General features: G+C 35.9%; 10 protein-coding genes across 10 annotated transcripts; 6 read left to right on the top strand and 4 right to left on the bottom strand.

Moving 5' to 3' along the window:
- Positions 1 to 84,637: 84,637 nt before the first annotated feature.
- On the bottom strand, positions 84,638 to 86,732 carry LOC120413853 (achaete-scute homolog 2-like). Its single transcript, XM_039574809.1, has 2 exons — positions 86,717 to 86,732; positions 84,638 to 84,945 (listed from the first exon to the last, which is right to left on the bottom strand). The coding sequence occupies exons 1-2, from the start codon at positions 86,730 to 86,732 to the stop codon at positions 84,638 to 84,640; spliced, it is 324 nt and encodes a 107-aa protein (XP_039430743.1).
- Positions 86,733 to 86,839: 107 nt separating this feature from the next.
- Positions 86,840 to 88,642, top strand: LOC120413833 (zinc finger protein OZF-like). Its single transcript, XM_039574788.2, has 4 exons — positions 86,840 to 87,047; positions 87,117 to 88,104; positions 88,161 to 88,445; positions 88,501 to 88,642. The coding sequence occupies exons 1-4, from the start codon at positions 86,922 to 86,924 to the stop codon at positions 88,611 to 88,613; spliced, it is 1,512 nt and encodes a 503-aa protein (XP_039430722.1). The 5' UTR covers positions 86,840 to 86,921; the 3' UTR covers positions 88,614 to 88,642.
- An 8-nt stretch (positions 88,643 to 88,650) lies between these two features.
- On the bottom strand, positions 88,651 to 95,183 carry LOC128092727 (zinc finger protein 250-like). The gene is made up of 3 exons (XM_052707164.1): positions 94,962 to 95,183; positions 93,442 to 94,895; positions 88,651 to 88,895 (listed from the first exon to the last, which is right to left on the bottom strand). Exons 1-3 carry the CDS (start codon positions 95,091 to 95,093, stop codon positions 88,799 to 88,801), a joined length of 1,683 nt encoding a protein of 560 aa, XP_052563124.1. The 5' UTR covers positions 95,094 to 95,183; the 3' UTR covers positions 88,651 to 88,798.
- A 632-nt stretch (positions 95,184 to 95,815) lies between these two features.
- On the top strand, positions 95,816 to 100,719 carry LOC120413824 (zinc finger protein ZFP2-like). The gene is made up of 4 exons (XM_039574779.2): positions 95,816 to 96,090; positions 98,908 to 100,259; positions 100,320 to 100,465; positions 100,528 to 100,719. Exons 1-4 carry the CDS (start codon positions 95,950 to 95,952, stop codon positions 100,656 to 100,658), a joined length of 1,770 nt encoding a protein of 589 aa, XP_039430713.1. The 5' UTR covers positions 95,816 to 95,949; the 3' UTR covers positions 100,659 to 100,719.
- A 3,018-nt stretch (positions 100,720 to 103,737) lies between these two features.
- On the bottom strand, positions 103,738 to 140,937 carry LOC120413854 (uncharacterized). The gene is made up of 11 exons (XM_039574810.2): positions 140,413 to 140,937; positions 134,724 to 134,818; positions 134,514 to 134,667; positions 134,147 to 134,451; positions 133,937 to 134,087; positions 127,846 to 128,040; positions 121,118 to 121,212; positions 120,901 to 121,054; positions 104,209 to 104,513; positions 103,996 to 104,146; positions 103,738 to 103,934 (listed from the first exon to the last, which is right to left on the bottom strand). The coding sequence occupies exons 1-11, from the start codon at positions 140,594 to 140,596 to the stop codon at positions 103,894 to 103,896; spliced, it is 1,830 nt and encodes a 609-aa protein (XP_039430744.2). The 5' UTR covers positions 140,597 to 140,937; the 3' UTR covers positions 103,738 to 103,893.
- LOC120413826 (probable cytochrome P450 9f2) lies at positions 108,604 to 110,475 on the bottom strand. Its single transcript, XM_039574780.2, has 2 exons — positions 109,791 to 110,475; positions 108,604 to 109,733 (listed from the first exon to the last, which is right to left on the bottom strand). Exons 1-2 carry the CDS (start codon positions 110,336 to 110,338, stop codon positions 108,668 to 108,670), a joined length of 1,614 nt encoding a protein of 537 aa, XP_039430714.1. The 5' UTR covers positions 110,339 to 110,475; the 3' UTR covers positions 108,604 to 108,667.
- On the top strand, positions 113,084 to 113,805 carry LOC120413832 (cytochrome P450 9b2-like). Its single transcript, XM_039574787.2, has one exon. The coding sequence runs from the start codon at positions 113,319 to 113,321 to the stop codon at positions 113,556 to 113,558; it is 240 nt and encodes a 79-aa protein (XP_039430721.1). The 5' UTR covers positions 113,084 to 113,318; the 3' UTR covers positions 113,559 to 113,805.
- LOC120413829 (cytochrome P450 9e2-like) lies at positions 113,979 to 115,663 on the top strand. The gene is made up of 2 exons (XM_039574784.2): positions 113,979 to 114,529; positions 114,583 to 115,663. The coding sequence occupies exons 1-2, from the start codon at positions 113,994 to 113,996 to the stop codon at positions 115,634 to 115,636; spliced, it is 1,590 nt and encodes a 529-aa protein (XP_039430718.1). The 5' UTR covers positions 113,979 to 113,993; the 3' UTR covers positions 115,637 to 115,663.
- LOC120413828 (probable cytochrome P450 9f2) lies at positions 116,121 to 117,933 on the top strand. The gene is made up of 2 exons (XM_039574782.2): positions 116,121 to 116,742; positions 116,801 to 117,933. The coding sequence occupies exons 1-2, from the start codon at positions 116,204 to 116,206 to the stop codon at positions 117,852 to 117,854; spliced, it is 1,593 nt and encodes a 530-aa protein (XP_039430716.1). The 5' UTR covers positions 116,121 to 116,203; the 3' UTR covers positions 117,855 to 117,933.
- On the top strand, positions 118,071 to 119,837 carry LOC120413827 (cytochrome P450 9e2-like). Its single transcript, XM_039574781.2, has 2 exons — positions 118,071 to 118,635; positions 118,693 to 119,837. Exons 1-2 carry the CDS (start codon positions 118,100 to 118,102, stop codon positions 119,750 to 119,752), a joined length of 1,596 nt encoding a protein of 531 aa, XP_039430715.1. The 5' UTR covers positions 118,071 to 118,099; the 3' UTR covers positions 119,753 to 119,837.
- Positions 140,938 to 144,179: the final 3,242 nt, after the last annotated feature.

The following is a 144,179-nucleotide window of genomic DNA, read 5'->3' as shown; positions in this document are numbered from 1 at the left end:
CAACGTTAGATAAATTGCCCTGGATGGATCGTCATCAGCTGGAAATGTGCAATTTATGATTATCAGTGCACCTTTGAGGAAAAGAAGCTTGGGATTTCTGAAATTTGGTACCTTTCTCAGTAGTATTCTTAAAATTAACTGTCATTTGTACCCTAGAGGATTACTTCATTCCATTAAGTAGCAAGTGAACAACCTCTTTCTATACCTAAGATTGATTCCTTTTCGAGATTCGAACTGACGACCTTCAAATTAAGAGTCCAACCGCCAACTAATGACTCCGGCGAAGTCGGTTTGGTCAGGTACTTTTTTGTCTGTACCAACTCCAGCGATGACCTCTTGAGTTTTGAATAACCTAATGACCTAACATAAACATAGGCTGTTATCGATTGAGAATGAACAAAGACTTATTTTTGTAACAATTGCTTATCAATTCTAGTTTTTAGTAGTGCAAAATTTCAAGAATTGTGTCAAAGAACACAATTAAAAAGAGCATCAAAATGTTTTAGCAAGATCCCTAATCAAGCAATTTGCTAGCCCATTAGTCAGAAAATGACTCAACGTCCAAATCGCCGCTGTGGGGCCCTTCTTTCAAAAGAACTCTCAAATTTATAGTGTTTATACATTTCGCTGACGTTTTGTTGTGAGGAAATAAAACAACTTCTAAATCACACTATAAAGTCGAACAAAACGCCGAGCTTTCTTTCCCTGCGTAGTCCATCGTTTACCTCAAGACGCGCCTTCCAGGGAAGATTAATGGCGTCTGATTTGTTATAACTTTATAGATTCCCGGCGCGGCCAAAGTGGCGGCGGCGGCGGTGGTCGGTGGCCACTTCGCCTAGAACCGTTTCTTCTTGCTCTTCTTTCATCTCATCAACTCGTCATGTGTGTGTGTGCACTTCATCAAAGATTTCATTTTTATTTAGCTGAAAATCACCACCATCATTGGCGTCGTCGCCCCGATTTTGGACCGCGTTGATGAGGCCCTCCAATTACGTAACGCATACGACGGAGCAGGTTCCCGTGGGGGAAGTGGCGGGTCAAATGTAAGGGATACCGGGGTAACAATTGTCAAAATTGTCAAAATTGTCAAAATTGTCAAAATTGTCAAACTTGTCAAAATTGTCAAAATTGTCAAAATTGTCAAAATTGTCAAAATTGTCAAAATTGTCAAAATTGTCAAAATTGTCAAAATTGTCAAAATTGTCAAAATTGTCAAAATTGTCAAAATTGTCAAAATTGTCAAAATTGTCAAAATTGTCAAATTTGTGAATAATTAAGAGAGATTGACAAAAATGACAAAAATGACAAAAATGACAAAAATGACAAAAATGACAAAAATGACAAAAATGACAAAAATGACAAAAATGACAAAAATGACAAAAATGACAAAAATGACAAAAATGACAAAAATGACAAAAATGACAAAAATGACAAAAATGACAAAAATGACAAAAATGACAAAAATGACAAAAATGACAAAAATGACAAAAATGACAAAAATGACAAAAATGACAAAAATGACAAAAATGACAAAAAATGACAAAAATGACAAAAATGACAAAAATGACAAAAATGACAAAAATGACAAAAATGACAAAAATGACAAAAATGACAAAAATGACAAAAATGACTGTTAACGCACACTCTAACGTCTGTGGTTCATCGAAAACCGTAATCCGAACTGTAAGTCTTTTCTGCTAATAAGTGAACAACTAATCTCGCGGTCAAACACAGAAAACAGTTTATTGCACAAATTACACAGATTCTTAAGTTTAGCAGTACGGAAAATGTATTTTGAAACAACTACTTAACTTAATCTTCTGGTTTATTCGTCAGTCTGTACAGAACCCGCCCGTAGCTGGTCTGCACAGATGCTGTAGAAGCACTTTCGTCTTGCTGTGCGGTCAGAAATGGAATAGAATTGATCTCGGTTTGCATTCCTAGAAGAAACTGTACAGTCAGATCAAGTTCACTGACCTTTTCTGCTCAGATTGTGTTCTGTAGATTACAAATACTAGTGTGATTACATTCTGCGTAGACGTGAACACTTGACCAACATGAACTGCGGTAAAAGCTACAAGAAAACAGTACAGTACAGAAGTTTCTGATCAGAATCCTATCCTGTGCATTAACAATGACAAAAATGACAAAAATGACAAAAATGACAAAAATGACAAAAATGACAAAAATGACAAAAATGACAAAAATGACAAAAATGACAAAAATGACAAAAATGACAAAAATGACAAAAATGACAAAAATGACAAAAATGACAAAAATGACAAAAATGACAAAAATGACAAAAATGACAAAAATGACAAAAATGACAAAAATGACAAAAATGACAAAAATGACAAAAATGACAAAAATGACAAAAATGACAAAAATGACAAAAATGACAAAAATGACAAAAATGACAAAAATGACAAAAATGACAAAAATGACAAAAATGACAAAAATGACAAAAATGACAAAAATGACAAAAATGACAAAAATGACAAAAATGACAAAAATGACAAAAATGACAAAAATGACAAAAATGACAAAAATGACAAAAATGACAAAAATGACAAAAATGACAAAAATGACAAAAATGACAAAAATGACAAAAATGACAAAAATGACAAAAATGACAAAAATGACAAAAATGACAAAAATGACAAAAATGACAAAAATGACAAAAATGACAAAAATTACAAAAATTACAAAAATTACAAAAATGACAAAAATGACAAAAATGACAAAAATGACAAAAATGACAAAAATGACAAAAATGACAAAAATGACAAAAATGACAAAAATGACAAAAATGACAAAAATGACAAAAATGACAAAAATGACAAAAATGACAAAAATGACAAAAATGACAAAAATGACAAAAATGACAAAAATGACAAAAATGACAAAAATGACAAAAATGACAAAAATGACAAAAATGACAAAAATGACAAAAATGACAAAAATGACAAAAATGACAAAAATGACAAAAATGACAAAAATGACAAAAATGACAAAAATGACAAAAATGACAAAAATGACAAAAATGACAAAAATGACAAAAATGACAAAAATGACAAAAATGACAAAAATGACAAAAATGACAAAAATGACAAAAATGACAAAATGACAAAATGACAAAAATGACAAAAATGACAAAAATGACAAAAATGACAAAAATGACAAAAATGACAAAAATGACAAAAATGACAAAAATGACAAAAATGACAAAAATGACAAAAATGACAAAAATGACAAAAATGACAAAAATGACAAAAATGACAAAAATGACAAAAATGACAAAAATGACAAAAATGACAAAAATGACAAAAATGACAAAAATGACAAAATGACAAAAATGACAAAAATGACAAAAATGACAAAAATGACAAAAATGACAAAAATGACAAAAATGACAAAAATGACAAAAATGACAAAAATGACAAAAATGACAAAAATGACAAAAATGACAAAATTGACAAAAATGACAAAAATGACAAAAATGACAAAAATGACAAAAATGACAAAAATGACAAAAATGACAAAAATGACAAAAATGACAAAAATGACAAAAATGACAAAAATGACAAAAATGACAAAAAGACAAAAATGACAAAAATGACAAAAATGACAAAAATGACAAAAATGACAAAAATGTCAAAATTGTCAAAATTGTCAAAATTGTCAAAATTGTCAAAATTGTCAAAATTGTCAAAATTGTCAAAATTGTCAAAATTGTTAAAATTGTCAAAATTGTCAATTCTCAAGAGAGATGAGTATGACAAAAACGACAAAAATGACAAAAATGACAAAAATGACAAAAATGACAAAAATGACAAAAATGACAAAAATGACAAAAATGACAAAAATGACAAAAATGACAAAAATGACAAAAATGACAAAAATGACAAAAATGACAAAAATGACAAAAATGACAAAAGTGACAAAAATGACAAAAATGACAAAAATGACAAAAATGACAAAAATGACAAAAATGACAAAAATGACAAAAATGACAAAAATGACAAAAATGACAAAAATGACAAAAATGACAAAAATGACAAAAATGACAAAAATGACAAAAATGACAAAAATGACAAAAATGACAAAAATGACAAAAATGACAAAAATGACAAAAATGACAAAAATGACAAAAATGACAAAAATGACAAAAATGACAAAAATGACAAAAATGACAAAAATGACAAAAATGACAAAAATGACAAAAATGACAAAAATGACAAAAATGACAAAAATGACAAAAATGACAAAAATGACAAAAATGACAAAAATGACAAAAATGACAAAAATGACAAAAATGACAAAAATGACAAAAATGACAAAAATGACAAAAATGACAAAAATGACAAAAATGACAAAAATGACAAAAATGACAAAAATGACAAAAATGACAAAAATGACAAAAATGACAAAAATGACAAAAATGACAAAAACGACAAAAACGAAAAAAAAGAATGATGACTGAGATTGAGATTGATTTCGAGACTTATTTTGGTGTTGATTCCAATCTCCCCTACCTAGAATCCGGAACACTCACGAAAGGAAAGCACACATCTCTCTGACACACACTCACATGACTTGATTTCCATCGACCGACCTAACACATGCTGGATGTGAGTTCTGATATATTTTGGAGCTCGCGCGTTCGTCTTCGCACTCTCGGCCCATGGTGAATTAAGAGTCGTTAACTTAATGAGCTTGTTTTTTTTCACAGAATTTTATTCTGAATTTTGAGGACGGGGAGAGTAGAAAAAGGGGAGCTTGGCAATCAGCTGCGGTCACTTTTTTTCCTAGCGTCTTGCGGTTGAAGAAATTTTCGGTGCGCTTTTCCAAACATAATTTGTCTCAATTATTCAAAAATGTACGTCGGTAATTTATTTTTTAACTATTTGAAGTCTCAAGCATATGCGTGTGCGTTGCTCTCAACACTTCTCAAGAACTGTTAGTACTCACCATGTGATATCATCATTATCAGCGTCCAATTATTTACGACACTCTTGGGCCCGCTTGATTTCTGAAAGCCTAGTAGGCCAGAAGAAGCAGGTCTGAGTCAGAATGTGTCGTCGTTGTCGTCAGAAGGCACGGTACCACAACAGTAGTAGGCGATGACGCTACTGATAACAGAGCGTCAGCGCCAACTCAGCTGTTAATTAAAATTTATGGAAAGAAGAATGTTTTTTTATTGCCAAAGGTCGCCAAAGGTTTCGAGCCGCCTTCTCGGAGCTTCCTGATGATGATCGTCCAGAGTGGAACCTTTCACACACGGAGAACGGCCCGGGAATGCGGAATTGGGAAAGGACAGCTCATCTGAGAGTTGAGATGGCTATCATAACGAGCCCCGTTCGTTGGAAGTGGAACTCTTCAGTCAAGTCTGCGGATGCTTCAGAACGTAGAAGACGAGTTGACGTCGTCTAGAGGGTGCTGGGACAAGTCGGTGTTATCTAAAGTACCCGTCGGCACGGGATCGACGTCTCGACGATGACGAGGGAAAGTAATAAAGCAATTAGAATTAGAAGATAAAATTGTTTACAGTAATTGGAGTTGTGGTTCGGAGGAGTTGTGGGGTTTATATGCAAAAAATGATTGTGGGAATTTTCTTAGCAACATGGAAGACCTGGTAAGAAAAGATGACTATTTTGAGATCTAATGCTAAATTTTATTGTAGAATGATGAGGTGACGGTCATTGATTGTTTGGAATTCTTAAACGAGCCGTTGTCGAGTCAGAGTAATGTTGTTAAATTGTTGTAATGCTTCAAAATTTATATATCTAACAAAGGGAATCAACCAAGGAATCAACAAAATGCCTAAAACAAATTTTGATAAACTCGGCCTCTGAATCCGATTTAACGACCCCATTAAACTATCTTCGCAGCACAAATCGATCCTTTCTTTCGAGCCTAAACTCTTCAACTCACACGTACTCCAATGGAGGCCAATCCCGGTTCCAAACCGTTCACCGTGGACAGGAAATGACTTAATTTCTACACGCTATTTTCCACCACAATTTTATGTCGACGAATGCCATTCTCAGTGCTGCCAGAAGGTCATTATTTCGCGTGCATCCAAGTAGGCAAATATAATAAACGCTCCTCGTGGTTCGGCCCCAAATCTCGCGCGGCCTGCTGGGGTGTTGATTAGGCACTCTTAGCACACACCCTGTGCCTCTTCTTCCCACCAGGCTCTTGGCACACCTGGAGTACGAAGGGAAACGGTCGTGTGGGAATTTCCGAGGTGATGCTCGCACGGGAGCTGGAACTCGAGACCATGCGAAGGTGCACAAATAGCGGGCAATTAACTTTTATCACGTCTTTTATCGGAAAGGAAGCAGCTAATGAAAGCAGCAGTGGCAGCGGAATTTGGAGAGGAGAGAAGGCTAATGAAGGGTTCACAGGACGTGGGACCAATCGGGCCTGAATTATGGCAGATTTGGTTTTGAAAAATGTCAATTTTGCTCGCTGTGATGAGTCGTAAAAATGTTTTGTAAAGATCAAAGCACCGACCAATGTTTATTTTTTGTGATTTATAAAACCAGTAGCAGTTCAAAAATCTTGCACAAGATTTTCCCTAAAATGCACTTGCTAGCATCACGGCACACTGCGTCGAGGTTCATTTGAGCAAGGACACTCGAGACCGTTTTGCATCACTGCAAACTGCAACCAGTCAGCCCTACTGTTTTCTAAGGCCTCCTTTGACTTCCTCGTTTGGCGGCAAAGCCATTATTGTGTCGGTGACCACACCGAATTTAATATGACCGGGCCACATTTCACTTAGTCGGGCTGGGACCACTTTCCAAACGACGGTCAAATGCATCCTCCTGCTGCAACTCTGCTGCAAACGCCCACCCAAAATGTTGTTTTAATTCATTTCCTCCCTGGCTCTAAAACGGCAGAACGTCAACCAATTGGTTCTCTACGTCCGGGCTAGAACGCAACGCAACGGTCCCCACCAAAACATAAATCCCAACATCTACATCCTTCCGTTTTGCTGTGGTGAAAAACGGGCTCACAAAACATATATTATGTCACACATGCAGGGATTATTAATGGATTCCCAGTGTATAACAATTATACCGATTTGCGCTTTATGTCACTGTCACCCCCGTCGTAGTGCAAAAATGTGTATAATTGCACCAAAAACGCACCCTGCACCTATTCGCTAAGCTCGTCATCATCGCAGGACCTTCCCTTGCTCTGTGGAACTCGCTGCAGGATTCTACCGGATGGTCAAAATTAGTTGCCCTCCCTCCCCCACAACCGCACGCATCAAATGGCCCTTGCAGGATGGATTTTTCCACGAATTTTAGACCGTTTCACTTGATTGCACGCCCATATTCCTACACGCTAAATTTATTTAGTAGACATAAAACTTGTTACTCTTCTTTCCTCAAGAATACAATTTCATAAGTTTAAAAAAAATGCATTTAAAGTAACATTTTCACAAGTCCAGTTTAGAGTGCACCGTCACAAATATGACAGAATCCGTGAACGCAAAATTGAGTTAGAACCCAGAGATTTGGGAATAAATTTGTCAATTTCCATGACGAAACACTTACATTGTATACACGTAAAGTTGAGCAGTGCAACAGTACGAAGACCTATCAGGCCAACTCCGACGTTTGTTTTGGTGTTTCTCGTTTGCAAATAAAGTCAACGACCATCCCACGGAGCAATCGTCAGGAGCGTGATTAGCGATGCGAAGTGTTTCCGAGGCTTTCTATGTATTGTTGGTTTCTGTAAAGAACCAAACTATGTTTAAATATAATCTTGGTAAGCAATAGAGATTATTGTTTTGAAAATCTCCAGATCAATATTTAAACAATCATTAGGAAGTAGCTTTTTAAAATAGGGGAATAGAATGTAATTTTATCGTGCACCTAATTTTTGCATATCAGCACTTCGACTTTCAATTACAGCTCCTAAAAGGAGTTTTCAAGTGAAATTGAGTAAAAAAGAAAACAAGTTTCTATGTATACACGGAAAAAAATCAATTCTCGAAATCGTGAATTGTGTTCATGAATTTGAGAACCACGAAGGAATATATTCACGTTTATAGTGCAAATGCACCATACTCATGAAAAAATTCCTTCGTGGTTCTCAAACTTATGAACACAATTCACGATTGCGGGAATTGATGTTTTTCTGTGAAGTTTTGCAAAATAAGTTGTTTTATTACTGAAAACCATCCAACTGGATGGAATTAGGACCGAATTCATAAATATAAGAACTTTTCCTACTTTGGTTTTGATGATTTACTTATTTCATGACATCTCACAGTTTATATTGTGCGGTTTGTTCCCTTGTATAAAACAACAGTGTTTCTTATGTAAAAAAATCCGAGGAATGGATTATTGATGAATGAATCCGCCGCACGAAACGGCAAAGGGTCCATTTTGCCTCAATTCCTAATTGTTCAATTTTTTTTTCTATCTGAATTTAGAAAGAAGGCCCATTAAACCCCAATTACGCTATGGAAGCATTATTGGACGTTTTCAAGTGTTAATTCAGTTTATAAAAATCTGAAAATAATTGTATCAGAAAGATTAGACAATTTTACATTAGAATGACTGTTTGTACAAATTGTTTGATCTTTCCGAGATTTTTTCAGATTAAAAAAAAAACAGCCCTGGTATTTGAAATCGTCCTAAAATGCTTTTACAGCGTAATTGGGGTTAAATGGGCCATAGATGATTTTTGCGGTACAATTGGTTATTTTTCGTCTGCCTGTGTTGATCAATCGGACCGCGCACTGGACTTACAATCCAGAGGTCGCCGGTTCGAATCCCAAGGAAGACGCAAAAATTCTAATTGTAAATATAGGTATTCGGTGCCCTCTCCCCGTGCCATACCTTCACACTTAGGAGACCCGGGAGGCGGAGTCTTGTCGCAAAAAGAACGATACACGCCTGTGGAACCGTTGACGAAACCGCAAGGTTTAAGAGGTTGGTTGGTTGGTTATTTTTAACTAGATTCCTGTGATATTTTTACATACGTTTAATCACTGTTTTTCATACAAGGGAACCAGCCGCGTTTGAATAAATACGGTTTTTTGTCGTTTTTGCCCACGATCAGGGTGTTAAAACTTTTCTGAAATATTTTTTGATCATAAGTTTTTGCCATTTTATGGTATTTGAGATGCAATATTTAAACATAAATATCTCGAAAAAAAGCAGGATAAATTTAAAGCGATTAATTTGAAAATGTCTAATTGTCAAGGAAAAATTGTATGGGACCTAAATTTGAATATTGTCCCACCATATTTTCTCCATGTTTTTTTTCTGCTGAATCTGCATCTGCCAAAAATGAACCAAAGTGTAAAAATATCGATTTTTATACATACTTCGGATTTGTAAAATTAACATACAAACTCATAAAAGTAAATCTTTCCCAGTTCCTGAGAGGAACACCCTTGAAGAGTATCGGGGCCGGCATTTACAAAGCGGATTCAGTGGCAATTTCATTCTCAACTTAATGTTAACATGTTAAAGTTTACGTTAACATTCCATAGGTCGCCTTCCTAAGGTGTCGTGATAAGGTCCAGTTTGTGACGATACACTACCTTCCCTTTACTAAGCAATCGAATCCAGAAGAGAAAAGATCACCAGTTGTGTTGGTCCGAGCCGGGATTTGAGCCCCGATCTACCGCTTACTAGGCGGAAGTGTTACCACTAGGCTACGTGGCTCGGTCAAACTCATAGAAAAACCAAAATATGATCAAAAATAGAAACTTTTTGATACCTTTTCTGTGTGAGACACTAATCTTGACGTCACGTTTCACTGATACAAAAAAAAAACAATTCAAAGAGTGTTTCCTGGAATATCAAAAATACTTTTTGCGAAACTTGAGTAACCTGATAAAATATCACATGAGTTTTGAGGGGGTTAGTAGACGAGTATGCGGTCAGGATTCACGAGTAACAGTGATGTTACCATACTCAATTTGTTTATCAATTGAATATTTGAAATCTTAGGCAGCTGGCTGCGAAGAGATAAATATTTACAGATTTTAATTGTATTATTAATTCGACCGCGATTCTCCAAAAGTTCCTTCCGATAAAAGGTGATGAAGAAAGGGCTTCATCCTTTCAAACGATTGGATATCATAAGCACTAAAACATATTCGTCGGCGTGCCTTCCGATCATCAATGATATAGAAAGGACCTAATCAAGCAATACGACTTGCTTGTCTCAACAAATTTTGGACCGTTTCTTTTGAAAACTATATAAAGAGAACAAAAACATGAAAAAACTCATCAGTCAACGAACGTGCAAATAAAGAACAATGAAGAAAAAAAGAAAACAAAACTTTTCACCGCACACATTGCACTACTTCTTTTAATTATTATCACTCACCCCATACACACGAATAGCGACACAAAAGGCATCAAAATTAACACGGAAAAACAGGACTGCGCGTCCCCACAGGCATCGCACTTTTTTCAAAACCTCAATGGAAAGACAAGTGCACAAACTCGATTATAAGCAGTTTAATTATGTTTGAAATCGTTCAAAACACTTTTAATAAAATTTAAATTTCGATGCACAATACCGAAAAAGTTTTTCTCCCGAAATAATTATTTCCGTCTTATTTTTTTAAACTGATGATTGCAAAACATTGCTATTTTTGTGCATAATGCAATTTTACAACCCATTTAAATTGAAAAGTGGAAAACATGGCTTGTTATGTAATTCAGTTTTAATGAATCCTTCACAGTCGAGAGAAATAAAATTTTAAAAATATTTGCATGGATAATTTCCCAATTCTTTTAAAACAATATGATTGCACCAAATTGAAGAAATATACAATATCACCTTTTATATCATTGTTATTCATACCGCCAAGTAGGACATCAATCCAAATATCCATTTCATTTTTTTAAACTTGGCAGTAGAGAAAATATTTACTTTGTATAATTATCCATATGTAAACACTAGGGATTCTTTCCGACTTAATTTTGATGAAAATTATAGTTTACTTAAAAGCATTTGAAATCTTTTCTTTAATATTTTTTTTTTAATTAGACATGCTGTGTAGACTTTGCCAAAGTTTAGAAATAACATTTTTAACGGGTCAACTTTGGGCTTGGTTTAAAATCAATATCACATCACGGCTTTTGAAAAGTGTCCTTCGGGGTCTAATTTTTAAACCATAACTTTAAGCTATCTAAAATCAATTTTTCGTCGAGTTTAACTTTTCGGATGCAAATGATAGGAAAGGAGAATGTGACATAAGAAGATTTTTACGTTATACAATCCAATTGATCAAATCACAAAGTCGGGTTTTCAAAAAATCGGCTTTAAATATTTTATTGAACTGAAGAATTTTATATTTTTAAGAAGCGCTCTGTTTTGCATTTGTCGTGAATTTGATGTTAAACTAAAATGGCCTGGTAAAAAGTTTCATGTTTGAGCTGGGTTTAAGTCACTTTTTGATCTGAATTAGTTTCAACTCATTTAAAATTATTAAAAAATGAGAAAAATCAATTCGAAAAAATCGAAACTATCAATTAAATTGGTTTGAATTAATCTAGCACCCCTGCCTTGCTCGCTCCAATCAAATCCACACGTGAGCTGTTCCGGTCGGAAAATCCCATCCTGCCTTGGATGGGTGGACTCACCAAACAGCACCCATCCCAGAAAACCTACCCCACGTCATTCCATCACCGAAACCATGGATGGGTCCTCCGCCCCGAAACGCTTCTCCGGGAAAAGTGGCTGCTACACGCCATAACAATTCAAATAAATATGTCACGCCATCGTCGTCATCACCATCGCCGTCGTTGGAATGCAACCTGCAAGCGCACACTATAGAATTGCAACATTTTGGACCAGCGCCCGGAACACATGACGGATTTCGGTGACCATCCGGACCATCGCGTCCAACGTAACATACCGCCCCGCGCGGACCAGAAAATAATAGCTTTTAGTTGAATTGCATTTTAATCGATGCAGTTTTTTATTGCATGAGCCGTGCTTGCTTTCTTTTTCCACTCTGTGTTGCCGGTTTCTGGTTGTTGTTCGGTCATCTTGGTTTTATTTTTTTTTTGGGCTTCGTTGTCCTAAAACCCCCGGTCTTAGTGTTTTGATGTGATGTCAAGTGATGGTTCAGTTAACCTGTGTATACTTTATTTTTATGGTTATATTTTTGTTTCGTGTTGTGTGTATCGAGAGTGTCTTTTGTAGCGCACTGTATCATAAAAATATTTACGCGGGAAAAAACGACAAAAACTGAAAGGATGTGCCATCAGTCACTCTATTGAAACAAAGAACCCATAGTAGCAAACGGTTTGCAATTTAGGAAGTCGATATGGTTCAATCGGTCGCAGGTCATTGCGCCGGATGGTAATGTCGGTAGAAATACATTGCATGGCTGAACGACACTGCTAAGTTGTGGGAAATAAACGCAGTGCAAACACCTTCCTCAAGGATTCGTCTTTAATAAGTTGACAAGGTTTGTTTCAAAAGTAAGACAATTGCATTCTATTTAACAAAATTGGTATTTTTTTTTTTTTGGTTTTGACTGGAAGCATAAAGTTCATAATATATTTTTAATAAGTTTGTAATAAGTGCACATAAATTGCATCATATAACACAATAAAACAATTATTCCTAATCAAGATTTTGATTTGTAACCTAAAATTAATTTGGGAAATGTCAAACGGTTTAGTGGATCGAAGAAATATCTTTTATGCCACTTCGGGTTAAACAAATATCAATCCTAAGTTACTTAATATTTATTTTGTTTAATTGCACAGTATTGCAGTAAAAGGCATTTATGGTCGAAATTTTCAGATCATTAATCATATTTGGCAATTTAAAACATTTGATGAATGTTTTTGAAAAGCTTAAAAAAATATCATTTTTTTCTTTTTAGTTTTTGTGTAGTAGGTTTCTGAAATAAAAAATTTAGCATTATGATAAATGATTTTTAATATTTTTTTCAAATGACGAAATCTCATAAACTTTTGAACTCAGCCAGTCCGATGAAAACATGCTGGTTGCTGGTCTTTTGATTAGGTTACGCCAAAAGCACTTTTCTTGTCAATATTAGTAATTGCAGTACATCCGAGAACACCCAAAAATGTATTGCAAAAATTAATGCGGCCAGCCCTACTGCGTTGTGTTTACCACAGAGAGGATTCTGAGAACGGATCACATTTCACAGAATCTACAGGGGAGGAAGGATGCGTGGGCATACCGTAACCAAGCGCTGCAGTTTGTAGTTTTGTAATATTTTGTAAACTTTTGAACCGATTTTCAATGTTAAAATTAAACATTAGTGATTTTTTTTATACAAATATCATTTTCATAAAAATAAATTAAAAATTTAAAAATTGAGCACTTATTTCGAGTATTTTAAAAGGAATGAAATTGACCAACATAATGTTTAAGCTCTTTTAAAATGCCCAGCTTGATTTTAAATTATAAACTGAAAATACTTTTTTTGAGCTCTGTATAAAATTTTACAAATGTATCTTTTTTGGGAATTTGAGAAACCACCTATTTAGAAATTAAAAAATAAGTTTATTGGGAATTCAAATTTCAATGATAAAAAGTTGAAAATTGTATAAAGTCGAGTTTTTTTCCGTGTACTTATTTTCATCAGCAAAGTCCTTATTATAACATACAACTTTGTCAAAGACACGAAATCAAGCAGAAAAGCCTTGTTCAATGTACAGTTTTTCGCATGTTCACATACCCAATTTGTATGACCAGGCTGCAAAATTGAATGGAGGCATGATTGGAAAAGCTTTTAAATGCAAGAAAGGGCATTTTTGATAAAGTTTCATTCTAATCAAGCAATACCAAATAAAAAAAATCGATAAGAATTGCGAAATTCTAGAGAATTAATAATAATTTGTTGAGTTTTGAAAGAAAGTGGCAAAAATTAAAAAAATGTAAATTATTGTAGGGGAATGTGGGGCAAGTGTAACAAGCTAAGGAAATGCTCGTTAAAACCCATTCAAAACGTAAAAAAATCTGTCGGATTTTTTAGAACCATCTTATTCCAGGTCTTGACTCAGACTTTGATAGAACAAGTTTAAAAAAAAATCTATTTTTCAATGTAAAAAATTGATTTTAAAATTTTTGATCTTTTATGCGTTCCACTCAACTAGTGGGGCAAGACGAACAACCCGTTGGGGCAAGAGGAACAATGCATGAAAAAACATGCTAATTTACTAACAATCGAACTGTTATCACTTAGATACATCAGATTTGGATGCATTTGAAAAGTTTCTTTCATTTTTAGATTTAAAAAAATATTTTACTAAGAATTTGACCGTTTTTACGAAAAAAAAATTACTTAGATGATAAATAGTAAATTTTCATGATATTATTATATCGTGCATGGACAATTTTTTTAACAACTGTTTATCAGTTTTTAAGAACTTTTATGTATTTTTTTCACAATAAAATATGTTGCTGCAGCAATTCGTATTTTTTTCCATACTAAAAATCCATTTGGTACACAAGATTTTTTAAAAGCTCTCAACAAAAATAACCAATAGATAAATCATACTTTATAATAGGTGCAAGTCATTGGTAGGGACATTATTGATCTAGGAAAAATAGCATTTTGATAAAATGAGCCTTAAAACGAACCCTAAGCCTTATTTTGTACTTTCCAAATATTATAAGGAAACAAAGGTTTTGAAAAAAACTTCATTCAATCTTATGCCCCGTGGCGTTTATGTCGTTTTGGCGGTTATGTGGTAGTAGAAACAGCTAATTGCATTGCTAGCAACAATTCCTCATACTGGAAATTATGAAAATTGTAAAAATTACGGCCTTACGAGCGATTGTTCCTCTTGCCCCATATGGTCGTCTTGCCCCACCTTCCCCTAAATCGGTTGTATTTTGGCAAATGCTTTTTCACAAATCACTGAAAACATATATTTGCAAGAAAAAAAATGCTACTACAATCGATTGTAAACTATTAAGAATTTAATTTCTCACTTCAAGGCTTTTTACAAATTTTGATTATGAAATTTTGATAGATTATTCTTTGGAAAAAATGTTTTCATAATTTTTGTTTTAATTTGTAAACACAATTGCAAATTGTTAGGTCGGAGGTGTGATGAAAAAGTCATTTTATTTTACTTTAGATCTATGGTACAGGTTGCAGGAATAAAATCTAGAATATTTATTAAAGCAGAACTTTACAGTATAACTAATCCTGTAAGAGCCTTTGATATTTACAAAACGTTTCCTGCACAACAACTATTTCTTCCAGCAAAGGAAAGTCACCGCTCATTTATTTCTGAGTACCTTCTCTAAACTAACTGGAAACGGCTAGCCTAAGTTGAGCAGCACACATGTACACATGCAAAAAAATAAACTACCGGCCGGTCACCGCTGCTAACTAACAAGCAAAACTAAGCTTAGCACCCAACCACCACTTAGAATGCGGAAGTGGTGTCACTTTTCAAAACCAGTTTGACTACTGCCGGCGTCGTCGTCATCATCGTGAAGCTGTTTGTCGACCAAACACCGCCGCCACTCCACACACACAAACTGGGGGAACACAGGAGATTAATTTCTGCACCTTCGTCCTTCTCCTTCTCCTGAACTCTAGAACCTGGCCGCTGGTCTCTCCCGATGGACATTCGATTGCGTGCCGACCCAAGCCAGTTTGGCAGGAAGTCCTCGGAACGGCGGAGCTGCAGCCAAGACAAGCCAAGAGACATGAGACAAGATAATTATTTCAACGAGCGACAAACGAGAAACCCCCAAGATTTGGCCGAGATATGAGGCAGGACCCGGAGAACAACGTGGCCGGGTCTGGTCGATGATCAGCTTGTAACCCATTTTACACTGCCGAAGCCGACGACGACATTGGCGTCGATGTCGGAAACGGGAACTGATTCTGGTGTGTCGACTTATCTGATGAAAAATACGGAGGAGAGAAGTAGAATGAAGGAGGTTTAAGGTAACAGACGAAAGGGAACGGATGCATGTGGGATTGGTACTCGACCTATCTGGAGCCTCGGTATCTTTATGTCAAGCTTCTTAAAACGGATTAGTTGTTCGATGTTTTCCTTTTTATTCTACCTTTTGATAGTTTTTTTTCCTAAACGGATTGATGCTTTCACTGCATTGTAGCCTTTTTCTATGACTTTGTTCACGATTGGTCCTCTTATCATTTTAGGGTTCAGAAGATTGGAATCATTCACTTATTTTTATTTTTGCTGAGCATGTGAGTTTTTTCAACTTTATTTTTTTCAATGCTTTAATCTATCTATATATATAAAAAATTTCGACGGTTTTGTTCGAACGCGAATCAGTTCAATACGGAGCGTCGGATCGAGGTGCTCTTTGTTGCGTTGGGTTCGTATAAGCCCAAGGAAGGTTCTTACGCCAAAAAGTGGCAACTTTGGTCACTCTGGAACCGATTCCGGAAAATCTGCAGATTGTATGGAAAAAGTTGCGTAAAGTCAAATTTTGATTATAGGAGGCTGAACAAGGAAAAAGCTAAAAACGTCAACAAACGAAAAAAGGAAAAGACGAAGTTTTTCGGGTAAGGCTTGTGCATTGATAAAAAAAAACTATCTGAAAAAAATAATGATTTTAAATTATTATTGCTTATTTTTTTACGCAAAAGTGTCTTTGACAGTATGGGAAGTTGTGACCAGGGATTATATTGTCCACTCTAAAAAAACAATCCGATTAATTATTTTATTTATTATTATAAAAAGTTAAATTACCAAAATACGCATTTTTTCTTATCAATCGCATTTATTTTGATATCAAGCAAATTTATAAAAAAATAAGAATTTATATATTTATTAAGCGTTTGTAGGCTTGATAAAAAAACTAAAAAAATAACAGAGACTTTCACAATAGTTTTATTTTATTACCATTAAAATCAAATAAAAAAATTAAGTAATATCGTTAGGGGAGAATAAGGGCTAATCAGGGGAAATATACCATTTAACAGCCTATTTCTATAATCGGCCTATCAGCACTTTGATCATGAATTACAGCTTTTATAAAGTGTTTTTGGCTGTTCCAAAGTAACAAATACCTCAAATAAAAATGATGTCTGCCTTTGTGGATCAATCGGACCGCGCACTGGACTCACAATCCAGAGGTCGTCGGTTCGAATCCCGAGGCGGACGCAAAACATTCTAAGTGTAAAATATAGGTATTCGGTGCCCTCTCCCCGTGCCCATACCTTCACACTTAGGAGACCCGGGAGGCGGAGTCTTGTCGCAAAAAGAACGATACATGCCTGTGGATCCGTTGACGAAACCGCAAGGTTTAAGAGGGCCACATTATAAGGTGTTACGTCGATTCCGTTTTTATTTCAAAAATAAAATAAAATGAGCAAGCAACTCTCCAATAATGTTGATTTAGTAGCGGTAAACTGCAAAATTGATTAGCATTGGTCGAACAGCTTAGAGTGATTAAAATGGGTATATTTATCGTAGGCAACATTAATTAAACTATTTCTTCACTAATATTCGGCACAGCATCCAGCAGTCCGTTTAACTTAGTCTTAAAATAAGAATTATGTTAACTTTCTTATAAATTATTCTAAACTGCAAAAAACTGATTTTTGATGTAAATTTTAATTTATATTTTTATCTAAAATAATAGTTACTGTAAAAACCTTCAAATCATATTTTTTCAGCACGAGTCGAATAGTTGTAACGAGGTTAATCGAGTGCTGAAAAAAAATCAATTTTGCAATGAGTTGCATACATTTTAGTTTTTGCAATTCTGTCGTGAAAAAACACAAGCGCTGCTGGTGGTGTTGGTGGCCACCCTTTGTTCTTTATTTGCCTTCGCTTCTCGCTCGGTTTTCTTCAGCTTTCGATTGGAATGGAATGTTCAAAAGAACATGTTGCCGGAAGTTGGAAGCAATTTTATATCTTAAGCGCTTTGAAATCGTTAGCGCAAGTGAAAATACATTGATGGCGACTTTCGTTAAGCAGTTAACCTCTGATCTTGCGTGTGGATGTGTGTGTCACCAAAATGATGAGAAATGGTCTCGCAAAATAGAAATTATGATCAAAAGTGCAATAAATTTGATCTTTTTGGCCAGTAAATGGCATACATTTGCGTGCTTACTCGAGGCGGTGCTGTTGCTGGTAAGTTTATAGCCTTAATAGTATTTTTGGAGCTTTAATCGAGCATCAAACTCTCCATATGACGAAGATAGGTGTTTGATTAAAAGGGTATATTTCCCCTAGATGTTTGGATAAATGTACGATTCGCTCTGAAAAAATCATCTGTTTGCAACTTTTGCAATTCCGGAAATCATCCTTTGAATGGAATTTTAGGTCAAATGTCCATGTTTAAAAGTTCGTATATTGAAACAAGTATTGAAAAATTCAAATTTTCAGCACTCATTTCACTCCAAAAAAGTACAACTTTTCAGCCCGTGTATCGAACAGTATTATCTTTCGTCTCTCTTAATTTTGGGAAAGAAAAGTAGGCGGTTTCATCGATCGAGAATGACAGCAAAAGTATGTTGTATCATGACAGAATTTCAAGTAGTACTTTTTGCAATTCCGCTGTGAAACTGTCAACTTTTCCTGTCATTCTAGAGAAGCGAAACGGCCTATTCTACCAAAAATAACAGAATGGAAAATCAATACCTTTCAATACCAGAGCTGAAAATGGGTGCTGAAAAGTTGAACTTATCAACACTTGTACCGGAAATTTACATTTTTCAATATTTTTTTGTTTTGAGCGGTGAATTTACTAAACACATGGATGTTTGACATGAAATTTCATTCAAGAAGCATTTTTCGGATTTCAAAAAATGTTGTAAACCACTCGTTGCAAAACTTGATTTTTTCAGCACTCGTCGTATTTAACTTGGTAAACCTCGTTGGATAAATGTACACCTCGTGCTGAAAAAATCTTCTTTTTGCAACTTTTTGCATAAACTACTATTAAGTACACTATTTTTTGAGATGTAAACCGGGCTGTTTCGTTATTCGAGAAAGACAGGAAAGAAAAAAAAAATGAATTTAAACAAAATGAGTGACAGCATGTTGATATTGTCCAAAAATCTTTTTTTTTTAATTTATATCTCCGGTACCAGTTTCTGGCACAAAAGATTACTTTGCTTGAATCCTAGAAGAACTTAATTAATTTTTGAAAATAAAAAGCTCTAGAAAAGTTACATTAAAACTTGGATTTTGTGGGACATGTCATTTTATAGGAAATTTAATGTACATTTCGAATCTGAAATAACCCAGAAGGGTAAAATTTTTCATTTAGAACACAAATTTTCAGTTTAAAATTACGTGTTTTTTGTGACTATAATAAAATAATCCTGCAATATTTTTAGAGTGTAACGATGATCTACAAAAATGTATAGCAGGCAAAAATTTTGATATATAAGGGGTTTGTATGTGTCTTGCGAGTTTTCAGAATTTTACAAAAAAACAAATGATTTTGACCAGTTAAATACTAGTTCAGTTGTTTTGCAATCATCAGTTTTCTAAAAAATTTAGATATGACGAAATCAAAAATGTTAAAAAAAAAACTTTGTACGTCGGAAATGTTCAAAGAATCAAAACCGAAACATGTTAAAAATGGTTCTAAATGCTGGGGAATTTATTTTCAATTGATTTCAGCTGATTGCACTTGAACTTTAAGTTTTGCTTAAGAAAAAAAGAAATTGAATTGTGAATAATTCTTAGTTTTCAAAAGTCTATCAGCTAAACGTGCCAATAAAACCAACCCAAAGAAGAGATAGTTAATTCCCAAAACAGATCAGTTAAATCACACACACGCACCAGATGTACCATGAAATTATAAGCGTCCAGCAGTGCGGCTACCGACCGTCGGCTAAGCAGTGAGATTTGGGAAGATGGCCAAAACACTGCAAGCCGCCTGGACCGACGTCCATCCGCCGTCCACAGAAGCCGTTAGTCCGTTCTAATCGTCAGCTTTTGATCTGGTCCCAACAAGCCGACCAACGAACCATCCCGGGTAGTCTCAGACTCAGATTTCCGTTTGATGTGATGAGATTGAGCTGCTTTGAGTCGGCCTCGTGTGTTTTGTGTCGCTGCTCATTACGGTCGTCGTCTTCTGGTCTTTTTGGTAGAAATGAGTTTTTTTTTTATGTTGGCCGAGTTGAGCCGAAAAAGGAAGCTGCTTAGAAGCGATCTTCTTAACTTATGGTTTATTTAGAGGTGCAATGTTGCAACACGCCACAGCTTGAAGCGGCTTCACTAGCTTTGATTTGCGCTTGTTTATTGTTTCAATCATAATTTTCCCGCCCAAACATGCAGGAACGATGGTGCTTCTCAAGCAGCATAATGTTTCTTGTCATCTCAGTAGAAGAAGAGGAAAAAACTTGGATGCTGCGATTATGCGTTGCATTTAAACAAACAATGCTGATGGTGATGAGACTTGGATTGGGGCCTTTACTCTCTCCGAGTTGACGAACGATGGAAGACATTATGACCTGTGAATTCTCGGCAGACACCTGCCCCTAAGGCGATACTTGCCTTGATGTGAACTAAAGGGTGAGCTGTATCAATGGGAGCGGGGATTTCTCGCACCGCCATAATCGGATGAGACTCTGTTTGTGCTAAGAAATGGTGGCCATAATGGGTGTACTACGTACAGGAAAATTATCTAAACTACGTGATGACATCACTGGGACTGATGAGTGGGAAAAATTGACAAGGATTGTGAATTTTCGAAGGCTTTTTCGATTTATAGTTTCTGGAGCAAGCATGAAAAATTAGCTACATTGTAATAAAAATATTAACTGAGCTGTCTTTTTTTCTTATTTCCATTTCAGCTTGAAATTATTGAAATTGTTCCCCCATACAAGCTTCAAGACATTTCTGAAAAGCATAGAAAATATCATTTTGCTAAAAAAATCACTTTTTACCAGCAATAATTTTTTCCTCTAAACAAAAAAGGATTTTATTTTTGGTTTTTGCAATTTTTTTTTGGAAAAATTTGTTTTTCTCAGCCCTCGTTTTTCAACTGATGATTAACTAATGTTTGGATTTTCAATGTTAAGAAAATAAATTATACCGTAAACTGGGGCGACTTTGATAGATTTTCCGCAAAATGAAGAGTTCAAATTAAGTACTTACGGAATGACATGGAATCATACTGACCGTTGTAACATTAGAGGCTATATCTCCCGAGCTGGGGTTAATAACAAGAGAAATGCGTAATAAAACCTTATTCTGGTGTCAATACTGAATTATGGTATTCCTGAACCATTTAAAATTTATTTTACGGATTATGCAAGAGCAGAATTTGAATTCATACACAGCAAAAATTTGTGTAAAATTGGAAGGTGTAATTTTGGAAGGTTGAATATTACCTCTTTTATGATGTAATTTTACCTCATTTAAAACTGAAAAAGTGACATTACACCAGAAAAGTGTTAAAATTACACATTTTAAGAGGTAAAATTACACATTTTTTCTGATATAAAAGATGTACCCCATCCCAGATGTAATATTACCATGATTTTTTTTTCTGTGTAGTATTTTATCAAATTTCTCTGAAACTGTAGGAAAGCTTTGCGAAATTTGTTACAGTGATTTATCAATTTTTTCTGAAACCATTGGAAAATAATGACGAATTTTAACAAGGTCATTAATTTTGCGATAAAGAGATGTCTCAAAGCGAATGCTTTCATTGGAAACCGAAAATTTCAATGTTGTTTTTGTAATTATTGATATACTCCCTAAGGAGACTTGAATGGTTTAAAAAAATCTATTACTGCGTCTTATTAAATCCTTCTGAAACTATAGGAAATGTTTTTACCAATTTTGACAAGGCCTTTAAATTTGCGCAAAAATTGTAAACCAAGAGTTTGATTTTTTTTTAGTTATTGATATATCCACTAGGGAAAATAGTAGGGTAGAGTAGTCATCAATGAGACACGGGGAACAATGATAAAATGGCTCTCACAAGTCGTAGTTTCAATCAATCAGGCTCATATTTGGGGGAAAGGTGTGTCTACTAGTTACACATCTGCCATAATAGTGGCTTTGATTATGGACGCTCCCTTGAAAAGTTATTCGTAAATGTTTGATTCTGGGGTGTAAAAGTAAATTAAGGACAAAAAATACTTTTTCGCTCGTAGCCTGCCATTTACACCAAAACTAATATTTTTTCAAATTTCTTTCGTCGTTCCATAGGGATTGAGTTGGGCTACAATGTCCTTTCATTAGGTTTGGCAAAAATTAAAAATATACCCAGAATCCCAGGTAACTATGAGACACTTCGATTTTTCTTCATTAAACTTTTCGAAATCTGTGGCAATCTTTCAAAACATTAATTGAAAGTGATTTTTGGCATATTTATAGTGTTTTAACCTCACTTAACCAAAAATACAAAGTTATTTGGTATAAATATATGGATTTATCAAAATTTATATACTTTTTAGTATAACTTTTGTTAATTAAACTTTCATGTTGGCAAAATTGCTCTAAAATGTTCAAGGCAAGTCACCTGCTATGGAATAATACAAAAACATGATGTTTTACCAGAAAAGTATTGATTTTCATAGAGTGTCTCATTGTTCCTGCCAAATGCGTCTACAATGAGACAGTTGAATAACTCTGGCTGTAGACGTCAGATCGATCTCATATTTTGGGCAATGTTAGAACACATTAAAAGAAAGAAAATGCATCAAAAAGCTCATTAAAACATGCTGATGATAAAAATACAAAAATCGTTGAAAGTTAAAAACCAAAAGTGTCTCATTGATGACTACTCTACCCTAAAATCGCTGTCGGGATACAAAAATTCATTATCCAACATGATTTAGATTGAATAAGTTATTTAGAAATAAATTTATTTTCTTTATTTATTGATTTTAAATATGTAACTGGCAATGCTAAAAAAATAATTTGGATAATGGTTAAAAATAACATACAAGAAAAACGAAAAAAAGAACATAACTACCAGTAAATGTTAAATTTACCTTTTTTGGTAAAAAAAGTTTTCAAGTATTTTTTTAACTCAATTAAGATGGCTACGACTACGTGAGTAAATCAGGATTATAGTCTGGATAAGAACAGAAGATTTAATTTTGTTGTTCATTTACTGTTGTATTCGAAATCAATAAAAATATCCATACATTTTGCATAAAAATGTGGCTATAACAGCTGCTCTTAGAAAAAATGCTGACCTAAGAAAATATAAACATTTGTTTCGAATAAAAAATCAAATGGGCAAAAAAATGCTATCATCAGTCTTCAAAAAATTCAAGATTCTGATAAAAAAAAAACATCGAGAAAACAACTTTTTGTGGTACCATGTATCGAAAATTACTAAATTCAAATGTTTTTTTTTTAATTAATGCCGAACTTACTTTAAATGATTTTGAACTTAGAGGAATGCATTTTAAATTGATTTCAACTAATTGCACTTTAATTATTCATAATTACTTACTTCTTTCAACCTGTCGTAACAATTTGAAAACAAAGGATTTGTTTTCGACTTCATTCTTGTTACATTTAATCAATAATTTTATCATGGTTGAAAAGTTTTCATATTTTGTTTTCTTGAGCGTATCTAGAAAAAAAATCAAAATTTTGTTTTTAAAGGATTGTTTTTACCTGATTTTTTTAAATTTTCATTTGTGGATTTAAGTATTGATTGAGTTAAGGGTGCACAGCAATCAAGGAAGTTGTTGTCTTATTATTCGAAATTTGTCAAATTTACGAACCCAATTCTGCAATAATTTAATTGTTAAAAATAGTTAAACTTTGTTGTAAATAATTCTATAAACAGTACTTTAGGCGATGAATCCAAAATTATATCGATAATTCCCGTAGTTTCCAAAATACTAAAATGTTTGTAACAGAAATCTCAGTACTGAATGCTAATAAAGAAGAGATACAATCACCAGTTGTTTTGCCCAAAGTCGAGGGTTGTACTCCCGATCTACCTGTTGCAAGACAAGACGTTAGTACTAAGCTCAAAGGGCTCGGAACTGAATCAAAAATTTAAGGAGGGCCAATGAATTTTGTTGAAAAATAAATTAATGGAATTTGAATTGGACGTGATTTAAGAAACCTTTCTATGAATTAAAATTTTTCCTAAAAATGTTGGTTGTAATTATTTATATGCATGTAATCTTATTTTTTTTTATTCAATTGTACAATCCCAGTTCGAAACGCAGCTCTCCGCCTAAGCTCTTTGCCATCAATCACACGCGCCATAATCCCTACCCCGTCACCTGCCTGGTCTGCGCGCCTTAAAGCTATGCACCCCGCAGCACGTCGATTCATTATCAACACACAATGCGCCTTCGAAGACCCAAATGAATTAAATAACACGATTTCATCACGAAACGAGAAAAAGAAATTCGTCCTTTTTCCTCGCCAGCTCATAAATTGCATCAAGAGGATATGAGGAGGCAGCCAAAAATCATTAGAAGATCCTAGAGGAGTTCAAAAAAAGTACGAAGAAGGAAAAGGGCATAACGAAAGGAAGAAAATTAGACATCAGTTGAAAAGTGTGCAGAGAAAAAAAATGGGAATTGTAACGTAAAATCTTAAGGGTTCCGTTCCCACGCTCTCGAAAAGTTTCTGGAAGTAGCAGCAGCAGCAGCAAGGAAGGAAAAAAACATTGGTTGTGTGTTACAAAATCTTCTAACCACTTGTCCTGGTTCAGCGCTCCAGAAAACGTTCAATTTTTTATTGATAAAAACGCAGGATAATAACCAGAAACGCAACGGGCCCGCAGGCAACACGATCACCATCCTATCCTGGCTTGAGTCTTGAACTCGTCAAGGATTGTGTCAGCTATGGCTTGGCAGGGCACGCGGGGCTCACCCAGGACTGGAGGCGCAAAGGGACTGGAAAAGAGGAAAATTGTTTCTTCCTTTCTTTTTTTGGGTGATTTTGGAATGGAATGTCTGGCTTTTTTGCACTCTAATCCTGTGACATGCCAGCAGAGAGCTTGGAGGAAGGATCATTTTTCAGGATATTCGGGATGGAAAAGGGAACGTTACTGGTTACTTTGGAGGTCCTGTGGGAACTGTTTCCTTGATGGGTTGATTGATGTCAATTGAATCTTTTGGTTAAGGTTTAAAAGTAAAATCACGCAACTACACCCAAAGCAGACTTCATCGCCGTTTAGTGATGCCCAAGCTAATGGCATCCGTTGTTATTTTTACTGCAAACCAATGATGAAGTTCGCTCACTTGTTAGTTGCACTGCGTCACAACAAGAGAGAAACAGAAAGAAAGTGCGAAAATAGTATGGTTGCGTTACATCTCATTCGTAGCTCAGTGGTAAAGAGTTAGTCTCTCAACAATTGCGCTTCGGTTCGAATCTCTAGAAAATATTTTTTTGTTCTCGCAGTCAGCATGGTAAGACTATTCGGAGCAGGAAACCGCATTCGTGAGGACATCAGATCAATTAAACCAAGTGAAAGGAGTGTTCTCAAGAATGTCTGTACCGCCTGGAGCGACAACAGACCGTATCGTCGAAAGCTCGTTGGAAGGACTTATCCCGAGGAATTATGAAACAATTGAAAGCCCTGCCATTTAATTACCAACAACGCTGAGGACGTGAGAAAATTACTCCCAGCACCAGTCGACCTGTTGTTCATCGCGCGGTTCCAAACAAAAGAGAGGAAACTTGGACCGCGCGAGGAGGTCTCGGAAGGGAAACAACGGCTGGAGGTGCATTTAAATATGTAAACATTCTTCATAGAATATCTGTGTGCACGTATTCCTTTCACAATAATTTACGACTAGAAGAGACAAGCACACACAGACGGTTTTGTTTTGTTAAAGTCCAAGTCGGCGTTGAGAGCGCCCCATTAACTATACACGCCGCTCAATCCAAGCAGGCCGATCCCTGGTAGGCTGTGTAGATTCTACAAGAGTCCGGCGATGTCGTACAGCTGCTGGTGCTGGGGGAGCGGACGCAGGTCGTGGGGTAAAATTATCGTAAAATTAATTTAATTATATTTTTTATTGTTCCGCATACTTACTGTTGGAGCTGCTGTTGGTAGGCTTGTCGAACGGTTCTCCCGGCACCTTCCTGCCAGTTGGAGTGGCAAAGTGGCAGGAAAGAAAGGCCCCCGGACGGCACATTAGAATGTGGTGTAGCCGATTAGTGGTAATTTGAATTTTAAATTGTGTACAATCATGTTTAGAACATTTCCGATCGAACACGTGTTTTTTTTTTTGCTTCATTCGTAGCGACCTGCGCGAGCTGTTGCAGGTTGCTTGGATGGTTCAGAAGTCTTGACGCGCAGCAGGAGCGAGTGATAAGTCATTTTTATGGCAAGCAGGCCATGATGAGTCCGTGCCATCTGGCGGAGTTCGGTAGCCAAGATTTAGCCCATCAACTAATGAGATAAGCGAGACCAAGGGGGTTCAACGGAAATCGGCTGATGGATCTCGGCCAACTTCTTGAAGGTGATGATGAAGAAGCTGGAAAGTTAGAGAGTGGCTACCGGGATTGAATTCGCCAGAAGCGAGTCCGTCCCGCGATCGTGATCGCGTTGAGCACTTTTTCACCACCTTTCAAATGGCAGCCAGTAAAGATCGAATAAATTAACTCGCCATTACGGCGAATTGCCAGTGATCGCGGTTTGTTGTTTTATGCAAATACTTCCGCCTAAGCCGAGAACTCTCGCCGTAACGCAACCCACTGACTCGGATCAGACGACGAAGCGTTACTTACTTGCTACTTGCTGACCTTCGACATTCAGCTCGAGGATCCAGAGAGTGAGAGGCAAGAAGCGACAGGAAAGTTGATCTCGCTGGCGAGAAACCGTTGCGGCGGATTCCTTTCCCTTTTTTCCAGTTAACCGGCGAAACAGCTGAACCGAACAGGAAAACCGGGTTGGTTCGACAAGTTCAAATTAAAGCGTGCTAAACTGTCACTTCTACGACGTTTGACAGTATTTGGAGAGTTCAGAACAAAGTGACAGTTCGTCAAACAGTCGAACCACCGCGACTCCACTGTAATCTCTTTCCCAAGGGGGGTGATCAATTGACATCGATTTGCCGCGAACGAAAACGAAACGAAAACCAGGAAGCCGAACGAGCAGTCCCCAGCGTTTCGAGCTGACGGAAGCTGGACTCGACAGTGCTTGTGCAGCGGGAAATGGAAAACAGTATTGTGCAACCAAAGTCGGTAGCAGAACGCGGCGATCGGTGTAGGAGAACGATTATGTCTCACTAAAGTACGGGCTGCCTGATTTGACTTGCGCGCCGCAGCAATTACCTGGAAAATAATCGTAGAAGGCGGCGAACACGTTGGTCTCGTTGGCGGTAGCTGCGCAGGATAATTTCCTCTCCGTGTGATGTCAGCTTGGATTACTTGGATACTTGCTACCGTGGATAAAAGGGAATAAATTTGAAGTTAACCATAACCTATTCAACCATTCGGAAACCAACATCAACAATAAAGCTTCTCCGAACCAACTTGTTTCCTAACACGCTCACCGGACTGGAGTTAGGAGATCACCGTTGACCTACATCTCCGGTTGCATAATCTCCGCGCACTCTCCCCCCACAGCCAACCTGTAATGAGTACCCTATTACACACTCACCCGGCTCCACAAGACCTGCACAAAATCACCCATCAATCTTCATCTTCATCCACCCGTGAATCCACCTTCTGCGCAGAGCCTACTGCCACCGTCCAAAAATTTGGCGCTTGAGCACCCCCCGTCAAAAACATCATCTCGTCACAAGGGGTAAGACAATTGTTCCAAATAGATGCCACCAAAGCTGCCGGTGTGTTGAAGCAGTTCATCATCATCATCTTCTTCTTCTTCTCAAAGGCCGCGGCAACATCATCGATTACGTCACAATAAATATTCATTTCTTTTTCCAACACTTCCCCACCAGGCCAGGCGAAAAGCAAGCACAAAACAAACGCCAAAAGTGGGACTCACCCCTACCCATTGAGCAACCCCCCGAACTGTCAGCCGTTAGAGGAAGGGGTGGTGGTCGGAATGGGTTATGAAATCTGACAGCGGTGGAAGCGGAGTTGATTTTTTTTACGATTATTGTTACCTCTCGAGCTGGCCAGACGGCTGGTCAGACGGACACTTTACCTAGTTTTTTTGTTGTTGTTTTCCATCTATTTTTACATGCACTCATTCATTTGAGACGATTAGGAGGTTTTTTTTCCTTGATGCGCTGTTGATGCACCCCTCGGAGGTGTTGTAAAAAATGAATTGCATATTAAATTGCCAAATGCATTTTTCAATATTTCATCACCGCCATTTTGGATTTAAAAATTCTAAATCTCATTGGAGTAGTTCAGTGATCATTCTTAAGCTTGAAATTTTGTTTCGTGTTTCAATAATCCGAAGTGAAATTATCTTAAGGCCTTCGGATATCCGAATCTGGATTGTTGTATGATCTGATTTATTGAAAATATATTTCTCCTTTTTTTCCTCTTTTTTCTATTAAAGTCAACTTTTGTCAGAACATACAATACGTCCGTACTCATCAAATTTCACTTCAGATCATCAAATCACAACATCACAGCATAAAAGCATAAAACCATCCCCAAATAGGGCAGCGAATGACCAAGACGGTTAAAGTTGCCGGAAATAAATGAGTTAACAACAACACCAATCCTCTTATATTTTCCAAAAAATGTAGAATTCTTTTTGCATATACTTTTTGAATATTCAACATTCGAAGATAAATGGATTTTTGGATTATTTTCAGATCGAGAGGAAGAGTCAAATTATAATAATTTAAGATTTTCTGAAAAAAAATTTCATTTAAGTAAATACAAGATCAATTTGAAAATAATTTCATTCTCATAAAGTTGAGTTTATTTGCTCCATACTGCAAAAAATTATTGCATTTGTTAAACGTCCCAAAAAAGAAAAACAATGAGGTTTTGGTTAAATATTTAAGGAAAATGAATCATTATCGGTTAATTTATTGTAATCATTTCATCAACGTTTTAAAGAATGTTTATTTGTTTATGGTTATAAGTAATAAATTTCAAAGTATCTGTTTTAGATTTTGGTAGCTAAATAGAGAATTTTAACATGATTTACATAAGCAAAGAATGAGTAAATGTGTTTCCATGTCATAGAAAAATTTGAAAATATACAATGGAAAGATTTACAGCAGAGTTAAAAATAGAAAATTAATTAAAAAAAACCATGACAAAATTGAAAAAAAAAAAAACATTACTTCCTTCTAAAACAAAGAGAAACTACATTAAACCCATCACATAACACCCTTGAGACCCTTTAAACTACCCTCGAGGGCACTCGTGACACTGTCATCCCGTCATAATGGGTACCAAAAAGCATAGAAATTGAAAACCACAAAAACACGCATCCACATTCCCGTCGTCATCATCATCATCACCATCAGAAATAACTCCTTAAAGGTGAGAGTTCCTTCGCACGTCCCCTTAACTGAGGTCTCCCATTCGTAGGTTTAGTTCGAAAGATCTTCCCTGGTGCAAAAAAAAACCTTAAACCATCACCTTCTAAAATTATTACCTCACACATTCCACGAGAGATGATGGCCGATTACCCGCGGCACCCCCATGGATTAAAGTTTGCGGTGAGGCTCTAGAAGGAACCTTAAAAAATCTTCGCCCAAGGTTTATCAATGAAATTATATGAAAACGTGCCAGAAATAGGTGCAGTTACCCTCCCTAAGCCAGAAAGGGAAAAAGCTTCACAGACCAGCACACCACACTCGCGCCTAACCTTATAATTACTGAAACCGCGCACCCCGATAGGATGAAAAGTAAAATCTGTGTCAAGAAACGTCCACATAAAAACCATAAGGAAATCACTATCTCTTTCGCCTTAATAGTTTTATAATAGTCCGGTACGCCCACCCTCACCTTAGCTGTTAGTCGCAGTCATCGTCAAAGTAGGCTTAGCAACAGCCACTAGGCAAGAGAGCAAAAAAAAAAAACAAGGAATAGGATAGGCGACTTGATGGCTTGCTTGGACCTCAACGCAAGTGACAGCACGAGCTCTCGGCGAGAGCTTTTCGAGAAAAAAAAGATAGATTGAGCCCGAAAGCTCACGCGTCACACTTTCCGCTTAAAGTTGGCCCTCTGAAATTACACCTAGCACCACCACCACCACCACCGACTTTGGTTATGTAATTCTAGTTTAAGGGGAAAGACATTTGTCATGGTGGTGGCGCAGTGTAGTTTGGGCCGTATTAAATTCCTCAACATTGACGGTGAATGCATCGAGCTTAAGTGATAATGTTTTGGCATGACCAATTTGTGTTTCAAACTAATGCAGTGAATTAGTGGGGTTGTAAGCTTGCGATGACGGGCTTTATCACAGTGTGAGCAAGGTGCGAGATAACGTGTTGAATTAGTTACACGAACCACTTATTTAATGTTTTTAAATGAATTCTCGATTAAATTTTCAAAATGCCCTATCTGCATAGGAAACCCATGAGGGATAGGTTGTTTTGAAAATTTAATCTAGAATTGATAAATGCGACAAGTTATGACATTATGAATGTATTTATTCCACAAGTCCTAAGAAAAAAACTTTCAACATTAATTTTATTTTAATTTTTCTAACAGAAAATGCTTTAAGCATAACAACAGTTGTTAAATAGTAGTTTATGCAACAAGTTGCAAAACGAGGATTTTTTCAGCACGAGTCGTACATTTATCCAACGAGGTTCACCGAGTTGGATAAATACGGAGAGTGCTGAAAAAATCAAGTTTTGCAACAAGTTCCATACAACATTTTTTGCAATTCCGAAAAACACCCATTGAGTGAAATTTTAAGTCAAATTTTCATGTATTTTGTCAATAAATCGTTTAAATAAAAAAAATGTTGAAAAGTGTTACTTTTCGAAACAAGTGCTGAAAAGTTCAACTTTTCAGCACCCATTTCAGTGCTGAAAAGTAGAACTTTTCAGCATTTATTTTGAAAAGTGTTGTTATTCGATTCTGTTATTTTTGGTACAGAAAAGTAGGCTATTTCGTCGTTCAAGAATGATAGCCCGGAAAACCAGGGGGTATTTTTTTATTTTAACTTAAAAATTGATAATCATATTTAGAATGTTTGGGCTAGCTTGAAATATTTTTTTTTGTGAAATTCCGATACTTTTTTATTTTTATGAATATTAAGGGTTTGTTCAAAGATTACGTCCAGAGATTTCCGGGATTTCAGACCCCTCCCCCCTCCCCCTGTCACACATTTCCTATACCTTTAACATGGGCTGTCACTAGAGCGTCCAATTTCCCGGGGTTACAAATTTCAGCCAATTTCCCGGGAAATCCCGGGAATTCCCGGGAAATTTTAAATTTATTGAAAATTGTTATGATCTTGGTTTTAATTAATATTATGCAACGAAATTGTATAGGACATCAACATTATTGTTTTAAATAAGTGTGAAGATCAATCAACAGCTTGACTGCATGTAAAAAATCATGCTACTACAAGAAAAATTTTGTTGGTATTTTTTGATGAGAAATTTTAAACTTGAAACTTGTTTTCAAATATATGAAGCAAGCTTTGAATATATTTTTTGCATTTTTTGAGAACACACAATAGAAACTAATTTGTCAATGATTTTTTTTTGTGTTATTATTCAACATGATTTAAATTACACGATAAATTAACATCAGTCCACAAAAAGTCTTCTATTTTTTCACATTTAACCCTCTAACACCTGTAGTTGCACCAGTGCTCCATAATTCTTTTACTTCAAATTCTAATTTCTGTAGTACTATGTGTTCAACCAATTGAATTAGTTCTTTTTGCACAAATTCGATTTCCATCTCATTTGATCATGGTAAACAAAAACGTAAAAAAATCTCAATTTTAATTTGGAGGTAAGGAGTTAATATTGTTTTGATGTAATCATCAATCTGTAAAAAGCTTACCTAATTATAATAATTTAATACTCATTAAGCAAGATCTATTCCCAGTTGCTTCAAAAAAATTCTGGTATCATAATTTCTGATAGTCTGATTAATTATATATAAACCAAACAATACACTTAATTGAACAAAATCATGTTGAGTTTGTTCATTTATTATTTTTTCCGAGCATTTTCAAAAAATAGTTTCAAAAATTTAAGAAAATGTATACTTCCGCTTGAATTTCGGGAATTCCAGGAAAATTGACAAATTTCCCGGGAAACGGGAAATATTTTTTTTCGGGAAATCCCGTGAATTCCCGGGAATTTTTTTTCCCGGGACGGGAAATTGGGCGCTCTTGCTGTCACAAACCCCAGACACCCCTTCCTCCCCCTAATCATGGACGTAATTCTTGAACGAATCCTAAAAGTGTTGCATAAAATCGATAAAATTGATATTTTTGTTCAAAATATTCAAAAAATAAAATAAAATAAGAGAATATATCACACTTCCGTAACATGATTCCAAGTTTAAAAAATAATTGTGAATATTACAGTATTGATCATTGAAGAACAATGAAAACATGGATGCATTAGTATCAACGATCATTTTCTCACTCTTACTGGTTGCAATGAGAAGATGGTTTGTCACCAGCATCTTAGTCGGCCGGTCGGTGAGTCGATTACGTATTTCATCTCGATCACCTCTGCATATGTTTTTGCTTCTCACTTGCGACCTCTCTTGACACACTCTCAACACTCTCATCTGCGCTGTAGAGCTTTGGACTCGTTTTGGCCACCTTGGTTCCACATAGATTTACTACTCCAAAATGCATTTATGTGCAAACCTTAAATCAAAAACATCATTTGTGATAAATTCATAGTTATTAAATAAATAATACAAAAAAAATCAAATATTTCAAAAGCAAATATAAATGAAGGGTTAAAGGAAAGGAGGAAAACCTCAACAAATCCAGCCAGCATGACAATAGTAGGAGAGCCAAACAGCTCAAAGGCTGAGAGTGAGTGAGGAAAGGTAGAAAGAGGGCGGTGGATGTTGTTTGGGGAGTTATGATGTAATATCTGGTGGCGGTGATCGCGGTCGCTGCCTTTTTTTTTTGGCGGTTTGGTTTTGCCTCGGAACTTGCCGGAAAGCGGGACAAGATCAAGTTGCCGCGATAAGAAAAGGCGAACGGAGCGCACCAAAGGAAGAGAGTGAAAGAGAGAGAGGGTGAGATTGTTACAATAAAAAAATCCATGTCTGGTGATTATGAAAACTGGAAACTAGGTTACCGGCCATTGTGAATGGGGACTGTTCGATCAGGAAAAGATTTGAGGAAAAAAAAAACGCTTTATGAGGTAACAAATTTGAGCAAATTGGGCATGGGAATAGTGAAGAGGTGTTGCGTCCTCTTGAAAACCAAAACTAAGAAATCTTAGTTATTGATTTTTTTTAGATCATATTGGAGCATATTGTCAATAAAATAAGTAAAGTAATATGGTATTCTTGAAATTGGCTTATTCAAAATTTAAATAAAATTGATGTATTTCAAACAAATTTTATGAAAATACAATAGTGTCAAAAGTGGTCAGTTTGAAAACAATAATTTTCTTATAATATAAGCCAGTTAAAAGCTTAAAAATTATAACAAAAATTGAAAATGTTTTCAATTTAAGATCATTATTTAATGCCAAAACCAACGGTTAATGAAATTGGTTAATATTGCAGCAACGCCACACATATTTTTCAAGTTTATTGTTCTTTTTTTTAATCGCTAAGTATTTTTACGAAATTTTGACTTTTTGGGTTTACAATGATTTTTTTTCGGCGAGAAATAAACTGCCCATGTTTGCATAAATGTTCCTTATGCAAAAACAGCTTGCTGAGAAAAACGCATTTGAAGTTTGTCCCATACATAAGGCTACGTGTTATGTTTTCGCGAAAAAACTGGATTTCCTCCTGATTTCTAGAACAAAGTACTGGATGTCATAGGCTTTTCTGAAAGGGCACACGATTTTGAACCAAACTGCATCAATAACTCAAAAGTGATGAAAATGCATATGGGACATTTATGCGATCAGGGGAACTAAAACACTATTTAAATGTTTTTTTTTATAGTTATAGCCATTTTAGGGTTAGGGTGGTTTGCCCATTTCTTAATTTTTTAAATAGCTGAAATATTCTTATTAGTTGCTGGTATAAAGATATCTTGAAATTATAGTGAAGTTATTGCAAAATAAGATAAAGGGGAAATGGATCGAAAAAGGTTGAAAACCACTGATTTAAAAAGTGCAAATCTAAAAAGATTTGGGAACAGAAACCTGAGAAAAAATATTGTAAAAGTGTTTTCCAAATTGCCTTCATTTTTCAATTGACTTACTCGGCTACTTTTGGTCTGATTTTCAATATTGAACCTCAATGAAATCTAGAAATGTTTCAAACAAAAATATTCACAAAATTTAAAATTCAGGCATACCTTTTTTTAAAATAAACACATATCACTTGATTTTGAAGTTTTGACAATATTTTCATTCGAACGATTGAAAAAAATCATGACGGTTAAAGTTTTCACTAAACAATTCATTATTTTTTTTTAATATTATTTATTTCAAATTCATAAATAGCTATTATTTGTCCGATTTTTACAATCGAAAAATTAAAATTGTAGATAATGTTCTAATCTTTCAGTTTAATAAACAGATTTCAGAAATTAACATTAATTAAAGCAACCCTCAAATGGATATAACTTGAAAACGGTACTTTTTGTTAATAAAAAATGTTGAGTTTATATTTTACTTGTATTTTATATATACATGTGTTACTTAACATTTTTGAATAATTTTCAATATTATTTAAAAACCATGATTTTTCAAAAAATCTCAAGGATGTTTGTACATACATGCTTCTAAATAAGATATGTTTTGATTGAGAATTGAATTTTTCGAGAGTAAAGTTAATAATATCATGAGTATTTTTTTCATTTGTAAAGTTATTTTCATTTTTCTCATTGTCACAAAAGATTGTTGAATATTTTAAAACTATTTTTGTATGGAAGCATTTTCTTTTTATTACGAATAAACATTTGGGTTGTCCATGAAAGTTATTTTGCTTCTACGATTTGTTCGTGCATATTCTGTGAAGCATTTTCATTTTGCATTAAACGTTGTGTGTTTTTTGTAAAAACTGCAATTTTCGGTAATACTGTGAGAATTTACACATTCTAAAATGTCTGAAAAATACTATATTTAAAATAAAAACAGAAATAATTATAAGTAACAAATTTGATTTTTTATAAATGGTTCAATGTACATTTCCAGAGTTTTTTTTTGAAAAGGTTCAATAAACTTTTGTCTTTCATATGTTGATAGGACCTATTAAAAAAAACTCTAGATTTCTTTTATTAAAAACAAAAAAAAATTGAAAATTAGGTTTATTGGACCTTTTCAAAGTATACTTCAGATGTGTTACAACAAAACATCAACTCATTTGACCCAGTAGGCTACGTAACACCCCCAACTCCCGCCGGGTTTCCACGTGGAAGTGTTTTGGCAGGTGATCACGCCGCTGGTCACTTGGACCCAACGAAGCAAATCACGGCCTGCTATAGCGCAAAACAGGGCCGAAACTCACCCCCCAAAAACCACAATCGTGAACGAAAGTGAGAGGATGCTGGCTGCACCTCACGACTTGCTCCACGACGGCCCAGACACTTGGGGTCTCAACAGAAGAGAGCTTCCCACCAGAAGAGACTTGAAGAGTTTCCTTTCGACCGCGCAGTGCGTATTGCGTAATGCGTTTTCATACGCAACTTTTTAACCCGCGCGTACACGCCAATCGAGATACCCTCCCCCCGTCCTCCTTCAAAATTAGGAAGAAAGACGGCGGGCCCCAAATTTTTGTCGGTCATCCGTGGTGGAGGAAACGTGGCTACGCCACGTGAATCCGACCAAGACGTCGTTGCGTGACGCATCGTGGCTCTTGTGCCAAATTTGGGCAGTGTTAGACGGTTGTCGAGACAGCGCATCGAGACGATTTTTTTCTGCTTCGGTATTTACGTTCGTTTCGGATCGCCGTCGGATTGGTGTTATTTTATTTGAGCGCGAGAGAGGCTTGGAATGTGAATTGTTAAGTGAAGGGCTGACTGTGGGCTTCGTTATTGGGTTATTGCGTGAATGGGCCGGAAATTTGGTGATTGAATGGAGGAATTTGGATAAGGTAATTACATCATTGACGAGATTTAAACTTTAATGTTAGGAAGTATTTAGTTATTTGTCTAAATATATTAAAATAAGGAAAATAGTATATTAATATGAATGATTTTCAATTCATAAATTTTGTTATAAATAAGCATGTGTTAATCAATTATAAATAACCTATATTTTGTTTCTCTTGTTCATGCCACTATTTAAAATATTTAGGAATTGTTTTATCTTAAAATTGGTGTACTTACTTTTAATTTCATGAAATTATGTCTGATTGCAAATTCAACTCAATTTTTTTTGAATAATATTCTAGATTCTATCTGGGCAATATTTTGCTGTATTTCATGATAAATTGTAGAAACAAAAGACTTTTATTCGGTCGTATTGGTTCTTTCAGCATTGATTTTGGGGTAACTTCAAAGAAAGCTAGAAACTGGAGGTAAATATTTGCAAATTTATAATTTAGAGTCTCTCAAGGCAAATTCAAAAGAAATGAGATAGATATATGCATGAATGCATCGATTTTTAGCAACATTTCGTAATAAATATCCCGTAAAATGTCGAAAAATAGCAATTTTTTCACGGTGCTTAGTATCAGACTTGACGATTTTTTTACCTAATGTTTGTTCTACCAAACACACCGTGAGACATTATGGAATTTAACTCAAGTTGGACTAAACCATAATAATTTTAAGATTTTTCAAATAAGCTTATTGGTAAATAATCAGGAAAATTCAGATAGAACAACAATTCCAGCAAAACAATGTAAATGGGTCAATTTCGAAATGTAAACAATAAGTCCATTCTGTTTTGATGATGTTTATATTAGGGAGGAGCAGGACAGACTCTTTTTTACATAGTTTCGCTATAATTTTCTAAGGGTCCATCCATACATCACGTGGACACTTTTTAAAATCTCAGACCCCCTCCCCCTTTGTAGACAATTTATGAAGAGTGGACAATCGCTGACCTCCCCCCTTAAGGCGTTCACGTGGTTTATGGATGGTCCCTTTCTAAAAAACCATTTTTTTAAATATATTCATTGCAATAATTCTAGCATCAATTTTATTAAAAAAATCTTCATATTTTTTTCGATTTTGAAGTCAAATTAAATCAGACTAGTTCAAATTCAAAAATCGTGTGAGCTATTAAACTATTTATGAATAGTATTCATAAATAATTTGTATTCATTTAATCCACATAAATTAACTAAATAACAATTTCAAATGAAATTCAAACTAAACATTATGTACAGTAATTAAAAAAAATTATTGATCGTAGTTATTTTTAAAATCGTAAGAGATACCCCCTGGCTCGATTCTTTAGGTAAAGATAAGAAACTGTGACAATATTGAGCCAAATCGGTTAAGGGTCGCTTTTTATCGTTTAAGTTTGTATGGGATAATTCGAAAAATTGTATGGGGAAAAGCAAAAATTTCAAAATTCAGGCGTTAAATGTGTTGGATATTGTCAACTGTGAGATTCTTATGTAAAATTTTATGACAAACTTTGTCAAAGACCGCAAAACGATAGAGTTGACCCTAACGAGTTATTAGCGATTTAAAGACGCGTTTTTGTATGAAAAGATTTTTTTTCACCACCTTCAACGATAAAAAGCGACCCTTAATCCTTAACCGATTTCGTTCAAAATGTTCACAGTTACTTATTTTTGCCTAAGGAATCAAATCAGGGGGTATCCCTGATGTAATTTTTTTTGTCACCCTACTGTATATTCAACAAAATGGTTCCATGTCAGCACAGACAGTTATGTCAGTTAGTTAGTTAGATCTTTTTAAAATTCGGCCATTTGTTGTCGACCTAACGATGACTCTTCAAAATCGTATGATTTTCGTGTAAAATTGTATGGGAATTTGTAAACTTAATGTAAACTATTTGTATCTTTTAAATCTGGTGTTCCCATCCATTCTGGATCAATTTTCACATTTCTGATCGTCAAAATAACAATTGTTCATTTTTAATAATTTCGTTAATAAAATCGATTTAAGATAACCAGTTAACAAACTTTGATAATAGTTTGGACAATTTTTTTTAAAGACGTTGTTATTTACATTATACGAACCAGTTTTTTACTTAAAGCTTCAATAAAAATGACATGCAAAAATAGACCTCTTTTAAAGTTATATTCACTGGTCATCTGAAAAACGATTCCAAAAAATGGGCAATCGTTATTTTGACGATATTAAATGTATTAAATCATCAAATATTTCATAAAATGCTTAAAAAAATAATATTTTTAAATATCTGGCTTTGAAATTAGTACTTTTTAGTTTAAATATAATTAAGCATTCTAATTACTGCTCTGTCGATTATCTTGTTGGCCACTGGTTTCTGATGTTTTTTTTTTGCAGGACAGTAACCTGCTACCTCGTTATGACTTCCAAGAATTCTGTTCTAGCATTCGCTTCCCTTGTTTGAAACCAGACCTGATACTTTTTTAATGTTATGCTAAACTGGCCACAATCATGGGGGTCCTTTTCGAAAAGGGGGGCGCAAAATAAGCGTGAGAAAATTTCCCCAACCCGGTCGGTGTACTGATATCGCCTCAAAAATGCCTCAATTTTCGTTTATATCACTATGGAGGAAATTTGAAAACAAGCAGCAAATGGCAAGCAAAAAAAACCTTCGGTCGGTTTATTTACGAGGTAATCCGATACGCCGCCTCCCCACTCCAAGAACTGCAACATGTTTTCACTATCATTCCTGGCCTGGTTCAGTGTTTAGGACCCTATCATTCCGGGCCAGCCACCACATGTGTGCGTTTTGCGCGGCGAGCGGTGTGATTGAGTGAAAAGTGACACTCGACAAGGAGTCAAGAAGAGAGGGAAGAGGTCAACCACACAAAAAAAAAACGAGAGAAACAACAACAGAAAATTCTAAAGAAAAAAAACCAACACATGACATCAAATTTCATAAGTTTTGCGCCAAACTGCAGCCATTAGTCACACAGCGCAAGTCAAGTCAAGTGTAAGTCATCGCCATCGCGTCATCGGACCAATATGATGACACTTGATAAGCTGACACCCCGTACAAGTTGCCGTTGCCGCTGCGCCGATGATGATGGGGCTAGTGAACCGCAAAAATTATGCCATACCAGACCAGAAAACATTTGGCGATTGCGAAAATGGAGTTTGATCACTTTTAGGGACTCGCCGCGCTGTGATGAGCCTGGTTGGATGGGGTTTGAGAAGCGTGGGAATGGATTTTTAGAGTTATCAATTTGATTTAAGCTAGATCATCTGTTGTTTTGTAGTAATTAATATTCATCTAGAATCAGAACTTTCAGATCGATTTGGTGGCTTGGGTACAGTTGGACATTAAAAACAAACTGTAACATGGACAAACTATTTTTTCATTTGTCCTTTTGTCACTTAAAGTTGACTTTCCAAAACATTTTTTTCTTAAATATGCATATTTTGCGCTAGAATTTTAGATAGTGCAAAATCTTGTACAGTATACATGATTAATTTAAGTTTTACAAAATCCAAAATATTGTCATACAAAACTTCAAAAATAGTTTATTTATGGAAAATGTCTTTATTTTTTGTTTTTAACATTTTTTTACCCTTACAGTTAGAATTTTGAGAAAAATTAGTTTTTCTTTCTGTATGTTATCAGTGATTAGCCTTCATTTTTGAACTCGTGATATTTTGGAAAATATTGGGTCGATTTTATATGTTAAAAATGAAGTTTACGAATTCTCTGTATCATGAAAATAACATTTCGCAATTGAGCGTTACTATATACTAACAAAAGTTGTATTTTTTAACCAGGGCTGCGGAGTCGGGTTATACTTCGAGCGACTCCGACTCCGACTCCGACTCCGGCTTTCTGAGTTTAGCCGACTCCGACTCCAACTCCGGCCTACCAATTTTAGCCGACTCCGACTCCGACTCCGACTCCAGCTTTCAACAAATTGTTAGCTCCGACTCCGACTCCGACTCCACATATTTTTTTTTTCAAAAATTAGTAAACTATTATTAAAAAAACGATAAATTGGATTATTTAATTACTCTCTAAGTGTCAAGTTTTCCTCAAGGAAAATAAGTTCGAATCACAAAACTGAAAAAAAGTTTCTAGGTTACCAGTTTTATACGTTATTAAAACAGAAATAAAAAAAATCCAGTTTTGAAAGCATTTTTAGAAGAACAATTTTGTAGGTAAATAAGGATTTATTTACATAACGTCAAATTTACATTTAATTTATTAGAAACTAATAAATTTAAATATTCAATTGGTATTTTTTTTTATTATTCATTAAAAGAAACCTAGCCTTAATGATCGATTAACATATAAATTCAATATGCTCACTTTCAGGCTAACATTTATAAGAAGCACAGTGACTCTCAAAGTCACTTTGAATTTCAAAGAGGGCGCGAGATAGTTCTTGAAACTTCACCAAAAACGAAGCTTCATGAATGATCGTGCGCCTCCGGTAAATATTTTCTAGGTCACAGATATTTCAAAAGGCCCCTTAAGCTAACTTTCAAGAAGATTTTTTTAGGTACATTGATTCGCAATGATACCTTCCGTCATATTTGCGCGGGACATATACATTATGAAAAAAATCTTACCTGTTGAATAATATTTGGAAAATAAATTAAAATCCTATCATTTTATTAAACATTTTTTTTATTATGTCTTTTGGAACTGAAATCTTGAGATTCGTTCAACGATAATTTGCAATTCAGTAGAGAAATAGCACGGACGAAGAAATAGTAAACATTAAAAAAATCGATATATTTAACATATTCAATGATTATTCCAAAATTAGTTGCAACTTTTTTTTGATACTTTTTGTCAGTTTCAAATATTTTAAACGTGATACTTTGATTTTTTTTTGCACTTAGGCCGTTGAAAATATTTTTCAAAGTTTATGTCGCCCCCCCCCCCCGCCTCCTTCAAAATCGGTCCGAAAAATCAGGGGCCAAAAAGAATATTTTTTCAAAAAACTTCTAAATTTCAAAGGAAATAGAAGTCTAACCAACTGAAAACAATTAGAAATGCATTTTCCTGCATTCAAAATCATATTTAACATGTCTGGGATCGATCAAAATATTTTCAATTTTTGTGAAAATCCAATGTACAGCACCGCAAAAAGTTTTTTTTCGGCGAAAAAAAAACTCTTCAATACTTGCATATTTTTAACACTTATGATTGCAAAACAACTGGGCAGGTGTAAAATACATTTTAAAACACTTTTTCATTCAAATGTTGAGACCATGGCTTGTAATTTAAATTTTTATATGTTTTTTTTTTCCCCCCCTCGACCCCGACCAGAGTCGAGGGACATAAACTTAAAAAATATTTGCAACGGCCTTATTTATAAACAAAATGCGCATGTTGAGTTCCAAGTAGTAGATTGTTATAATCGTTGATTTTTTAATGGAAGAGTTTTACTCTCAGTGATTTTTTTTTTCAGATTTCCAAAAACATTGATTATTATTTTTAATCTTTTTATGTACCTCGTAAATTATTTTCCTCAAAAATGATTTACTTAAAACCTCCAAGACATTCGCTTTCGGGGTAAAGTACTTTTTTCAGAATGAACTGGATTAAATTTGTTCAAATTTGAATTGAAAAGGTACATAAAAATAGGCAAAAGAATGCAGTCAAGAATCAATTGAATATTTCTGAATACAAAATCAATATTGTCTATTATTTTTTAAAGTATGATACTACATACTTGAGTTAGAGAGGATTAAATGGTTATCATTTAGTGATCATAGTGAAATAAAACAATTAAAGCATTCCAATCACAATAAAAATGGTTCAAAAACATAATGGCATCTGATAAATCTCTTTTAAAAAAAATTAAAAAAGTGGCAACGCAGTGCGTGCGACAGTTAAATATATAAGAAGTTTTGTGAATTAACCTGCATTATAACAAATTATGAACAATAATAAAAATAATATTTTTTGTTGAATTTTAGATAACTCCGACTCCGACGCCGACTCCGGGTTATCTAAAATTGCCGGCTCCGACTCCGACTCCGACTCCAGCTCATAAAATTTAGCCGACTCCGACTCCGACTCCGACTCCAGCTGTTCGAGCTTTGACGACTCCGACTCCGACTCCGGGTCCCCAAAAAGACCCGACTCCACCGACTCCGGCTCCGACTCCGACTCCGACTCCACAGCCCTGGTTTTAACACTGGAAATAGATCCAACAGTTTTCCGTAATATAGCGATTTGAAAAATAGGAGTTCTTTCGGAAGCTCACTAAATGGGAAATTCTTTTTTCCGTGCATCTATTTATTTTAAAGTCCTTAGCCAATGCAAATATTTTTCAAAGTTTTTGTCCTTCGGCTCTGGCCGGGTTTAAAGGGGAGGCAAAAAAATAAAATAAAAAATATATAAAAATTTAAATAAACATTTGAATGCATTTTTTAAAAATGCATTTTTCACTAGTTAAGTTGTTTTGCAATCATTATTAGTCTTCAAAAAATGTAAGATTTGACGAAAACAAAAATTTCAACGAAAAAAATCGAAATTTTTCATGAATTCAAAAGATTTTTAAATCAACCCAAAGATGTTAAAAATGATTCTGAACGCAAGGGAATGCATTTTAAATTAATTTCAGCTGATTGCACTTAAATTTCCTTTGAAATTCTGAAGTTTAAAAAAAAAATTTTTTTTGAAAACTTCGCTTTTTTTTCCGGCTAATTTTGAAGGGGGGCTTTTGCAATTTTCCCCTTTTTTGTATCTGTCAAAATTATGTTTAAGCACAATAGCTCATAACTATTGATAGCGTTGTCAGATCTTCAATATTATCGCGGGCTTCAATAATTAGAGTTCACGCGCGGTGATACGACCGCAAGATAATGATCGCATGACAACCGCAGAACAAATTGTTGGCTGTTGTCAAAGGTTGCCTTGAGTTTTCAGCTGACTTTTTGGAAAATATTCAAAACAAATCAAGTTGACAGCCAAATCAACGTAGAATTTCAGTTCAATTTGCTGATTTTTACACTGCGGAAGTAAGGCGGCTATAATCTCCAATCAGTCACAGCGAAGGAGAAACGTGATTTTATCTCGCAATAAGCAATATTTTAGACGCGTTGGAAAGGTCTTCCAAATACCTTTCTAAAAATGTATAACATGACGGGTTTCCTCAAAATCGTTTATTTAGCATAACTTTTGAAGTACTTAACTAAACATCATTATTTGTGGATAGTTACTTAGGGGACCCCACTACAGACCAAATGAGACCAAAACGGTCGAAATCGGTCCAGCCAGTGCAGAGATAATCAAGTGCAATTATTTTGATCAACATCCAACCACCCGCACAAACATTTGCTCAGAATTTGATTCTGAGTCGATATGTATACATGAAGGTGGGTCTAGGAGGTAAAATTACGAAGTTCATTGTCTGAGTTATTTTATAGCCTTTCCTCATTGAGGTGAGGAAGGCAAAAAAGGTTATTTAGGATTTATGTCGAAGATTGTTGTCAAAACTCAGCTAGGTGCAAGTACGGATACGTCACGACTGTCATCCACATACAAAGCGAGTGAAGTCAAAATCGAACCAAGATCGAACCAAGTTTTTGCAGCGAGGTTTTTGAAAATTTTGTATTCACATGAATTGCAAAAATAAAAACTTTTGTTTTAATCACCAAGTTTTTTTTTTCAAGCGATTTACATTTAATTTCAGATTTCCAGATTTTTTTTGGAAAGGACCAATAAACTATTGTCTTTCATATGATTATAGGACCTAATCAAAAAAAACTCTAGATTTGAACTTTAATTAATATTCAAATAACTTGTAGCTAACTGGTAAAATTGGAATTCAAAATTTTAGTAGGAAAAAATGTTAAATTCAATGTTCCAAAATATTATCAGCGTTTGTTAAATTCGATTCTAACCAAAATTTTAAATGAAACAACCTGGTTTGAAGGTCTAGCAAATCACATTTTAGAAAAGGATGCAATGAATAATCATCGAAATATGTTGATCAAACTCGTGGTTGAATTATGTTTAAATGTTAAATTAACTGAGTATTCTAAAAATGTAATTGCATTTAAACCATCAGTCAGGAAGAATCTTACCAAGCTAATTTTGTTTCAAGGAACTGAATATATTTAATTTTTAGTTCAATGTTACGTGTTGTTCTAGTACAACTTTGTTTATCGGTCTTATAAATAATAAATGAGGAAATCTGTACGTAATACTTGTCATTTACTTAAATATATAAGCAAAAGATGATGAAAACTAAAAAAATATTAATTTTAAGATAAAAATTTATTAATTTGTTTCATACAACTTTTTCAAAAACCCCACGTAAACAACATTGACGGCGCCTCTGGCGGTGACTTCGGGAAAGTGCATGCCTGTCAGATCGCTGGGTGCAAGGCCCTAATCATTGCACTGCCCATGTTCGCATAAATGTCCCATATGCAAAAACAGCAAGCTGAGAAAAACGCAAGGCAAAATTGTCCCACACGTAAGGCTGCGTGTGAAGTTTTCATAAAAATACTGGATTTTCTCCTGATTTCTAGAACAAAGTACTGGATGTTATTGGCTTTTCTGAAAGATCGCACGATTTTGAACAAAACTGCATCAATAACTCAAAAACGATGAAAATGCATATGGGACATTTATACGATCAGGGGCAGTGCATCTATTTTAAAATAAAAGCAATCTAAAGTTATTGGGCAATTATGGAACCGTATTGATTTTAATAAAAAAGCAAACCTTTGCGAAATATTTATGTAGCCCCCCTTTTTAACTTGTTGTTATAGAAATAAACGTGTAATGCTGCTCATTTTAGGTATGATTCTCTTTGAGGGAAATTTATGAAAAAGTTTTATTTTCTTTTTAGAAAAATATTTAATGAATTTGTTTTTTTCACAGCAAAGTTTTTTGGCATATTCCATCGAAGTCTTTTAAGTTTGACGTGATTTCTTTATGTTTTTTTTTATTAAATCAACTTCCATACATCTCGCCCCGCCTAAGCCACTTATCAAAAGTGCCGCCACACTTATCCCGAACAAGCAAAACCTCGGGGGAGAAATCCTATCCCATTCCAAGAAATGCTCTCCATTCATTGACTTTTTCCCTTCTCTCTGTTCTGATGTTGGCAGGCTTTTCCAATGTAACGCACTTCACTCATTCTCTATCCTGTCGCTCACAATGGAAATGATTGATTTCCCGAGAAATCCACAAAGAGAAAAAAAATGAACAAAAATGCACTTTTATGGACTTCCTCTTCATTGTCACCTTTGCTCGGGTCCTATAGGTCGGACCATTTGACTCCTTTTTCTGTTACCTTTTATTGCTGAATAACACTCCAGGTCAAATCTGCCCTTCCCGGTTTTGTCAGACTCTCAGCGAGCGGTCATTATTCACCCCCGAAGGTCCTTTCGGAGTTTTGTTGTTGTGTTCAAAAGTTGAACACTTTTGAAATTTGACTTCCTTCGAATGTCCAGCCGAACCATTTTCCGCAGCCTCATCATTTATTATCACCGATCGGCCGATCAATGGGCAGGATGTTGCTTTTTTATCATTTTATTGTTCGTTGGAAGGGACTTCCAGAAATCATAGCAGGCCATTTCAGATTCAGATTCTTAACTATCAGTCATGGCTTGCTCCGATGTCCAGAACATTTCATGAAACTCGTCTGTAATTCGACGCGAGCAAACCAAAAGGATTGCCTAGCCTACTTCAATCTTCACCCTAATAACCATATCTAACTCAAAGCCGGAAAAAGCTGGATTTCCAATTCTAACTGGAACGCCACCACCATCATCCAGTAACTGTTTTGAATGCATTAACCGACCCAGCAGCAGCAGCAGTAGCCTCCGGTCGCCCGAAGTAGTTTGTTTTAAAAACTAATTTGTTCTTAATTTGGACTAATTTGATGCGCTTTTGTTCGTTCCCTTTTGTCGTTTAGGTTTCTCTTGAAGGCCCTCTTCTACACTGTTAATATGCAGACGGTCGAACTCTTTTCCATTATTAATTCAAATTTATCGTTTGTTTACGGTTTTATTTTAGGCGCTAGGAGAGAGGCGACGACCCCGGGAGCGATCGTAAATATCCAATTATTTGGATTTAAATAAATTTTGAACTGCCTTGCCCTGCACCGGCTGTATCAGTGTTCGAGAAATAACAGGAAGTTTGGCGGTTGTTGAGGTCACTGAAGTGTTTGGGGTAGAAAAGATTTGGCAATTATCTAGACATAGTTAATTTCATACATTTTAAAATTAATTAACTACCTGACCATAATCCAGAAATTGCAACTTAAAAAATAGTTGCAAAATCTGTAATTGATTAGAAGAAATCGTTGAACGGATGGATTTGGATCATCTGATCGAATTTACTTAATTTAGGGTAGCTGTACTTGAACTTGACTTCAAAAATAAGAAAGTTTGAAATAGGAGGTCTTCCACGATTCAATTAACTGAAATTATTTGAAGAAGTACGAATCGAGTACGGGGGAAGAAGTGTATAAATTTTGCCGTAACTTTTCGTGAAATTTTGAATTTTAGAGTGAATTTTATTGCATTGTTGTACTGGAAAGGAAATTTTTACAATTTCAAATTGGTTGTCTTCTTTTTTCCGAACACAAACAATAAATTTGATTTTTTTTCGTGACTTCAACATTCGCTACAAATAAACTTCCAAACTACTCATTTTTCTAAATTGACCATAATTCAGAAACATCAACAACGGGTCATCACACTCCCCGTGTGTGTATGTGTGTGCCATCAGCTGTTATTGCCACTCCGTGTGCATCATCCGTGCTGGACCAAATGGATGCTGACACACAGACACAGTCACACACTCAGCATCAGCAGCGCCATCATCACCACTTAGTCCTCTCTCGGCTCCCAAGTGAGTGCGAGTGAGCGACGAGAGGGGGGAAGAAAAATGGGGAAGAAATGAATCGTGACCCACATTTTGCCAATAGACCTTTCGTTCCGACGATGGCCGCGGGTGGCGCAATGAGAGGGGAGGAGACTGGAGGGAGACGGTACTTGTTGCATTGCTCTTACGTGCACGGAGAGTGAGAGTGAGTGTTGCATTTGCTTACTCCCTAGAAGAAGTAGTGAAGTAGGGGGGAAATGAGATGGTTTGGCGAAGTGAGGAGAGGAAAATCAAAAGTCAATATAAATAAATTGGTGATTCTGTTTCCTGCTTGTTGAAATGGCTGAGCAGGGCTTGCCCGCCGTTTGGTACTTTTTAGTTGAGAGTGCACAGTAAAAAATAATCTACTGATTATATTTAATTCTGAACTTTTTAATAGCTCAGAGAAAAAACTTTAAACGTAAAATTCTGATCATTTTCTGCCAAAAGTAATACAAAGTGGTATAATCGACACACCAATAAATGTTCAACATTCACTCACTGTAAACGATCTTCAAATAAATTAAAGATCCTAAAATTACTCACCGTGCACCGTGAGTGCAAATGTTAAGTGTTGGGCAACCACATGACGAAGCGTGGTGAATTAATCGCACAGATGCAACCCGAACTGCACGGAAAAACGAACTTTTCTGCAGATTGCATAACAAATCGAATAAACATCGGCGAGGATGACGCTAGAAGTCTGGAGTAAAAAAAAAACTATTTAGGACATCATCACAGCAGGCCACCAGAAGCCTTTTACGGCAGGCTAGGACCACTTCAGAGAAGGGAAATTCGGCATGCGGTTAGAGGTTAAGTTCCACAACATTTTGGCCAATGTGTCGTGACGGAGCTTGAGAGGATCTGCCTGCAACGAAGTCATCGAAGTTGGCAGGAAATGGGTTTCACTCGAGGCGGCGGCCTGATCCAAGCATGCTCAAGATTGAATCTCTGCCGGCCGACAACGTTGACGGTCGTCGAGAGTGTGTAAGGAGTCAAATTACTTCAAAAAGGTTCGCTTTTAAGGATCTTTGGACGAGAAGAAAGGTATTGAATTTAGTTTAAAATTGTCAAAATTGTCAAAATTGTCTAAATTGTCAAAATTGTCAAAATTGTCAAAATTGTCAAAATTGTCAAAATTGTCAAAATTGTCAAAATTGTCAAAATTGTCAAAATTGTCAAAATTGTCAAAATTGTCAAAATTGTCAAAATTGTCAAAATTGTCAAAATTGTCAAAATTGTCAAAATTGTCAAAATTGTCAAAATTGTCAAAATTGTCAAAATTGTCAAAATTGTCAAAATTGTCAAAATTGTCAAAATTGTCAAAATTGTCAAAATTGTCAAAATTGTCAAAATTGACAAAATTGTCAAAATTGTCAAAATTGTCAAAATTGTCAAAATTGTCAAAATTGTCAAAATTGTCAAAATTGTCAAAATTGTCAAAATTGTCAAAATTGTCAAAATTGTCAAAATTGTCAAAATTGTCAAAATTGTCAAAACTGTCAAAATTGTCAAAATTATCAAAATTGTCAAAATTGTCAAAATTGTCAAAATTATCAAAATTGTCAAAATTGTCAAAATTGTCAAAATTGTCAAAATTGTCAAAATTGTCAAAATTGTCAAAATTGTCAAAATTGTCAAAATTGTCAAAATTGTCAAAATTGTCAAAATTGTCAAAATTGTCAAAATTGTCAAAATTGTCAAAATTGTCAAAATTGTCAAAATTGTCAAAATTGTCAAAATTGTCAAAATTGTCAAAATTGTCAAAATTGTCAAAATTGTCAAAATTGTCAAAATTGTCAAAATTGTCAAAATTGTCAAAATTGTCAAAATTGTCAAAATTGTCAAAATTGTCAAAATTGTCAAAATTGTCAAAATTGTCAAAATTGTCAAAATTGTCAAAATTGTCAAAATTGTCAAAATTGTCAAAATTGTCAAAATTGTCAAAATTGTCAAAATTGTCAAAATTGTCAAAATTGTCAAAATTGTCAAAATTGTCAAAATTGTCAAAATTGTCAAAATTGTCAAAATTGTCAAAATTGTCAAAATTGTCAAAATTGTCAAAATTGTCAAAATTGTCAAAATTGTCAAAATTGTCAAAATTGTCAAAATTGTCAAAATTGTCAAAATTGTCAAAATTGTCAAAATTGTCAAAATTGTCAAAATTGTCAAAATTGTCAAAATTGTCAAAATTGTCAAAATTGTCAAAATTGTCAAAATTGTCAAAATTGTCAAAATTGTCAAAATTGTCAAAATTGTCAAAATTTACAAAATTTACAAAATTTACCAAATTTTTAATACTCAAGAGAAATAAGAATCACAAAAATGACAAAAATGACAAAAATGACAAAAATGACAAAAATGACAAAAATGACAAAAATGACAAAAATGACAAAAATGACAAAAATGACAAAAATGACAAAAATGACAAAAATGACAAAAATGACAAAAATGACAAAAATGACAAAAATGACAAAAATGACAAAAATGACAAAAATGACAAAAATGACAAAAATGACAAAAATGACAAAAATGACAAAAATGACAAAAATGACAAAAATGACAAAAATGACAAAAATGACAAAAATGACAAAAATGACAAAAATGACAAAAATGACAAAAATGACAAAAATGACAAAAATGACAAAAATGACAAAAATGACAAAAATGACAAAAATGACAAAAATGACAAAAATGACAAAAATGACAAAAATGACAAAAATGACAAAAATGACAAAAATGACAAAAATGACAAAAATGACAAAAATGACAAAAATGACAAAAATGACAAAAATGACAAAAATGACAAAAATGACAAAAATGACAAAAATGACAAAAATGACAAAAATGACAAAAATGACAAAAATGACAAAAATGACAAAAATGACAAAAATGACAAAAATGACAAAAATGACAAAAATGACAAAAATGACAAAAATGACAAAAATGACAAAAATGACAAAAATGACAAAAATGACAAAAATGACAAAAATGACAAAAATGACAAAAATGACAAAAATGACAAAAATGACAAAAATGACAAAAATGACAAAAATGACAAAAATGACAAAAATGACAAAAATGACAAAAATGACAAAAATGACAAAAATGACAAAAATGACAAAAATGACAAAAATGACAAAAATGACAAAAATGACAAAAATGACAAAAATGACAGAAATGACAAAAATGACAAAAATGACAAAAATGACAAAAATGACAAAAATGACAAAAATGACAAAAATGACAAAAATGACAAAAATGACAAAAATGACAAAAATGACAAAAATGACAAAAATGACAAAAATGACAAAAATGACAAAAATGACAAAAATGACAAAATTGACAAAAATGACAAAAATGACAAAAATGACAAAAATGACAAAAATGACAAAAATGACAAAAATGACAAAAATGACAAAAATGACAAAAATGACAAAAATGACAAAAATGACAAAAATGACAAAAATGACAAAAATGACAAAAATTACAAAAATTACAAAAATGACAAAAATGACAAAAATGACAAAAATTACAAAAATGACAAAAATGACAAAAATGACAAAAATGACAAAAATGACAAAAATGACAAAAATGACAAAAATGACAAAAATGACAAAAATGACAAAAATGACAAAAATGACAAAAATGACAAAAATGACAAAAATGACAAAAATGACAAAAATGACAAAAATGACAAAAATGACAAAAATGACAAAAATGACAAAAATGACAAAAATGACAAATATGACAAAAATGACAAAAATGACAAAAAATGACAAAAATGACAAAAATTACAAAAATTACAAAAATTACAAAAATTACAAAAATTACAAAAATTACAAAAATGGCAAAAATGACAAAAATGACAAAAATTACAAAAATTACAAAAATTACAAAAATTACAAAAATTACAAAAATTACAAAAATTACAAAAATTACAAAAATTACAAAAATTACAAAAATTACAAAAATTACAAAAATTACAAAAATTACAAAAATTACAAAAATTACAAAAATTACAAAAATTACAAAAATTACAAAAATTACAAAAATGACAAAAATGACAAAAATGACAAAAATGACAAAAATGACAAAAATGACAAAAATGACAAAAATGACAAAAATGACAAAAATGACAAAAATGACAAAAATGACAAAAATGACAAAATGACAAAAATGACAAAAATGACAAAAATGACAAAAATGACAAAAATGACAAAAATGACAAAAATGACAAAAATGACAAAAATGACAAAAATGACAAAAATGACAAAAATGACAAAAATGACAAAAATGACAAAAATGACAAAAATGACAAAAATGACAAAAATGACAAAAATTACAAAAATTACAAAAATTACAAAAATTACAAAAATTACAAAAATTACAAAAATTACAAAAATTACAAAAATTACAAAAATTACAAAAATTACAAAAATTACAAAAATTACAAAAATTACAAAAATTACAAAAATTACAAAAATTACAAAAATTACAAAAATTACAAAAATTACAAAAATTACAAAAATTACAAAAATGACAAAAATGACAAAAATGACAAAAATGACAAAAATGACAAAAATTACAAAAATGACAAAAATGACAAAAATGACAAAAATGACAAAAATGACAAAAATGACAAAAATGACAAAAATGACAAAAATGACAAAAATGACAAAAATGACAAAAATGACAAAAATGACAAAAATGACAAAAATGACAAAAATGACAAAAATGACAAAAATGACAAAAATGACAAAAATGACAAAAATGACAAAAATGACAAAAATGACAAAAATGACAAAAATGACAAAAATGACAAAAATGACAAAAATGACAAAAATGACAAAAATGACAAAAATGACAAAAATGACAAAAATGACAAAAATGACAAAAATGACAAAAATGACAAAAATGACAAAAATGACAAAAATGACAAAAATGACAAAAATGACAAAAATGACAAAAATGACAAAAATGACAAAAATGACAAAAATGACAAAAATGACAAAAATGACAAAAATGACAAAAATGACAAAAATGACATTGGGATTGAGATTGAGATTGAGATTGAGATTGAGATTGAGATTGAGATTGATATTGAGATTGAGATTGAGATTGAGATTGAGATTGAGATTGAGATTGAGATTGATATTGAGATTGAGATTGAGATTGAGATTGAGATTGAGATTGAGATTGAGATTGAGATTGAGATTGAGATTGAGATTGAGATTGAGATTGAGATTGAGATTGAGATTGAGATTGAGATTGAGATTGAGATTGAGATTGAGATTGAGATTGAGATTGAGATTGAGATTGAGATTGAGATTGAGATTGAGATTGAGATTGAGATTGAGATTGAGATTGAGATTGAGATTGAGATTGAGATTGAGAATGAGATTGAGATTGAGATTTCCTTAGGTGAATTATTCTTTCTGGCCTAATGTTGACACATAAATTTCCCGTTTTTTTAAAGAGAAACTCCCGAAAAAAACTGATCACAGGAAGACAAATCTGGTTCTGGAAGAGTTGTGTGGAATATGTAAATCAGCCCCCTGGACTGAAACATAGTCAAGTGGCCCCTCCTCTCGAGGTCTCTCTCTAATGATCACTAGCTAGTTCAACAAATGGGCTGAGTGGAAAATTTGTTGCCACTAGAACGAAACGGAACGACATTTGAGCATTTCTGGCAGAGTGTGAGGGAGTTTCTGACTAGAAAATTATCACAATAATCAGGCAACTAATAAGCATGTGCAGCGCATGGAGGTTTCGTCTTGGGAAACCCAAGTCAAGTGGTAAAGAATGATAAATGATTCATAATCACTGAGGAGAAATAGTACCACAAGAGCGAGAGAGATTGTCTGGTCGAAGTTGTTGTTCGTGGAGAAATGTCCAAAAGTGGAAAGTAATACCCAATTTCCGCTTGCATCAGTCTGCTGGAGAAGCTCAACGATTTTGGTGTAATCATCCGCGAGCGCCCAGGAATGCTGAGCTGCTTGTTACAAATTCCAGGGAATTCGAAGACAGTTTCAAGTGGCTGATTTGGTGGGAACTTTTCGAACCTCGCTCTACTCTGGAACAGATGGTTAAAAGTTATCAGCTTGATTAAAGAAGCAACTTTGATAACCTCTGTCGCAAAGAAGCCAGTCAATTTTTCACAACTGATTAAATCTCGTAACTCGACCCCCATTTTTTTCAGAAACCATACTTTTTCTGCAGTGACCTCAAAAAATGAGACCGGATAAGATCAGTCTGGGGACGCCGGTCGATCGGCGATGATATCAATAGGGCATCCTTTTGGCAAGCAGAATTCCATCAAAGGGTCACACGCGGGGAGAAAGGAACCTCAACCTCCAAAGAAGCGATATTGGATTACAGCCCTTCTGTTTCGTCCCCTCTTTCCAGCACAGCTTACCGGATTTATGGGTTTTCAAATTCTGAAATTGAGACCCCAACAAAATCGATCACACTGGTGGGACTTCACGAAAGAATGCTGCACTTGAGGATATTCAAATGAGGGCGGTTGGTCGGGGATCAACGTGCAGATGATATCATTTTTTTAGTTACTCCGGTAAGTAAAGTTGAAAATTGGGTTTTTAATTTTTTTTAAGTTTCTAATAAATTAAAATAAATAGTGCAAATTTGTCAAGCAAAAACTACTAAAAAAATAGAAAGAGCAAAAAATTCAAAATGATGTCCAGTTGGAACCACTTTGTAATATTGTCGGTAACAAGTACCAGAATGAAAAAGAGACAGTATCATCACGTGTTATGTTTCAGGAACATATTGGAGGAAACCGGTTGAACCATGGTTGAAGTCAACTGCTCAAAATCGATCCATTGACCTCTTATTACCAAAAAAAATGTTCAAAAATTCATCCCTGTCGCACCAAGAACGGGACGCGGGACGTCCTCATTAAAACGTTCAGCTAAATTAACATGTAACATGAGCTGTTCAACGCATCACTGCATGATGGAAATGTGAATATTAAGTAAATATTATGCTGCGAGTCCCGTCTTGCTTCTCCGCCAGTCGTCGCCGTCGTCCGGGTTCCAGTGACTTGTGAAGGAACGCGCGAAGAATAACAAAATGAAAATCATTTTTCACACTTTTTCATCCTCGCGGAGCAATCTTCCGGCGAATTTTTGGAACTTTGGTGCCGTCGCCACTGGCGAGTAATCTGTCATTCGACAAATTGTTTTTGAGTTCTGCCATACGAGATGTTGTGCGGGTTTTTTGAAGTTTTGAATTCAAAAGATCAAGACGTCCAATAAAGTTAACTTTTCTTCAAACTCGTCCCGTTTCGCAATCCAAGTTGGCCGTCCCGGGCGTCTTGCTCGTGTCGGACGTCTCGTCTAATTTAAATGTCAACGTAAACATTACGCGAGTCAAAAGTCAGGATCGAAGCAGGCCCCCACATCAGGGGAAGTCGCGATGTCACGCTGATTATGAAGCACCCCCGCTGGCGCTGACTGGTTTCTTGGATGGAAGTTGGATGTGGGGGACAGTTGGGACTCAGAGTCAGAGAGTCGTTAAAATCAACGCCATATTGGATCATCAGTCATCGATTGCTTTTGGAGGGATATTTTATGGGTGTTTTGGCTAGGTCAAATTTCCGGAAAGTGACTCATTTGTTGGGTAGTTTCGGTTTGAAAAGATTCCAGCATTAAATGTTTGTTAAATTGTAATGCTTTAAAATTGTTATCATTTTTTTTGTACAATGATAATTATAAAATGAACTACAAGTTAATGCGTAACCTGATTAAGCCTCTAACCCTCATGGTAGTACCTTGGTTTCAATCAATTTCACAACTCGACATTGTTGTAGGTAGTTGATGTTAGTAAACGCTTCAGTTTCTTAAAGATATGATAGATCGTTAGCTCAGTCCAGGTGTAGGAGTCGTCTCCCTCGGTGGAGTCGCTGGTAGGCAGTTGGACTAACAATCCAAAGGTCATCAGTTCGAAGCCCGGGGTGGATGGAAGCTAAGGTGTAAAAAGAGGTTTGCAATTGCCTCAACAATCAAGCCTTCGAACACCTAGTTTCGAGTAGGAATCTCGCAATCGAGAACGCCAAGGCAATGCTGTAGAGCGAATAATTTGATTTGATTTGATTTTTTGAGTTTCCTGCGAAAAGATAAAGCTGTAAATTTCGGGTATAAAAACTATGCAATCATTGTAAGAAACCAAGCTCCTCCATTGAATTTATCTTTCCCAGAATGATACCATGGAGACGCCAAACAGTGGGATAAGCGTTGTGGAGCCATCCGTGGATGGGGCGTCCTAAAATGCTAATGCTAATGCTAGTGATACCATGGAGACGCCTGGCTTCTTAACACGCAATCATATCATTTGTACTCGAAATTTACAATTTTATTCTTTCGCCAAAAATTCACTAAAATTCAATTCTGTCGATTGAAGCGAGCTCAAGGAGCCCACATCTATCATACCTTGATGAAGCTGAAGTTTTCACTGACATCAACTTCAAAAATGTCGAGCTGTTTTTTTTATCAAATTAAGGTGAAGTTGTCCATAATTTTCGATCACCATTCCAAAAATCGATCATCACTCTTAAATGTTATGTATTTAATTGAATTTACTGAATTTCTGCACCAATATGAATCAACATGTGCCATTTAGTTCCTACAAGATGATAATAAATATATAAATCTAAAGAACATAGTCGGTTTCAGCGTGTCTAATCATGAATAAAAAAATCACCCAAGATTTAAATACGTAACGCACATGTGCTCAAGTCCTGGAACACTTGGTACTTCCTCTAGTTTCGTGGGAATCGTGGGAAAATCCTGCCCGTCCTGACGGAAAGGATCTCCGTTGCGATATGTAAACAAATAGTAGCATCAGGAACGCCGCAGCATAAAAAAAAAATACCCTTGAAGGAACCAGAAGGAAAACATTAGACTCTGGTCGGCACCACATGTTTCAACAATCAAAGTAGGCCTGATGGTTTATGTTGGTTCGTCCTTTCCTTAATTTCCATGTTGTGCGGCGCGCCATAGAAAAAGGATCCTTTTTCACCCATCCCATCGCTAGTAGTAGGCCGAACGAAAGTGTCACTGGCTCATTTTTGGGTACGTTCCATGGAAATTGACGAAAATGTGGTTGAAAAATCCTAGTTTTCGAAATTGATCAATTTGCGTGATTCCACGTGGATCTCAAGCATTTTAAGTGCCATAAATACCATGAAAGGGGGCACATGTTTTTGGCTGCCGCAACGACCCGTAAAAAGGGAAAGGATATAATTACACAAGAGAGTACTATGCCTACACCTACCTACACACTGGTGCACAGATATCCAGATGCGGGTGCAACACGTGCAAAGTTCCGCAGTTCCAACAAGGTGGGTGTGGATGGGAAAGTTTTATTTCGTCAAACCCAACGACAACGACGACGACGAGGAGGAGGAACTGATCTCGGCTAATCGGTGATCGTCACGAAACGTGGTCCAGGGGATGCTGAGTAGTGCGAGTAGGGGGACGTAGGACCAACAACAAAACATAACAATCGTGATGAGACGTAATCGGTTAAATTAGTGCCCCTCAGTTTTATGTATCCAAGTAGTCGCACCCCGTGCTGGAGAAACAGTAGTCGTTGCCTCTGTCGTCATGGTTGCAAATATGTGGCCGCTGGACAGTATGCAACTGAAAAATGGAGAAGGAGGAAGAGCAAGAAGATGAAGAAGCAAGTGGAATGATGATCAAGGGAAGAAGTGGCACACTAAGCGACATTTTCAGTTTGATTGGCTCAATTGGAGTTGCTTGAACTGTGAACTGTGCGGTATCGTGAGGGGGGTTGCCTTGTTGAAGTATGGAGAGCATTTGAAGTAAAAAGTTCAGTAGTATTTATTTACTTAAAATTATTGAAAAAATTACTTCAAATGACTTAAAAAAGAATTCGTTAAAACATACTAATTTAGTATTGAATATATTTTTGATTTAACAGAAAATTTGTGGCGCCAAATTAAAAAAAAATCTTTAAAAAATAAAAAGAAAACATAGTTTATAAAATAAACCAAAATCGATTAAAACTTGCAATTTCACTGCATTTCGTACTCTCAAAATGTTTTCTACTCCTTCTTCCGTCGAAATTTTTCATGATATAAGGTGGGCAGGGGGGAGATTTGAAATTCCCGGGCAAAACTTGAAACGTAATAGATACACAGAAAAAAATGGGTAAATTTGAAGGTGTAATTTTGGAAGGCTGAATATTACATCTTAAGTGAAATTGCACCAGAAATGTGGTAAAATTACACATTTTCAGAGGTAAAATTACACACTTTTCCTGACATAAAAAAAGATGGACCGTAAACTGGGGTGACATTGATAGGACTTCAATTTATTTTTTGGATATTTTCCAACTGTTAAGGGTTTCTTCAAGTTTATTGTTTTTAAAACATGTACTGAGGTCGTTTTTTCAATGGAGTTTACAAAAATAGTTGCGATGAAAATTTGATTTTGAACTCTATTTTGATACCGGGGTGACTTTGATAGTCATAGATTTTCTTGTCAAAATCAGATTTGGTTCAAAGGTTTTAATTTTATTTTAAAGTTTGAACTAAGTTTGCTGATATTGTTTTTAAGAAAAAAAATAATTGTTTATATTCAGTTAACTAAGTTTATAAACTATTTAACCAAATACATATAAATTTTAGGTAAAATTGTTAAAAACTCACAATTTTGCCTTGAATTCCTTAAAACTAGTTTTGTTTATAAATTATCGATTCATATTGTATTTCAGAAGTTTTCACATTTTATATGAAATTTGTTCTACTGAAAATGCCTATAAGTTTTTTTGAAATTATATTTAAAAAACACATAATATTTCTTAATTGCAAACAGTGCAAACCTAGTGGCAAATTGTCCAAAGAATTCGAAAATGCATTCCGTTGTCTGATTCGAAATAATATTCATTGAAAAAATCATAACACTTTGAGGGTTTCATAATAATGCTATTCATCAACTTTTTTTTTATTTATAGTTAACTAACTTTTTAAACTTTTCAAACTTTTATGACATCTTTTTATAAAAGTGCTCCATACCATTCCATTCGTATTTAAATTTGTACTCTTCATTTTGTGGAAAAATCTCAAACCAATCAAAGTCACCCCGTTTTACGGTACCCCTTCCCAGATGTAATATTATTATTATTTTTTACTGTCTTGGTGTGTATGTAGTACTCTAGATTTTATGATAAGAGAACTTTCTGAATTTAAAGGAGATTACAATTTTGATAGTTTTGATCAAAAGTTCTATTTTTTGAAAACAATAATCACAGAACTGTTTTTCGGTATTTCCTTCACATTAAATTTTTGTGATTATAAGCAAAATATCATATTTTTTTGTATTTTTACTTAGTGCTGTGCAGACTGTCAAACTTGCAGAGAGTTTTGACGTTGAATAACGTCTTATTTAACAGGTAAGATTTCAAAAGTTTATATCTTCCTTCAGACATATGAAAATGCCAAAAAAATTTATCTTTCCATCGAAATTGATTCATTTTCTATTAAACATTCAACTTTATTTTTTCTTTCCTTTCTTTTCAATGTTTAAAATGTTTCCAAAGTACAGAAAATATGCTAGCAAAATTAGAGTTTTCCTAACACAGATGGGAACTTCAAGCACGTAGAATGCATAAAATTTCGAAGGAAATCTTTCGCTTACCAAATCCATCATTGAATTTCTGGTATATCTTGATGAACTACTAAATCGGAATTTGTTATTCAACGTCTTTTCATTTATGTCACGCTTTAACTAATTGAATTTTATAAAATAGAGGAATAACAGGATTGATAACCCGTTCTCTTGATATCTCGGGATTGGATGGAACATACATACCATACCATACATACCATTTGATTTTACTGTAAAAAATTATGGAGTTCAAAAAATTGTTTATTTTTATCACTTTACGCCTAATTTTGGGGCCTAGTTTACATATTTTTGAGTTTAATGTTACATGAAATTTCATAAAACAATGCAATATTTAATTTACAAGCAAACATTATAAATTATACATTTAATGAAAACATTTCTAGTGTTTTATTCAAAGGATCTATTAGCTATTGTCTTTCAAATGTTTATAGGACCTTATCAATAAAAACTCTGGATTTTCAAATTCCTGAAGTTTCCATTGTTCTTACTGCAAAAGAAAAAAAAATATGGCAAATCTTTTTCCCCTTTTTAACCACCTACTTCCCCGACTTCTTCCCATGATCCGATGTGGTTCCTCTTCGCACCAAAGCCAATAGGGAACGCTGCGAGCGCCTCTTTAAAACAGAGAACCCAAATTGGCCGGATTCCAGTACGGGTGCTCGGAGCAGTAGATCCGCAACGCCGCCGTGGTCCGAGAATAAAATTTATTTGAATTTATTATTGTTATTACTATTCAGATCGTTGTCTTATTTAGAACCGCGTTTTCTCGCTCCTCTTCTCTTCTCGACACCAGTTGATGTCAAGAGATGTATTTATTTAGTTGCGGTTGCAGCACAGTTTTGGAGAGCAAGAGGATTGGGGACATCTGAACATTTCGGAAGCAGAATATCTACACTTGAGACACGAGTTCGTTAATTGACTCAGGAATGTTGAGCTCTGATAAACTGTTGATCGAGTAGCAGCTAGAAAATCTGTATTGTCATCTTATTTAGAATATTAAAAAAAGATGATCGTCGATTATCTCAAAAAAGCATTTTTCACTAGCGAACTTTTCTAGCTAAAGAAAGTGAGATGATTTGAATCATGATGGAGAAAATCTTTTTCGAACTCTCAGTAGCATCAGTGTGCTGCTTATAGTGTGCTAATAATATTGATAAAGTCTCTTCAATCGCTCATGTTCCCTGGCTTCACCTTAAACGAAACTAAATCCTGAAAAATTCTGCATTTTGGGGCTTCTCATTTCCCTTCGCATGATGCAACATTGCAAAATCTCTGCGTTTTTCAACGTTACAGTTTGAGAGATAAAGAAACCCCCAAAATTGACAGTCTCCCCCCTGTGAACCCTTCCCTTTGGTGCTCTCAAACGGCCTCATCACTCGATGGCGCAGAGGATGTGGTCCTCGCCGGACGTCGAAAATTCCTTTCCATCAAACGGAGGATCACCGCACCGCAACCTGCAGTCTGGGGGTAGAGATGTAATTTGAGAAAACTAACGAGGTGAAAAGAAATTCTAGAGCATCGCAGGAGGCGGCGACGACGGCAAGCGGTGGGTCCCGGGTTCGATTCTCGCTTCAATCGAGAGGGCGCAAAACAATGTAATTAAGGATGTGCCGCAGACAGATTTTTTTTTGTTGGAAGGATGGGGTGATGAAGTGGAACGGAAAATACTGTTGGCTTGGCTAGTGAAAGCAGAATCGATTATCACGTGTTGGAAGGGATTTGGCAGGGTGGTATACAGTGGTGGTGGTTTCAGTTTTCAGTTTCGGTTCAGTTTCAGTTCAGTTTCAGTTCAGTTTCAGTTCAGTTTCAGTTCAGTTTCAGTTCGGTTTCAGTTCAGTTTCAGTTCAGTTTCAGTTCATTTTCAGTTCAGTTTCAGTTCAGTTTCAGTTCAGTTTCAGTTCAGTTTCAGTTCAGTTTCAGTTCAGTTTCAGTTCAGTTTCAGTTCAGTTTCAGTTCAGTTTCAGTTCAGTTTCAGTTCAGTTTCAGTTCAGTTTCAGTTCATTTTCAGTTCAGTTTCAGTTCAGTTTCAGTTCAGTTTCAGTTCAGTTTCAGTTCAATTTCAGTTCAGTTTCAGTTCAGTTTCAGTTCAGTTTCAGTTCAGTTTCAGTTCAGTTTCAGTTCAGTTTCAGTTCAGTTTCAGTTCAGTTTCAGTTCAGTTTCATTTCAGTTTCAGTTCAGTTTCAGTTCAGTTTCAGTTCAGTTTCAGTTCAGTTTCAGTTCAGTTTCAGTTCAGTTTCAGTTCAGTTTCAGTTCAGTTTCAGTTCAGTTTCAGTTCAGTTTCAGTTCAGTTTCAGTTCAGTTTCAGTTCAGTTTCAGTTCAGTTTCAGTTCAGTTTCAGTTCAGTTTCAGTTCAGTTTCAGTTCAGTTTCAGTTCAGTTTCAGTTCAGTTTCAGTTCAGTTTCAGTTCAGTTTCAGTTCAGTTTCAGTTCAGTTTCAGTTCAGTTTCAGTTCAGTTTCATTTCAGTTTCAGTTCAGTTTTAGTTCAGTTTCAGTTCAGTTTCAGTTCAGTTTCAGTTCAGTTTCAGTTCAGTTTCAGTTCAGTTTCAGTTCAGTTTCAGTTCAGTTTCAGTTCAGTTTCAGTTCAGTTTCAGTTCAGTTTCAGTTCAGTTTCAGTTCAGTTTCAGTTCAGTTTCAGTTCAGTTTCAGTTCAGTTTCAGTTCAGTTTCAGTTCAGTTTCAGTTCAGTTTCAGTTCAGTTTCAGTTCAGTTTCAGTTCAGTTTCAGTTCAGTTTCAGTTCAGTTTCAGTTCAGTTTCAGTTCAGTTTCAGTTCAGTTTCAGTTCAGTTTCAGTGAGTTTAAGTTTCAGTTCCACACATTGTTCCATCCTATTTGTTTTGGGGAATGTTGCAAGCTGAATACCAACCCTCTTCAAGGGTTAAATTACTTACCCAAAAAAACTAAATTCTTACAAAAAACGAACACATTCCAAGGCGTCGCCGTCTTCCAAGCCTCTTAATTGATGCGTGTGTTGTTTTTCCCCACCAATTTTGTACCTTTTTCCCTTCGGCCTGCTGTGGTTGATGATGTCGAGACCGAAACCATACAATTATATCGCCCTTCAATCTGACCCGATCGTCGAGGGAGACCCAGAATCAATTTATGATCTTTCTCCAATGTTCCTCTGGCCACGCAGTTCACGCGACCTCCGGGGTCACGGGAGATAAATTCTCGTTGCTTCTTCAGGTGGTTGATCGAGCGATGACCTTCCTCCCCGACAACCTCCGGCCGGCGGCGAGCGTTGCGTTGAGTCATTGCCTGAAGGATGCGATGTTTTCTTTCAGATTGGAAGAAATTAAAGAAATCGAAAGAAGGAAAAATAAACCTGACATCGATTCGGGTGAAATAATTTCCATAAAGAGCGGCACATTTCGAGGAATTGTGCCTGGAAGAGTCGTAAAACGGTGGGTAAGCCTGGTGCTGGGATTCCACCGCGGAATACATAACCTTATCCGGAGTTTGATGTGCGGTACGTGCGTAGTAGGCGTAGCGCTTGACAGGTGGCGGCGGTGACGCGACACGTTGCGCGCGAGAAATTCTTTTCCCACCGAAATAAGCGAGCGGAAGTCGCGCTTGTACGTACAGTACATTACTTACAATTCTGGGTAGTCGGACCAGCGCGCTGGTGACGGACCTCGCGGTGTGTCTATTTGGGTATTCTGGTCTATGGGCGCTTATTCCCGGCACGTTTGCAAAGGCCGTAAATATCAGTTTTAAACTATCTAATTAACTGCGAATAAAACAGTAGGCTTGGAGGTGCCCACTGCTTGCCGTGTGGCAGAACTATCGAGGAACCTGAAGAAGTGGTGTTTACTGGGAAGTAATTTCAATCGTAGTAGGTGGAATCGTTTCTTCTTGGGTCTGGAATTTTAGGAGAAAATATTAAATATGTATAGTTTGGATACTGAATGCCCATTAAGGTGACAAGAAAAAAATGAAAATTACCCCCTGCCTCGATTCTTTAGGTAAAAATAAGATACTGTGCCATTATTTCGCCAAATCAGTTAAGGTTGAAGGGTCGCTATTGGTTGTTGAAGTTTGTATGAGAAAAATGGAAAAAAATGTATGAGGAAAATCAAATTTTCAAAATTCCTTCAAAATGTGGCGTTAAATGTATCGGATCAATGTTAAGTGTGAAATTCTTATTTCAAATTTTATGACAAACAACTTTGTCAAAGGCCGCAAAACGATCTGAGTTATTAACGATTTAAAGAAGACGTTTTTGTAGGAAAAGATTTTTTAAACCAACTTTAACGATCAATAGCAACCTTAAACTTTTACCGATTTCGCTCAAAATTTTCACAGTTAATTATATATTTTATCTTCCTCGATGAGGAAAGGTTATTAAGGTCTCGAAAAATGAACTTAAAAGTAACACCATGCTTCAAATTTCTGGACGCTTCGAAGTCCGGACACCTAAGTTGTATTGTTAAACATATAATTATGGTAGATTTTCTGGAAACATTTCATCACACAAATTAAATGGAACATTTCAGGCTGAAGTTTGGCGAAAAAGTGTCAATCTCCGTCAAACTTGTCACCGACAAGACGTAAGAAAACTTATCAATGAAACATTTCCGAACAATCCACCAAAATTGTAAGTTTAACAATACAACTCTAATCTGGTTTCATCAGTTATTTAGACATTATCTCACATAAAAATGATCAAAACTGTTTTATTTGATGAATTTCTACATTGACCCTCTACTACCGAAATATTATTTTCGATTTTTTTATTATTCTTGTGTTTAAGAGGTCATTTTGAACTTGTTTTATGTGTTTCTTGTTTTATTTCTAGTATGTTAATTTGCATTTATCTTGTTAAGTTTTTGTTTTTTTTTTGATAGTTTTTGTCCTATCCTACCACTTCCTATCATTACATTCTGCTTATCTTATTTTTTCACATTTTCTGCTATAGAATGGCACCATTATCATTTAAATTGTTAAAAAAATGCGTTGAAGCATAGTCTGGAACACTACCTAAATGACTGCATACTTCTTTTTACTTAAGACGCAGTATTTGTAAATATTGCTCGGTTTGTTCTAGAGGTCGTATCGAGGTGCTCCGATTTGGATGAAACTTTCAGCGTTTGTTTGTCTATACATGAGATGAACTCATGCCAAATATGAGCCCTCTACGACAAAAAGAAGTGGGGTAAAACGGGCTCTTAGATGCATTCGAAAGGTCTTTTGAAGCACTTTAAAATATGCCATAGACATCCAGGATTGGTTTGATTTTTTCTCATAGCTTTTGCAAATTACTGTTAAAAATGGATTTTTTAAAAACCTTAATATCTTTTTGCAACAGCCTCCAACACCCATACTCCCATAGGTTAAAAGATAGGTAATTACATGGACTACAAGCCTACGGTATTACCTTTTTGGCCAATCGCAGTTTTTCTCATAGTTTTTCGATTTTTCTATAACAAACATTTTACAACGTTAGTTTTTGCCCTGTAGGCCGCCATAGCGGCACTTTTTGGTCTCAATTTTGTCATATTCGGAATCCTCGGACAATTTCACGTAAGTTAGAAGTATTGGAGTTGTAAATTTGATTTATTAAATAATTAAATAAAACATTTTTGAAAAAAGAAAAAGATCTTATTTACCCTGTGATCAATACGTCAAATGCTGTATCAAGTAGGCGAATATCTGTTTTACCCCTAATCCGACAAAATGTAAAAAAATATTTCAATTCATTTTAAATGGCATTTTTTGCAATCAAATTTACAATTCCAATACTTCTAATTTACGTGAAATTGTCCGAGGATTCCGAATATGACAAAATTGGGACCAAAAAGTGCCGCTATGGCGGCCTACAGGGCAAAAACTAACGTTGTAAAATGTTTGTCATAGAAAAATCGAAAAACTATGAGAAAAACTGCGATTGGCCAAAAAGTTATTTCCGTAGGTTTATAGCCTATGAAATTAGGGACCATCCACAAACCACGTGGACACTTTTTTGGAATTTTAAACCCCCCCCCCCCCTCTTGTGGACAATTGTTCATACAAAAAAAAACTTTTTTGTATGGAGCGTGGACAACCGCTTACCCCCCCCCCCCCCCAAAGTGTCCACGTGGTTTATGGATGATCCCTTACCTATCTTTTGACCCATGGGAGTATGGGTGTTGGAGGCTGTAGCAAAAAGTTATTAAGGTTTAAAAAAAATCAATTTTTAACAGTAATTTGCAAAAGCTATGAGAAAAAATTTAACCAATTCTGGATGTCTATGGCACATTTTGAAGTGCTTCAAAAGTCCTTTCGAATGCATCTAAGAGAGTTAGAATTGATAAAGTTTTACGGAATTGCGAGCAATTTTAAGATTTTTTATGTTTTTTCGACCTCAAACTTCAAAGCCCGTTTTACCCCACTTCTTTTTGTCGTAGAGGGCTCATATTTGGCATGAGTTCATCTCATGTATAGACAAACAAACGCTGAAAGTTTCATCCAAATCGGAGCACCTCGAAACGACCTGTTACACATTGGTGAAAAACTCGCTCTTAATATATAGGAAATGTTAGTAAAAAACACAGCCAAAGTTGACCCCTAAAAAAATGACAATGACAAAGTTACATGAAACTTCCAACCCCTAAGATTTTCTAAAATTTTAAGAGTTCTTCTTTCCAATGCTTTTTTTAAATCAAAAATTGGATGAAAATTTAATTTTTGGAGATTTTTTAGATCGAAGTCCGTCTAGACGCGGGTTAAGGTTGTAGAGGGGTTAACTTTCATTTCTAATTTATTTGGAGGCTTTAGTTGATGCAAAAAAAAAACAAATAAAGAATAAAATAAAAAGAGTGTGCTTAAAATGTGAAACATTCCACTGAAACTTTTCAATGTTGGTAGGTTGTTTTTTTTACATTTGGTAAGTTCTCTCATCTAAAGTTGATTACAAATTTGACGGGGATTGACAGATCTTCACCAAGTGTCAGTGTTGACATGTGTCATTAAATTTGTGCAATTAATTGTTTCCAAACAACCCCTCTCCCCTCTAAAATGCCACGTGGTTTATGCACGAGCCCTTAAGGAAGAAATAGACACGTAAACAAAATTTAGTCATATTTTTCATTTAAATGTTAACCTGCAGTTCATTATACTTACCAAAAAAAAAAAAAACAGGTAGCTATGTTACACATTACCAATGTGACAGAGAACTTTGCAAAAAGCTCTGAAAATATCAAAAAAGTTAAAAAAGATCTTCAAATTTTCGGAAATATCTTAAAAGGTCCAGTATTCAGTAACTCGTATTACTAAAGAAGCTTCCATCAAACACAAGAAGACAAAAAAAAACGCGGTGATCAACCAGGAAAGTAATAGAATTTTAATGGCACGTGATTACCATAAAATATGCGTGTGAGGAGGATCCTCCTTTCACCCGTTTCCACCTGGCCCGGCCCAATCAACGGGGTTGCTCAATCTCGATCAGCCGCAAACAAAAATCCATAAAATGAACCTTCTGCCCATCGACACAAACGCGGCGTTTAGTATCGAGGTACAGGTATTGTGGCCAATTCCCGTCGATAATGCGTGGGATTGTCCGTTTAACAACTCACTTAGGCAGGCAGCACGCGTAAACTTTCAAGAATAATATTTTTTAATGACAGTATTTTTATTGGCTCTTCTAGCCGGGCCCGCGTGGTTCTTTCTAAACCGGATAAAACAGATGTCGGAGGGGCTTGTTTGACAGCGAGTTAAGACGAGTTAATAAATTTGTCAACGCGCCCCTTTGAGTACAAACAGAATAATTTGCTTATGACTACGTGATTATTGGCTGCGGTGACCTCACTTTGATTTTGCTACGGTTTCTGTGTAGCCCCAGCTGTTGCTTTTAGTACCTCAGGAAGCCATGAAAATCAGTGCCGACTTAGGTGCAGCCTACTCATCAACTCGATTAAAAGCCTCAAACCTGACCTCTTCCCGGAACCCATCAAAGTGTCTCCTGTCCACACAGCCTACTCCGCAGCGTTGTTTCCAAAACAAGACTCCCAAGTTTGTCACAAGATTATCATCACATAACCTCAATCTGACGGTGGGTGATGGCGGGTGTTCAGGGAGTAACGACCTTCTCCGCGTGGCGTCTCACCCATCAGGAAAAAGTATCAAATTTTAACGTGAAAAAAAGCCCCGAAAAGCAGTAGGAAAATACCTACATAATAAATCAATAAAAGAGCCAACCTTCTTCCCTGTTAAATCCATCTGTCCTCAAGCTTTGGAAGGAGTGTCCACCAGAAGTTCTGGCCGGGCTTCGATTTACCGATATTTATTCAACCAAGCTGACGAGAATTAATAACCATGCGATGACTTCAGGGGGAAATGTGACAACAGGCTGCTTGTTTTTTTTTGTTTCTTCAATAGAAAGAAAGCCGGTCAGCGGGGGGGTTCTAGCTACTTGAAGACGAAAGGTGGAAACTACCTTGGGAGGACACGAACCCAACCTGGTGGCTGCCAGAGCGGGATGGATCATAAAATTCTCACGAATTAAACGCGCTTTTAATATTCTGGAAGGGAGGAGGAAGAAATACCTGCCAGCTGCCTGGCTTGGGTTGAAAGAGTGAAGGAAATCGGGGAAAGAATATTAGCATGTTTGATGAAGATTTGATGGAGAAGTGGTTAATTTATTTTTGTGTCAAAATATCATAACAATGCATGTTGAAATGGGTTGCAAAATTTGATTTTTTCAGAACTCTCTCTCCAACTCTGTAAGCCTAGTTGGAATGTACGTCTCTGATACTGAAATCTTAATTTCAACTCATTGCATAAGCTTCTGATAATGAGAAGGATACTTGTATATGTATGACGTTCAGGGAATTATTCTCTCGAGAATAACTTTATTCTCTCAGTAAACACTGAGATTTTTCTACTCTTGGCTGTGAGTGTGTAACAATCTCTCAGCTCAGTTCATCAATTTCAGCTCTCACAAAGTATAAGTGCAGGCGACAAGACAGAGAGCAAGAGAGCAACTCTCTTTCATCCAGGTAACTTAAAAATCAACTGGTTTTACCGGTTTTAACTTTCTCATTAAATAGAAAAAATAGTTTTTTTTTTTATTTCAGGATAAAGGTTGTAAAAATGTAGTGTAGTGAGAACTTTCAAATCCATGCTTCAAAAAAGATTCTCAATTTTGCCTTCAGTGTACCGCAAATTGAAACGCACAAACATGTCAATCGTCGAAACGATGATTGAATAATTTATTGCCTCATTTGTTCTCCAACTCTGAGCCTCGTTACCCCTCGTCCCACTGAAGTAATAATCCCCGAGGGTAATGGTAATTTCTTCGCAGTTTCAAACCCAGAGCTGGAGGTCCGGCAGCAGGTAGTACCCCGGCCACTTCCCAATCCTGAAATCTCAATCAGCAGAACCACCAGCCACAACCGTTGAGCGCAAATCGTTTAGAGTGCAATTAACGGACCCCGTTAGCCCGATTTTCGGGGTCCATAGTGAGTGAGTGAATAATTCCCTCTCAAATTTTTCGGTTCGGAATGCCACACACGGTGCTGGCCACCAGGCTGGAGGAATCCCAATCAACCGTAAATAAGCTTTAATTTCAAAACAATCACCTCTTCTTCCCAAATCCGTCCTGCAGGTTAGAGTTTCCGAACGAGAAAACGTAAATTTTCAATGAATGTCAGGACGGGAGAAAGGAACCACACTTTCGGGGCCGGGACCGGTAATTCATTATTGCCTACTTATGAACGGAGCGCGAAGTTTTACTTTTCTTCTCCGTTTCTGAGGACGAGAGAGATCTTTTCCTGGAGATAATATGTGGTAAAGCTGGGAAGGAATTTCTTTTCGAAAAAGGCTCCTATTTTATGCTTTGGAATGAAGGAAAGGATCTTTTCTTTCTCTTCGTTTTTTGTTTGGAGTGGCATTGCACTCCGAAGGGATGGAATATATTTAATTTCCTGTTTGAGAGTAGTGAAAGCGTCTATTGCTACTAAACGGTTTAAATTGAAGGGACCACCCAGCAGGTCAAGGGATAATTGGTGGTTTGGGAAGAGGACTTTTGATTTCTAGATAACTAATTGTTAAAGATTTAATGAGAAGTTTCATGGAAAAAAGATGCGATCTGTAATGGCCTATCATTTTATGAGCGGTTTTCCTTAAAAAATTGTAAGTCATATTTTTTTCAAATTGGAATCGTAATTTACTTTTGAGGAGAATTGCAAAGATTGCAAAAATTTAGAGGTTTAAGCTTACCAAAAGAAATGTCGAGAGTTTGTGCTTTTAACTTAATCTGTAATCTATGCTAATTCCATTTAGAAAATACCGAAGAAGAAGAACAGAATGGTTTCATCTTGAATTTTTGTATTTTTGATTCGTTAAAAATATGTTTTCATGCTTGTGTTTTCTCAAAATCAATTTCAATCAATTTTGAACATGAACGCAAAAAAATCCAATATTTATCAAAAACATGTAATAAAGGCTGCTATACTATTTTGCGAAGCATGGTTACAACAGGAAAATCCAGAGAAATTGAAAAAAAAATCAAATTTCCACTACAACTTTTTAATTTGACAATGAAACTTGATTCTATTTTATCTTGGTTTTAAGCTGCCAATTTTTATAAACACATGTCTTAGAAGGGGTCGTACCCCCAATCCAACACGGGATATAGGTTTTAATCGTTTATCTGGAGTTTGATAGAAAATTTAACTTCTGAAAATTGAATCTTCGGATAATCGAAATTTTAAATAAAGTTGTTCTATCTCTTTTTTTATTTGTTTTATTTAGTTTTTTGTCGACTACTCGAATGTTCTAACTTGCGGTCGCTGAACTCAAATTTGACTAATTTGGGGTCGCTGTACTATTTGGCCTTAAAAATGTTAAAACAAAAATGGCAAAAAACATCACGTCATTCGATTTTGGAAGGTTTGTATAGCAACACTCTGAAAAAATAGCGAAAAAACAAACTTTTTACAAAGATTTAAATTTCACAGAAAATCAATATTTTTCACTGGTGTAGTCGATGCACAAAAAAAAAATTAAATTATTGCCAGATAATTGCACGTATTTTTCCATTGAGTTTTAAAGTACAGTTCAGACTCGATTATCCGAAGGCCTTGGTAAAATTTCACTTCGGATAATCAAAACTTCGGATAATCGAATCACGAAAAACAATTTGTATTTCGTTGTCTTATTTTTGATTGCTGAGCTTTAGTATGACCCTTAAACTACTTTAGAGCACTTTAGAGGGATTTAGAATTTTAAAGCTAAGATTGCGGCCAAGATGGCGATGATGAAATATTTAAAAGATGCATCTTTATCTTTAAATTGTACAAGCAATTAACCATTCCAATTTGACTAACATGGGGTCGTAGATCTAGAATTTGATGTTTAAAGTAAGAAAATAAAAAAATGGATTTTTTTGTTCGTGATTAGATTATCTGAAGTTCCATACAGACCTTCGGATAATCGAACTTCGGATAATCAAAAATTTGGATACTCAAGTCTGGACTGTATTTGAAAAAATGTTTGCCTTCTGATTTTGTTTTCTTAAATTTTTATTATTTTTTTTATACATTCCGTACTCCATTTTCCGGAGTCCTTGGAAAAAATATCAATCCGGATAATCGAATTGCTTAACGTATATTTTTTTCACTGTCTAATTTTTTAGATTGAGAATTTTGAAATCCAAGATGGCGGTGAAGAAAATTAAAAATTACATTTTGTAATTTAATAGGCACTAGAATTTGACTAAAATAAAGTCGCCGAACTCAATTTTGATGTAAAAAGAAAATAAAAAATATATTTTTTTTATGATTTGATTATCCGGATAATCGAAACTTCGGATGATAGTGGTTTCGGATAATCGATTCTGGACTGTTATTCTTTTATTTTATAATTCAAAATTAGAATATATCCAGAGTTTTTTTTGAAAAGGACCAATAAACTATTGTCTTTCATATGTTTATAGGACCTAATCAAAAAAAAACTCTAGATATCTTCTATCTATATATATAAAAAATTTCGACGGTTTTGTTCGAACGCGAATCAGTTCAATACGGAGCGTCGGATCGAGTTGCTTTTTGTTGCGTTGGGTTCGTATAAGCCCAAGGAAGGTTCTTACGCTAACTGATTGACACTTTGGCCACTCTGGAATCGATTCCGGAGCATCGGCAAATTGTATGGGGAAAGTTACGTAAAATCATATTTTGATCACAGGAGGCTGAATAAGCAAAAAATCAAAAACGTCAACAAACGAAAAAAAGGCAGAACGAAGTTTGTCGGGTAAGGCTTGCTATTAATAAGTATTTTGCAAACTTAAAAACTAATGTGAATGCAGTCAGACCCGATTATCCGAAGGTTTATGTGGGACGTCGGATAATCGAATAATAAAAAATGGAATTATTTTAAAATTACATTTTTGAGCAAAAAACACGCATTAGACCAGTTTTTAGGACGCTGTATCTGTTTTTAGGGGCAATTTAGCACCATACTCTCTTCGAGAGAGTTGTAAAGCACCTTTCTGAGGAACCGAATATGAGTCCGATTTTGATACCACGTAAAACGTGGATTTCATAAATATCAAAATCTAAGATAAATGTTTTTTTTTCTATACAAATTCCTATAAAAAATTGAATCGCTTTGCGCTAAGTGGAAACAACCATTTGATTCAAAACTTTAAGAAGTTTATTGGGGTTCTTAAAAGGAACTGAAAAATTGCTGTGCTGGAAAAACTATTTTGTTATTTTAAAATTGACAATCAAAAATAAGACAGCGAAAAATAAAATGTTCTTGATGATTCGATTTTCCGAAGTTTAATTTTTCCTAGGCCTTCAGATTATCAAGACTGTATATTTATAAAACATTTTTTTAAGGAAATTTATTATTAGTGAGCTCACCGCCAATATTTAGTCTCTGACCCATGGGCTTTGTAAATGAAATTTTAGTTAAATATGCAAATCTAGAGTATTTTTTATTAGGTCCTATAAACATATGAAAGACAATAGTTTATTGGTCCTTTTCAAAAAAAACTCTGGAAATGTTGTTGATAAATGGAAGTTTATTCAGAAATCATAAATCGTACATTTAATTTAAGGCTCTCAAAAAACAGAAAACAATTCAAAAACAAAGCCCAATTCCTTCCAGCATTAAAACGGTGCCCGATGCAGTCTCACTTGACACGGAAAAAGCTCAAATTTATGAGCCCACGCGACGCTTTGCTCCACAGACACAGTAACACAAAACTTTTGCATCCTCCTCTCCCTTCCTCCCTCTTCCCCCCAGTAAAATGCAGTGCCAGCCTCACCATCGTTGGAGTCTCGATTCTCTCCACTTGGCCATGCTGCGACGGCGGAGGGGGGAAAGGGAACCTTATGTCAGCTCTATGAGGTAATATGCTACACACCGCCACCACCACAACAGTAAAAGTCTTCGGCTTCGATCGGAGGCTGCTGCGATGATCGTCGTCGTCGTCGTTAGGTTAGGAGGTGCAATTGGCACGGCATGCTGCTGCTGCATGCAGACCTCTCTCTCGCGAGAGCGACGATCACTTTCACCTTTGCAGCAGTTTGGGGGCGTTCACGTAACTGACTTGGTGTGGAGGGCGAAGGTGGATAAACGGGAATTTTACGGTTTGTTCTGGTCGGGAATGAATGAACACGCGGAATGACATTTTCTTGTGCGGTGCTGATTTCTGGTTTAGCCTTTTGCCGATGTAATGAGCAGGAAATGATTGGTTCGTTATGTAAAAGACCAATACAGATATTGAGGGAAAAGTTAGCATTCTCTAGGTGGAGTAAAAATTTAACATGTCGTCGCTTGTTTTACCATATTACGTTAAGCGTTTTTACATCTTCAGTGAAATTAAAACCTTCAAAAATATCATTTAAAAAATGGTATTCTTAAAAATTAAAAATAAGTCTCCCAACAGATGAATTTCGGAGACAAGCTGGCCAACAGTTACATATATTTATGATAATACATTAGATCATTTAAAATATTTCTATAAGTTTATGACTGCACTAGATGATTTCGACCATTTATCCGAAATATGACATTTCCCTAGAAATCTCGAGCAGTTAGATTTTTCTCCAAATAAATGGATGATTGTGTTTTTTGAAAGATATTTTTCATGTATTCTTAAATACTTTCTGAGGTTTCCTAATTTTTTAGTAAATTTTGGTTTTACTTTCGATTATTTGTAAAAAAACAAAAAAATGGCTAGAATTATTGAATTAAACAAAAAAAACTATTTGTGATACAGTACAGACTTGATAATCCGAAAGCCATATTAGCCATGTTGCCATATCAGCACTTTGACATTCAATTACAGCTCATTAAAAGCGTTTTCAACTGAAATCGAATGATAAATAGCTCAATAAATAGTGAGCAACCAAGTTTCTTTCAAAAGTTTTTAACTTTTGACCTACCAAACATACAAGAATTTCCTCTACTACCCCTACTCTACAGTGATTTAGAATTTTTGAATAAAAAAACGAAAAAAAAAGAATGTGTCCTGATTTGATTATACGACGTCCCACACAAACCTTCAGATAATCGAACTTCGGATAATCGATTTTGGCAATAATTTTTTTGTTTTTTTTTTTATTATAATAAGGCCGTTGCAAATATTTTTTGAAGGTTATGTCCCTCGACTCTGACCAAAGTCGAGGGGGAGGGCAAAAAAATAAAAATAAAAATTGAATTTACGAGCCACGGGTTCAACATTTAAATGAAAAAAGTGTTTAAAAATGCATTATACACCTGTCCAGTTGTTTTGCAATCATTAGTTTCCAAAATACCTAAGTATTGACGAAAATTTATTTTTTTGCCAAAAATAAAGTTGTTGTGGTGCTGTACATTGGAATTTCATGAAAATTCTAATTATTTTAAATCCAGCCCAAACGTGCTACATATGATTATCAATGCAGAAAAATGCGTTTTAGATTGTTTTCAGTTGATTTGATTTTTATTTTCATTAAAATTTTGAAGTTATTTGAAAAAAAAAAAATTTTTGCCCCCTGATTTTTCGGACCCATTTTGAAAAGTGGGCGACATAAACTATGAAAAATATTTGCAACGGCCTAACAAAAGACAGACAAAGCAGACAAATAGACAAATAGATACAAACAGACAAAATAATTTTGAAATAAAAATTACAGAATTTGAACGAAAGTTTGAAAAAATAAGAAAAATATGTTTTAATGCATCGAAACGATTAAAATCACGACTACTATCATTTATGTAAACATGGGCAGTGCATAAGATTGTTAAATTATCTATTTTTCTTGAGAATGATAGAAATCATGATGTTAATTATAATTAAATTGTTCATTAGTGGCATGATCTTGTTAGTTGAGTAGTTCTCGATTTGACATTGTTTTTCGCAATTCTGAAATTTTCATTTTTTATTTGCATGAAACTTTGTCCATGCATTCCCTATGTCTAAAGAAGCAATTTTGCATAATAAGTTTTCCATTCAAGTTTCCATACAATTTTGGGTGCTGGTCACACAAGATGGATATATAAATATATGAAGTTTTGTATTTTGAGAAGGTATTTTTTGATCTATTTTGCCTAAGTTACCGGAAAAATTGTAGGTTAAAAAAAGGTACAGGTTTTTATATTCAACTAATAGTAAAATTTAAAAAAATGGTTTCGATTTGTTTATTAAAACATATAAGGCGTCATCCATAAAGTACGTCACGCTCTAGGGGGGGAGGGGGGGTTGTCGCAAGTGTGACAAAGTGTGACAAGGGGGAGAGGGGGGGTACGTGAGACTGTGACGTCACGCTAGACTGTTTATTTAATACTGAACTTTTTTTTTAAAAATAGCTTTGAAAATTTAATGTTTGATAACTTTGACTCATAAATCAAACACGATTCAAGGCTTTATGAAACAGAGTTTTTGATGATAGATTTAATATGCTTCAAAAAACTGTGATGGTAATTTTTATCACTACAACATTGAACAAAATTTAAAAAATCCAAACGCAACCTGTAAACATTAAAAACATTCTCGAATGAATTCCGAATATCAAAATCATCCTTTTTATAAATCATGCCGCACAGTAAAAAAATGTGTAAATTTCGAAGCTGTGATTTCTGAAAGTTGAATTTTACAGATTAATTGATGTAAATTTACCTCAATTTAGACTCAAAAAGTGTCATTACACCAGAAAAGTGGTAAAATTACTCATTTTCAGAGGTAAAATTACACATTTTTTCTGACATAAAAGATGTTCCCCTTCCCAGATGTAATATTACCATGATTTTTTTAATGTGTAAAATTGTACAAAAAACAAGATAGTGCGGAGGGGGGGGGGGTCCGACAAAACGTGACGTACTTTCTGAGGGGGGGTCAGAGCCAGCGTGACAAAGTGTGACATAGGGGGGAGGGGGGGTTAATTTTGGCCGATTTTAGTGTGACATACTTTATGGATGACGCCTAAACAAATCGAAACCATTTTCTAAAACTAAAACCAAAACAGTACTAAAAAGACGTCTTCTGAGCCATAGTGCGTTTTTGCGCAAAATCTTTATTATGAGATATGATTTTTTGTAAAATTCGTGTTTTTTTTAAATATCGAAAAAATGGACTTTATACAATGATCAGACAATTTCACTAGAATTCCATTTTTTAACATTGAAAATCGAACAATAGTTTTAGAGATATCGGCGATTCAAAATTTCAATAGATAGATAGATAAAATTGAAGGATAATTTTTGAACTTAAAAAAAATTCGGAGATACTTTTCTTTCAAGAAGTACTTTTAAAATGCAAAAAAAAATTTAAACCAATAAGTAGCTTAACCTTGAAAACGGTACACTTTATAAAAAAAAGTACTTTTCAATTGCAAATTCGATTTTGGTTTAAAAATGATTTCTAGACTTTTTTGATTAGGTCCTATGAGCATATGAAACACAAATGCTTATATAGGACCTTTAAAAAAAAATCTAGATTTTTAATAATTTTATGTCCATATTTTCAACAAAAATAATCTATTTTTCCAAAAATTCATATCTCCTAAACCATATTTTGCACCATTACGCACTATGGACAGAAGATGTATTTTTTAAGTCCCCTAAAACATATCAAAAAAGTTCGAAATCAAAATATACTTATTTTAGGGATTTTCTTTTAGTGAAATAAAAAAAATGATATTTTTCCATGTACCTGTTTTTTCCGAAAAGTTTAGTTGAATTTCATAATTTTACACATTATTTAAGTAGTATTTCTCAAAAAGAGGTAGTATTCTACCAACAACATTTTCAAACTTCTAAAATTGATTGTTTTACTATGAAGATTAGTTTTTTTTATGAATGGATTAAAATGCATGATACCTGCATGTTACTTTTGTTTAAGAGAACTTCGTATAAATTTTTCAAAAATGGTCCGTGAAATATTTTCTTATCTGTAAGTTAATGTAATTAAATTCATTCTCTGCTATTTTTATTAATAGTCCCCCATCGTGTGCTAGATCGCCACCAATGATCCCCTTTAATTGTGCAAGTAAACATACTCAATAAACACAAATCCTGGACAGCAAATAAACACGATAAATTTTCAGCGTAAATTCCCCGCGATTTCAGCTTCTCGTTTGCACGTAATTTCGACCCGCCAGTGTGAGTCACCCACCTGCACTGTAATAAATAACCACCTCGTTTTCGTTTGCTTCGCTAAATGATCACAACGCGCGTTCTTCCGCCCAGGGCTGCTTTGATGCCGTAACCATCATCTCCGCGGTAAGAGGAATCGAAAAAGTTCTGATTGACGGAACTCATTCCACGATGCTGCTGCTACGATCGGAATGGAATGTCTCGCTGCGGCGGGGGAAAACACGTGTTGCACATAACCGGTTCATCTTTCGGACGTCGTTTGGGAGGAACTGTTCCTTGGGTAAACAAGACCCCTCGGAGAGAGAGGTCGTAAAAATCCGGCTACAAGAGGAGTGTGTAAAGTTACCGCTCGGTGATGAGGTCGAACAACATTTGTTTACTTTCTCGGTAAACAGAATAATCTGATATTTTGGCTATTTCATGCGGTATTTGGCTGGGTGTACTCTTGCTTCCTTTTCTGCTTGCACGTTGTTCAGCAAGCGCGTTCGAGAGATTCTTCCAACCAAGGTCGGAGCATCAAGTTCGAGGTTCGCTCGACGATTTTTAGCAAATACAACAACGCGCCCTCCTCCTCATACTTTACAGTTATTACCCGGCGATTCCCGATTGTTTACGATTCCGATGGGCGTTGGCCAGCCCCGTCCCGGCCTCACCTTCTTTGTAGCCGGTTCCCACTGGCCTCAAACCGATAATGACCGCGTACGTAAAACAACAATCGCCAGAAATTCCCGAGAAAGCGCACGCAACATGAATACCCAAGTGACGAACCTGAGGGTAAATCCGTTTCTTCCGAGCGCCGAGTCAATTGTCACCGAATTCCTGGAATCCGTCATTGCCGTCTAATCTGTCAAACGGGTTGGAGCCGGCTGGACGCGACCTTCCCTTAATCCCCCACCATCGTCTCAGCCCAGGTTCTGGTTTCTGGTTTTCTACCAAAAGTCAATTGTTTACATTCGTTTGAATTTCTCATGGAAATGATAATTCGCACTCCACGTCGTCCGCGAAGAATGTGGGAAACGGTCGGTCACCGGCAACACGCGACGGCTCATTACCTCGCAAAGTGGGGAAGTTTTGGAGGTAGGGGGCGGGGGAGAACGAGAAAGAATCGATGTGAAAAACGACTATGGCGATGATCGGCCAAGAAGTACAGGAAATAACACCTTTTGCATACCAAGTTGGGAGGAATGAGCTCGCGGCAGGTCGTGAAATTTGGAGCCTTCTTTTTATTGTGCTGGGAATTGGTTTGAAATGTTTCGTCTAAACTTATCAAAAATTTTATTTGAGTGTCGAAATTCCTAGAAATGTGAGTAATGATTTCTTTCAGTGCACTGGGTAGATCTCATTCACAGCCTACTTGATTCTTACCTGCATCTCACAGCTGATCGAATTTTTGCTCAGTGTGGTAAGAGCACAATTCGTGGAACGAGTCCTTTCGTTGGGGGGCATCAATTTCTGTGATTTTACAGATCGTAGCGAATTCTTCGAAACTTCAAACCTCAATAACGCGCAGTCAATGGCGTGCAATTGAAAACCACTTCAGTATTTTTTTTCTAATTTACGATCCCGTGCAGAACAAGGGTCATGTTTGCAAACATGATGAGGATTTTTTTTGCAATTCTGTTCTACCTGAACCCGTATTGTATTTCCTTTTTTTACTATTGTACCATTGGAAAGGTTTGACCTACAGAATGTTCTGAAAGATCTTAGAACTTGAGGAGCATTTGAAGTATGGTGGTGTTGTTGAAATCCTTCAAAAATCTTTTTCAATTTGGAAAGATATTCTTAGGTATTATTTCTGGTCGAACATTTTTCGGCCATGTTCATTTAAAAAAAAAACATTTAAATCCTAATTCAGAATGCATCAACAAAAAAATTAGTTTCTAAATGTTATGATTCTGTATTATTCTTAAAAATTCAAGCGATTTTGTTTAAAACATATTTTTTTAAGTATGATATGGTATTAATAAATAAATATTTAAAGCTCTCAAAATTCATTTTTTTCAGAAAATATTTCATATTTTATTTTCAAAGTATTTTGTTAGTGTTTAGGTTTACACTTACAAAATACTTTGTAAAATGATTGTAAAATATTTGCAGATGCAAATAGAACCATTCAAATCCAAACATTAAATATACTTAACAAGTGTTTAAGAAATCAGCGATAATTCCTCCAATGAAATTACAGAATTCAATTCCACAGCCAAACTTCATATTTATTACTATTATTAAGCCTTTCGCTTAAAAAAGCCTGATTGGTACAAATATTATTTAAAATCATTGAAAAACATAAAAAAAGTCTTCATTTGATTTTGAAAATCATAAATAAGTATCATACAATGTATTTGGAAAAATAAACATTCGATTTAGCATAAAAAAAAATTTGGTTATTATTTGTCTTCCTACCTATATTTTTTAGGAAATATGAAAGGAAATTTTTTGTGCATACCATTACAAATTTTAGGCAGGTAAAACAAATTAAAATTGTTCGAAAAAGATTCAACATTTTTTTAATGATTTTTTTCTGCCTCATTTCAGTGCAAAAATTAAAAGTATATTTTTAATGTTCAAATCATCATTTTCTAATCTTTAAATGTTGTAAAAAAGAAGATGTATTTTTTATTATCAAAACGCTCGTTTTGCTAACATTCAATCAAATTAAAAAAATGGGTGAGAGCAATTCCATGTCAAATAGGGAATCGGTTGTACCCGACCCAATCCCATTTCAATGAAACTTTGTAGACAAGTTATCCTACACTTATATAAGCAATTTTTGTGTATATGGAGCCATTTTCACTCGATAATGACATTTGAGAAGGGCGTAAGTGTTTTAAATATTTTTGTAATTCGTAATTTAAATATTGCTTTATCTTTACTTTCCAGGTTACTATACTACACTGAAAAAATATTATGTTTTCATTTATGAGCAATGTAATTCGCTTATATCTTTAAGCCCATACTTCCAATTGAAATGTGGTCAAAGACAATCTTATGGGAAATTGGACGAGCTTTTCGGTAAAAATATGTTCGAGACTGAAAAATCAAGTCTGTCATATAGAAATTGCCAAACACCATCAAAAAACCTATTTTTTCAACATTTTTATTTTTAAAACCGCTGTAACTTCACAAGGATTGGACTTAGGACAATGGTCAATATGGAGACTTTTATTTAAAATTGTCTGGAGAATCGACTCTCGTGTTCGGTTTTTGAAAATTTTGATGTTTAGAGCACTTTTGAAAAAAACAGTTTCAGTAAATGATTTTTGTATTTTCTTAGGTGAGTTGCTCCATCCTGCATTTTTCGTGAGTCTTTTTGTAACATCTTAGGCTATCGTCACAAAAATTTTGAACGAAAAAAAAATCGTGGGCTCACCTTCAAATTTGACTTTTAAACTTAAAAATCAAAAAATGTCATGAAAGTGGCGTGTTTTTTTCTTTCAGTGTATTTTTTTCGGAAAGCCCGTCAAATTTCCTACAAGTTTGTCTTTGACCACTTTTTGATACGATACAACGGCTTCAAGATACAGCAATATTTAAATTACGAAATACAAAAATATTTAAAACACTTATGCCCTTCTCAAATGTCATTATCGAGTGTAACTGGCTCCATTTACACAAAAATGGCTTATATAAGCGATAACATGTCTACAAAGTTTCATTGAAATCGGAGAGGGTCGAGAAAAAAGTACCTACAAAATTTCTAATTTGGGCTGGAATTGCTCGTGAATTTATTTATTTCATAGATCATGTCAAAATTGATGTCTTCAAATCTTATATTAAAAGCTTGGTGAAACTCTTTGACATTTCCTAGTTCTCGTAAAAATTAACCCTTCTGTAAGTATTTCAAAGAGAAGAATTAATCTTTTTATGTTTCGTAGTTCTCGTGAAAATTCACCCTTGATTTTTTCATATTTTTCATTCTTATAAAAAAGAAGGGTGAATCTTTATAAGTTTCATTATTGTTAGAAAACTTACCCTTCATTTGCAAAATTATTGCAAATTTTATTTCGAGCTTTGTCCCGCCAACTTCTCCTAAAAATATGAGGGCAAAAAATATCTTAAACTAAAAACTAATAAAACCGATCGTAAAGTCTTCAGAACACATTAAATAACGATCTTTTTGCAAAATGAACAAAATAAAGACTTTTAAATCTTTTGACAAATCATGAAATTTTGGATCACAGATCTTTCTTTGTAAAAATGTGTTTTTGCAACGAAAGCGAGCTGTTAATACTACTCAATTTTATCTTTTGAAGCTTCAAATTCAAATTTAATCTAAATAATTCCTTACTAGTTTATGTTATACCATGGGGTCATATCGGCAAAGTAAACGGATTTTTGGTCAGCCTCAGCCTTACATAATTTCCTTCTAAAATTCAAAACAAGGCACCCTGAATAAGCTCAAATATTTTTCACCAATTATTTAGGAATGCTGTTTCCAATTCAAAATCAAGTTAATTCAAAATTCCTGGAAATCATCCCCCCAACAGTTAACTACAAATCCTTCCCCCAAGTTCCTCCGTTTCAATCCCGCAATTACACGCTCCACAAACCGAAATTGGCGCGTCCACGGCGAGATGTGGCCATTACAAAGCCTTCCCCACCCGATTCATCACCCAAAAAAGAACCACATTTCCACAGTAATTGGAGCGCTCGTGCCCGCTGTTAAGACCCATGAGGAGGCCCCCCAAAAGTCCAACGGAAATCTGCGTCTGCGTTGTATCCAAATCGCGCCCAAGAATGGGATTTTAATCTTAAATTTTTCGTTTTTTTCGGATAAAAATCAATTAATTGCCCGCACTCTTGCTGCCTCTTTACTACTAGGAGGCAATCGGGTTTGGTGCCACCACCAAGGGCGCGATCTTCTGGCCAGGCCAGGCCAAGCCAACAGGCAGCAGCGCCTCGAAGGCCGTCGAGGTCATTCGTTCCAATCAACTGTCCGTCATCTGCTGCTGGAGAATAACAAAAGGCTGGTAGCCACAAGAAAATCTTTTCTGAAGAAGCTACCTTCGTGGGCTCCCCACAGAAAAGAAAAGAAAAGGAAGAAGAAGGAAGATCAAAACAAAAAAAGAGCAGAAATAAAACCCAGGTTAATCAACTTTTACGGAATAGAAAAGTAATTTATTACGAATATCAAGCAAAACATGCGCGCAGAGAAGAAGTCTAGCAAAGAGGTGAAAACATAGAATCACGAGAAAAAAGCCACAAAACAACAGCGGGAAAATGACTAGAACAAATTCAAGCTTAAAATTAAATGGGGAGACGGAGGCTGGCGGCGGCGAAATGGGGAGATATTTTTTTCTCTATCTATTCTTCTTTCGAACTTGCTTCGCAAATCCCTCGTCCCCCCCCCCCCCCTCCGATCACTCACTCGATCTCTAAATGTCTATAATTTACCAATATTTTAAGCCGCAATTACTTAACCATGCTGATGGAGCGATTCGCAATTATCGATTCTGGCTTCGATGGTTTTTTTGTGAAATTCTTAGAAATAGGCTTTATATTTAAAATGAATTTACAAACATTTGTTTCAGGATGACGCAACTTAGCTGATTTTTACAAAGTATCACAAATCATGGTGCAAATTTTATTCAAAGCTTTTGTTTCTCGGCTCAAGGCAAAAAAAATCAAAACTAGCGAAAATCTGCAAATTATCAATGAATTTATGAAAATATTTTTTTTTTCTAATGTTTTATGTCTAAAGTCGATCAGTGGTCCCAAAATTCAAAACATGCCTTTTGTCCAAAAGTGCCCTATTTGATAAACAAAAACAAAAATAAACGTTATATAATGTATTTTAAATAGTTTACAATCAATTGTACAAGTTTTTCCAGTGAAAATTTAAATTCTCAGCAATATTTTTTTGCCCCCTTAGTTTTTGGGGACATAACTTGATATTAAATTTCGCCATGGTTAAGTCTTAAAAATAAAAACAAAACTGTCACAAAATAAATAAAAATATTAATATTTAAATATTTTCCTAATAGAAGAAAGATAGCTAAAATTTATCACTTATTTGACTTGACTTTTCTGTTTTCGAAACAAAAATAGGATTTAATTAAAATAACAAATAAATTGAATTGAAACGAACAAAGTTCATTTATCTTAACAACATCTTTAACCATTTGAGGCCTGAATATTGATAAAAAATATATTTTGATATAAAGGATGGGAAAATTATACAAAGGATCATACGAAAATTAGAGAATAATTTTTTTTCATTTTGAGTCATGACTAATCAGAACTGTAAGGGAAAAATAATTTGGGAACTTATTAGCATATGCATAAAGCAGGGGTGCTCAAAGTTTTTGAATGGCGAGCCAAATTTTAAGCTCACATGAGCTGGCGGGCCAACCGTGAAAAAAAGTTTATTTAAAAATATTAATTTTAAAACTTAAATTAGAATCAAAAATCACTTATCAGCTTTTTTGGTAATACCTTGTATTGTTCTACATTTTTGTCATTTAAATATTGGAGAACAGAAAATTACATTTTCCATCACAAAACTAAATGAAAATAAATGAAAATCAACAAAACTAAAAAATGCAGAAAAATCCGTAAGCTTTTTATTGCAATTGGATGATTTTGTGGCTGAAGACGATCGTAATCTCTCAAATAGAATGAAATTGAAAAGATTTAACTAAATGCACTTGTATTTCCTTAAACATTTTATGATAATTATTAAAAAATTAAAGAAAGTGACACATACTTTGAAAAATTGAGAAATTTCATTTTTGAATAAACTGCAACAATAATGATAAATCGTTGTAAAAGGGGTTTTCAACAATTTTTCCTCCAATTTCATTAAAATTTTAATAATTTTTGATATGCCTGAATCAGATGTTTGTCAATTAAAAATTAGCATTAGGATAAAAGTGGGATTTCCCGGAAATTTTATAATTTTGGCACTCTTCATATTTAACATTTTTCATGGACACCTTTTTTTATGAAACTTTTTGCATTTTGCCATTTTGCATTATTAGTTTTCCCATACATGTTTCCATTCAATTTTGCGAGGTATCTTGACAAGGCATTTTCTGCTCGGTCATAAAGTTTTACATTCATAACCCAAATGTCATGAGTTCTAATCCCGAGGTGGAAGGTATCTAAGTGCATTATAAGTTTGAGGCCTAGTCCTGAAGAAAACGGCCACCCCGTGCTATTTTTAGAGTTTCCTACTTAAGTAAAATTTGAACGTGTTATAAATCAATTACAAAAAAAAATGAATTATTTAAATGAAATTACAATTTTCAATCACATTTAAACATTCAATAAGATAGATTTTTCAACAAAATGCTTGTGTAGTGTAGTCGGGATCAACAAATCGTCACTTGTGTGCTATCTTGTGACACGTCTGCTGTAAAAAGATAGGACGTGTTACAAGATAGCACACAAGCGACGAAATGGATAAACAATTTCTTTAATATGAACAAAACCTAAATTTTGAAGAATTTTAAAATCATTTAACAGATGGGCAAGAGGGCCACTTTACATGATCTTTCAAAATGGGGCCGCGGGCCACAAAAAATCACCTCACGGGCCACGTTTGGCCCGCGGGCCATACTTCGGTCCTTCCTGGTATAAAGTGATAAAAAACAAATGCTTATTGCAAATAAATTAAAAAGTTTTAACATTTTGCATGCATCATCATGCGGATATCCACTTAGAAAAGAAAGTTATGATTTTGTTCTTTAATAGAATGAAAACCAAATGACAACTCTTTCAAACCATTTTTTTTTAATATTTCATATCAATGATTCTGAGATCCTCTAATACGACGTGTAGATAGTCCGTATAAAATGATTAATTTATATACTTATGTGTTCGACAGGTTTGACCATGATTGCCTTTAAAATTTGAAATATGGCCAACAAAGTGTTTATTTCACCCGCTAAGATAAAAAAAATAAAAAAAAATTTAAGTTATTTTAAATGCATTATTTTATATTCTTAGCTTCTAATTTCAGGCGACGTAAACTTTGAAAAATATTTGCACCGGCCTTAAATGACAAATTGCAATTTTTCAACATTTCAAAACAGCCTTTTTGACCAATTTTTGGTAATTGAATGAAAAATTCTGATTCACATTAGCTTAGTTTAAGTGTTATAATTTATGGTTTTTCGTTGTCTTATTTTGACTATAAAGCAAAAATAAGAAAACATATAACATTTTTTATGATTTGATTATTCGTAGATTTGATTATCCGAAGTGAATTTTTTTCCAGGGCCTTCGGATAATGGTGTCTGGACTGAAATTGTTTTTTTTTGAGATGATTAATTTGAACAGGTATTCAATAAATATTGATGCTTTATTTAAAGTTAGACTATATGCAAGTTGACTGTTTTAATGTGACTTCTAGAGTCTTTTATAATGTAAATTTAGCTTTTTGGGCGTTTTTGAATACCTCTGACTAAAGACAGTTTCAAAAATACCAAAAGCAAAAAAAAAATATTGAAAAAAATGTTCAAAGGACTGCTTTAATATATAAAAAAAACTTCAAACTTTTCAAATTATTTTTTAACCTATAACTTGTCCTGTCCTCTGGCCATCACGGTCAGTCTCCTCTGCAGCACCCCAATGTACTCCGCAGCCCGTTTGAGGGTTTTCACTTTTGAGACGCGTTTCGCCGCAGATCGGGTCGCTGGCACCATCTGGCGCAGTCTAGCGAAGGCTTCGTTCACGGCACGCACACGGACGCGTTCTCGCTGGTTGCGCCGCTCGATGATGACCGTTGAGGAAGATCGTGGCTGGCGGGGGTGTTGCTGTAGGGGTGAGGGTGTGTTGTGGGTGGCGAACGATGATGATGACGATGATTGGGAAGGTGGGTATGCTGGAAGAAATGTGATAGAGAAATTTGAGCAAGAATCAGATAGATTAAAATTTATCAATGTATTTCAGCAATCTGTTTTATAGAATATTAAATTTTATTCTTAGTAAAGAAATTGCACTTATTGACAAGTTTTTTTTATTATTTTTTTTTCCAAAATTACTATCAAATCTGAGGGCAAAGCAAAAAAAAAGATATTTATTAACGATTTGTTTCAAATGTATTCTTTTCCATCATTGACTAACTTATTTCATAGTTATTCCTCTCAATTTCATCAAAAAATTAGAGAGCAAATAATAAAATAGGCTAAAACAAATTTTATCCAATGCGGCGACAAAAAAAAATCTTTCTCATTTTCAAGATGTTTCAGCAAAGAGTATTACAAAATGCATTATATATTAAATGGAAATAGATTTCCGAAAAAATGAGAGTTTTGCAGCTTTGGGGTCTTCAGAAGAGTTGTTGCAAATGGAATCGGGGAAACTTTTGGTTTGGTTGAAATTAGGGGTGTTCACGATTCGGGTGATTGTAAAAATCTAACTTTTCAGGAATATTTTTGGGATTTTTTTTGTTGTCTAGAAAATTGTTAGACTTGCTAATACATTCCGCAATATAGACAAAGACTCTCACAAATCGTAGCAATTCAGGGTTAAATTTAGGAGAAAAGCTCTATTCGGGGCACTTTTAGAGCTCTAGAAAACAAACATTTAAAATTTTTGATTAGTCAATTTGGACATAAGAGCCATAAGTTACAGCCATTTTAAGATAAAAAAGATGCTAATTTAAAGCTTAAATAACTTGATAAGATGCAGGCCAAATTTAAAACGCCAGCGATCTACCACTACAAAGGCTGAATGAATCTCAGGGGTGTTTTGCTTAAAACTCGAGTTATCTGCATTTGAAAATGTCTAATTTTCAAGACAAAAGTGTATCGAACCACTCTAACGAAATTCAAAAATTGTTCAACTATATATTCTTCCATATAATTTTGCCCGCTGAATCTGAATCTACCCTCAGAATTGAGCTAAAGTGTCAAAATATCGATTTTTGGACATATTTTGAGTTTATATGTAATATTATGATATGAACCCAAATACGAGCAAAAATCGATTTTAAATATTTCGGATATATTCATTACATATATTCCTTTATTTTTTTAAAATTTGTTATGCCCTTACTTTTTTTTAAATTTTGACTTGAAGGGAAAAAAATATTTTCACGAATTCTTACAAATTTTGCAGTCACACGAAGAAAAAAGAGTTCTCAAAATCGTGAACAAGCATTCACGAAAATGGGAACCACGAACAAAGGGTTTCAAAATCGTACCATGGGATTTGAACACTTTGTTCGTGGTTCCCATTTTCATGAACGCTTGTTCACGATTATCATTGATTATGCATTTTGTAATCCTTTTTTAAATATTTTAAAAGAATATGTTAAATGTTTAAGAGACATTAAATAACTAAGTGAATTACATATTTTTCGTTTTACGATTTTATTCAATTTACAAATTTTTCAATAATGAATTCAAATCAAAGCTTCATTTATCGAGGTTTTTAAGCGAAGATGGCGTTCGAATGGTGAACGCCCGAAATGTCAAAATCACGCAGTGGTACCAACATTACGGAAAAAGTGTGCCATGGCATGACAGCCACATTTTTTTTCTAATGTTGGTGCTACTGCGCGATTTTGACATTTCAGGCGTTCACCATTCGAACGCCATCTTCGCTTAAAAACCTGGATTCAAGATTAACTACCCTGGAGTTACACATACAGCGAATTTGAAACATTTCCAGTCATGCTAGTGAATGTGACACTACCTTAACAAATTCACGAATTCATATAAGAAAAACAGCATTGGCTTCATAACAAGCATTTGTCATAAGTAAACAAACCAAACAGAAGCAAATTCAAAACCCGATATTTTTGATGGTAAAATGGATTAAAAATAAGCAAAAACAACTTCAAACAATCAAATAATGTCGTCCGATATTCAAAGCATTTGCAGAATTTGCATGCACGGTGAAAACGACATGCAATCTGTGTTTGAAAAACTTGAAGATGCATTCATCGCACAAATTATCTTTGAGTGCACTGCTGTTCAGGTAAACACAATACTTTGGGACAATCAGTGTTATATGGGCAACTAAGTCTGTTTTTTTTTTTAATTTTAGGTTTTCGAAAACGATGGTCTTCCGGAAAACATTTGCCGCAATTGCTTGGAAGAGTTGATCAAGTTTCAAAAATTCCAACAAAAGGCCCGAAACACCGATATTGCACTGAAAAAGCTATTTCAAGAAAAGGTCGAGATTAAATTTGAAAAGCCTGCACTGGAAATTGGTGACGAAGGGCCACAATTTGAAACGGTGCTGGCCGATGAACGTGGTGGTGAATTGAGTGAGGGGAACAGTGAAAATGACGGCGGAGATGTGATAGTAAAGAACGATCAAAATGGGCATAACTTGCAGTTGAAAATGTTTGAAATGATCGAAGTTGATCGAGGAAAGTTGCTTTGCTGTGAATGTCTGAATCAATTTGAAGGTGAAGAACAACTTCAAGAACATCTTAGGGAGAATCACCCAATTGAGGATGGTTTACAAAAGAGTAGAAAGCATCTTTGCAAGCATTGCAACCGATCTTATTCGTCAGTAAATGCTGTTCGAAATCACCAACGTAAAATTGAATCAATCAGCATTATATTTGAGTGTGAAACGTGCAAATTTCGAGCTTACAACGCTCAGAAGTGCACCCAGCACGGTAAAACCCATCATCAGAAGAAATCCCTAGAGAAGGCTCAACCTTCGTTGGAAGAACTTTTTGACCGCCACGGACGGCTGTGCTGTGCGCTAGGCTGTTTGGAGATGTTTGAAACGGAGTCGCAGTTGATGTCACATGCCCAAGCTGTTCATAGGATCAGCCGAGTTGAGACCTCGCTGGCGGAGGAAAAACCTGTAGAATGTAACATTTGCTTCAAGCGATTCAAGGACGACGAATGCTTGCAGCGACATTTGCGCTTCAAGTACCAGCCTTCGAAGAATATCTGCACAATTTGTGGGGCGAAGTTTCCCAGTTTGTCCGCGATGGCCATTCACGAGCGGAGTCACACCAAAGAGAAGCCTTTCAAGTGTGAAATTTGCTGTAAAGCGTTTGGAGATAGGCAGAGTGAGTAAAATTCATGATTTTGTCAAAATAGATTCTAAAACTCTTTTTTTTTCAAGGTCTTAGACGACACAACGTGAAGCATACCAATGTGAGGCCCTTTATGTGTTCGATTTGTGGGATGAGCTTCAAGCGTAAAACCGCCATGCTTGCGCACATGGCCGTTCATGAGCCGGGGTTGAAACAGTTCAAGTGTGATAACTGCGAAAAACGGTTCCGCAACAAGGCCAAGATGCTTTATCACATGAGAACTCACACCGGAGAGAAGCCGTACCCGTGCCGGTATTGTGAGAAGTCGTTTGCAGATTTTTCGAACCGATTGAGACATGAAATGTCGCACACTGGTATGTTACTCTATTCTTGTAAATTATCATTTCACTAATTTTTCAAATGTTTCAGGCGAAAAACCATATAAATGTTCTTACTGTCATTTGGAATTTGTTGCGAAACGATCCCAACGAGAACATGAAGCAATTCACAAAAGAAGAGAGGCGAATAAGATAAATACGTAAAACTTTAAAATAAAACAAATATTTTAAATTACTCGAGCATTCTCATTTTATTTATCCGTTCTGCTATACTATTATACTTTAAACTCAAACGTTCACGAAACTTTGATACATACTGACACACTGGATGATGAGATTGCTCTCTGTAGAAATGCATTTTCTCTGGTCAAAAAAACATAAAACAAACTCTACTCCCGCGGTGGGGGCAATCGGTTCTTCTCCTTGAAGTGTATCAACTCGTGGCGCATCCGGTTGGTGTGGTCGGCGAAGGCGGAATCGCAATGTCTGGAAGAAAGATGAAATGTGTTGCATTGGTTTATACTTTTGATTAAAATATGAAGTTTCACACTTTGTGAGCATGAGCATGGTTTACTGTCAAATGAGTTGATACTCCGTTAGATCAGATCAGCTGAAAAAAACATTTTATGACACTGGTTCCACATGCAAGGCTCCATAAAATTTTGGCAGCTGAGCATACAAAATGTTGCGTACATATTTGAAAATCTGTACCCTATGAAGGGTTTTTTCTGATCGGTTTGGTGTCTTGGGCAAAGTGGCAGGTATTGATGAAGAATATTAAAAAAATGGTTCAGGGAAAAAAAACTTGCGGATTTTTGAATTAACTTTTTTTTACAAAAAAATATATCTTTATTTCTCATTTTTTAATGTGTTTTAGGGGTCAAAAAAAAACCTTTACGTAAAATAAAAATTTAATTCAAACAAAATGTTTACTTCAGTTTTTAATGTGAAATCAAAATTGCAATTGAAAAATACTAATCAAATTATTTTAAGAATGCACCGTTTTCAAGATATCTAGAGTTTTTTTTTGAAAAAGTCCTTTAAACTATTGTGTTTCATATGTTTATAGAACCAATTCAAAAAAAACTCTAGATAAAGCCACCTCAAGTTTAATTCTGAACTGAAAAGATCCAGTTTATGTTTTTTTTTTAAATACCCGGGCAGGTGGAAATAATAAAACGGAGGTCATTTCAATTACAAGTCCTGTTAAGATATATAATTTTGTTATCAGAAATTCATGAGCATCGGTAATGAGAAGAAAAAATAATAACATCCTCAAAACTTAGTCTAAAAATTGTTATTGAAAAGATCTTATGAGAAAGTAAGAGAATACAGCAATCATTGACAGTGTTATTCATGTGATAGTCCAACTATTTAAAAAAAATAACAATCATAGCCTATATTATTATTATTATTATTAGGGGAGTTTGGGGTAATATGGACAGTGGGGGTAATTTGGACACCCCTTTAAAAATCACCCTTTCTTCGGATATAAAGTGAAAACGACAATTTAAGTGATAAGGCTAGTATTAGTAATGGCCTAGGAGTATGGACAAACCTAAAAAGTTGGGATATGTTAAGTAGTTTTGGTATTATATGTAAAAGATTCCAATGGCCGGTTGGCACTGCCTTAAGTTCTAATATTCGAGGGTTGGGAAATAAGGTTTTGCAGGGATTATATGGCTAAAAAGTGAACAATTTTTGTTTAAGGGGGTTGCTTGGATGATGCCTGAGATATGTACACTCAAACCCCGATGGTTTGACACCAACTGTTGTCAAACGAACGGGGTCACTTTTTAGTTTCACACCCCTTTTACACGGAGTTCACACACAACGTTTGTTTTAATAGTGTGCGTGAGCGCCGTGTAAAAAGTGACAGTTCGTCACTTTTTAGTTTGACTTTGACCAACCAACGGGGTACAAACTAAAAAAGTGTCAAACGAAAAAGTGACCAACCACCGGGGGTTGAGTGTACGCATAAATTTTGTGCATTTTATCCATTTTTATCACCAAAAATTGCAATTTTTGATAGAACATGCTATGGGGGTAATTTGGACATGGCTTGTGGGGTAATTTGGACATACCTGAAAGTCTACCTGTCATTTAAATTTAAATTAATTTATTTCAATATTCGAATTGATGAAAATCTGATTGCTGCACATTTGGCATTTAACTAGACTCTAATGTTGATTTTTTTAATTAATTTCTTTGACATTTATAATTTCTATGCTGGTTTACAATAATATTTAAATTTGAAGGGCTACGGAATGTAAAATTAAAAAATTGATAGTTTCAGGTTACTAAGTTCTATAAAAAGATTTGTTTAGATAAATCTAAACGATACCTTAATAACTAAAAACTATACTTGTGCCTAATCCAAATCAATGTTTAAATCATTTTGGAATGAGTTATTAAATTATGTATACTACACTGAACTATTTGTTATCTTCCTATTGAATTATAGTTCTATCACAAAATCATTTCACCTTTGATGAAATATTGTTAGCAAAAAAACACTTAAAAATATAAAGCAATTACAAAACCAGGTTGAAGGATAAAAAACATGCTCAAAAAATCAATGTTAAATTCATTCTTCAACATGTGTCCAAATTACCCCACAAAAGGTGTCCATATTACCCCACAAGGTATGTCCATATTACCCCACAAGGCATGTCCAAATTACCCCACAAGGCATGTCCAAATTACCCCATAGGGGTGTTCATATTACCCCCACACAAAAATGTGGGGGTAATTTGGACACCTTTTAATTTTTGCGATAAAAATGGGTTTTTCATCAAAATTTATCGAAATGAATGACATTTTTCCATAAAATATGGTCTCTATTATCCTCTGGTGTCATCCACATTCCTTTAAAATATCCATACAGCCCGTGGCACAGCAATTTCCTTAGGGTGTCCAAATTACCCCACACTCCCCTATTATTTTATTGCAGAATTTTAATAGACCTATAGGAAAATTTTGATTAATTCGTCGCTAACATTTCAATAAGCGCTATGTCTCACGCAAAGCCTATGTTTATGGCGCTTATTGAAATGTTAGCGACGAATTATTCATAACTCAATTTGCTATATTTTTTAATTTAGATTAATATGGCTAGAACAATGAAAAAATTTTAACCTATTTTACCAAGGATATTATTTTGGTCTTTGCAACAATTCTTTTTAGAAAATTAGAGAAATTAAAGTAGAGATTTTAATTATTGATATACCCCCCCAAGGAAATAGAATATTTATTCGAAAATTTTCTAAGTTACAGTAACCCAATCTGATATTTAATTTTTTAATTTGCCTAATATGGCCAGAACCATGATAAAAAAAATTACCAATTTTGTCAAGGAAATTATTTTGGCCATGAAATGTGGTCTTTGCACCAAAACTTTTATGAATGATAAAGAATTTGAAAGTTAATTCTTTTAATTTTTGTATACCCTCATAAATGTTGTGCATAACAATATATTTTAATTTCACTTGGATATTTTGCCTGGTCTCTGATAATTTTTTTTTTTTCAAATGTCGAACAAAATTAGCAGATTTACTGATTTTTTTCAGCATTTTGAAATATGTAAGGCCGTTGCAAATATTTTTTGAAGTTTATGTCCCTCGACTCTGACCAAACTCGAGGGGGGGGGGGGTCCAGTTGTTTTGCCATCATTAGTTTCCAAAATTTGTAAGTATTGACGAAAATTCTATTTTTTTGCGAAAAATAAAGTTTTTGCAGTGTTGTACATTGGAATTTCATAAAAATTCAATACATTTTTAAACAAGCCCAAAAAAGCATTTTAGGGTGAGCGACATAAACTTTGAAAAATATTTGCAACGGCCTAATATTTATTTGAAACCAAATAATAATATTGAAATTTTAAATAAGCTAATAATAACAAAACAATATCAAATTCTGTAATTTACTAATGCAAAAAAACATATCTCACCAATACAAAATTGTGTTATCGCCGATAACATATCGGAAACATTTTTTTTCTGTTATCGGATTTTTTTGTAATAATTTTTTAATAATAATTTTTAAAATAACAAATTCTGACCACCTTATAATAACAGAACTTGAACTTTTTCAGTTATTTCCACCTGCTCGGGATAGTGTCCATGATTGTCCTTTCCAGAAAAAAAAATCAAAAAGTTCAGAAAATTTACAATAAAATTGCCTTAGAGACATTGAAGATTTGACCTACGAAACTATTGGCACTACGCCCCCCGGGGCATGGCCTTCCTCTAACGTGGGATTTCTGCTCCAGCGCCTCTGACGAGACAGGAGAAACCGGGACCGACGTTTTACTTCACCATCCGATAGAAGCTCAGTGGATAAGCGGGAATCGAACCCGCGTCTCATAGCATCATCGGGATCGGCAGCCGAAGCCGCTACCCCTGCGCCACGAGACCCACCTATGGGATTTGACCTATGGGTGCTAAAATACGTACATTGAACAAAAGAAAAAAAAAAGCAACAAAATTGGGTCCTAAAATTAAGCTTAAATTGGTGATATAATTGTTCACAACAAATACAAAAGGGCGAAAGTTTAATAATCTGTAAATTTCGAAGGGAAATTCGAATCAATCAGACAAATTAGCTGTGGGAAAACGATGGAACGATAGGAAATGCTATGAAATTTGTTATTATTTTTATTTTTGAGGTTTAGCTACAAATAAACAGTTTTCAATCTGGAAAATGTAACAAAAAATCGATTTGGTGTCTTTGCCAAAGTTGCAATGGTATCAACTGTTTTGTCTCAAGCGGGTTGAAATTGTTATGGGAATAAAATACTATGAGAAATTATGTTTTTAAGATGTCGTTTTTAAATAATGTTTCTTCTTCAACAATAAGCTTAATCAATTAGCTTGACAGTTAAATATTCAACAATTTAAAATTTTCTTGATCTGGTTTAGGTTTGAGTTTTGGGTGGGTCATTAAGTTTGACAATAACTTTTCTTGAAAGGAGATTCTTAAAGACAGATTCTACCTCATAGAAATCCCTGAAATCCGAAAAAAAATCACTCACCTGCACGGATACGGCCGCTCCCCAGTATGCGTCCTCATATGATAAACCATCTTGGTCTTCACCCGGAACGCCTTATTGCACACCTCACAAACAAACGGCAACTTCCCTTCATGGGCCAACATGTGCGCCTGCAGGGCCGCCTTTTGCTTGAACGCCTTCCCGCACAAATTACACACAAAGTTCCACTTTTTAGCGTGCCGCCTTAGGTGCTGCTTGAGCTGCGTTTCCGTGTAGAACTTCTTCGGACAGATGTCGCACGGGAAGTTGCGCTCGTTCCGGTGGATGCGCTCGTGCAGTTCCAGATCGGCGGGGAAGGCGAACTTTTCCCCGCAGATGGCGCACTGATGGCGCTTAGGGCGGTACTTCCGGACGCCGTGCTTCTCGAGTCCGCTCTCGGAGTAGAAGCAGCTGAAGCAGACCTGGCACTGGAAGGGTCGATCGATGTTACAGAGACCGAGGTTGGCTTCGATTTTGTTGTGCTTGTGGTCGGTTTGACCGTGCTCGAGGAGGGCTTCCTGGGTTGGGAAGGATTTTTCGCAGTTTTTGGCGCAACACAGCACACCGAGTTCTTTTTTGAGCTCTTCGGGGACGATTGGGACCTTTTTGTGGTTGTGGGCGTGGGTTTTCCGACGCATTGGTTGAGCGCACCGGAACTGGCAGATTTTGCACTCAAAGACTCGATTCAGCTCTTGGATGTTGGTTCGATGGCTTTTGACGGCTCGGACGGTTGAGTATCTTCGATAGCAGATCTTGCAGAAGTTACTCTTCTTGCCGTTGTCTGGCTTGAGACAGCTCGCGTGAGTCTTGCCGTGGCTTTCCAGCTCGGGTAGGGTGGTGAAGAGTTTGAAGCACTTGCAGCAAAGGAACTCATCCGGAGTGACGGGTACAACTATGAACACCTCCATTTCCATCTCGTCCATCTCGTCTGGCGGAGGTGGTGGCCTCGGCATCTTTTTCCTGCCTCGTTTACCCTTTTCTTTAGGTCGCAACGGTTTATCCTCATCATCTTCCTCCGAGTCTGAATCTTCTTCGTTGGAATACTCCGAACTGCTGCTAGAATCGCTTTCCGACTCTGACTCTGACTTGGGTTTTCGCTTGCGACCTCGTCGCTTCGCCAGAGGTTCTTCATCGCTTTCTTGTTGCTTAACTTTGGGTTTTCGACCTCGTCGCTTCGGCTTCGGTGAATCCAGCGATTTATCTTCGTAGTCCAAACCGGAAGAAGCGTCCGAAAAGACCGCATCTTCGTGATAGTCTTCTATTTCAACCTTCAAAAAGGTTCCCGGCTTTAAGTCCTCAGTGACTTCAACGTCTTCCACCTTTACAACAGGTTTCTTGTACAATTCCCTCAGTGATCGATCGGCGTCTCTAGTCTTTTGAATAAATTTGACAAAATTATTTAACTCCTTGAAACAATCATCGCAAATTTGCTGTGGAAGCTCGTCATCTTCGAAAATCTAAAAAGAAATCAACCTCAGTTAGTTGCCCCAACAAACCCCAAATACCCCCTATTAAACCCTTACCTGTACGGCGGTGCACTCAGTGATGATGGTCGCAATGATTCGGCCCTCGAAAAAGCCAAAGATGGACCGCGGTTCCAGTGCACTCTGGCCGCACGTTCGGCACGTGTCCGCCGGGCACGGTTTAAGCTCCATTCGAGGGCGATTCGTGGCTCGTAACACACATAAATTGGACAAAATTCGGTCTACGAGATCAGTGATATACAAATTTGTTTTGGATTTTGACAAGCGTTGGATTAAAAATACGCGAAGAGGATAAATAAAGTTTTTTTTGAGGAAATGTTTCAAAATGTTCAGGCTCGTGTGCACATCTAGTGATCCAGAGAAGTAAAATTAGTTATCAAATAAGTATTGCAATCTGTATCTTATCTTCGAAGCAAATTTTAGAACTAGGCAGTTCTGAATTACTCTGTTTGCTTTCAAAAATGTCCAAAAAATTCAAACTGTCAAGCTGTCATTTTAATAAAACCTGCTGCCGGAGGTCGTGTCTACCTGACAACCACGGTTTCCAGTTTGTTCGATTCTAAGAAGATTTCTTGGCTATGAGTGGCTGTCCCCTTCAACGGCCACGGATACCACGGTTTCACTGAAAAGGTGGGAACGGTTAGGTCCAATTGGAAGAAATTATTGAGTAATTCTGTTAGTCACTGACATGCCCCTTTAACATGCTTCACATGATAGCATACAAGTTTATCAATATTTGTGAGACGATGCTGATCTCTATATAAATTGTGGACCAAATTTATATCTTGACACGGAAAAAAAATCACCAATCGTTTCAAACATTCAGTCCCATTCACACTCACAAAGTCTCCCCCAAACCGACGTCAACCTCTCTCTCATACTCTAACCATCTTTCTTTTTTTCCCGTGTGTCAAACAGAATTTTCTCCGAAGAAAGCAAAATTTTCGCTCCGTGTGTGTTATTTTCAAATATTCGAAAGAATCCGGTCTCGTTTGTGGAAAAATTGTTTCTAAATTAAGCGTCGAGGATGGCCACCAGCCAGGTGCAGCAAAATGTGTCCCCGATGTGTCGTGTTTGCATGGAAATCCGGATGGAGATGGTGCCGCTGTTCTCCAAGCTGGAGGATGCGTTTATCGCGAATATTATACAGGAATGCACCGCGATTCAGGTAAGAAGGGTATCCGTGGGGCGCCGCCGTTTGGGATTGTAAACAAGGTGGGGCAGTGGGGGTGGGATGGATTTTATTTATTTTTCAAATCTATATATAAAATGGTTGACATGTCAATAATTTCTCTAAGTTTTTGTAGAAAATCCGACTTTCCTAAGGTGGCAAAACATACATTGCATAAACTACTATTCAAATCTGCATAAATGTAATCATAATCAAAATTGGAGCGTGTAAAAAAATGGTGCTAATTATTTTACATAAAACAAAGCATGATAAATCGACGGTAACATTTCAAAAGGCATCATGTACATTTTTGACACTTTCTGAGTTATTGCATATTCTGAAAGAACTCCTAATAAGCTACCTCTCCACCAAAAATGAGCAAAAGTTACTTCAGTAAAGTCTGTTTAATCATGATTTTAAATAAAGTAACATAAACAAAATCCCTGTCAACCTGTCAAACAAAAGACTACATGAACCTCGTGACGAAAAAAAAGCAACATGAACAAAGCGCCATGTACATTCGGCAAAGAAAAACGAATCATAACAAAGCGTCCCCCTCAATGACAGCAGGGTGATATAGACGTTGGTGATTTCAAAAGAAGTTATGTTTGTTTTTCTCAAATAAAATTACGGAAATAATGTTTTATTGAATTTGGATGATCAAGTATCAATGAAAGCAACGTTTTTCATCGTTTGTTATCATAAGAACATCTTATTTTGCTTTTATATTAAAATGGGAATTGAAAATAGATGCTCAACATTCAAATGCGTTTTTCTCAAAACGCATGGTTTGTACATGATGCTTTTTGAAATGTTGGCGTCGAAATCAGCAAACATTTGGGATTGACTCAAAAGGCACCATCCAAATCTGCGATTGCTCAAGTGACAGTTCACGTCAAGTCCCACTGAGAATTTTGGCTCGAGCCTCGACTCGATTCAGGCCAAGATTCAGGCTCGATCTCGAGCCAGATCGATTCGAAGCTCGAGCCAAAATTCTCAGTGGGTAAGAGGGGGATAGACCAAGGTATGTAGATTAGATAAGGTAAGGCGGGATTTCCCAGCTGTCAAAAAAGTTAGTATGAAACTCGGATGTTATATGGAGATTTTCAGAAAAGTGAAAATTTGACAATTTTCCGGGCAAATTTCATCACACTTTTTTCTGTAGGGTTGTTAACCCTCTAACGCCCATGGTTACTCCAGAGCACCACTAATTTTTGTCTTCAAAACTAAATTTCTCTGCAACCATGCAATTTTTCAACCCGGTTCAAGCTGCGTTAGTTTTTTATAGAATGTTAGCTTATAACCATTAAAATTTCATCCAATTTGGTCGATCCAGTTACGAGTAATGGTGAAAAACGTTAAAAATCTCGATTTTGCTCTGGGCGGGAAGGGGTTAAGCAAGCAAATTGCACATTCGTCCTATTGAACTGTTACTACGGAATTCTAAACCGGAATACAACATAGACCACGAAAAATGAATCTACAGAGAAGAGAGTTGTGCTCTTCTTTACTGTCATGCACCGAGCCGTTGTCTCCCTAAGCCAGGGGTGCTCAACGTTTTTGAATGGCGGGCCAAATTTAAAGATCACATAAGCATGTGGGCCAAACGATTTTTTTTTGTATTTTTAGAACATTTTTGTCATTTAAATACTTGAAATCATTTTTTTAATTCTTTCGTACAAAAAGCTTCTAACCGATTGGTTAAATTTTATTAAAATCAAAACATCTAAATAAAGTAGCAACAAGAATATTATTCATTTGCTTTTATTGCAATGTACGTACCTCATCAATCGTTGAAATCAATACAATATTTTGAATAAATAAAATCTGGATTTTAGAAATACAATAATGATATAATGTATTTAGCACCTGTATTTTGTTTTATTATTATTATAAGTTTTATAAAAGACAATTTACCATTGTAATGGCATTCGTGTCGTATTTTTGAATGTACAGAATTCTAATTCGGTTTCTAAATCTTTTCTTTAAGCTTTGAAAGAGTAAGAAATTTTATAATTTTATTTTATATTTTTTAAATTTGTTTCATAAGGGGTGACACAAAATTTGCAAAAGTGCGTAATTTTATTTCTAAATAAATACCGTGATATATTTTTTTCCATAATTAAAAAAATAAATTTCATTCTACCCTAATCAGATGTTGGGCACTCAGAATCGTAATCCACACGTTATCAGTTCAAATCACGAAGTGAAAGCGCATATTATGTTTGATGCGCAGATAAAAAAAAATCTTTTTTTATTCTTAAATTATTGTATACCAATATTTTAGCTATGTTTACAGTTACCTACTTTAATGAAATTCGAACGTATAAGATGGATTTTTCAACACTGTATTTGTTCCATATAATCGGGAACAAAGTTTGGAAAAAATCATTAGTTTTACATTGACGAAAACTATAACGGATCACAAAAAACATAAATTAAGCCTTATTTTTGAGGGATTATAAAATCACTTACAGATTCGGCAAAGGGCCATTTTACGTGATAATTCAAAATGGTTTCGCGGGCCATAAAAATCACCTCGCGGGCTTGTCATCCCTGCCCTAAGCCTAAGCGTTGACGGTACAATATCTCATTGGATTTCCAAGAAACTTGTAGATTTGTATAATTTTAGAAATATAATACTAGTGTTTCCAAAATCTTGGTTCAATGACGATAAAATCAAAATACTACAATTTAATCTAAATCGTTCAAAGTTTCTGAAAGTTCTAGAACATATTTTTAAATTAACACAATATTATTGAAAATGAACAACTGCACAATGAAATATATTGACCAAACTATTTTTTCTTGCAGATTCTCGAAGACGACGGCCTGCCGGACAACGTGTGCGCGGACTGCGTGGACGAGCTGCGCGGCTTCATCCGGTTCATCGAAAAGGCCCGTCAGTCGGACCGCCAGCTGCGCAAGATGTTCCGGGCGGAGATCAAGCTGGACGATACTTACGGTGACGAAGCGATGTTGTCGTTCGGGGAGATAACCGTCAAGATTGAAGAGGACGAGTATGAGGGGGATGAGGGTGGGATTAAGGAGGAGCAAGATGCGTTTGAGTTTGAGGGTGCGGTGGATGATTTTGACGATGCGAACGATAGCGATTATGTGGAGGAGAGCCGAGAGAGGAAGGTGGTTACAAAGTTGCAGATTAGTCCTATTGGGAGGGGACGATCGAGATCGCTGAGGGAGGATGATGACGAGGAGTCGGATAATTTTGAGGAGTTGGATGAGATGGAGAGGAAGACTTTTAAGGTGGTTGAAGTTGGCAGTCAGCACGTTTGCTGTACCTGTTTTAAGCTGTTTGATAACAAGGAAGACCTGCAAGAACATGGGAAAACGGAACACGAAGCTAGCAAGAGGATTAACCACTCAAAGAAGCACGTCTGCCAGTATTGTTGTCGAAGATATGCTTCAATAATTTCGTTGAAGGCTCACATGAAGAAAACGAATGAAATTCAGCAGGTTTACGACTGTTTGAAGTGTGACGCTCGCTTCATCGCTGGGTATAGACGTCGGAATCATGCCCACAATCATCCAGGGTCGAAACCAACTCCAGCTGAGCGATCAACCCAGGCTGTTCCGGTAGAACCTTCAGTACGAATCTGCTGCGCCCAAAGCTGCAACCAAGAGTTCGACACCATGGAAAAGCTGATGGCCCACTCGGCCACCGCTCATCGTGCGAACAAAATCCAATCCTCCCTCGCCCAGTACGAAAACCGTCCCGTCGAGTGTCCCATCTGTTACAAGCGCTTCACCGACGAGAACAACCTCCAGATCCACCAGAAGCGTGTCTACATGCCCAAACGGCACGTCTGTTCGATCTGTGGCCTCAAGTTCCAGACGCCGCAGGCTTGCGACCGTCACGAGCGCGAACATCGCAACGAAAAGAGCTACAAATGTGAGCAGTGTCCGAAGGCGTACCTTAGCTACGATCGGCTTAAGGCCCACATCAAGCGGCACTCGGCCAAGCGCGAGTTCATGTGCACCATCTGCGGTCAGTCGTACATGCAGCGACATAACCTGCAAGCCCACATGCTCATGCACGAGGGCAAGCTCCCCTTTGAGTGCGAAATATGCCACAAGGCGTTCCGGGTTAAGGCCAAGATGGTGTACCACATGAGAGTTCACTCCGGCGAGAAGCCGTATCCTTGCAGGTAACATTGAACCAAATCATCGAAATCAAACTTTAATTAACCTTCAACCATTTTTTAAAGGTTCTGCGACATGGCCTTTGCGGACAGCACGAACCGGCAGCGCCATGAAATGTCCCACACCGGAAACAAGCCGTACAAGTGTGACTTTTGCGACAAGTCGTTCATCACGAAGCGGTTGAAGCGCGAGCACGAGGGAACTCATTCGGGTAAAATCTCAAGTTCCCTCAATCATTTTCAAAATTCCAACAAGTAGTGCATTTTTTTTCAGGGGAAAAGCCCTACCAGTGTACGGTGTGCTTTGTGTCGTTCAAGAAATCGGCCGCCCTGAAAGCGCATCTGGCGCAGCACATTGCCGAGGGAGCGGCCATGGATGGGGTGGTTACGCTGGCGCCGGTGTAATGTAATGTAAAATGAAAGTGATTTTGTCGTGCAAACTGATAGAATAACAATTAAATGTCTAAGCAATGTATACTTCATTCGGTATTTTTATTCTTTGATTCAACCAATTCTACGAATCATCTTTGCTTTTAACTTTACGCAGTGGGGCTGGCCTATGACAATAAGTTTTCTTCTAGCTGACCCATTTGACCAATATCCTACAATAGAGCAATATAAGATTTTATGTTCTACGCAAAACTTTCCCACGTTCAACTGAGCAGTTCTCTACTTAATTAACGGATATAGTGCATTTTTTTGAATTTTTTTTTGGCTTCGAAAATCGGTATCTTTTGAAGGAATTTTCTGATCGGTTTGGTGTCTTCGGCAAAGTTGTAGTTATTGATGGGGAATATTCAGAAAAAAATGGTACACGGTAAAAAAAAAACGATTTTTCAATTTTGGAAGTTTTATGATATTTGATATTTTTTGACCACTACTTTCGAACCATAAAAAACAGTGTGGACAGATATTTTCCCGCCAAGTTATATTTTTTGTAAATATTAAATGTATAGACTACAATTTTGTCGCCAATTTATGAATTTATTTTTAATATATGTTTTGGAGAAAATTTAAATTTTACTCGAACAAAAAACTATTGACTTCAGTTTTTAATGTTAAATCAAATTTGCAATCTAAAAAATAAGATTTTTTGATAAATTGCACCGTTTTCAAGATAAAGCCACTTAAAGTTTATTTTTTTTCTGAAAAATTCCAGTTATTCGATTTAAAAAAAAAGTGTCCATGATTGTTTATTCCTGAAAATATTTTTTTCAAAAGGTTGGAAAAATTTCCAATAAAATTGCCTAAGAGGCAATGCAGATTGGACCTTGAGGTTGGACATCGAATATTGAAGTTTTTCATGCCTCATCCAAACAGTATTTTTTTTCTAGTGGCAATATCTCATAAACCTATTTTTATTGCATTAAAAAAATTGTAAAATTTTGATAACTATAAAATTTCTCTCGAAAAAAATATTTTTGAAATTTTGGAATTATAACTCTAGCATTTTAAATGGGGGAAATATTGAATATTTGACCTATTGAAATGATAGTCTTAGATTTTGTTTTTATTCAAAAAAACATAGCTCGGTGGGGAAAAAATTGTTAATTTTTTTCTATGGCTCAAAAAATGCGATTTTTGTCGATTATAAAATATAAAAAAAAATAACTATAAAAGATGGATTCGGGGAAATTGATTTTTGGTAGAAACAAGGTAATTAAAAAAAGGCAAATAAAATCCGTTTATCATTTTTCTGAATAGTCCTCATCAATATTTACAACATTGCCGAAGATAGCAAACCGAACATAAAATTCCTTTAAAAAATGCAAATTTTCGAGCCTTGTATGAATAAACCAATGCAACGGTTCAAAAAAAAAAAAATAAAAAAAATCATTTCCGGTTTCGTGAAGAATAGCTGTAATTGTTCCGGGGGTCTCTATTCGTCCTTTATGTATCTAATCGCCTCAGTAAGTACTCTTATTTTTGATGTTTTTTTTCGGGACATATTGAAAAAGACAAGTAATGATTTTCTCAAAAATAAGGTGGTAAGAAAACCTTGATATTGTTTGATGAAGCAGATGGAAAAATATTTGCAATCGTCAGAATTGAATTTCAGTGAATTCCCTGTCAATAAATAAAATTGTAAATTTCGAGTATAAATAGTATGGAATCATCTAAAGCAACCATGTACTCTGGGCTTGGTTTGATTCGTAGTTGGCAAAAATCTAGAACCACAATTTATTGTATACGTTGCATATTTAAAAGAAAAACAGCAACTCATACACAAACGGCGGACTGACGTTGACAATAAAACACACATTGAAAAACCGAAAACAATTTAATTTTTAGACTTCTGATCGGTAAAATTCGTGAAATCTGAGATTTTTTTTTAAATTTATTGATCTTTTAGCATTTTTTTTCACAAAAGCATAACTCTGGAAATTTTTTAAAAAGGTCCAATAAACTAAACTTCCAGTTTTTGCTTTTTGGGTGTTTTTGAAAACGCCTTGAGTCAGGGGTATTAAAAAACACCCAAAAAACAAATACTGAAAATTTGGTTCATTGGACCTTTAAAAAAAAACAAAAAATAACTCCAGAACTGTAATAGTGTTTAAATGCCATCCATAAATCTTGCGGGCAAATTTTTTTTGAAATCCAGACCCCGCTTTTCCTATATAGACATATTTTATGGAATGTGGACAAGCGCCTGTTTTTATTAAATTAAATTATATTTTGTACATTATTCTTACCACTCTCATCATTACTTCGAAGAAAACTTCCATCTGGACGAACATCGTAGCACTCCGCTAGTTCCACAAACGATTCTTCATCTTCATCACACAGCTCAAACTGTCCATTAACTTCTCGTTGACCCACTAGATCGCTCGGATATCCGTTCCATTGACGATCCTGATTTGTTTTCAGAAAATTATTTGTCTCCTGAATCTGCGCACACTGCGATTTGAACTGTTGATCCTGTCCAGTACTGCCACCGTTGCAGTAGGCGTAAAAGTAACACTCGTAAATTTCTTGCATTGTCTTCTCGCGGGTTGCTTTGATGACGACCACTCACCACAAAGTTCGAAACCATTCTGGACATGACTTACAACCGTTGATGATACAAATTACGCGAAAAAAAGTTAAACGGGAAGAAAGGATTCTATATAGGTGAAGTTTTGTTTAAAAACCTGCTGGTAGGAGGAGGAGCCGGGAACTATACGGCCTGTCTAACAAGCCGGTATAATTGATAACACCTTTTCCTGAGGGTGGCTCGAGCACGTGGCCTGCTTTGCTTCTTGGTGTTGTTCTTTTTGGGGGATCGCTACGTCGCTGAAGGCAGATGCGTTTTCATTTTTGCTTTGTACTTTGTAGAACCATAAAACACCGCGCGCGCCTTTTATGTGCGGGTTTTGTTTTTGTTCCAGAACTACAAATTACCGCGGGTTCCTGGTTCCGGACGATGATTTGCTTATCGGCTTGAATTTGAATATAAATGCGATTGTTTTCGAATGTTGAATAACATGCTTGAACGTCAACTTGGTTTTTTTTTTTAATATCATAAGTACTTTTTATTTGTTCCATTTGTTTTGCCTTATAAAACTAATAAAATTGCCTTTCTCCAGGTAAAGTATCACAATAAATAGAGCATATAAAAATTTTCTTTTAAAATTTAACTTAATTAAAGACTCATAACCGCTTAAGATGACTCCTTTTTGGTGTATCCGTAAGAGTTTGCCACTGTAAAAAGAGACACCTTTCTGATTTATTTCATTTCAAGAGACCTTTGAAGGAAACTTACACTCAAAATCTTTCATGTACATTACGAGCAGCTCACCAACCAGGTTGCCCTCGAAATCCGGTGCGTCCAGGGTGCCACCATACCGGGGCCGCAAGCAGGCCGGGTCTACGTGGGACGTGAGCGATCGCCAATCTTTGTTATGGAAAATTATCTGAAAATTGTATTATTGAGTGTGATAATTTCCTTTTTGTAGAATAAATCCAAAAATCCTACCCTCTTTCTCAGCTTATCGGACAGAAACGGTTTGAAAATCGTAAACAGCATATTGAACAGGTAAGAATTGTTCACAATATGGATCGCCTTGAGGCGCATCGCGGTGCACTCCTGGACCCATTCGACGGCCATCGCCGCAAAGCGCGGCGTAAATTGCAGGATCTGCGTCAGCGAGAGCCCGTCCATGTCGAGCAGCACGATGGAACCGTTCAGCTGGGTGCGCGGTTCGTCCATGCCGGCTTCCAGAGCGACCTGCATGGCGCGGAACAGGTCGTTCAGGGGGACCTTGGAGGGTTTCCATTTTTCTGGGAAAATTTGGAGAAAAAGAGGAAAGATATTTATTTATTTTTTGGTTTTGAGAATCTTTGTTTTTATTCGTTGATATCCGGCAGTAAAAACGATACTGTAATGGTCTACAGGAAACCTTTTAACACAATGCACCTCCATTCATGTGTGTTCCTGAATGTTTTTTTGAAATAGCACAGAATTTTTTTTCAACTATTGTTCTTTGAAAATTGGACAAATACTTGCTAAAATATCGTCGCTTGTGTGCTATCCTATGTCTTTTTTCTAGCAGATGTGTTATAAGATAGCACACATGTAACGATGTAGCATTTCAAACAATTTTAATTCCGAAAAACGTAATTTTCTAAAAGTATAAACCATCACAATTCAAAAGTGCTGATAATACAAACTTTTTGCCTTTTGAAAACGTTAGGTTTGGTTTTGGAATGCGGCTTACAATTTTCAAGATATATTCGATTAAAAAATACCTGCGTATTCTCTTTCTATACCGATATGAACGCCAATTTTTATATTGTTAATTGCACAACGGGTTATTTTTGTTCTTAATTCAATCCTGAATTGTAATGTTGCTAAATGACCAGGTTGAATATTTTTTTACGAAAAAATTCCAGATTTAACGGGGACCGTTATTTCAAAACATAAAATTAGACGGAACGTGAAAATTGTTAAAATAATCTAAATATTCTAATTTTAAATTACAACAAGTACTTTATCAATTTAATCAACTATTAACATTTATCATCACTATTTTTTTCATGATGCAAAGTCAAAATCTTTCTAAACCCGGGCAGACGGTAATAACAAAATTAATAATATTTCTATAACAAATCCTGTTAAAATAACAAAAAGTGTTATTATTTTATCCTGAACTTCAACTTCAAGAAGAAAAAATAATAACAGTTTCTGATAAAATAACAAGATTTTGTTTTGAAGTGATATTATATTGAAAATGTTTAATCACACGCTAATAAGAGGAAATGTTATACATTTCAAAAATTCTCCTTAAAACAAGATTTGTTATTCGTATGGTATTCTGACTTAGACATAAAATTATCATAAATCGCAAAAATGGAAAAGTTTTTAAGTGTCCATAACAAAATCTGTTATTATTTTTTCTTTTGTTAAATATGTTTATATCTTTGGGATAATTTTGACCATTTTCGTAGGGGTCATTATTTTGACCATAAAATGGGGTCCTTAAGCTAAAATTATTCTAAAAAGTTGAAATTTTGAATGTTGATTTTTTTTAAATATTTGATATACCCCCTAAGGGACTTAGCTAATAACGGCTAGAACTATTGGATAATTTTGATCAATTTAATCGTGGTCATGTATTTGACCATGAAATTGGGTCCTTAAGCTTAAATTAAGCTGATAAAATTAACTTTTGAACGTTGTTTTTTGATTTGTGTTGTATTCCCTAATGGAATTGATTTATTTATTGAGAATTTTTGAAATGTGAATAACAAAAACTGTTATTATTTTCACAGAGCGAGTAAGTCCGAGCTGACGTTGAAGTTCGAGCTGGAGTGAGACCTCGGAGACGGCATCGAATTCAGTTAATTTTTAGCAGCTTTTACTTGGAGTCGGAATCTGTGAAGTCGGGTATTTTTGGAGAGCTGAAGTCGGCTTTGACGTCATATCCTGCATCCAGAGTCAGAGTTGTCTTTAAAGTATGGATTCAAAGTCGCTTGAAGGTACCCGACTTTGCAGCCCTGACTTGGACAGAAGAGTTATGGCAACTGCAGGTTTATTTGCAAATGGCAAATAAACCAAAACAATAACTTTTTTTGTTATGGAGACATAGCAGTTCAATAACAATTTTTGTTATTATGCTGCTCCTCCCTTCCGCACAAAATAACAAATCTTGTTTTTCCTTCATGATTCCTTCTGTGTTATTGGTTTGTTAGCATGAGCATGAGCATGAGCATGAGAGACCACCCATGGTTGTCCTTCTCCGTTGCTGAACAGGACCGTAATATCCTATCAATACAACCCTTATCAACAGCATATATGAATGCGTTGAAAAGATAAATCATCAAGATCATTAAAACTAGATCTGAAGCAAATAGGTAACAGTCATTGGCCACCAACGGCGCCCGCCATGTCAGTTTGTAGATCTCGGGGGATTGGGACGGGAATGTTAGTTAGCACAGGTTGCTACCAAGGGTGGGTTCTATACGATATCCACACCCCCACGTGTGCCGGAAAACTACTTCTACTTGGGATTTTGTTAGTGGGTAAGGGTAATGGCCAGGATTCAACATAGAGGATGATGATGCGACCCAATAATCAATAAATTTTGTTTAATGGTGTGATGTATTATGCATTCTCAAGGCAAACAGTCGGAGGATGCGGATGAGATTATTCCCGGTTATTTGGTGTTGAGTTTAGCATAAATGATTCAATCTTAGACAGCCGGCTGTGGAAAGATAAAACCAAATAAAATGCGAAAACGCGAAACCGCCCGGACCGAAAAACACACACAATCGGAAACGGCAACGAAAATCCTGCGTAATGACCGCGACGCGCACCGTTCAAATTCTCCAAAGCAACTCCCTTCTGTGTTATTGGTTTGTTATTGCAAAAACAACATAATAACAGTTTAAGTTATTCTTCGAACAAATCTTTGTTAATGATTTTTGTTATGTTAACAACTAATCCAATCATCCCAATAACATATTTTGATCTTCTCACAATATCAAAAACTGACCTTCCCAAGTTATTTCCGTCTGCTCGGGAAGTTTCTCTGCTTTTTTAGTCACGTTAGGTTGAAAAATTATAAAATAATATCGTTTGAAAAAGTGAGGTTATGTTAAATGTTTTTTGTGTAATTTTTTTTTTCATATCATTTTCTACCAAATAGACCATTAGCAACGATCCAGACAGGCGCTCGAATACCTGGTTTTAACAGTCAGTTTTTTTTAAATAAAAATCAGTATTTTTGATTTATATTGCATTTTGCTATTATTTTTTTAATTATTCGCTCTATAAAGCTTAAATCAATACTGTTTTACAACATTACATATATTTTTATTAATGATTAATGATTTGTCCCCGAAATTATTCCACAAATTCAAGAGGAGAATAAATTTTATTTAAAGTTTTTGTCCCCCCTTCAAAGTTGGCCCGAAAAATCAGGGGGCTACAATTTTTTTTTCAAAAAAAAAAAAAAATCAAATTATTCGCTCTACAGCATTGCCTTGGCGTTCTCGATTGCGAGATTCCTACTCGAAACTAGGTGTTCGAAGGCTTGATTGTTGAGGCAATTGCAAACCTCTTTTTACACCTAAGCTTCCATCCACCCCGGGACTCGAACTGACGCGACCTTTGGATTGTGAGTCCAACTGCCTACCAGCGACTCCACCGAGACAGGACCCAGGGAGACGACTCCTACACCTGGACTGAGCTAACGACCTAACCTTTTTTTTAGGTTAGCCCGGGGCCAACATTTACTTCCCTGTCCGACGGAAGGCGTGATCAGACAAATCTCGTCTCGAAAAATGCCACCGGGACCGTCTGGGATCGAACCCAGGCCGACTGGGTGAGAGGCAATCACGCTTACCCCTACACCACGGTCCCGGCTTTTTTTTTCAATAAACTTCAAAATTTCAATAAAATTTGATCTGCAGTCAGCTGAAATCAATTTAAAATTCATTCTCCTGTGTTTAGAACCATTTTTAGCATGTTTGGGTTGATTTTCAAATCTTTTGAATTTTTGAAAGTTGTTTATGTTTATTATCGCAAAAAGTTTTTTTTTGCTAACTACTAATGATTGCAAAACAACTGAACTAGTGTAAAAGGTATTTGTTGAAAAAATGGCTTGTTTTTTTTTCAATATTTATATTTTTTTTATTTTTTGCCCCTCCAGCTCGACCACGGCCAGAGCCGAGGGACAAAAATTTTGAAAAATCTTTGCATCGGCCTAACACAAGCTCACAAAAAAGTACAAATTGGCAACTGCTAAAAGATCTCTAGAATCACGTGCATTTCGAAATTTTCCGTGGGCGGTAAATGATTTTTTTTAAGGCGATTCTGGGGACCTTCTAGTGTACGCGTCATATGCATAATGTGCAAAAATTTTGATGATCGTTTTTATTTTTAAATATGTCATACATTTTATTAATACAATTTTTACTGAACTTTTATAATATCATTTCTTCACCTCCCCTCTCGGAACCATCCGGAACCAGAACCCACTCAACGTATCCAGCGAAACCGAGCGCTTGTTCAGCTTGATCGGCACATCCGTCTTCGGGCACAGCTCCAGCTCAAAGTTCGCCAGTATGTAGTACAGGAAGCACTTGGTCTGCATTAGTGCCAGCCTCGATCCAATGCAGTTCCGTGGACCACTTCCAAAGGGCAGGAACGCACTCCGGTTGATGTTGGCTTTATTATCGTCGGAGAATCGTTCTGGGTCGAATTTGTAGGGGTTTGGGTAGAATCGGTGATCGCGGTGGATTGATTGGATCGGGATTTGGATGAGGTCACCGACCTGGATGGTGACTTTGGTTCCGTTGTTGTCTTCGATGGTGTACGGCTTGGTGCAGGCTCGGTTGGTTAGGCCGAGGGGAGCCCAACGACGAAGGGTTTCGGATACCACCATATCGAGGTATTTCATGTTTTGAAGGACTTCGTAGGATAGCTTGGAGTCGGTGGTTGAAAGTTGCTCTTTGACGTGATCAATTTCTGCTTGTAACTTTTGCTTGACGGTAGGATTTTGGGACATTTCGTACAGAGCAAAGCAGATGACGGTCGTTGTTGTCTCGAGACCTCCAAAAAAGAACGAAGCAGCGGCCGCAGTAATGTCCAGATCAGAGTACTGACTGTTCTCCGTTGAGGACTGAAGATGTTCTTCGACCGTTGAGAATCCGGCACTTTTAAGCTGGTCATCGGCCTGTTCCATCTTAAGTTCATTCTTACGACCTTGCACCAAAAGGTGGATGAAGTCCGGTCGCACAATGTTGTGCTCTTCTCTTTGCTTAATCGTTTTGGATATAACATCAACGTAGAAGTCAGTAGCTTCTTTAGGGAATATGCGAATCCTCAGGGTACGGAAGAAACTTTTAGGTAATACCGTAAGCAGGAGAAATTTGAGGCCCTGGATTCCATCGGTTGCAATCAGTTCCTTGCCTCTGCGCATAAACTCATTGTTTGGATTGTGAACCGAATCGATTTCCACACCAAACGAGAGAGACGTCGTAACGTCGTTTCCTAATCTGGAGAAAGATTATATAATTTCATGCCTTTCACACCATAACAAATTAGTCACTCACTTCTGAAACAGGTCCCTCATTTCCAACTCCAATCCACCGTCACGGCGAGCATCGTCCACCAGCCTTCCCATCGCCCCCTCCGTATAATTCGACACCAGCGCAAACATGTTCCTCATCTTACTTCCGGTAAACGCCGGACTCAACCCGGAACGTCCATGCTTCCAGCGAGTTCCCTCGGTAAAGAACAACGCCCTCCCTAACACCGGATCCGCCTCGATTGGAACCACATTCGTGTGATCCGCAAAGTGGTCAAAATCCTTAATCGTAATTTGCTTCACCAGTTCTGGATCATGAATCAAGTACCCAGGCTTCCGGAACGCAAAAAATCCACTAAATCGGCTATCCGGGAACATCTCGTAGCCCAGCGATCCAGCATCGACCATGTGCATCTTGCCGGAGAAGAAGTTCCACATTCCGCCGAGCAGTGGAACCGGTTTCACGAACGGAACTCCACGCTTCTCGAAGTAATCGAAGGTGGCGACGCTCCATCGATAGAAAAGGTAGATCGCAGTAGGCACCAACAGCAGCAACCACTCGAGTGAGGTCATTTTTTTCTGCGTTTTACTTTGACCAATTTGAAGACGAAATTTACCGGCACGGCTTGGCTGGCCGAAGTTTTGGCAGTGACTGAACTTTTGGACGTAAGCCGGCGTTCCTAAATATGTAGGTGTGAATCATTGCGTCTACGCTTGTTATCTTTTGGGGCACGAGAATGAAGTTACCTTCATTGATTTTTTTTTGCATTTTGTTCAGATAATTTTTTTTTCTTCGTTGTGCATTCGGTAAAACTTTCAGTATGTCTGTTATCACCAAATTTGTTAATCTTTACTTTTAGCATGTTATCTGATATCATGAGCTAAAGGTTTCGCTGACAGCAAAAAAAAAAAAAAAAATGCAACCGAAATTTGCTTATCATTCACACATTTTGTTCGTTTCAATTTCCTTTAGTTCCTGCATATCAGGATTGCACAATATGAACATTGAATTGCATAGCAAAATGAAGGATTTAATTTTAAGATAATTTAAATACAATTATTTCATTATTTTTTTATGTGGTTTAATCCATTGAGAAAAACTGTTTAAATTCACAAATGTAGAAGAAGTTAATAACTTTATAATTTGTTAAATTTCAAACAAAAACTTTTAATATCTAGAGTTCCTAAAAAACCCGTATTTTTTACTTTTTGAATACCACTGACTCAAAGGGGCTTTAAAAAAATCAAAGAGGCAAAATTTAATATTTTGTTTCATATGACCTTTTCAAACAAGAACTCGAGATTTGTTTTGAAGAGGTCTTCTAAGTTTGCCCAATCTAAATCTACTTATATTACGTGGTTGATACCTTCCTGACTATTTTGACGTAGAATTACATACAACTCGATGGACTGTTCGTCATGTATAATAGTGAGAGCTTCGAACATCATTGCTGTCAAATTTGATAAAACTCGTATATACACAGTAAAAAATAATGTAAATTTGGAAGCTGTAATTTTGGAAGGTTGAATATTACCTCTTTTATGATGTAATTTTACCTCAATTTAGACTGAAAAAGTGACATTACACCAGAAACGTGGTAAAATTACACATTTCCAGAGGTAAAATTACACCTTTTTTCTGACATAAAAGATGTACCCCTTCCCAGATGTAATATTGCCATGACTTTTTTTCTGTGTAGTAAAAATCAGTAAATTCGGATTTAGTAAGGAACTAGTGCTTAGCCTGCCAAACATACGAGACATTTCCTTAGGATCAACAAATCACAAATTTGCTTTTTTCCTTGAATTTTAATTGTGTCTACAAAATTTTCAAACAAACAGAAAAAAAATTATGGTAATATTTAGGCTTAGTGATTTTTCACGCTCGAAAATTGCAAATTTCACGGGGACCACAATTTCAAAACACCAAATTTCACGCAAATTTCGCGGAACTTTCAAAATGTTCAAATGACTCTGAAAATCCTATGTTTAAATCACAGAAACTACTTTTTATGCTTCATTATATATTATTCTTCAATGAACTAAAAAAAATCTTCATTTAATTTGAATGCAACACAAAAAAAATCTCCTAATTTAAAAAAAAAATCCTCCTGGTTTAGGGATGGGCTCTACACATATTTTGAAACAAAATGTAGGGCACACGTATTCTCATTTACTGAACTGCTCTTTTAATATTCGACTAATAAAGCTTAAATGTTTTCGCTAATTTGCTTCTGTTATATCATTTTACATTTTATTGAATTTAATATCAAAGCAAGATTTAACAATCTTCTACGGTCAAAATGAGTAAAATAATTTAAATTTTCTGCGACATTTGGCACATTAAACACATTTTTAAGGGTTTTAGCTCACTTTTCAAAAACTAAATTTAACAATTTGCAAAAATAATATCATTTTTCACAAAATTAAAATTTTAATTCTAAATGAGAAAGGAAATCAAAAAGTAATATTTTTTAACTTTCACTGGAATAATCTACCCAAATAGACAAGTAGTGTTAAATTGAAAATTTGATATGTTTTTAAAATATGATTCCAAAGATAAAAAAATACTCTTCATTTTATTTTCAATAAAACAAAGCTTAATTCTTTTAATTTCTTCCAAAACAAAACCATTAAAATAAAATAGCAGTAAAATTTTTAAAACAGCGAATGAAAATATTACTAAATTAAGTTAGTTTAAAAAATTCAAATACTGAATATTTCTTCAAATAGTTCGTATCAACTTGACATACATGTATATTCAAGCTTTTTAATTGAAAACTAATAATATTTAATGAAATTGTCTTTTTGGATGAAATATTTATTAAGTTGTTGATTGATAAATTTCACGAAATGGTCAAAAATTACTAACCCTATATTAATCATTAAACCAGGGTATTCACTCGCTTAATTCTAAAGTAGTTCATAAAGTTATTATTGTTCTTTTTTGAATTTGATTAAATATTTTGAGAAAAATCGTTACATTTTCACACAAACATAAAATTTCACGGGATTTCGCGGAAAAAGCCAAATTTCACGGATTTCACGCTGTCCGCGAAATCGTGAAATTTCATTAACCCTAGTAATATTCATCAGGAAATGGTGACAGATTTTGTGGCAAAAAAATGTGTAATATTACATCAAGAATTGGTGAATTTTCATCAGTTTCTGATGAATATTCATCAGGTTCACATTTTTACACATTTTTTGAGTAATATTAATCAAAAAATGAGTAATATTCGATCAATTAAACTTTCAACATTTCATAAAATTCCAAAAAAGATTTAAAATAATAAAAGAATAATAAAAGAATCACCTTGTTGCAAAAAATGAGAATCTGAATAAAAAATTTCGCAATCAACTAAAAAAAACATAGCAAATTCTAAAAATTCAACGCCATTCTTGTCGTGCGAACAGTAATCAACTCACTAATTCGCACTTGCATATTTGGGATCTAGGACCAGCGTCCAAGAATTCAGTCTTTGCCGAAACTTGGACCTGCTCACAGCTCAAATTGCGTACTCAGTTCAATCAGAGTAACACACGTAATAAAATGAATTCTCTCGAGTGGTGCCTGCTACTGGTGCCTACTGTGATCTATCTGTTCTATCGATGGAGCATCGCCACCTTCGATTACTTCGAGAAGCGTAGAGTTCCGTTCGTGAAACCGGTTCCGCTGCTCCGCGGAACGTGGAACTTCTTCTCCGGCAAGATGCACATGGTCGATTCCAGGTCGGGGGACTATGAAATGTTTCCGGAGAGTCGGTTCAGTGGATTCTTCGCTTTACGGTGAATTTCCAGGATTACGATTCCATAACAATGGTTATGTAATATTAATATAATTTTCATAATTACATCAAGTTTCAGGCAGTGTTTTTAGAAGTCATAAACTGTCCCAATTTGACTGAAAAAACGAATTCAAAAATCAACACTTTGTTAGGGTTCAATTCATTGTTCTATGCATCAATAAAAAAATGTTACACTATTTAAAAATTGTTTTTTTACAAAAGGTTCTCAAACACGACAAAAAAGTCATTCATCATCGGTACATCAATTTGAATGAACAGATCTCCACTTCAAGTGTATAATACATGTTTGAGATTGTGTGCGTACGCTACGTTCAGCATCGTTTCGCCAAAAGCAAAACATATTTCGTCAGTTGTTTTTTGGACGCCTACTGCGACGCACCGTCCATCCGTTTACGTATTTCCCGCGAGACCAAAAAAAAATGATCATCGTATTAGCACTAACATCGCTCACGCTGTACCTAGCGTACCGCTGGAGCGTCGCCACCTTCGATTACTTCGAGCGACGCCGGGTGCCGTTCGTGAAACCGGTCCCACTGTTTGGGACAATGTGGCCATTCGTCCGGGGGAACATGAACACGACGGATTGCGTGTCGGAAGGGTACCGGCTGTTCCGGGCGAGTAGATTTTCGGGACAGTTTACGTTCAGGAAGCCGGGCTATTTGATTCATGATCTGGAGCTGGCGAAGGAGATCACGGTGAAGGACTTTGATCACTTTATTGATCATTCGTTTACGTTTTCGCCGGAGCTGGACCCGCTTATGGGGCGGGCGTTGATCTTTACGGACGGGAACAGGTGGAAGCGGGGTAGGTCTGGGTTGAGTCCAGCGTTCACTGGGAGCAAGATGAGGAACATGTTTGAGCTGATTACGAATTATTCTGAGCGGGCGATGAAACGGCTAAGGGAGTCGACGAATGGGGGCAAGATTGAACGGGAAATGAGAGATTTGTTTCAAAGGTGAGAAATTTATCGAAGATAACGAATGTCTACTAAATATTTACAATCTTTAGATTTGGCCACGATGTTATCACCTCTATCTCATTTGGTGCCGATGTGGATTCTATTGGAGAACCAGATAACGAGTTGTTCCAATACTGTAAACGACTGACGGCCACAGACGGGATTGCGGGATTCAAGTTCTTTCTTGCGACTTTACTGCCGGAGCAATTGTTCATTTGGTTGAACGTTAAACTAGTCCCAACAGATGTGGCCACATTCTACGAGTCAATCGTATCAAATACGATCAAGGATCGTGAGGAGAAAGGTCTGTTTCGACCTGATTTCATACAACTTTTGATGCAAGCTAGAAAGAATCTTCTCCAACAAGATCGCAATGATTCCGAACTAAGCAACGTTGGATTCTCAACCGTGGAGGAGCATCTACAAACCACCGATGAAACTCCGATGAAGTGGACAGATCTGGACATCACGGCAACCGCAGCTTCCTTCTTTTTCGGTGGAATCGAGACAACGGCAACTCTTCTCAGCTTCGCCGTGTACGAGATCTCACTGAATCCAGACATTCAAGACAAACTCCAGCAAGAGATCGACTCCATCCAAGCCGACCTTGGAAACAACCTCCTAACCTACGAATCAGTCCAATCCATGAAGTACCTCGACATGGTGGTCACGGAAACCCTTCGGCTATGGCCACCACTCGGAGTACTCGACCGGAAGTGCACCAAAAATTACGTCATGCAAGACAACAATGGAACGCAAGTTACCGTCGAGAAAGGAACGGTTCTTCAAATCCCAGTTCAGTCGATCCATCGTGACCCCCAGTACTACTCAGATCCGATGAAATTCGATCCGGAGCGATTTTCCGAAGAAAATCGCCACCAAATAAACAAAAATGCATTTCTGCCGTTCGGGGCAGGTCCGCGAAACTGTATCGGATCGAGGCTGGCGCTGATGCAGAGCAAATGTTTCCTGTACTATTTGCTGCGATATTTTAGGGTGGAAATTTCGGACAAAACTGACGTGCCGATCCAGGTTGACAAGAGGGCACTGCTGTTGAGCGCTAGCAACGGGTTTTGGTTTCATTTGGTGCCACGGAATGTGTGAAGTAAACAAACACATTTTTATATATTATTTGTCCTTGTTTTTATTAAAAATATCTGAAAATTCAAATAGAAATAAAAATATAAAAAACAAATGTTGGAATGAGCGTTACTGTAAAAATCAATCATTAAGCATTTTGCAATAATGTTTGCTTTTCAATTTTGAAAATCGGACACAAAATTTCTTTTTTATTTACTACAGTTCAAACAAATAATCCAGAAACAAAAATAACAAATTCATTAAAATTTATTCAAGCTAGGCGTGCAGTTGAATCATTATCAGTATCAGCGCACCGTTGATTAATTTGTTCCACACATGTACGAATAGTACATGAAACCGGCTTCTACCCAAAAATAGCCAATCAATTTGTGAGTCAATCCATGAAAGATAATCAATTCCATCCCATCCTTCAAATATGTGTGAGTTTTTCCATTCAGCAAAAATACACAAAATCTCTTCAACACGCCTCGACGACCATCAGTCGTGCTTTGACCGTGAACCAGAACCGACACACGCCTACTGCGACGATTCGCGAATACGTCACTCTCAGTACGGTCAACAAATTTCGTCATGAACGCGTTTGCTTGGATCATCGCGCTGGCGCTGCTCGCACTGGCGCTGTATCTGCTGTATCGATGGGGCACCGCCAACTACGATTACTTCGAGCAGCGACGAGTTCCGTATGTTTTGCCGTCTTCGACTTTTGGACGAATGCTTACGGGAAAGCTCCATCCCGTGGATGCCGCCGGGGAAGGCTATCGGGTGTATCCGGATGAGCGGTTTTCCGGGTTTTTCGTGTTCCGACAACCTGGTTACCTGATCCACGATCCGGAGCTGATTAAGCAGATCACGATAAAGGATTTTGACCACTTTGTGGATCATTCGTTTAACATTTCACCCGAGTTGGATCCATTTCTGGGGAGGTCACTGTTCTTCGAGAGTGGTGCTAGTTGGAAGCACGGTCGGATCGGGTTGAGCCCAGCGTTCACCGGAAGTAAGATGCGGAACATGTTCGAGCTATTGACGAGTTACTGTGAGGGGGCGATGCGAAGATTGGCGGAATCGGCTGAGGGGAGGATCGAGAAGGAGGTTAAGGATCTATTTCAAAGGTAGGGGATTCGTGTAAAAACCTGTGGAGTTGTTTGTGTAATGGATTGAGATTTTTAGATTCGGCAACGACATTATGGCATCAATCTCGTTTGGCATGGACATCGATTCGGTGCGCGATCCCAACAATGTTTTTCACCAGAAAGGTAAGCGCTTCACCGCCACAACTGGAATACAAGGACTGAAGTTCTTCCTTGTGACCCTGGGAGGTGAAAAGCTACTAAAATGGCTAGGAATTCGTCTTACTCCACGCGATGTAGCCGACTTCTACTTGGACGTAGTGTCCAGAACAATCAAGTATCGCGAGGAAAACAGTTTTGTCCGTCCGGACTTTATCCATCTATTGCTGCAAGCTCGCAAGAATATCCTTCACCACGATCAGCACGACGAGAAGCTGGACAGCGCTGGATTCTCGACGGTTGAGGAACATCTGAAATCTACGTCGGAGGATTCAAAACAGTGGACAGATCTGGACATTGCAGCGGCGGCAGCTTCCTTCTTCTTCGGAGGTATCGAAACTACCACGACCATGTTGTGCTTTGCAATCTACGAGATATCCCTCAACCCGGACATTCAGCACAAACTTCGCGAGGAGATCGACGCAGTGCAGCAAGAACTTGGCGACGGCAGGCTAACCTACGAAGCTATGCAGCGGATGAAGTATCTGGATATGGTGGTCACGGAAACGCTTCGCAAGTGGCCCCCGTTCGGCGTGCTGACCCGCAAATGCAACAAACAGTACGTCATGGAAAATGGTGATGGCACCAAAGTAACCATCGAAAAAGGTGGGCACGTACAGTTCTCGGTGCACGCAATTCAACGTGATCCACAGTACTACCCTGATCCGATGCGCTTTGATCCGGAGCGGTTCTCGGACGAGAATCGACATCTAATCAACCAGGACACCTTCCTACCCTTCGGAAGTGGACCTCGCAACTGTATCGGTTCGCGACTGGCACTGATGCAGGCCAAGTGTCTCTTGTATTACCTGTTTCGGTACTTTACGGTGGAGATTTCGGAACGAACCGATGTTCCACTCCGGCTGGACAACACGGCGCTCGGGCTGAGTGCGAAGAATGGGTTTTGGTTCTACTTAATTCCACGTGAGATTTGATTTAAAATCAAACAATGGTTACTTAAAATTGTATGCATTATAAACCATAACAAAATTTTCAACCGAACTCCATCATCAATCACTCTTATGTTTGGCTTGTTCCCGGTTAGTCACTTCAAACTAATTCAATTGAAATTTCCAAATTGGACCATCGCCACAAAACTCAGTAGCTTTTGATCAGCCAATCCAGTCGCACGTGCCTGCTGCGATTCTCCAGCAAAAAATCTCAAGTGTATTACGCAACAATGGGAGTGTTCATTGCGTTGGCCTTGTTTCTGCTTGCGTTATATCTAGCCTATCGATGGAGCATCGCCAGCTACGAATACTTCAAACTACGTGGCGTCCCCTTCGTGAAGCCTTTGCCCCTAGTCGGAGGAATGTTCCCGGTCCTATCCGGTACCGTGTTCATCGTTGATTGCATCTCCGAAGGGTACCGGCAGTTTCGGGCGAGTCGATTCTCCGGACTGTTTATGTTTCGCCAGCCGGCCTACTTGATCCACGATCCGGAGCTGATCAAGAAGATTGCGATCGTGGATTTTGAACACTTTGTGGACCATTCGTTTAAATTTTCAACCAAAATGGATCCCTTTTTGGGACGATCGCTGTTTTTTATGGATGGACTACGGTGGAGACAGGGCAGATCAGGGTTGAGTCCGGCGTTCACCGGAAGCAAGATGAGGAGTATGTTTGGACTGTTGACGAGTTACTGCGAAGGTGCGATGGAAAGACTGGCCAACAGTGGAGGTGTGCGTGAGATGGAGTTGAACGATCTTTTTAAAAGGTATAAAAATGATATTGAATTCTGATTCTTTATGAATTATACGGATAAATATTTCAGAGTTGGCAACGATGTGATGACCTCAATTTCGTTTGGTATCGACGTTGATTCTGTCAAAGATCCTCAAAATGATTTCTTCCAAAACGGCAAAAGCTTCACAAACACTGAAGGAATCCAGGGATTCAAGTTCTTCCTAGCAACGATGATTCCGGAATACATTTTCACGTTTCTTAGGATTCGATTGACTCCCGCTCCTGTGGCTCAATTTTATGAAACTGTTGTAACCTGTTCAATCAAGTCTCGTGAGGAGAAGAATGTCATTCGTCCGGATTTCATCCATCTTTTGATGCAGGCTCGCAAGAATATCCTTCAAGAGGATCAATCCGATAGGAACCTCGAAAGTGCAGGATTCTCAACTGTTCCGGAGCACTTGCAGTCCTCAACATCGGATCTTGTCGAGTGGTCAGATCTGGACATAACCGCAGCGGTAGCTTCATTCTTCTTCGGAGGAATCGAAAGCACGACTACAATGCTCTGCTTCACCGTCTACGAAGTATCGCTACTTCCTGAAATTCAAGCCAAACTTCACGCGGAGATTGATTCCGTTCAAAATAATCTAGAAGATCACAAACTAACCTACGAATCAATTCAGAAAATGAAATACCTGGACATGGTGGTCTCGGAAACCCTTCGACTGTGGCCGCCAATCGGGTTGACCAACCGGAAGTGCACCAAAGACTACATCATGAAAAACAACGATGGAACACAGGCCACGCTCACCAAAGGTGACATCGTTCAAATCCCAATCCAATCAATCCACCGAGATTCTCGCTTCTTCCCGGAACCGATGCGTTTCGATCCGGAGCGGTTTTCCAACGAGAATCGTAACCTGCTCAACCAGGACGCCTACATGCCCTTTGGGCTGGGACCGCGGAACTGTGTGGGGTCGCGGCTGGCACTGATGCAGGCCAAGTGTATTTTGTACTATTTGTTTTTGAACTTTGAGGTGCAGATATCGAGCCGGACCGATGTGCCGATGCAGCTGGATAAGCGTTCGATGGGAGTGAACGCGAAGAATGGGTTCTGGTTTCATTTGGTGCCTCGTAGGGAGGGCGTTTAAAAATGGTAAACTTTGATATTTTGTTAATTTTCATGAATCAAATAAATGTATGTTTGAATAAAAGAATATATTTGTTTTACTACAACTTTCTGAAGGTTTTTTTTATATAAACATTTGTCCATATTATATGATATTTACAAAAATGTGTCCACGAATCGTTTAAAAAATAAATAAAAACAAATACATTGAAATGATGTTTAATAAGGCTTCATTTCTTACTAATTTTTCTACAAATCAATCCCATTCAATCTAGAGAAACTCTGGACTTTCCTAAAGTTACAAAAAACAAGTATATAAAAAATATCAATTGAAAACTATAGTAAATTAACAGAATCTGGATTAAAAAAAAATCACGAAAACTTGAAATTATACCGTTAGTATCTTCAGAATTGCTCCTTAATATTTTCCCTTTTTTACTTAGTTGATCGACTGCTGGTTGCTGAGAAACAGCCTTTTGAAGTTAAAATGTTGTAAAAAATGAGTTTTTCCCAGTCATTTGCCCTAAGTTTTCAACTCGCAAAATTTCAGAAACATTTGCTTCAATTTTCATGTTAAAATTTTAAACTTGTGAAATTATGTGCACTTTTTTACAAAAAATTTCTAGTATCATGAGTAATTTTGTAAAATGGCTTTTATTTATTTTGTTGCATGTTATATGTCAAATGCTGGACTAGATTTTAAATTTACGTATTCATTAATCACATCAAAGTCGATCCTCGCGCCAGACTATCCTCTAACTTGTTCCAAGAATGAAAGCATACAACCTGCTCCTTGAATTGATTAATCCCCTGTAGTCTACTCCGTTCAAAGTCAACCTGATTTCAAATAATATAGATGCATTAAAACGATGCAAAGTCATCTATTAACGGCGACGATTGCCACGCGCCACTCTGTATCAGCTCGTAATTAAACTTCCCAGGCATATCATTTCACCTCTACTCTGCACTCTTGAACTTGTTCTGCGGTCGCTCCCAGACCGGGTGACAAGGTGTTTCCGGGTAATCGATGTTAGTCACAGTTGTCGCTTGTTTTGCGTACAGGGGAAATTTAATCTTCGGAACTAATTGACTCTCGTATTATCTTTGATCGGTGTCGAATAGTTCATTTTTTGTCAACGACTAATTACGATCATCAAAAGGTGTACTTACTGCCCACCTCCAGCACCAGTATCCGGCGGCCGTGCTGGTCACGTAGCGGCTGGAAGAACACCAGACCCTCGTCGTACACGTGCTTCACCGTCGTCGGAAGCAGATCGTCGCACAGGTCCGGATGCTTCAGCTTGAAGCGGTAGTAGCGTTGCATCTAAAACAAGGGGTTACATTTAGTAAGGGGCAACGAAAATGATCGATTTTTAATGGAACCTACCAAAGCAAACGTACTATCCGGGTAGTATTTACACGGTCGAAGAAACTTGACCAAATATGCATCATCATCAATAGGGACGTAGAGAGACTTTTCCTCTGAAAATTAAACATTAAAAAAGTGAGTAAGTAGAAATCTATTCAAATAAAATTCACAATAAATCATGCTAATCCGCTAATCAACTGCATTCTATCAAAGCAACCCTTTGCAGCTTTTAGTATCAGTGATCGTCGATCACCCAGTCAGCCTACTGCGGTGCCATGTGGTGAACTTGTTGTCACTGCACCGGTTTTCCCCCCGCGCGGCCCAAGGTTCCAAGGTCTAGGTTGGAAAGAGTTCCTCGAAAGCAGTATTTTTTTTCTTCACCAAGTAGGCGACTCCTAGACTCAGCCGGTCTCAGCAACCGGTGCCAAGTGTAGACACGGAATTGTTGCATTTTAATGGCAGTAATAATAGAGAGCTTATCGCGCGCACATTATTAAGTGAACTAGTTTGTTGCGTAACTTGTCGGGCTGCCGAGCGATTGAAATTTGCAGCGATAGCAAAAAAAGTTTTGCGTTTATTGGTGAGAGAGCCGCAATAAAATAGCAAGGATTTTATCAACGTGTGAATTTATTGGTTGATTGAGATTTATTTGAACAGTTTTTTTTGCTTATTTAGGCCGATGCAAATATTTAAAAAAGTTTTTGTCCCTCGGCCCTGCCGAGGCTAAGGGGGGGGGGGGCAAAAAAATAAAAAAAATATAAAAATTAATAACAAGCCTTAGTCTTCACATTTAAATGAAAAAAATGTTTTAAAATACATTTTACACTAGTTCAGTTGTCATTAGTTTTCAAAAAATCTAAGATCTGACAAAAACAAAAATTGTATCGAAAAAAAAGATTTTGCATCGAAAATTTTCAAAAAATCTTAAGATTTTTTAATAAACCCATACATGCTAAAAATGATTTTAAACGCAGAAGAATGTATTTTAATTTGATTTCTGCTGGTTGCACTTGAATTTTCATTGAAATTTTGAAGTTTATTGTAAAAATATTTTTTTTTGCCCCCTGATTTTTCGGGCCAATTTTGAAGGGGGGGGGGGGGGCTTTTTAAAATATTTGTACCAGCCTTAACCAAATGAAAGAAATGGGATCCTCTTTCTTAAATATTTTAAACGACATAAACGTCGAAACAAATGTTTTCAGAATTTCTCCTATTGGATTAAGTTGTCTCATTAGCGTTTTGGGCCAAATTGATTTAAAGAAGCTATTTTGTGAAGCTCTCAATACCTTACCATTTCATTTTCACAGATCTTCAAAATTCGATTTCAATTCTGTAATATTCAACAAAACCCGGAAAATCCCGTGCATTGTTGCATTGTTGTCACACACCCTCAAAATTGATGTAAGTGCGACTGGCCAAAGAGATTCCAGGTCAGAACACGTTTGACACACCTTCAAGCCTGACTCCTGATGTAAACATTTTTGATTACAACTCGGAACTCCGGCAACCAAATTAAACCAAACTTCGGGGCAATGCACAGAATGGTCTGGCAAACAAAACATGTTTACTATTGTTTAAATTGTGTGCTCTATTTTTTGTTTATTCAAGGTCAAACATTAAGACGCGTTTTCCTCGGAACGTCAAAAAGCGACGTGCGGCAAGATAGTCGATTCGACTTACAATTACAATCATGGAAAAATAAAGTACACGGGATAATAACTGCCATTTCAATTTGAACGCCAACAAACGTAGGTCAGCGACCAGAAAATCATATAATATTTTTGATGACGGCTAAGCTAATTCACGTTCTATTGATTTTCAAATGTGTAAAAAAATATTCAATAACGATTTTTTAACAGTCAAGCCTTCATCATGGTGCATCCATCTGAATGACTCGCCGATTGTCACGCACCGTCATGGATTAGTAAGTTTTCGAGAGGTTGTATCGTATCAGCAAATTTGCACCTCAGTCAGGTTCAAGTTCATGGTGCCATCGTCAAAGCCGGCTACCGCCACGCAAAGAAGCGGGGGCTTTCTTTGCGATGCCAAAAACGAGCGATCGTGGCAGGCGATGGACCGAAAACGGAAGAAAGAAGGTCGTATTAGCGTATTTGTTTGGTTGGAACCGGTTTGAACGGCTGTTTGCAGATATGAGTGACAAACAGGCTTAATTTCCGTCCAAACAAAGATAAACTCTAAGGCGTCATCCATAAAGTATGTCACGCTCTAGGGGGGGGGGGGGGGTCTGAGCAAGTGTGACATTGCATGTTATAAGTATAGAAAAAGCGTGACAAAGGGGAGGGGGGTAAATTTTGGCCGATTTTAGCGTGACGTACTTTATGGATGAAGCCTAAGTCGACAGGTGTCACACGTGGTGCTGCTGTAATTGCTGACCCTCCTCTTAACCTACGTCGTTATTACAGTTGATGCCTTTTTTAAAGTAGTTTATAATAACTACACGACGCAAACCAGGAATCGATCATATCAGAAGTTGAACTGATTAGTTATAGAAAAAGTTATTCAAATGAATCTTATTTGAGCAATTTTCTGACACTTCGGATAAGGTTTTTTTTGTATTGGCTTTGGATGAAACTTTTTGTGTATCTTTTCTATGACCAAAGAAGACATTTTGCATGTTTAGTTCGTTGATAAAAATCTCCGTACAAATTTGGCAAATGTCCACATAGTGTGGCTGTTAAAATATCAAAGATTTGAATCTTGAGAACGGATTTTCTGATCAAATTGGTCTCCAGCAAAATTAGATGTTGAGCTTCTCAGCAAAACAATACCTGTATTTTTTAATTCAACTTTTCGCACAAACGAATTTATTTTTTAAATTTGATTTTTTAATATGTTTTGGATGACAAAAATCTCATCTTTTGAGCTATGGCACAAGTTGGTCAAAACCCATTTGGTAGTGTTGATCAGAAAATTTCTTGCAAATTTACAAAAAAAAGTCGCTGCAAATTTTACCAACGATTGCTGAGATACAGCAAGCTTAGTACAAGAGAGCACAGAGAAATATGGGTCCATTTTTCAATATCGAATATAAAACTATTTTTTAATCTTATAAAAAAAGAACTTTAAAATTTTTGGGTTACTTGAATATTTTAAAAATATTTTTATTCGAGAAATAGGAAAATTCAAAATACTTTCGTTTTCAACTTTGGAAATCGGACGCATATTTATCACTTAAAAAATCAACGCTATTTTAGTAATGAAGAAAATAACCTCGTTTTTCTAGTTTAATTTTCTTTCAGAGGCTATTGCTCAGTAACCATTAGTATATTCTTCATAATCTTTGAAGCAATTTTTTTTAAAGAAATTCTATGATCATTTCGTTTTTTTTAAATAGTGTCAAGCTTTGTATTGACATTCCAAATCCATTTTTAAATAATATATTTCTTAAACAATGCAAGCTATAGAAATTTAATTTTACTTGTATATATTATGTTTTAAATTTTGTTTTCCCGTTTTTCAAAAATTATGATTTTTTGAAAAGATTGGCAACACTGCCAAATGAATTTTGACCAATTTGTCAGTTAAAAAATGAAATTTCTTTTAAATTGTTTTTTTTTTAGATTTTTTTGTGTAAAACGTCTAATTTAAAAATGGTTAAACAAGTGCAACTGTTTTTCTGAGTACTTCTATGCAAATCCATTTTAAGTAAATATAATTCTAAAACGGTGCAAGCTATAAATATTTAAATTTACTTGTTGAAAAAAGTGACGATTTTTTTAAAGTTTATTTCCACGTTTTCAAAAATAATGATTTTGTCTTAAAGATTGGTATTGGTGAATTTTGACCAATTTATATTTATATTTTACTCTTGGAACAATTAACTAATGTTGGTGTTTGTTTATTCTGAAGCAACTTTTTAAAACGATTAACATGCGATTATCTGTTTATTTTTTGTAAATTTAACTAAAACTAACGACAAATTCTTTCAAGACCGACTTATTTAAGTAGTTCTGTAATTTATACTGGTAGAACAATATGTACTTGGTGCGAGATCAAAATAATCTTTTGTGTGAATTGTATGAGACTTATTTCTTTTTGAAAACATGAAGTTTATTTACGTAAACCGGGGTGAAATTGATTGCCTGGGTGATTTTGATAGGCCTATGATTTTTCCGAAAATGCAATATAAATTGGTATTTTTTAAAACTAGTTAATAACTAGTAGTTATAAAAGAATGCTTGCTAACATTTTAGCTTATTAACAATTTTATGTATTTTATTAAAAAAGCTTACAAACTTATATTTGGGTAATTCTCCGCCAACTCACACAGCAGTTGCCCCGACCCCTCTTCGATTTGCGTGAAACTTTGTCCTAAGGGGTAACTTTTGTCCCTGATCACGAATCCGAGGTCCGTTTTTTGATATCTCGTGACGGAGGGGCGGTACGACCCCTTCCATTTTTGCACATGCGAAAAAAGAGGTGTTTTTCAATAATTTGCAGCCTGAAACGGTGATGAGATAGAAATTTGGTGTCAAAGGGACTTTTATGTAAAATTAGACGCCCGATTTGATGGCGTACTCAGAATTCCGAAAAAACGTATTTTTCATCGAAAAAAACACTAAAAAAGTTTTAAAAATTCTCCCATTTTCCGTTACTCGACTGTAAAAAATTTTGGAACATGTCATTTTATGGGAAATTTAATGTACTTTTCGAATCTACATTGTCCCAGAAGGGTAATTTTTTCATTTAGAACAAAATTTTTCATTTTAAAATTTCGTGTTTTTTCTAACTTTGCAGGGTTATTTTTTAGAGTGTAACAGTGTTCTACAAAGTTGTAGAGCAGACAATTACAAAAATTTTGATATATATACATAAGGGGTTTGCTTATAAACATCACAAGTTATCACGATTTTACGAAAAAAAGTTTTAAAAAAGTTGGTCGTCATCGATCATGGCCGTTCATGGTCACCCGCGACAGACACGGACGACGAAACAAAGAGAAACGCAAAAAGTAACTTTTTCAAAACTTTTTTTCGTAAAATCGCGATAACTTGTGATGTTTATAAGCAAACCCCTTATGTCTATATATCAAAATTTTTGTAATTGTCTGTTCTACAACTTTGTAGAACATTGTTACACTCTAAAAAATAACCCTGCAAAGTTAGAAAAAACACGAAATTTTAAAATGAAAATTTTTGTTCTAAATGAAAAAATGACCCTTCTGGGACAATGTAGATTCGAAAAGTACATTAAATTTCCCATAAAATGACATGTTCCAAAATTTTTTACAGTCGAGTAACGGAAAATGGGAGAATTTTTAAAACTTTTTTAGTGTTTTTTTCGATGAAAAATACGTTTTTTCGGAATTCTGAGTACGCCATCAAATCGGGCGTCTAATTTTACATAAAAGTCCCTTTGACACCAAATTTCTATCTCATCACCGTTTCAGGCTGCAAATTATTGAAAAACACCTCTTTTTTCGCATGTTCAAAAATGGAAGGGGTCGTACCGCCCCTCCGTCACGAGATATCAAAAAACGGACCTCGGATTCTTGATCAGGGACAAAAGTTACCCCTTAGGACAAAGTTTCACGCAAATCGAAGAGGGGTCGGGGCAACTTTTCCCGATTTCGTGTGAGTTGGTAGAGAATTACCCATTTAACTTAATAAAAACATCAGCATCCTAAGTGATGATACATTTGGCGCTAAAATAAAATTTGAACACTTCAAATCTGATTTTTACAAAAACAAACTATGACTATCACGGTCACTCCGCTCTTCAAAATATGAATGTTTAACTAGTTATTTAAACTCTGTTGAAAATAACTTTTCTTAGTGCATATACCTCGTGTGGCCTATCCCAGTACATGCTTTAAAAATAATAATCTTGAGACAAACCATACCAGTTGGAAAATATTCCAAAAAATATTTTGAAATTTTATCAATGTCACCCGGGTTTACAGTATGTACCACAATATCTCGAGATTTTTTTTTTCGTGTGAGTCTTCACCCTAAATATGAGCATAAGCATAAATATTTCGTGTGAGTCTTCACCCTTAATATGAACATATAGGCTTTATAGTTAAAAACAATACTAGGGATAATTTTGTTTAAAAAATCGAACCATTTGATTGCAGAAACTGACTTGACACAATTTTACACTGCAAGTACACGCATTTTCCTAATAATTGACTTGGGGTTTAACTGCTTTCGCACTGTCTTCTGCGCACGTGCATTAAATTGTTGTTGCTCTCAAGAAGGCCATTCGTCGGCGTGGTTATTTCGCGGCATTTTTTCTCCCTACATCTCACCAAATGTGAGTAATTTGAGTTCACCGTGCGCAACATTTGTTTTGGCGGCGCGAGATAATTGAATTTGCGCGCGATTTTTTTTTCACAACGTTTGATTGCCGTGACGTTTGAATGTCTTGCTAAACGACTGGATAACATCTGGTCGGTGCTGCACGAGCAGCTGCTGCTCATTGAGTATTCTTCTGAGGTTCGCGAGTGTCACCGTGCCGTGAGGTTCGTTCCTCACCGGAATTTAAATCGTTCACGAAAATGGAACACTGTTTCAAACTCATTAATTTGAGGGCAGAGTTGTAATATAATTGGATACTTCGTAGAATTTAGGGGAACATAGGGTATTTCAAACCACCTATTTAAATCTAAATTTGAATAATTTTATTATCAATTTGAAACGCTTTTCAGAAGCTTCATTTTAAACCCAAAGCTCAGCCATCAATAGAACACTAACGAAAATAAATGGTTTCCCTCAGCTACAAACCTTGCAACCGGCGTCGCAGCTCCTTGAACGCTTCGGCACGGACTTCTGGCGTTTCACGCAGCTCACGTGTGGCCTTTTCCTTCGATTTGGCGTCGGTGTATTCATCACTCTCTAGCCGGACGCAGTAGTCCTTGCCCAGGTCGATGTAGGGCGCCTTGTTTTCGTCAAACTTGAGCGAGGCCATCTTCGATTTTGTTTACCCCGCACTTCTTCGTTCTGCTTGCTTCGTGTTGCTCAACCCAACAGAACCACCCGCGATTGCTTTGATCGGTGCGGCACGAAGATGCTGCCCCAGCCAAACTGACCTTCTCTCGTGTATTGTGCGGCTTCTTCTTCACTCAAGGACGCTCGCGGCGCGCGCTCGATGATCTCTCAATCTCCCGACGTAACGATCACGACGAAGAACGGACACGGAATGATCGAACGGGCTCGGCTTCGACGATCGGCGAGCTGGATTCGACGGATCGGTTAGAAGTGCTGAGCGGTGATGTTATTGTAGCGGGAGGTGCACAGTGAAAAAAAACGATTCGAGCTGGATTTGAACGCAGACTTTTGACTTCACATGATGAAGCTTGAATTACTTCCCTTCTTTTGTTGAAATTTGTCGTAAAAACCAAATTGACTTTTTGTTACAGTTCAACCTGCATACAACAAAAAACAAAACAGGTGAGAGAGTGCCCAACAAACACCAACGAAAGTGTTGAGCTCAGCACAATAGTTTTCGAGCAGGTTGAACTTCTAGACTGCACTTTACCTTACGTGTTGCCAAGATCGCGCTCACCACTGTTGACGATCGCGAATAAATATTAAACTTTGACTAGCCGTACGGTGCTTGTGGGGTTGTGGGAGCGAAAAATGGTTGAAGGGTTGATTGGGGTTGTTAAATGTGGTGAGTTTGTGGTTTTTTCGTCGTCACCACCGGCGTTGTTATTTCTGGAATTGAGAATAGTGATAGAATGTTTTGTGGCTACAAGTGATTAAACGAATTGATTGGAACGGGATAGTAGAGCGTAGCGCTGATCGTTTATCAGCTCAGAGCAACTTGTAGTTTGTTATTTTGTCTAGCAGAGACTTGGTCACTAATGAAATAATATTTTTTGCGTCGTGAAACTCATTCTCGACCGACAAATCGGGCTACTTTTTCTGGTCAAACTAACAGAATCGAAAAATAACAACTGCTAAACATGACCCCACAAATTTCGGATGACCGCTTCCGAATCGTAAGTGATCGTTTCCCTTCTGGATTCGTTTACTCAGTAATGGGAATGTAGTGTACCGTCAGTGACGATTCGTCACAAGCTGAAACTTGCCTAGACAAAAAAAATCAAGAATTTTTTTTTGCGGTACTGTACATTGGAATTTTACAAAATCAAAATATGTTTAATCCTGCCCAATCATGCTTAATATGATTTTCAACGCAGGATAAAGCATTTCAAATTGTTATGATTTTATTTGTATCTATTCCCATTCATATTAATATTTTGAAGATTGTAGAAAAAATATTTTTTTTGTCTTTGATTTTTCGAGCTGATTTGAAAAAACATTAGCAACGGCCTTATTACAGAAATATAAAAAAATGTTTTTTTTTTCGTGATTTACCCAAAGTTCCTTTGGAGAAATTCAAATAATCGAAACTTTTGATAACGAAGGCCATAGACGATCTTAACTCCAGGGAGTCCTCGGATGACTTTGGACATCCCGAAGTACGCACGTACTTGTAATATACATAAAATTAAAATTAAAAAATAAATTCCAAAAAAACTTGCATGTAAAATATTTTATAATTAAACATTCAATATTCATCTTAATAAACCTACAAAATATACTTGCTGTGGACCCCCCGAACTTGACAACATTTTTATGCAATTGTATTGGTTGTTTCCGTTTTGCTTAAAGGAAATGGCTATGAACCAGGCGCATCCATATTTTTGTATATGGCTCTTTTTAATTGTTCGATTTTTTATGTTGAACATTTTACCAAATTCAGTTACGTCCATGTTAACATAAAATCAAATTTATAAAGATTTCAAATTTCGCATGACACAATTTTTGTTTCGACGTGTAGTGTATTCAAGGCGTCAGGACTGTAAATTGATAAATAAACTCAAATCTTTGTGAAAAGATGTAAATGGGACATTTTCAATTAAAGTTCAAGCAACACATGTAATTGAGCTAAAAACAAAGTTTAATAAATAAAATATATGAAGATTGAAATTGAAGCCAGAGCTTCAACATTTCAATGCAAATATGCATGAAAAATCTATTATACAGCAATACGGTTGGTTTGCAATCATTACATTTCATAAATTCTAAGTTTGAAGGATTTTTTTTAGCGAAATAAAATAATTTTTGGGGTGCCTCATCATTAAGTTTGGGGGGGGGGGGGGGGGAGATTGGGTCATACAAAAATGCTGAAATTTGTATGATTGGGTCATACAAAAATGCTGAAATTTGTATGACCCATTCTCACCTCCAAGACCCAATGTCACCCCTGTTGACGGCACTATACAAAAACTCAAACTATTTTTTGAATTAACTCAAACATGTTAATAATGATTATAAACGCAGGAGAATGAACTTTAAACAGTTTTCAGGTGATTGCACTTAAAATTACATTGAAATTTGGTAGTTAAAAAAAACTGCCTCCTGATTTTTAAAGGTTAATGGACAACAGATACAAAAACTTTGAAAAATATTTGCAACAGCCTTAAAAACTAATTAAAGTTTATTTTTACTTCAAATTTTACAATTATGAGGTCAGTCAACCTGTTGATTGAATGCAGTCCAAAATAGTAAATTGTATGAGTATTGTTCTATAAAACATTTTCATAAAATTCAAAAAATATCGAAAATGTTGACTAAAAGCAAATGCGTACATCATTGGAATTTCAAATTTATAACTCTTATATGAAAACAAAATACAAAAAAAAATCCTTAAGCATATGGAGTTTCCGTTTTTACGATTTCTTGTAAAGCTTCAGGATTCAGGATCGCGGGACAAATATGTTTCTTATGACAGAGTTTGGTGAGATTTGGAGAGAGATCTCACCAGAAAATTGGTGAAAAATAAGGTTAAAATTAAAAAAAAAAACAATAGCGTTTTTGCCTTCCTCACCTACAAAAGTCCGGAAGATTGTAAATGGGTAATTTTTTATGCAACCCCGTCATGTTATAAATTTTTAGAAAGATAATCAAAAGACATTTTCAACGAGCTCAAAAGATTTAAGATCTGGTGACCCTATAAAAAGTTATAAGCACTTAAGTGTTATTTATGAACTTTTTAGAGGCCGGATCTCATATATTTCGATGAAAACTTTGTCCGGATCTATCATGCGACTTGTCGTTGGATAGGTAATCGAAAGACCTTTCCAACGAGTTCAATAGATTTCAGATCTGACAACCAAATCAAAAGTTAGAAGCACATAAATGCCCTGAATTATGAAGATCTTACTACCCAATCTGATGGTATGAATAATGAGTCAAGTTTATAGATCACTGAAAAGTTCACCCTTTTGTATCTTTTTTGGATAGCATTACCCTCTAAATGTGAGGAAGGCACCAACCACCTAAGGGTGGATTAAGTAACGTTTTTTCATAAAATTCGTTGATAAAAGATTTATAAAAGATTCATGTTTTTGTAACTTAAAGTTTTATGTTCTCTCGCGTTTCACCCTTAATAATTTAAAAAAAAAATATTTTTTTATTTGAATACGCATTGTTAAACGTTAAAAAATATTGAAAATGTATGTATGTATGTATGTATGATCCCCATACCCGCAGGCAACTTGGTCCCGAAACACATGTGAGCGCTAGGTGAACAATTCGATCATCTTTTACTCCGTAATCTGTACACCCACGTGCATAAGTTTTTTTGCACGAATTTTAATGCTACAAATACCGGCGATTAGAACAAAATGGTTTCCCGCTTCCCTCCCCAAGCGCCGGAAATTTGTAGCGGGTGTAGGGACACTTTGCATAGACGCCCTTGTCCCCATCACGTCACTGAGGGTATGGAGCGACGAGAAATTAATAAGCATGCCCCCCCAGTCGAACCTTCATTAGAGAAGCAGGCAATCCACAACTCACAGCGAACGACCAGGGGAACACCCTACCACGTATATAATAAGGTTGGCGTAGGTTGACTTAAGTGAAATGTCAGAATGTTAGAGTAGATGAAAGAATATGTTGTTATTCAAATAGGAAAGGTCTCACCAAATAAGTAATCCATGGTTTAGGACATTTTGCGTTCGTCTCAAACTTGATGGAACTTGCGATCAGATAGCTGAATTCTTGCACCACACGAACGACAGCAACCAGCTTGACCTTGGAAGTTTCCGGACGATGGCCATCAGAAAGGACATTTCTGTTACACGGGGATGGAACAACAGGAACGTTTCCTCGATGGCCACTTCGTAATTGCCACTGCTCCCACAGTTAACACTTTGCCGAAAAGGACAGCAAAGTCTCCAAATGATACAAATTTACTCTTTTTAAACGAAAACTAGGGACCAAAAAATGACAGAGGAAAAAAATGCGTCCGGTCGCACGCACAGTTTACTTCGATTTCCAACGTTAAAAAATATTGAAAATATTATAAAATTGGTCGGTTAACAGAATGTTGATTTCGGTACTTGTTCATTAACGCCTTGCGTTATGCAAATGGTTAGTGACTAGTGATCACGCTAAAAATTGGTCTTCAATAGTTTTGTTTTTTAAATGCCTTATTCATATTAAATTATTTTGATTGATAAATAATACCGTTAAATTAAACTCTATTTAAAGCACTTCAAAGTATCACATTTGAAAATTGATACATTTGTAGCTCTGGAATATTGACTTAAATCATGACTGGACAGTAGGGTGCCCAGAAAAAATGACCCCCTGCTCCACAAGCAAAAATTGTTTTTTTTGGGTTATTTTAAGCATCTGTGCAAATTTTGCTCAAAAAATTGGTTGAGATTAACCCATTGATACCCGAGCCTAAAGTCGTTGAAAAAAATTTTCATGCAAAATTTACATTTTAAAATCGCTAATAACTTTTCAGGATCGCGTTTTATGGCTTTGCTATGTTCTACAAAATTGTAGAGCATTAAATTTTCAATAAGAATCTCACGTTTGGGAATATTTTGATGGAAGTAGCGCACCGTGCAGACCAAACTGTAGAAAAATGGGTTTTCCATACATTTTTTTTTATTTTTCCCATACAAACTTAAACTTCGAGTATCAATGGCTAAATGTTGACCGATTTTGCTCATATTTGACCCAGAGTCCTAAAATAGCCCAAAAACCAATATTCAGATTGTGAAGCGAGGTTTTGAGGAAAAGTCCCATATTCTGGGCACCCTACTGGACAGTAGGGTGACAAGAAAAAATGAAAATTTTGGAAAATCTTAAAAGTTACCCCTTGGCTTGATTCTTTAGGCAAAAATAAGTTACTGTGCCAATTTCGAGTCAAATCGGTTAAGTTTTAAGCGTCGCTTTTTATCGTTGAAGTTTGTATGGGAAAATTCGCAAAAATGTATTGGGGAAAAGCAAAAAAATCAAAATTTCACCAAAAGGTGATGTTAAATATGTCGAAAAATTGTCAAGTGTGAAGATCTTACGTAAAATCTTATGACAAACAACTTTTTTAAAGATCGCAAAACGATCCGAGTTAACCCTAACGAGTTATTAGCGATTATGTTTTTGTATGAAAAGATTTTTTTTCACCAACTTTAACTTTAGCGACCTGGCGTTGTTCTTTTTACTGTCGCCCTACTGAACTGATTCTCATGTGTTCAAAGTCGGCACAGTTGACGGTAGCAATGTTGTTTATTTTGAGACGAAATTTCAAAAATAATAACAAAAATTCACCTAATGACACTATTATTTATTAATTTCGAGCTAATGGAAGCAACACTTCAAAGTCAACTACACTCATATGTCTCAATGAAAAACGAAATGAAATGCTTTGTAAAAAGATTTAAAGTATCCAGGAAAATGCATTTAAAATTATCTATCTACTTTTGTGCTCCTTTGTATCCATACGAATTCATTTCTGAAAAATAAATTAAATAAATTTCTAAATCTGCGATAATTTACTCAAACCTACCATCGAAATACCACTGATAGTGTTCGACAAATTCCACCAGCACCTTTCCGTCATATTCCGGCCACTCCAGCGTTCCTCCCAGTTTAGTTGGCAAACAGCTCGCATCAATGTGCTTATGCAGCGATCCCATATCGCTGCTGTGGAAGTGGATCTTAAATTGGAAAAATGTTAAATTTCATTTAAAGTTTGAAAGAATTTTAAAAATCTTACCCTCTTGCCCCACTTTTGTCCCAAAAATGGCTTAAACACCTTAAACATAACGTTGAACAGCTTTGCGTTGTTGACAATGTTGATGGCCTTGACCCGAATTGGGGCATATTTTTGCCCATAGTCCAGGGTAATCTTGGCAAACTTGGGCCCAAACTGTCCCATATGCGCTAGGCTGAGCCGGTCAAAATTTGTCACGAAGACAAACCCGTGGAGCTGGGTGCGTGGTTCCAGCAGCAAGATTGTGAGGAGTCCGTGTGACGCTCGGATGAGCTCGGGGAACGGGACCTTGGCGCTGTTCCATTTGGCTGGAAGGTTTTTTTTTGAATAGTTTTAGTTTGAATTAGTTTGAATAACAGATACAACTTACATCCCATTTCCATGTAGATAATCCTTCGTCCATGCTGATCTCGTTTTGGAAAAACCTGGATAACTTTTTCCTCTAGAGCCACTTTGATAGCGTTTGCAGAGAGGTCGTCCAAGATGAAGTTCTTGTTGGCTTTAGTCTTGTAGAAGCCCTTAAGCTACGAGTTTTTAGAGTTTTATAAATTATAATAATTCTAGTTCAGAATATACTTGCCATTTCAAATGCACTTTCAGCATAATATTTTGTGGGGCGCAGAATTCGTTTCAGAAATTTATCGTCATCGATGGGAACGTTGAGATCTTTTTCATCTAAAAAACAAATTTGTGCAATCACTGTGCTTCACAAACCAAAACTTCAATCAAATCAGCTGAGTTTACTTCACAAACACATCTACACCAAAAAAATACCTGCACTGAGATTTCACCCACTCACCCTTCAACAACTCCCTCAACTGCTTCAAGCTAGCCTCAACGATCTCCGGCGTTTCACGGAGTTCCTCCCTAGCTTTCTCCACACAAAGTTTGTCATCATCGTACTCACTCAGATCCAACTCGATGTGAATCCCTCCACCCAAATCTACGTACGGGACCTTATCGGCGTTCAATTTAAGTGACATTTTTTGCAAAAAATCAATGGAAAATACTCTTCTCAGAAACAAAAAAAATCGCGAACTACTCCCACTGACAACGCCACAGTTTGGACTACGTTCTCTGAATGATCAATGGTCGTCGACGATCGCCGAAAATGCGAACCACGGAACCAAAACGAAGCAGTGGACCGGCGAAATGAACACACACGATCCGCGATGGGAATGGGAGAGAATGAGGGAGGAGAGCGAATTTTATCGACGTGAAAAAACGCGATAGAAAGAGAAGTTACGATTTTTTTGTTGTTGGTCAGGGGTGCATTCGATTAGTTAATTAAATCATATGCTTTTGGTTTAAAATATACACGTGGAAGTTGAAGTTGAGAAAACTAAAACTTTAATTTTGTTGGTTAAAATTAATATAATTTATGAAAAAAGATCAACTATGAATACGACACGAATGCCATTGCAAAGGTAAAGTGCCTTTAATAAAACTAATAATAATAATCATTTATGAAGTTATTTTAACGAAAAAATACTGGTAGAGTATTTCTCTACGATTTCGCTAGTCTAGGGTGTTTCATCCAAACAAAAAAGTTCTTAGAATCAGGCAAACCGAGGTTCCCCTAGTAGAGGATACCCATAGGGACTATCATGCCAAATATCAACCCATTTGGTTGAGAATTGGCCTGTCCCCAGCGGTTTAAAGTTTACATGTAAATTACTATGGGATTTTTATGCTTTTCGTTCAATCTTTCCTACAGGTCTGGGGACAACATGGATTCACTCGGAATAAAGACAGGTGTGTAGGGGATGGTCCAATGAACAAATTCCAGAAGGAATCAGGGTTGTCCATTCTGTCCCCAAGGTGCGCATTGGATCATCGTCCGGTGTCTCCAGAATCAACGATTCACCCTTCAAATGTACGCATTGTCCTTAGTATGCTATGACGGCTAGCTGAAAATTACGACGCCCCATGGCAGACGGTGAACACGTGGCAGAGCATTCACTCAAGTTTTGGCTCAGAAACATACTTTAAAGTAATAAAATTATAATTATTGATGTTCCTGTATCAATTTGAACTATTCTTAATAACGTAAAATGATGATATTGTAATAATAATGCAATCGATGCTTCTCCACGTGTTCAACGTCTGACATGGGGTGTCGTAATTTTCAGCTAGCCGCCATAGCATACTAAGGACAATGCGTACTTTTGAAGGGTGAATCGTTGATTCTGCAGACACCGGACGTCGATCCAATGCGCACCTTGGGGACAGAATGGACAACCCTAATTCCTTCTGGAATTTGTTCATTGGACCATCCCCTACACACCTGTCTTTATTCCGAGTGAATCCATGTTGTCCCCAGACCTGTAGGAAAGATTGAACGAAAAGCATAAAAATCCCATAGTAATTTACATGTAAACTTTGAACCGCTGGGGACAGGCCAATTCTCAACCAAATGGGCTGATATTTGGCATGATAGTCCCTATGGGTATCCTCTACTAGGGGAACCTCGGTTTGCCTGATTCTGAGAACTTTTTTGTTTGGATGAAACACCCTACTGGTCATACAAAACGGATATGTAATTGTATGGAATTCTGTATCTTGAAAAGGGGTTTCTGATCTGTTTGGAGTCTTCGGCAAAGTTGTAGGTTTTTTTAAGATATTTTTATTTAACTTTTCATCCCCAAAAGTTATTTTCTCAAAATATGTTTTTTTTTTAATTTTCGAAATGTTTTGATAAAAAATACATCTTCTGAGCCATAGTGCGTAATGGTAATGAATCTGAAAAAATCGTGTTTTTTGAAAAAAATATTAACCGGGCAAAAATAAAATAGAGCAATTCCAGCTCAAATCAGAAAATTTTTCTGGCTCTTTTGTACCCGACCCTCTCTGATTTCAATGAAACTTTTTAGACATGTTATCTTATGCCTATATAAGCTATTTTTGTGTATATGGAGCCAATTGTAACCGAAAATGACATTTGAGAAGGGCGTTAGTTATTTGAATATTTTCGTATTTTGTAATTTAAAAATTACTGTATCTCGGCGTCGTTGCATCGTATCAAAAAGTGGTCAAAGACAAACTTGTAGGAAATTTAACGCGCCTTTTGAAAAAAATACTTTGAAATAAAAATACACGCCACTTCAATGAGATTTTTCAATTTCTAAGTTTATAGTAAAATTTTAAGGTGATGTCACGATTTTTTTCGTTTAAAAATTTTGAGGAGATAGCCAAAGATATTACAAAAAGACTCATGAAAAAAGCAGGATGGTATGTTTCCCTCAAAAAATACAAAAATCATTTACTATAACTGTTTTTCTAAACAGTGGTCGTCTAAACGTCAAAATTTTCTAAAACCGATAATGGGAATCGATTCTCCAGAAAATTTTACATTAGAGTCTCCATATTGATCATTGTCCTATGTCAAATCCTTGTGAAGATACAGCAGTTTTAAATTTTTATTTTTTTAGTCTCGGAAATATTTTAACCGGAAAGCCCGTCCAATTTCCCATAAGTTTGCCTTGGACAGCATTTCAATTGAATGTATGGACTTACAGATATAAGCCTAATTACATTACTTATAACTAAAAATAGTATTTTTTCTCAGTGTGGTAGAAACCTGAATAGTAAATAAGATTCCGTAAATATTAAAACGAGTCATATAAAAAAGCTGTCAAAGGTAAATTTATGGGAAATTGGACGAGTTTTCCGGTAGAAATATTTTCGAGACTGAAAAATCAAGTCTGTCATATCAAAATTGCCAAAAACCACCAAAAAACCAATTTGTTCAACATTTTTATTTATAAAACCGCTGTATCTTACCAAGGATTGGACATAGGACAATGGTCAATATGGAGACTTTCATGTACAATTGTCTGGAGAATCGATTCCCACTATCGGTTTTTGAAAATGTTGACGTTTAGACCACTTTTTAGAAAAACAGTTTAAGTAAATGATTTTTGTGTTTTTTTTTAAGAGAGACATACCATCCTGCATTTTTCATGAGTCTTTTTGTAACATTTTGACATCACCTTAAAATTTTACCTTAAAATTTTCAAACCTAGAAATTGAACAATTTCATAGAGGTGGCGTGTATTTTTATTTCAGTGTATTTTTTTTTTCAAAAAGCCCGTCAAATTTCCTACAAGTTTGTCTTTGACCACTTTTTGAAACGATGCAACGGCTTCAAGATACAGCAATATTTAAATTACAAAATACGAAAATATTTAAAGAACTAACGCCCTTCTCAAATGTCATTTTCGGGTACAATTGGCTCCATATACACAAAAATGGCTTATATAGGCATAGGATAACATGTCTAAAAAGTTTCATTGAAATCCGAGAGGGTCGGGTATAAAACAGCCAGAAAAAATCCTGATTTGAGCTGGAATTGTTCAATATTATGTTTAAGCTACTTTTAAGCATAAATTTTTGATTTCGATTTCGATTTTTTTCACGAGGAAGAAATTTTTTGAATTCAAATATTAACCCAAAAGTGCTGCAGTGCTTCAAAAATTTAAAACAATATGGCGATGGTAAGAAAACAGACAACTAACAACTGATATTCGACAAATTTAAGGTTAATGATTTAAAAATAAATGTTTAACCAAACAGTTTTCAATGAATATTTGAATGGGTAATTTTATCATGTTTCATTCTGTTTATGTTATACAATATTTCATTGCTTTCATAATCACATGAAATTCCAAATTGAATCAATCAATCCAAAGAAAATCAATCGGATGCCGCGTTGATTGTTATTCGCTTGTTTGGATGACGACTAACAAACCAGAAGTCGCTGGTTCGAATCCCGGACAGACGCAAACAATTGTAAATGTCAAAATCATCAGCTATTTTGATTTTTTTAAGTTGAAACAAATAAAAATTTCATGTTTATTCAATAAAAAAAAATGAACACCATGCGCCTTTACAAACATACCAAACATAATATTTCAGCTACTTTTCCTCTTCCTTATAACCGTACGAGTTTAATTCTGAAATAAAAGAAAACTTAATATTTTCATTTTCCGCAGCAAAAACCATTCAAACTTTTCAAATGCCACTCGTACTGCTCCACAAAGTCGGCCATCACTTTCCCGTCTATTTCGGGATAGTCCAAAGTTCCACCCAAACTTATTGGCAAGCAGTCGGCATCAATATATTTGTGAAGCGCATTCATATCGTTGCCGTGGAAGTGAATCTGAAATTTCAGATATATCATAATTTTTGAATACACTCTGGATTTTAATAATTCTTACCCGTTTGTTCCACTTCTGCCCCAAAAATGGTTTGAATATCTTAAACATTACGTTAAAAACCCCCGAGTTGTGCACAAGATTCAGCTCTTTGGTCCGCATCGGAGTGTACTTCTGGCTGCAATCAACGGATAATTTTGCAAACTTTGGTGTAAATTGCACCAACTGGGCCAGGCTCATCCGGTCAAAGTTGGCCACGAACTGAATGCCGTGCAGCTGGGTGCGAGGTTCCAGCAGGGCAATTATGATCATGGCCTGCGCAGCACGAACCAGCTCCGGGTAGGACACCTTTGAGCAGTCCCATTTCGCTGGAGGTAAAAATAATTGTTGAGTATTTTTGCGGTTTTTACTACTAAATTGCCACACTTACATCCCATTTCAACGAAAATGATTCGTCTTCCGAGTTGGTCTCTTTTCGGCAATAGTTGAACAATTTTCTCTTCGAGAGCAACCCTGATGCGGTTTGTCGACATAACGTCTGTGACAAACTTTTTGTTGGCCTTAAACTTATACCATCCTAATATCTTTATAAAAGAAATTTCGTTTTTTATTAGTTTACCTAATTGAATCTCTGTTGTAATAATAAAAAAAAGATTAATATTTTGAATAGTTTATTGAAAAAATCAAATTTAATAAAAATAAATTAAAAAGGAGGCGCACTATGTTTTATAAATAACTTACCATATTTAAGGCACTTTGAGGGTAATATTTTGTTGGTCGCAGAAATTTCTTCAAGAACGCATCATCCTCAATGGGGATGTTCAGATCAGAGTGTTCTAGAATGCAAATAAAAGTGCATCATCATCAGTCAGGTTCATCCACACACTCACGTTTGTTTCTTGTGTATGGCAAGATAAACAATTAGAAGAGCTGTTCATCAATGATTGAATATGGGCATGCCTTGTGTATGTAATAAATCTTCCTTATTTTTGTGATTAATACAAACATATTTTAAAGCCTTTGGTCTAATATTTTGTTAGTTCAGCTTCAACATAAACCACAATCGAATCTTTTTTTGACTAATTTCAGTAACCAAATTGCACCACCACTAACCTTTCAGCAAACTCCTCAACTCCCTCAAACTTTCCTGGACAACTTCCGGCGTTTCGCGCAGCTCCTCCCGCGCCTTTCGTACACATTCCGCGTCATCGTCGTACTCGCTGAGGTCCAACTTGAGGCAGACGTCGGGGCCCACCTCGATAAAGGGTGCACCTTGATCATCAAACTTAAGTGACATGACTGCTTGCTCAATGAGAGTCACTTGGAGACTGACGGTTTTTTTTGCAGCTGCACCGCGATTGCAACGATAAACTGCGACTGCGCGAACAAAGGATGAAGCTGTGCAGAGGCTGATAACGATTTTTTGGTTGTGTTTCAGATAGGATGGATTGCAGCTTAGTGACAGGATTAGAAAATGTTGAATTGTTTGGTTAAAATATTGCTTTAAATATTCGAAATTTCCACTCTTTATAAATTTCTACAATAGGGTTTTAAAAATTTACAAAACACCACTTAAATGATGTCTAATCTGTTGGCCTAAATGTAGTAGTACTGTGTGCACTAGAGTGGAAGTGCATTCAGGACGCGTGCCATCCTCCACCGACTGTTTGTACAATAATAACGATAAATATAAACAGAGAGCGAGACGGTGCCGGCATCTTGAAGTGTGACTCGTGAGCGATAGTGATCACAGAAGGTTAATGTTTCACGATTTCATGCACGCCGTGACTTTTATTTGGAATATTTGATAAATGATTGTTATAAATGAAGATTTTTTATTTTGCAAATATTCATAAAATTAAATAATGTTACATCAAAATATAACACTCTATCAACAGTATGCTTAAGAATAATTATTGCTTTTTTTTTCTCTGTGCTGAATTGCAGACACTGAATGAAGCGATACCAGTGATACAGTTGAAGTAAGTGCACTGCATGTGCCTAACCTAAGGCGAATTTGAAAATGGATGGAAAGGTTTGATGATTTAATTTTTATGGTTGTAATTAAAATTGTTCCAAGATTTTAAATGACCACCAGATTTAACTCGTAAAATGTGTTTTTTTTTTTGTTTTTTAGACATAAATATTTTTTATCATGATTATTTTTTATCATAAATATTTTTTTACCGAGGTACACACAAAATTGAAGTTAATCAAATGAGAATTGAAGGCATGTTATAATTTTGTTTTTTTTTTAACGTACCCTTTTTGTTATGGAATCTTCTATATCTCGATTCAATTTTCAAAAGGCCCTATCTGCATAGGAAACCCATGAGGGATAGGTTGTTTTGAAAATTTAATCTAGATATATATAAAAAAAATTCGACGGATTTGTTCGAACGCGAATCAATTCAACACGGAACGTCGGATCGAGGTGCTATTTGTTGCGTTGGGTTCGTATAAGCTAAAGGAAGGTTCTTACGCTAACTAATTGACATTTTGGCCACTCTGGGATCAATTCCGAAGCATCTGCAGATTGTTTGGGAAAATTTACGTAAAATCAAATTTTGATCACAGGAGGTTGAATAAGCAAACAAACAAAAAAACGTCAAGACGAAGTTTGTCGGGTAAGGCTTGTATGGGTAAATTGAGATAAGTGCAGTGCTTCTGGGGACGCGCAGTCTTGTTTTTTCGCGATAATTTTCGTCTCTTTTGTGTCGCTGTTTGTGTGCATGGGGTGATTGGTCATAATAATTGAATAATGCCTTCATAAGTGCATGGAGTGATTGGTCATAATAATTGAATAATGCCTTCATAAGTGCAGTGCTTCTGGGGACGCGCAGTCTTGTTTTTTCGCGATAATTTTCGTCTCTTTTGTGTCGCTGTTTGTGTGCATGGGGTGATTGGTCATAATAATTGAATAATGCCTTCATAAGTGCAGTGCTTCTTGGGACGCACAGTCCGGATTTTTCGCGATAATTTTCGTCGTAAATGATCGTTAAAATTTATTCCAACTTTCAGTTTTAGTAATTACTCATCAAACTATCGATTATATGAAGAGTAAAGCGTCATTTATTTACTATTTTTGAAATTTGCGCGCGTTATCTAAATTGTAAAAACAGTAAAATTATACTGATAAGTCCAGCCCATAGCACTAATGCTCGGTTGGCACGCGTTCGATAAAAATAAACCATTTTAAATAATCAATTATCTATCTTTCCGCAGCCGGCTGCCTAAGATTTAAAAATTTCAACCGATAAACAAAATGCTCATGGTCACATCACTGCCACTCGTGAATCCTGACCTCATACCCATCTACTAACCCCCTCAAAACTCATGTGATACTTTGTCGGAGAAGCAGTCGATTGGGCGGTCTCTATCACTCAAGTATCGGACTAACATTCCCATCCACTTCCCCGTGACCCTACCACTGGTCGTGGCCGGCGCCGGTATTGATCAGCATGATAGGGGCCTTTGAGAAGTTGCGAAGCGAGGAAAGATAGCACCCACTCATCTTCCACGGCTCGTGGATGTAACTTCTGGAGGTCCTGGTCAATAACGGAGTAGCAACTGCGGGTGGGCACCTATGCTTATGCTTATGCTTATGCTAAGGCTTGTATGGGTAAATTGATTTATTAAACAAATGCAACGTTTGGGAACTGTTTCATCTAAATATTAAGTATAGAAGAAAAGTCGAATTACAAAATCATGGAGAATCAAACAAGTGTGATATGTGTTGATCAAAGATGATAAATAAAATGTAAAACATTCTTTTTTTGCGATTTTAACTTTAATTGGATACGTAGGTAAGTCTTTTGATAAATAATTTCTTTTCAGCAATTCTCAGAGACTTCGGTAAATGGTAAATATTTATATTATGTTTTGTTTGGCTCAAAATATGCAAACACTTTCGGATTTTACAAAATTTTCATCATCTACTCGCCAAAATAAATAAGGCCGATGCAAATATTTTAAAAAGTTTTTGTCCCTCGGCCCTGGCCGAGGTCAAGGGGGGGGCAAAAAAATAAAAAAAATATAAAAATTTAAATAACAAGCCATAGTTTTCACATTAAAATGAAAAAAGTGTTTTAAAATGCATTTAACACTAGTTCAGTTGTTTTGCAATCATTAGTTTTCAAAATTTCTAAGATCTGACAAAAACAAATATTGTATCGAAAAAAAAAGATTTTGCATCGAAAATTTTCAAAAAATCTTAAGATTTTTTAATAAACCCAAACATGCTAAAAATGAGAATGTATTTTAATTTGATTTCAGCTGGTTGCACTTTAATTTTCATTGAAATTTAGAAGTTTATTGCAAAAATATTTTTTTTGCCCCCTGATTTTTCGGGCCAATTTTGAAGGGGGGGGGGGGGGGGGTGACAAAAACTTTTAAAAATATTTGTACCAGCCAAAATAAATAAAAAGATGATTCTGGTCAGGGAAAAAACTTTGCAATTATTTCAAATTCTGTGCCCCTTGAGAAATAAGTTTCTGATCATTTTTATGTCTACAGTAAAGTAAGAAGTGCTCGAGAAAAAAATAAATTTTTTTATTATGCTTTTTCTTCTCAACTTTTTAACGCAAAAAAATAATTCAAAACCATATTTCTTCGCAAGATGTCGAAATCAAAGTCGATTTTTTCAAGTCAATCGAGTAAGCAAACGAAAAGCACTTTACATAAAAGGTGTTTCTATGTTCTATCTTCCTTAAAAAATATTTTTGGTATAAAAAGAGTCGTTTTTACCTGTAAAAGTCATAACCAATCGTGATGCTTCTTGAAGAAGAAAAAAAATATCAGGAAATTTTCAATTCAATTCAATTGGTATTTTATTAGAATTTAACAGTTCTGCTCTAGGATGTTATATTTGCAATTCGGAG

Source organism: Culex pipiens, chromosome 2 (genome assembly GCF_016801865.2).
Source record: "Culex pipiens pallens isolate TS chromosome 2, TS_CPP_V2, whole genome shotgun sequence".
Lineage (NCBI taxonomy): Eukaryota > Metazoa > Arthropoda > Insecta > Diptera > Culicidae > Culex > Culex pipiens.
The sequence above is the reverse complement of the archived record's forward strand: the minus strand, read 5'-3'. Positions and strand labels throughout refer to the sequence as shown.

What these genes read in the sequence shown, in the direction of transcription:
- LOC120413854 (XM_039574810.2), bottom strand. Translation starts at nt 140,596, where the DNA reads ATGTCACTTAAGTTTGATGATCAAGGTGCACCCTTTATCGAGGTGGGC. An exon ending in GTTGAGGAGTTTGCTGAAAG is followed by an intron (nt 134,819 to 140,412) that starts GTTAGTGGTGGT and finishes TTTGTTTTTTAG; the next exon opens with ATGAAAAAGATCTCAACGTT. An exon ending in GCTGCGACGCCGGTTGCAAG is followed by an intron (nt 121,213 to 127,845) that starts GTTTGTAGCTGA and finishes TTTAATTTTCAG; the next exon opens with AGGAAAAGTCTCTCTACGTC.
- LOC120413829 (XM_039574784.2), top strand. Translation starts at nt 113,994, where the DNA reads ATGATCATCGTATTAGCACTAACATCGCTCACGCTGTACCTAGCGTAC. An exon ending in ATGAGAGATTTGTTTCAAAG is followed by an intron (nt 114,530 to 114,582) that starts GTGAGAAATTTA and finishes TACAATCTTTAG; the next exon opens with ATTTGGCCACGATGTTATCA.
- LOC120413833 (XM_039574788.2), top strand. Translation starts at nt 86,922, where the DNA reads ATGTCGTCCGATATTCAAAGCATTTGCAGAATTTGCATGCACGGTGAA. An exon ending in TTGAGTGCACTGCTGTTCAG is followed by an intron (nt 87,048 to 87,116) that starts GTAAACACAATA and finishes TTTTAATTTTAG; the next exon opens with GTTTTCGAAAACGATGGTCT. An exon ending in AGCGTTTGGAGATAGGCAGA is followed by an intron (nt 88,105 to 88,160) that starts GTGAGTAAAATT and finishes TTTTTTTTCAAG; the next exon opens with GTCTTAGACGACACAACGTG.
- LOC120413824 (XM_039574779.2), top strand. Translation starts at nt 95,950, where the DNA reads ATGGCCACCAGCCAGGTGCAGCAAAATGTGTCCCCGATGTGTCGTGTT. An exon ending in GAGAAGCCGTATCCTTGCAG is followed by an intron (nt 100,260 to 100,319) that starts GTAACATTGAAC and finishes CATTTTTTAAAG; the next exon opens with GTTCTGCGACATGGCCTTTG. An exon ending in GCACGAGGGAACTCATTCGG is followed by an intron (nt 100,466 to 100,527) that starts GTAAAATCTCAA and finishes ATTTTTTTTCAG; the next exon opens with GGGAAAAGCCCTACCAGTGT.
- LOC120413827 (XM_039574781.2), top strand. Translation starts at nt 118,100, where the DNA reads ATGGGAGTGTTCATTGCGTTGGCCTTGTTTCTGCTTGCGTTATATCTA. An exon ending in TTGAACGATCTTTTTAAAAG is followed by an intron (nt 118,636 to 118,692) that starts GTATAAAAATGA and finishes TAAATATTTCAG; the next exon opens with AGTTGGCAACGATGTGATGA.
- LOC120413826 (XM_039574780.2), bottom strand. Translation starts at nt 110,338, where the DNA reads ATGACCTCACTCGAGTGGTTGCTGCTGTTGGTGCCTACTGCGATCTAC. An exon ending in ATGAGGGACCTGTTTCAGAA is followed by an intron (nt 109,734 to 109,790) that starts GTGAGTGACTAA and finishes ATCTTTCTCCAG; the next exon opens with ATTAGGAAACGACGTTACGA.
- LOC128092727 (XM_052707164.1), bottom strand. Translation starts at nt 95,093, where the DNA reads ATGGAGCTTAAACCGTGCCCGGCGGACACGTGCCGAACGTGCGGCCAG. An exon ending in CTGAGTGCACCGCCGTACAG is followed by an intron (nt 94,896 to 94,961) that starts GTAAGGGTTTAA and finishes ATTTCTTTTTAG; the next exon opens with ATTTTCGAAGATGACGAGCT. An exon ending in GAGCGGCCGTATCCGTGCAG is followed by an intron (nt 88,896 to 93,441) that starts GTGAGTGATTTT and finishes TCTTTCTTCCAG; the next exon opens with ACATTGCGATTCCGCCTTCG.
- LOC120413832 (XM_039574787.2), top strand. Translation starts at nt 113,319, where the DNA reads ATGAATTCTCTCGAGTGGTGCCTGCTACTGGTGCCTACTGTGATCTAT.
- LOC120413828 (XM_039574782.2), top strand. Translation starts at nt 116,204, where the DNA reads ATGAACGCGTTTGCTTGGATCATCGCGCTGGCGCTGCTCGCACTGGCG. An exon ending in GTTAAGGATCTATTTCAAAG is followed by an intron (nt 116,743 to 116,800) that starts GTAGGGGATTCG and finishes TGAGATTTTTAG; the next exon opens with ATTCGGCAACGACATTATGG.